At 39.5% G+C, this 107,284-nt stretch overlaps 5 protein-coding genes across 15 annotated transcripts; 2 read left to right on the top strand and 3 right to left on the bottom strand.

Annotated features, from left to right (window-relative positions):
• Window positions 1–29,874: 29,874 nt before the first annotated feature.
• On the top strand, window positions 29,875–35,496 carry LOC131940555 (E3 ubiquitin-protein ligase RNF113A). Its single transcript, XM_059299239.1, has 10 exons — window positions 29,875–30,017; window positions 31,835–31,923; window positions 32,077–32,190; window positions 32,476–32,583; window positions 33,065–33,174; window positions 33,546–33,652; window positions 33,845–33,934; window positions 34,081–34,174; window positions 34,944–35,050; window positions 35,359–35,496. The coding sequence occupies exons 1-10, from the start codon at window positions 29,906–29,908 to the stop codon at window positions 35,433–35,435; spliced, it is 1,008 nt and encodes a 335-aa protein (XP_059155222.1). The 5' UTR covers window positions 29,875–29,905; the 3' UTR covers window positions 35,436–35,496.
• LOC131940553 (uncharacterized) lies at window positions 34,449–55,474 on the bottom strand. Of its 2 annotated transcripts, none has more exons than XM_059299237.1 (11): window positions 55,374–55,474; window positions 51,870–52,106; window positions 42,087–42,262; window positions 41,303–41,391; window positions 40,804–40,899; window positions 39,805–40,062; window positions 39,125–39,252; window positions 38,537–38,601; window positions 37,884–38,076; window positions 37,571–37,681; window positions 34,449–37,187 (listed from the first exon to the last, which is right to left on the bottom strand). In XM_059299237.1, exons 2-11 carry the CDS (start codon window positions 51,942–51,944, stop codon window positions 36,234–36,236), a joined length of 2,145 nt encoding a protein of 714 aa, XP_059155220.1. In that variant the 5' UTR covers window positions 51,945–52,106; window positions 55,374–55,474; the 3' UTR covers window positions 34,449–36,233. The 2 variants fall into 2 exon arrangements, with proteins under 2 accessions (XP_059155220.1, XP_059155221.1); XM_059299238.1 differs by lacking the exon at window positions 55,374–55,474 and adding an exon at window positions 55,080–55,143.
• A 325-nt stretch (window positions 55,475–55,799) lies between these two features.
• On the top strand, window positions 55,800–72,165 carry LOC131940550 (mitogen-activated protein kinase kinase kinase 1). 2 transcript variants are annotated; one of them, XM_059299225.1, is made up of 23 exons: window positions 55,800–56,365; window positions 58,480–58,618; window positions 58,847–58,888; window positions 59,092–59,211; window positions 59,489–59,710; window positions 59,810–59,926; window positions 60,470–60,636; window positions 60,960–61,081; window positions 61,284–61,371; window positions 61,631–61,781; window positions 61,929–62,171; window positions 62,822–62,943; window positions 63,084–63,175; window positions 63,828–64,016; window positions 65,051–66,463; window positions 66,678–66,853; window positions 66,982–67,134; window positions 67,333–67,495; window positions 67,616–67,747; window positions 68,189–68,331; window positions 68,778–68,909; window positions 69,036–69,229; window positions 69,673–72,165. In XM_059299225.1, the coding sequence occupies exons 1-23, from the start codon at window positions 56,043–56,045 to the stop codon at window positions 69,674–69,676; spliced, it is 4,647 nt and encodes a 1,548-aa protein (XP_059155208.1). In that variant the 5' UTR covers window positions 55,800–56,042; the 3' UTR covers window positions 69,677–72,165. The 2 variants fall into 2 exon arrangements, with proteins under 2 accessions (XP_059155208.1, XP_059155206.1); XM_059299223.1 differs by having other exon boundaries at window positions 66,675–66,853.
• Window positions 72,166–72,284: 119 nt separating this feature from the next.
• LOC131940552 (peroxiredoxin-2) lies at window positions 72,285–88,179 on the bottom strand. Of its 7 annotated transcripts, none has more exons than XM_059299234.1 (7): window positions 88,051–88,143; window positions 78,305–78,442; window positions 74,160–74,305; window positions 73,787–73,903; window positions 73,237–73,359; window positions 72,982–73,112; window positions 72,285–72,590 (listed from the first exon to the last, which is right to left on the bottom strand). In XM_059299234.1, exons 3-7 carry the CDS (start codon window positions 74,300–74,302, stop codon window positions 72,505–72,507), a joined length of 600 nt encoding a protein of 199 aa, XP_059155217.1. In that variant the 5' UTR covers window positions 74,303–74,305; window positions 78,305–78,442; window positions 88,051–88,143; the 3' UTR covers window positions 72,285–72,504. The 7 variants fall into 7 exon arrangements, with proteins under 7 accessions (XP_059155217.1, XP_059155213.1, XP_059155216.1 ...); XM_059299230.1 differs by lacking the exon at window positions 88,051–88,143 and adding an exon at window positions 79,782–79,926; XM_059299233.1 differs by lacking the exon at window positions 78,305–78,442 and having other exon boundaries at window positions 88,051–88,179.
• A 1,033-nt stretch (window positions 88,180–89,212) lies between these two features.
• Window positions 89,213–99,665, bottom strand: LOC131940551 (glutathione hydrolase 1 proenzyme). Of its 3 annotated transcripts, none has more exons than XM_059299227.1 (12): window positions 99,086–99,665; window positions 95,181–95,387; window positions 94,877–95,002; window positions 94,659–94,759; window positions 94,356–94,545; window positions 94,097–94,251; window positions 93,821–93,970; window positions 93,534–93,670; window positions 93,216–93,403; window positions 92,479–92,722; window positions 92,203–92,316; window positions 89,213–91,948 (listed from the first exon to the last, which is right to left on the bottom strand). In XM_059299227.1, exons 2-12 carry the CDS (start codon window positions 95,303–95,305, stop codon window positions 91,805–91,807), a joined length of 1,674 nt encoding a protein of 557 aa, XP_059155210.1. In that variant the 5' UTR covers window positions 95,306–95,387; window positions 99,086–99,665; the 3' UTR covers window positions 89,213–91,804. The 3 variants fall into 3 exon arrangements, with proteins under 3 accessions (XP_059155210.1, XP_059155211.1, XP_059155209.1); XM_059299228.1 differs by lacking the exon at window positions 99,086–99,665 and adding an exon at window positions 97,802–97,878; XM_059299226.1 differs by lacking the exon at window positions 99,086–99,665 and adding an exon at window positions 96,230–96,598.
• Between the last annotated feature and the right edge of the window lie 7,619 nt (window positions 99,666–107,284).

The following is a 107,284-nucleotide window of genomic DNA, read 5'->3' as shown; positions in this document are numbered from 1 at the left end:
ACCGTTTGGTGCGTTAAGGTCAGTTAAGGTCAGTTAAGGTCAGTTAAGGTCAGTGGTAAACAGTGATCAAAAGTGTCGTTTAACTAGTTTTTAATACTGTTATAACGGCCGGATCATTTGTTTATGTAAATAAGGTAGTGACTGTATATATATATATATATATATATATATATATATATATATATATATATATATATATATATATATATATGTAAGTGTGTGTGTGTGTGTGCATGTCTGTGTAAACATCCAGTCACCGCCCCCCTCATCTTTTGGATCACCGCGCCCATCCTATTTTAACATCAAGTTTACATGAATCGCTCAAACAATTTTTGTTTCAATAGTTCAATACCATTGATCACTCGTCCAAGGAACAAATAATATATGAGACTGACCAAATAATTTTTGTCTGCCATGTCACTTAGCAAATTTTGGCCCCCAATAACTTTTTAAGTTAGTTAAACTGCGATTGGATTTAGTTAGAGAAATGTTGATACGTGATTGTTGTTTTTTTTCGTTACGAATGTCTGGTACAATCTTTTACTTGGGTACAATGGCTGTATTAGGTTTGTGTTCAAATTTTGTAATTCAGATCAACTTCTACCATTTCCTTAACGTCTGCACATTTGTGCATTTCCGTCGATATCGCAAAAAAAACCCACCAAAAAACAATTTAATTTGATTGCATCTAGATTGATACAGAAAATTAATTTAAAAATTACTAACTTCCAATAGCAAAAGGGAGAGAACTAAGAGGTAGTGTCCATAAGGGGAGGTAATGTTTACAAATGTTCACAAACCTTAGAGAAGAAACTTATTCTATTTATTCTATTAACGGGACAAAAAATACTCTTTTTAAATTTTGTATCGCAAACAACTAATTAGGTACAACGCAAATATTTTGTTGTGATGTGTGCCGAGTTAAAATTAATTAGTTTAGGAATGATAGGTAAAGAAAGAAAAACTGTGCCACTTTGTATCTAAAATTTAATCTACTATATGCTTATTGCTACGTGTTGGGTCATCGCTGTAAAATTTGTATAATTTTAATTCTCGGTAATCCCTTTTTTTTTCAGCCCCACTTTAAATATTAAGAAAGAGATATTACTATTGTAAATCTGTATCAGTCCTCACAAGCCAATGATGAAAACTGTAATACTAAAGCAAACACACAACTGACGCTATAAATTACGTGTGACGTGTCTGAGGCAAAAAAAAAGTATAGCTTCCCTCCCCCATCAAATCTAAGTCATGACGACCAATTTAGTAGTCCGACATGTATAATATATGCACCGCGCCACGTTTGCTCCCACAAACGTGGCTGTGTAGGTCGACAAACTACGAGCGTAAGAAAGTGACTCGGGTTTTCCCGAACGTCAATGAACCGTGGATGATATGCAGATGGCGGTGCACAATGGCATCAGATGCTTCGAGTGTCCTTCAAGTGTGCACCAAGAGGTGCACCAAGTGGTGAATGACGGGACGGACATTGGGATTGATTTTTGTTGCCGTGTGTCACCCCAACCCGCCATCAATCATGCAGCAGTGAGGGGGGGGGGGAATCTCGTATATTGGCCGATGTGTAGTTATTCTTTACCTGGAGTATCGAAACTTATTGGCAATAAGGAGGCTGCCTTGTCAAGTGGTGGGGGGTGGGGGGGGGGGGAGGGGCGATCCCCGGTGGCGGCATATTTGAGCCTTTCTGTTTAGGTTAAGCAAAACTTAAGCCAATCTAAATATCATTTTACATCAACTCTACATCAACTCTACATCAACTCTACATCAACTCTACATCAACTCTACATCAACTCTACATCAACTAAATCAACTCAACATCAACTCTACATCAACTCTACATCAACTCTACATCAACTTTACATCAACTCTACATCAACTCTACATCAACTCTACATCAACTTTACATCAACTCTACATCAACTTTACATCAACTTTACATCAACTCTACATCAAATCTACATCAACTCTACATCAACTCTACATCAACTTTACATCAACTCTACATCAACTTTACATCAACTCTACATCAACTTTACATCAACTCTACGTCAACTCTATATCAACTCTACATCAACTCTACGTCAACTCTACGTCAACTCTACATCAACTCTACGTCAACTCTACATCAACTCTACATCAACTGTACGTAAACTCTACGTCAACTCTACATCAACTCTACATCAACTCAACTCTACGTAAATCAAATAAAAATCTTGGCAATATTTCTATAATTGTAAAATCAACCGGTCTGGTTTTAGTTTGAATTTTTTTTGAAGGTGATCTCTGACTTTATACTGACAGAAAACTGACAGTGTAAAGAATTATACTGACAGCAAAAATTACAGTGTAAAGAATTATACTGACAGCAACTGAAACTGTAAAGAATTATACTGACAGAAAACTGACAGTGTAAAGAATAATACTGACAGCCAACTGAAAATGTAAAGAATTATACTGACAGACACATGTCAAGCTTCAGATTTCAACTGACCTATCGGCCACTCATCAACTGACCTATCGGCCACTCATCAACTGACCTATCGGCCACTCATCAACTGACCTATCGACCACTCATCAACTGACCTATCCGCCACTCATCAACTGACCTATCGGCCACTCATCAACTGACCTATCGGCCACTCATCAACTGACCAATAGGCCACTCATCAACTGACCTATCGGCCACTCATCAACTGACCTATCGGCCAATCATCAACTGATCTATCGGCCACTCATCAACTGACCTATCGGCCACTCATCAACTGATCTATCGGCCACTCATCAACTGACCTATCGGCCACTCATCAGCTGACCTATCGGCCATTCATCAACTGACCTATCGGCCACTCATCAGCTGACCTATCGGCCACTCATCAACTGACCTATCGGCCATTCATCAACTGACCTATCGGCCACTCATCAACTGACCTATCCGTATCAACGGACCTATCCGCCACTATCAACTGACCTATCGGCCATTCATCAACTGACCTATCGGCCACTCATCAACTAACCTATCGGCCACTCATCAACTGAGCTATCGGCCACTCATCAACTGACCTATCGGCCATTCATCAACTGACCTATCGACCACTCATCAACTGACCTATCGACCACTCATCAACTGACCTATCGGCAACTCATCAACTGACCTATCGGCCACTCATCAACTGACCTATCGGCCACTCATCAACTGACCTATCGGCCACTCATCAACTGACCTATTGGCCATTCATCAACTGACCTATCGGCCACTCATCAACTGACCTATCGGCCACTCATCAACTGACCTATCGGCCATTCATCAACTGACCTATCGGCCACTCATCAACTGACCTATCCGCCACTCATCAACTGACCTATCGGCCACTCATCAACTGACCTATCGGCCACTCATCAACTGACCTATTGGCCATTCATCAACTGACCTATCGGCCACTCATCAACTGACCTATTGGCCATTCATCAACTGACCTATCGGCCACTCATCAACTGACCTATTGGCCAATAATCAACTGGATGTTTGGGCTCTGACTTGAATAAATCAAAACACTGTGTCGTAGCACAGAGGGCAGCATGAAGCACTAGCTTAACACTGAGGGCAGCATGAAGCACTAGCTTAACATAGAGGGCACCATGAAGCACTAGCTTAACACAGGGCAGCATGAAGCACTAGCTTAACACAGAGGGCAGCATGAAGCACTAGCTTAACATAGAGGGCACCATGAAGCACTAGCTTAACACAGGGCAGCATGAAGCACTAGCTTAACACAGAGGGCAGCATGAAGCACTAGCTTAACACAGAGGGCAGCATGAAGCACTAGCTTAACACAGAGGGCAGCATGAAGCACTAGCTTAACATAGAGGGCACCATGAAGCACTAGCTTAACACAGGGCAGCATGAAGCACTAGCTTAACACAGAGGGCAGCACGAAGCACTAGCTTAACACAGAGGGCAGCATGAAGCACTAACTTGGCTTGGAACAATGAGAACTCGAGACAAGTTCACCGCGTGTGGTATCGATGCCTGAATAATTGAGTCGATACCAGTCGATGGCCGGTTAAGTTAACCTCAACAAATCGATGGCCTCGCTGTTGTCATAATTCACTCGACTAGCCACTGGTCAGTTTTTTCAGGCACGTGATTGGTGAAGCCAGTCGCTCAATGATTCCTTTGTTTTTGTGCTGTGTTTGTCCGGGTGGCGTTAAGTCTGTTTCCGGTCACCAATGACGTCAGCGGTTTAATAGCACCAGGATAGTTCTTATTGATTACATAATGCTTACATTGATGAGGTAGACTAGGGTTACTTTAAGGACTGTCTAGGGCTATATTAAAGGACATCATAGCTGTTACATTTTAAAGACATTTAACAAAACCACATTGCCATCCTCGGGTTAATTTTTGTTTTGTTTCTAATGTTGAGCTGGTGATAAGTAAAGAGTGAGTTGATGCTGTGATATAACGGTCTTTTGCTAGTGGCCAGGTGTGAGTAGTGGCTAGGTGTGACTAGTGGCTAGGTGTGGCTAGTGGCTAGGTGTGGCTAGTGGCCAGTTTTGGCTAGTGGCCAGGTGTGGCTAGTGGCCAGGTGTGACTAGTGGCCAGGTGTAATGAGTGGCCAGGTGTGATGGGTGGCCAGGTGCGGCCAGGTGTGGCTAGTGACCAGGTGTGGCTAGTGGCCAGGTGTGGCTAGTGGCCAGGTGTGGCTAGTGGCCAGGTGTGGCTAGTGGCCAGGTGTAATGAGTGGCCAGGTGTGACTAGTGGCCAGGTGTAATGAGTGGCCAGGTGTGGCTAGTGGCCAGGTGTGGCCAGGTGTGGCTAGTGGCCAGGTGTGGCCAGGTGTGGCTAATGGCCAGGTGTGGCTAGTGGCCAGGTGTGGCTAGTGGCCAGGTGTGGCTAGTGGCCAGGTGTAATGAGTGGCCAGGTGTGGCTAGTGGCCAGGTGTGGCCAGGTGTGGCTAGTGGCCAGGTGTGGCTAGTGGCCAGGTGTAATGAGTGGCCAGGTGTGGCTAGTGGCCAGGTGTGGCTAGTGGCTAGGTGTGGCCAGGTGTGGCTAGTGGCCAGGTGTGGCCAGGTGTGGCTAGTGGCCAGGTGTGGCTAGTGGCCAGGTGTGGCTAGTGGCCAGGTGTGGCTAGTGGCTAGGTGTGGCTAGTGGCTAGGTGTGGTTAGTGGCCAGGTGTGATGGGTGGCCAGGTGTGGCTAGTGGCCAGGTGTGGCCAGGTGTGGCTAGTGGCCAGGTGTGGCCAGGTGTGGCTAGTGGCCAGGTGTGGCTAGTGGCCAGGTGTGGCCAGGTGTGGCTAGTGGCTAGGTGTGGCTAGTGGCCAGGTGTGATGGGTGGCCAGGTGTGGCTAGTGGCCAGGTGTGGCCAGGTGTGGCTAGTGGCCAGGTGTGGCCAGGTGTGGCTAGTGGCCAGGTGTGGCTAGTGGCCAGGTGTGATGAGTTGCCAGTTTTGGCTAGTGGCCAGGTGTGGCTAGTGGCCAGGTGTGGCTAGTGGCCAGGTGTGATGAGTTGCCAGTTTTGGCTAGTGGTCAGGTGTGGCTAGTGGCCAGGTGTGGCCAGGTGTGGCTAGTGGCCAGGTGTGGCCAGGTGTGGCTAGTGGCCAGGTGTGGCTAGTGGCCAGGTGTGATGAGTTGCCAGTTTTGGCTAGTGGCCAGGTGTGGCTAGTGGCTAGGTGTGGTTAGTGGCCAGGTGTGATGGGTGGCCAGGTGTGGCTAGTGGCCAGGTGTGGCCAGGTGTGGCTAGTGGCCAGGTGTGGCCAGGTGTGGCTAGTGGCCAGGTGTGGCTAGTGGCCAGGTGTGGCCAGGTGTGGCTAGTGGCTAGGTGTGGCTAGTGGCCAGGTGTGATGGGTGGCCAGGTGTGGCTAGTGGCCAGGTGTGGCCAGGTGTGGCTAGTGGCCAGGTGTGGCCAGGTGTGGCTAGTGGCCAGGTGTGGCTAGTGGCCAGGTGTGATGAGTTGCCAGTTTTGGCTAGTGGCCAGGTGTGGCTAGTGGCCAGGTGTGGCTAGTGGCCAGGTGTGATGAGTTGCCAGTTTTGGCTAGTGGTCAGGTGTGGCTAGTGGCCAGGTGTGGTGAGTTGCCAGTTTTAGCTAGTGGTCAGGTGTGGCTAGTGGCCAGGTGTGAGTTGTGACCAGGTGTGATGAGTGACCAGGTGTGGCTAGTGGCCAGGTGTGTTGAGTGGCCATGTGTGATGGGTGGCCATTTGTGGTTAGTGGCCAGATGTGATGGGTAGACAGGTGTGATGACATCCACGTGCATGTAAACACCTGAGAAAGCCATCACTTAACATACCAGCCTGCTTGTCATTGTATGTTGACATACACCATCAGTTACCCAGGTCACTGTCTGTATGTGGCGTGGTTTAAGTCATGACTCGAGACATACGTCTTAAGTCAATGTGTGTCTGTGTGTTGTACAGCATCTATGTGTGCTGTGTGTTGCAATATGTGTGTGTAAGTCACGACTCGAGACATACGTCTTAATGTGTTACGGTGTGTCTGTGTGTGTTACCGCATCTATGTGTGCTGTGTGTTGCAATATGTGTGTACTGTGTCTTACAGCTTGCATGTGTGAAAACCACCTACACACATGTGTACACTATCCATGGCCCACGCCTGAAGTCATTTAATGAAGGGCGTCAAGCCGTTTACACTCGTCTTTGGTCGAGTTTCGTCCATTAGCAGCTCGTCCCCATCCATAGGTCGAGTAGACAACTTTGTCATGTACTCAGTACTCACTAATGTAGACAGCTGTGTGATGTACTCACTGATGTAGACAGCTTTGTAATGTACTCACTGATGTAGACAGCTGTGTGATGTACTCACTGATGTAGACAGCTGTGTGATGTACTCACTGATGTAGACAGCTTTCTCATGTACTCACTGATGTAGACAGCTTTGTCATGTACTCACTGATGTAGACAGCTTTGTCATGTACTCACTGATGTAGACAGCTTTGTAATGTACTCACTGATGTAGACAGCTTTGTAATGTACTCACTGATGTAGACAGCTTTGTAATGTACTCACTGATGTAGACAGCTTTGTCATGTACTCACTGATGTAGACAGCTTTGTCATGTACTCACTGATGTAGACAGCTTTGTCATGTACTCACTGATGTAGACAGCTTTGTCATGTACTCACTGATGTAGGCAGCTTTGTAATGTACTCACTGATGTAGACAGCTTTGTCATGTACTCACTGATGTAGACAGCTTTGTCATGTACTCACTGATGTAGACAGCTGTGTGATGTAGACAGCTTTGTAATGTACTCACTGATGTAGACAGCTTTGTAATGTACTCACTGATGTAGACAGCTTTGTCATGTACTCACTGATGTAGACAGCTGTGTGATGTAGACAGCTTTGTCATGTACTCACTGATGTAGACAGCTTTGTCATGTACTCACTGATGTAGACAGCTTTGTCATGTACTCACTGATGTAGACAGCTTTGTCATGTACTCACTGATGTAGACAGCTTTGTCATGTACTCACTGATGTAGACAGCTTTGTCATGTACTCACTGATGTAGACAGCTTTGTCATGTACTCACTGATGTAGACAGCTTTGTCATGTACTCACTGATGTAGACAGCTTTGTCATGTACTCACTGATGTAGACAGCTTTGTCATGTACTCACTGATGTAGACAGCTTTGTCATGTACTCACTGATGTAGACAGCTTTGTCATGTACTCACTGATGTAGACAGCTTTGTCATGTACTCACTGATGTAGACAGCTTTGTCATGTACTCACTGATGTAGACAGCTTTCTCATGTACTCACTGATGTAGACAGCTTTGTCATGTACTCACTGATGTAGACAGCTTTGTCATGTACTCACTGATGTAGACAGCTTTGTCATGTACTCACTGATGTAGACAGCTTTGTGATGTACTCACTGATGTAGACAGCTTTGTAATGTACTCACTGATGTAGACAGCTTTGTGATGTACTCACTGATGTAGACAGCTTTGTGATGTACTCACTGATGTAGACAGCTTTGTCATGTACTCACTGATGTAGACAGCTGTGTGATGTACTCACTGATGTAGACAGCTTTGTCATGTACTCACTGATGTAGACAGCTTTGTGATGTACTCACTGATGTAGACAGCTTTGTGATGTACTCACTGATGTAGACAGCTTTGTCATGTACTCACTGATGTAGACAGCTGTGTGATGTACTCACTGATGTAGACAGCTTTGTCATGTACTCACTGATGTAGACAGCTTTGTCATGTACTCACTGATGTAGACAGCTGTGTGATGTACTCACTGATGTAGACAGCTTTGTCATGTACTCACTGATGTAGACAGCTTTGTCATGTACTCACTGATGTAGACAGCTTTGTGATGTACTCACTGATGTAGACAGCTTTGTCATGTACTCACTGATGTAGACAGCTGTGTGATGTACTCACTGATGTAGACAGCTGTGTGATGTACTCACTGATGTAGACAGCTTTGTCATGTACTCACTGATGTAGACAGCTGTGTGATGTACTCACTGATGTAGACAGCTTTGTCATGTACTCACTGATGTAGACAGCTTTGTCATGTACTCACTGATGTAGACAGCTGTGTGATGTACTCACTGATGTAGACAGCTTTGTCATGTACTCACTGATGTAGACAGCTTTGTCATGTACTCACTGATGTAGACAGCTTTGTGATGTACTCACTGATGTAGACAGCTTTGTCATGTACTCACTGATGTAGACAGCTGTGTGATGTACTCACTGATGTAGACAGCTGTGTGATGTACTCACTGATGTAGACAGCTTTGTCATGTACTCACTGATGTAGACAGCTTTGTCATGTACTCACTGATGTAGACAGCTTTGTCATGTACTCACTGATGTAGACAGCTTTGTCATGTACTCACTGATGTAGACAGCTTTGTCATGTACTCACTGATGTAGACAGCTTTGTCATGTACTCACTGATGTAGACAGCTTTGTCATGTACTCACTGATGTAGACAGCTTTGTCATGTACTCACTGATGTAGACAGCTTTGTCATGTACTCACTGATGTAGACAGCTTTGTCATGTACTCACTGATGTAGACAGCTTTGTCATGTACTCACTGATGTAGACAGCTTTGTCATGTACTCACTGATGTAGACAGCTTTGTCATGTACTCACTGATGTAGACAGCTTTGTCATGTACTCACTGATGTAGACAGCTTTGTGATGTACTCACTGATGTAGACAGCTTTGTAATGTACTCACTGATGTAGACAGCTTTGTGATGTACTCACTGATGTAGACAGCTGTGTGATGTACTCACTGATGTAGACAGATGTGTGATGTACTCACTGATGTAGACAGCTGTGTGATGTACTCACTGATGTAGACAGCTTTGTGATGTACTCACTGATGTAGACAGCTGTGTGATGTACTCACTGATGTAGACAGATGTGTGATGTACTCACTGATGTAGACAGCTGTGTGATGTACTCACTGATGTAGACAGATGTGTGATGTACTCACTGATGTAGACAGCTGTGTGATGTACTCACTGATGTAGACAGCTTTGTCATGTACTCACTGATGTAGACAGCTTTGTCATGTACTCACTGATGTAGACAGCTTTGTCATGTACTCACTGATGTAGACAGATGTGTGATGTACTCACTGATGTAGACAGCTTTGTCATGTACTCACTGATGTAGACAGCTGTGTGATGTACTCACTGATGTAGACAGCTTTGTCATGTACTCACTGATGTAGACAGCTTTGTCATGTACTCACTGATGTAGACAGCTTTGTCATGTACTCAGTACTCACTGATGTAGACAGCTGTGTGATGTACTCACTGATGTAGACAGCTGTGTGATGTAGACAGCTGTGTGATGTACTCACTGATGTAGACAGCTTTGTCATGTACTCACTGATGTAGACAGCTTTCTCATGTACTCACTGATGTAGACAGCTTTGTCATGTACTCACTGATGTAGACAGCTTTGTGATGTACTCACTGATGTAGACAGCTTTGTAATGTACTCACTGATGTAGACAGCTTTGTGATGTACTCACTGATGTAGACAGCTGTGTGATGTACTCACTGATGTAGACAGATGTGTGATGTACTCACTGATGTAGACAGCTGTGTGATGTACTCACTGATGTAGACAGCTTTGTGATGTACTCACTGATGTAGACAGCTGTGTGATGTACTCACTGATGTAGACAGATGTGTGATGTACTCACTGATGTAGACAGCTGTGTGATGTACTCACTGATGTAGACAGATGTGTGATGTACTCACTGATGTAGACAGCTGTGTGATGTACTCACTGATGTAGACAGCTTTGTCATGTACTCACTGATGTAGACAGCTTTGTCATGTACTCACTGATGTAGACAGCTTTGTCATGTACTCACTGATGTAGACAGATGTGTGATGTACTCACTGATGTAGACAGCTTTGTCATGTACTCACTGATGTAGACAGCTGTGTGATGTACTCACTGATGTAGACAGCTTTGTCATGTACTCACTGATGTAGACAGCTTTGTCATGTACTCACTGATGTAGACAGCTTTGTCATGTACTCAGTACTCACTGATGTAGACAGCTGTGTGATGTACTCACTGATGTAGACAGCTGTGTGATGTAGACAGCTGTGTGATGTACTCACTGATGTAGACAGCTTTGTCATGTACTCACTGATGTAGACAGCTTTGTCATGTACTCACTGATGTAGACAGCTTTGTCATGTACTCACTGATGTAGACAGCTTTGTCATGTACTCACTGATGTAGACAGCTTTGTCATGTACTCACTGATGTAGACAGCTTTGTCATGTACTCACTGATGTAGACAGCTTTGTCATGTACTCACTGATGTAGACAGCTTTGTCATGTACTCACTGATGTAGACAGCTTTGTCATGTACTCACTGATGTAGACAGCTTTGTCATGTACTCACTGATGTAGACAGCTTTGTCATGTACTCACTGATGTAGACAGCTTTGTAATGTACTCACTGATGTAGACAGCTGTGTGATGTACTCACTGATGTAGACAGCTTTGTCATGTACTCACTGATGTAGACAGCTTTGTCATGTACTCACTGATGTAGACAGCTTTGTCATGTACTCACTGATGTAGACAGCTGTGTGATGTACTCACTGATGTAGACAGCTTTGTCATGTACTCACTGATGTAGACAGCTGTGTGATGTACTCACTGATGTAGACAGCTTTGTCATGTACTCACTGATGTAGACAGCTTTGTCATGTACTCACTGATGTAGACAGCTTTGTCATGTACTCACTGATGTAGACAGCTTTGTCATGTACTCACTGATGTAGACAGCTTTGTCATGTACTCACTGATGTAGACAGCTTTGTGATGTACTCACTGATGTAGACAGCTTTGTGATGTACTCACTGATGTAGACAGCTTTGTACTCACCCCCATCGTTTACTTGCTCCTGTCATGCACGTGCCTGTGTTTATGCCGATCACTGAAGTTGCCGGTTAATAGACGTGCTTGTCCTTCACCTTGCATTTCGATCCGCGCCTTTTGATTTCGACGAACCCCGAGAACCCCCCCCCCCATCGCCCCCCCCCCCCCATCGCCCCCCTCCATCGCCCCCCCCCCCCCCCCACTAAACTAAGTTTACCGTATAGCTCTACCTACCCTACTCGATCATTCCAATACCCTTTTTAGACATTTAGACAATATTTTAAAATCTATAAAAAAAAAATGTTACTACCCAGTCAAGACATGACCTCATTTAACCTTTAACCTTTAACCTCATCCCCAGTTGAGATCCACTCCCCCTACTTTAGTGTTGTTTAACATCTTTGTCCACTCCCCCTTCCCCACCCATATCACCTACCTATTCTTACCAAGCCACCAACATCTTATGTTTATCCCTCTAATTATTCCCTCCCCTCACACTAAACACACTCACGCACACATGCGCACACACACACAAACACAAACACACACACTCGTCTGTTTAACTGGATAAATACCCCCACCCTCACACTAAACACACAATCTGTCTCACAAATACCATCACACTATCTCACAGAAACACACACACATCTATACATTCCCGGCTAATTATGCCCCACACACACACTTAACACCCACACACACACACACCTAACGAACCGTAGTTTTATTCCATATCTTACATCGTTAGCCCAACTAAAAAAAATATTTCCGCAAATAAAAGTGTACCCAAAGAAAATATGTTCGCCAAAATTAAAAACATCCATGTAATTAAAATGTTGCCCGAAATTAAAATCATCCATGTAATTAAAATGTTGCCCGAAATTAAAATCATCCATGTAATTAAAATGTTCCCCGAAATTAAAATCATCTATATAATTAAAATGTTCCCCAAAATTTAAATCATCGATGTAATTAAAATGTTTCCCGAAATTTAAATCATCCATGTAATTAAAATGTTCCCTGAAATTAAAATCATCCATGCAAAAAATGTTCCCGGCAGCAACAAAAAATGTTCCCTAATTCACCAATGGACACAGTTCCCGCCCACAATGAGCGTGAAGCGAGCACTCAAGCACAAAGTCCGGCCTGCGTGAATGGATAAAAAAACACAACATCAACACGCTGTGTTTTTACACGAACTCACTGGAGCTTCAAACATTTGGCCATTATCAAATGCAGTTGTACATTTGAAAATGTTTTTCTTTACGGCTTCAATTATTTATTGTATTTCATAAAAGCCCGTTCACCAGCGAAAATTTGAAAAACATGAAATTGCGAAGCAAAAAAAAATGTGAAACAATGGTAAATTTGAAAATGAAAACAAAGGCGTAAACTTTTTCAGCTGTAAATAAGGGGGGGGGGGGTTGTGTTAACAATGTGATGTTGGGGATTGGGTGAATTCAATGAGACCATTCGTAAACTGTGCGTCAAATCATGTGCGTCAGTTGTGCATCTAAAAATGTGCGTACGTTGAGCGTCAAATAATGTGTGCGTCTCACCTCAAACAAGATTTATCGGTTGCTGGCGTATCAACTCAGGCAAGATTTCTCCGAGTTCGATTACTTTGTGCCATTGATCTAATTTTATAAACACCTTTATTTTAGAAGCTGGCGAGCACTTTAAAATATTGTCTAAGATCCCATCAAATATGAGTTTTTGGCCAGCCTCTGATCAATAATAGGTTTTTAAATATTGGCCCGACTCCCATTCAATATATCATTTAGAACTGTGGCCAAATTTGAATTTATTTTTTTATTTTGGCTTTCAGATAAAATGAATGAATGTCAGCACTAACAGCATAGAATTTTTCATCTTCAGCGAATACTTTCTTGCATTACAAATACATCTTATTTTACAGGACCAATCTCGGTATGACGATAGTAAACATTAGGACGTAGAGCCACAGAACTGCAACAATTGGAAAGTGACGCCCTAACAACTGCAACATCTTGAAAGTGGCGCACTAACAACTGTAACAATTGGAAAGTGGCACCCTAACAAATGCTACACATTGAAAGTGGCGCCCTAATAACTGCAACACATTGAAAGTGGCGCCCTAGCATCTGGCCAAAATGGCGCCCATTGTGAACGTGACGTGTGCGACAAACGCGTCAGACGGGACGACAGAATCGCCACTAGGCAAGTAGAGGGTTAAGGTGTTATTGTAAGATATCCCACCACTAGAGGTTTAAGGTGTTATTGTAAGGTATCCCACCATTCGGCAAGTAGAGGGTTAACGGGTTATTGTAAGATATCCCACCACTAGAGGGTTAATGTGTTATTGTAAGATATCCCACCACTAGAGGGTTAATGTGTTATTGTAAGATATCCCACCACTAGGGGGTTAATGTGTTATTGTAAGGTATCCCACCACTAGGCAAGTAGAGGGTTAATGTGTTATTGTAAGATATCCCACCACTAGAGGGTTAATGTGTTATTGTAAGATATCCCACCACTAGGGGGTTAATGTGTTATTGTAAGGTATCCCACCACTAGGCAAGTAGAGGGTTAATGTGTTATTGTAAGATATTCCACCACTAGAGGGTTAATGTGTTATTGTAAGATATCCCACCACTAGGGGGTTAATGTGTTATTGTAAGATATCCCACCACTAGAGGGTTAACGGGTTATTGTAAGGTATCCCACCACTAGAGGGTTAATGTGTTATTGTAAGGTATCCCACCACTAGGCAAGTAGAGGGTTAATGTGTTATTGTAAGATATCCCACCACTAGAGGGTTAATGTGTTATTGTAAGGTATCCTACCACTAGGCAAGTAGAGGGTTAATGTGTTATTGTAAGATATCCCACCACTAGAGGGTTAACGGGTTATTGTAAGATATCCCACCACTAGGCAAGTAGAGGGTTAATGTGTTATTGTAAGATATCCCACCACTAGAGGGTTAATGTGTTATTGTAAGATATCCCACCACTAGGGGGTTAATGTGTTATTGTAAGATATCCCACCACTAGAGGGTTAATGTGTTATTGTAAGATATCCCACCACTAGGGGGTTAATGTGTTATTGTAAGATATCCCACCACTAGAGGGTTAACGGGTTATTGTAAGGTATCCCACCACTAGAGGGTTAATGTGTTATTGTAAGGTATCCCACCACTAGGCAAGTAGAGGGTTAATGTGTTATTGTAAGATATCCCACCACTAGAGGGTTAATGTGTTATTGTAAGATATCCCACCACTAGGGGGTTAATGTGTTATTGTAAGGTATCCCACCACTAGGCAAGTAGAGGGTTAATGTGTTATTGTAAGATATCCCACCACTAGAGGGTTAATGTGTTATTGTAAGATATCCCACCACTAGAGGGTTAATGTGTTATTGTAAGATATCCCACCACTAGGGGGTTAATGTGTTATTGTAAGATATCCCACCACTAGGGGGTTAATGTGTTATTGTAAGATATCCCACCACTAGAGGGTTAACGTGTTATTGTAAGATATCCCACCACTAGAGGGTTAACGTGTTATTGTAAGATATCCCACCACTAGAGGGTTAATGTGTTATTGTAAGGTATCCTACCACTAGGCAAGTAGAGGGTTAATGTGTTATTGTAAGATATCCCACCACTAGAGGGTTAACGGGTTATTGTAAGATATCCCACCACTAGGCAAGTAGAGGGTTAATGTGTTATTGTAAGATATCCCACCACTAGAGGGTTAATGTGTTATTGTAAGATATCCCACCACTAGGGGGTTAATGTGTTATTGTAAGATATCCCACCACTAGAGGGTTAATGTGTTATTGTAAGATATCCCACCACTAGGGGGTTAATGTGTTATTGTAAGATATCCCACCACTAGAGGGTTAACGGGTTATTGTAAGGTATCCCACCACTAGAGGGTTAATGTGTTATTGTAAGGTATCCCGTCACTAGGCAAGTAGAGGGTTAATGTGTATTGTAAGAAATCAATGCCAGGTGTTATCATATGTGTTATTATAGTCTATATAAGTAAATATCTGACAAAAGTATCCATGTATTTATATTCCCCATAAACGTATCCCTGTGTATATCTGATAAATGTATATACCTGACTTATCCCTGTATATACCTAACTTATATATCTTGTATATCCTGACAGACGAGGACCTGAACGCTCTACTGTACATTGTGGTGACCCTGCTGTTCTACTCTATGGGGATCGTGATCGGCATCATCACGTACCTGAAGCGCGAGCAGGCGGACATGGAGGAAGACAAGATGTTTGACACCTACATGCAGCTCAAGCGGGAGCCCTTCAACCTGCACAAGAAGGAGCGCGTGCAGCAGATGGCCCAGTACCTCAAGCAGCTGGAGGAGCAACGGGAGGCCCGGGACAGGATCGAGAGTTGGAGGACCGTCGACAGCCAGCCCCAGCCCTGCAAGATACACAACCCGCTGCTGCAGCCCCCGTACATCGCTTGCAGCCCGACGGTCGGGGCCGAGTCTTGGGTGGGGCAAGGCTTGGTGCCTCTTGGTACCCGGGATGGGGAGTGGGGTGAAAACGGCGGGGGGCCGGCGTTGCTGTGTTCTCTGACCCTCGGGGTGTGTGAGCCGCTCTTGACCCCAGACACCATCAAGCGGGTCGCCTTCCCCGACCTCCCGGGCAACGAAAGCGGACGTGGTACCGTGGGTTACCTCCCCACGGGCCAGGGGACACAACCCAAGTGTCAGTGCGGGATCATGAAAAGCTCGACCAGACCCTTCTCCCCCAGCAGACAGCCCCGGCTCTCCCCCAACACGTTCTGTGTGTACCAGAAGCTGGGCGAGGCTGGGCCCGGCTACTCGTGTACACAGCTGGCGTCAGACCAGGGCGGGGCTGACCACTGCCACACCGGGGACGCCAACCCTAGACCCCACACCAACCACACCGTCTTCCACACCGCCGACCCCAGCGCCAACTGTGATATTTCCTCTCAAGACACGACCGCCCCACTTCAGCGGCGACGGAGCGATTCAGTTGCCGCCCCCCACCTTTCGCACGCCCCCTTGGCGCGGCAGTTCAGCCTTAATCTCGAACGGAAACTGCCCTCCCACTGTGGTTCAGACCTTGGAACTTTAATCAAAGACCACATTCTCTTAAAGAATCTACAGTCTAGTGCTTTCTATGATTTAATCCCTAAGGAACTTTCCCAGGAAAACTCCAGCGTACAACTTGCACAGGCACTTGTAAACAACGAACACGGTGAGACGAAACACGGAACACACAACACACTCGAGTCGGATGGGAGAGGTGGGGGTTATCTGGGGGGAGAGTCGACGCTGGGCAGACATGAGTCCCCCACTGAGCCGCCATCTTTTATTTGGTCCCCCATCGCCCCTCCCCAGTCCCTCATCTACCAGCTGCCACTCCCCGAAGACAGCTCCCAGCTGTCCGAGCAGCCCCTCCAGCTGCCGTTATCTCTCTTCCAGCTCCAAGCGCCGGTTGACGTTCGACCAAAGATATTCCCACTGAAAGACATTCCTAAATCCTTGAGCCTCGGGGAGTCAGCAGAGACCATCTCTCCTGAGAGCAGCTACAACTTCAACAAACGAAGACTTCACAATCCCATGTACGACGCGTGGAAAAAGGGAAACTCCCAAACTGTGGATATTCCCGATACGTTTAGATCGCATGCAGCTGTTGATGCTTCGGGAAAATCCAAATCTCACGACAAGAAACTGCAGTCTAAGACTCCGCCAACAAGGGACAATGAAAGAAGGGGCGCTCTGTTCTTCACACAGAAAGCCCTCCACAAAGACAACGACGCCGCTAAAGCGAGCGCCGCCCAGCGGCACCGTCGCTCGCTAGGCCACCTGGGTAGGCAGGAGAGCGTCGACTCGGCCAACAGCCGGACGTCAGAACTCTCCGACTCGCCTCTGCTGTTGCCCAGTGAGGACACCCCAGCCCTCAACTTATCTAGCGCGTCTTCCACAGGCTCGACCTCCGTGTCCCCGGCAGACGGCAAACTGCCCAGGAAAATCCCCCGACTCGCGAGATCTGAAACTGTGGACACCTCCAAGCTGTATAGAAAATAGATTTGAGCACAACAACCCATCAGCTTAGAAAATAGACATGCACCAAAAAACCTGCTGCTTCTAGAATGAACGTTGACAGCAGAAACCAGACACATTCGGGTTATTTATAGACATGACGACACTGCTTTCAAACGTTGTCTTTGTGTGGTTTGTGTACAAGCATTTCACCTGTTCAACTTTTCAAGCATTGTATATTGATTCGTAGAATTATTTTTGCACTTTATGTTTTGAAGAATTTTTCGCACTCCAAGAACCTATAATTAGCACATAGGAAGTTGTTCTATAAGCAATTACTGATCTACGAGGTTCTATATATAGCGTGGCTGGCCCACGTGATGCGAACACGTGGTTCTGAAGGTTAACACGTGACATGTTATTTTTTACAGGTATTTTTTTATCATTCTTTTCGATTGATGTGTTATTTTTATCTCATGAAGACGATATAACTTTTATATCGAATCTAGAAATTGTTAAGCGAGGTCGATATCAGAACTTCCATTGATGGGGGTGGGGTGAAGTGAGTGGTTAGAACTAGTGGTGTGGGTAAAAGGGGGGGGGGGGGTTAAAGAAATGTTAGATGTGGAGGCGTAGATGGGGTGTGAGAGGGAGTTAAGTCCCCCATGGAGCCCCCCCCCCCAGATAACAATCTCACGTTAGGTTACAGTTATTGTCTATATATATATATATATATATATATATATATATATATATATATATATATATATATATATATATATATATATATATATATATATATATATATATATAATCTGTAGCTTGACATGAGATAGCTATCTTTGTAAAAATCGTAACAGAGATATAAGCATATGTATTTGTGTAGCAGGTAACCTGTGCAATATGTAGCTACCAACACGCATATACCTAGACAAGAATGTATATACTGTACATCCTAGCCATTGACCCTCATCACGTGATTCCCTCTCTCGAGCTATCAACATGCTTGAGAGCTGGAATAGACAACAGCTGCAGGATGGAAGCGTCCACCTTGCTATTGGAGGGGTTAAAGGTTACGTGCATTAGTCTTTGGTATTTAGGCTTGGGCTCGGCTAGTTGTAAAGTTATGGTGAGATTTAGGCTTGGGCTCGGCTAGTTGTAAAGTTATGGTGAGATTTAGGCTTGGCTAAAGGATGGAGTTTGGGTTATGCCATGTGTATAGGTATCGTGATGATAGGGTGTAGGTTCAAACCCATCATAAAAATGTTGAAATGATCATTTTGGCTTGTCCATCCTAAATGAGGCAGACTGCTACAAAAAGAAAGTCCAACGACTTACCAGGAACGATAACTCTGAGTGACACAGTACCTGGATGGAAAAAAAATTTAACCATTATTTAGGACCTTGGATACAATATTTTCGACCGGTTTTCTTTCGTTTCAGAGATTATGCAATGTGACCACTTTTTCTAAATTTACCACTGTTTCTAAATTTACCACTGTTTCTAAATTTACCACTGTTTCTAAATTTACCACTGTATCTAGCTCGACACTGTTGTTAGATTTACTAAATGTATGTTTTCGCCTCACTGCTGTTTTTTCTCACCTTTTTGTTTTCCTGATGCTGAGTTAACCAGTGGACTTCTGCTTATAGGGGTATAGGTTTAACCTTAGGGTTTAACCGTTGGAAGTTTACAGGTTCCAAGCGTTTAACCGTTGGACGTCTACATTACCAAAGGTTTAACCGTTGATATCAGAGGGTCAAAGGTTTAACCTCTGGATGTCTACGCAACCAAAGTTTTAACAGTTGATGTCTACAGGACCAAGGTTTTAATTTCAGGATCTCTCCTGCTAACAGAATGAATCAAGCACCCATATTTTGGTTAGATATTGAAAGATACTGTTTAAATCAAGTCATGGTTTTATTTGTGCCTTTTTAGTTGATATTTTGATACGATAAAAGCCAAAACAATTATTTTTATTTGTTGTAATTTTAAATGTACTATCTGGCAATTTTTGGTGGGGAGAAAAATCTGGCTTTTCAACGTTATTTTGTGTATATGAGTTGTGAATTAAATTATGCAAACTTGCAAACAAGGAAAAGTATTTATTTGAAGAGCTAGCAGCTGTACATGGTCAGAGAGTTTGGGATTGTTTACATGTTGGTAGTGAACGATAAGGACGTGTGGATGACGTCAGAAAGACAAGCTTGAATGGCTTGGTTTGTCAGGCAGGGAGTGCGCATGTGCAAGAAATGAGAAAAAAAGATGTAAATAAATAACATATGGAGCCCGTGTTTTATTGTAACTGGATGCTGAATGTGTGTAAATATTACACGGTGAATGGGCAGTGTAATATGGTGCGGGGGGGGGGGGGGTTGAAGAGGCAGTTCAAGGTTTTTACGGAATGTTTGTTTATGAATGGTGGCAGTTGAGAACAGTTATGATGTTTCTAGCTATGTTGACAGAAATGAAGTGCGATCTAATTCACATGTTTACACTTTTTAAGTTATTTTATTAAAATTATCTTCTATGCACATTTTAATGTCAGTTAATGATTCTATGTTTGTTAATATCAGGCTTCGACAAATACTGTAAACACTGACATTTGTTTCACCCAAATGACACCTTTTCCCTAAATGACATGTTGCAACTTGTGAAATAATTTTGTTAAAAAAGTACGTAGGCCTGTACATTGTGGTACAACAGCATTCAATTGGTTATCTCCCCTGTATCAGTTTGTTTATATTACCTCCTCTTGTACCAGATATTTACTTTTGTATCAGCTACGTGCCCTTGAATCAGTTACTTCCCTTTGTGTTCCCTTTTTACTCTAGTCTCTATTAACTCCCTTCACTGTATAGTAAATTCTGATCTCCCCTGTCTCTCTTATGCTCCTCTATTACCTTCCTTTATAAATATCGAAATGTTTCTTTTTACTAATCGGCCAAGCGTCACTCAACTGTTTTTACTACCCAACACCATCTAATACCTATTTGTTGTTTTATTACCTCCCCTGCCCTTATGATTTCCCCTTGCTAAAAACCAGACTCTCCTGTTTTTTTTAAATCTTTCTTTTAATAATCCTCCTATCTATTGCATATAATCATGTACTCTTATTTTTTATTGCTACCCCACCCTATCCATCTATCTCTCCATCTTTGTCATGTAGATCATGCTCATATTACGTTCCACAAAATGCAACATATTTACATACCTTCTACCTATATTACGTTACACAAAATAAAACATTTACATACCTTCTACTCATATTACGTTACACAAAATACAACATATTTACATACCTTCTACCCATATGACGTTACACAGTGCACAAAGTCTAATACCCCATCTATTATTAAACTCTCTTAGAATTATTGATACATATAATGAAACAATTTGGTACTGTTTTTATTTTAAAACAAAATTTGTGAATCAGATCATTCAGAAAACAAACTCTGTTAAATCTTTATTTGAAAAAAAAAACTTTGATAGTCTAGTAAGAAACAGCTTTGTGTTACATGACATGTACACGATGCCCTGCTAGTTTTCTACCCTTATTTCAGCCAACCCCTACCCCTGCTAGTTTTCTACCCTTATTTCAGCCATCCCCCACCCCCTGCTAGTTTTCTACCCTTATTTCAGCCATCCCCCTCCCGTCTAGTTTTCTACCCTTATTTCGGCCACCCCCCACCCCCTGCTAGTTTTCTACCCTTGTTTCAGCCACCCCCCCCCCAACTCTGATATATACACTGTGTTGCTATCACCTCCCTTTTTCTCTCATTACCTCCCCTAGTTGTGATCTCTGCCAATCACATTCTGAAGCGGCCAATATTTTTCTGCCAGATGTCAATGAACGATCAGCTGTAGATAACACGTCCAGTTTTACCTCGTCCTCACCACGTCACTGTGCTTTCAGTGTCTTCCTCCAGTACATGTGTTATGTTGCAGTCACAGACCTCTAGTGCCGTGACACGCCATACAAAGTGCTATGACACGGACCCCAGTGTCACGACACTGACAACAATATGACATGACACTGACCCCAAATGACTTGGCACTGACCCCAAATGACTTGGCACTAACCCCCAATTCCATGTAACTAAATACCGTAACACTGACCTCCATGTCATGACACTGACCTCCATGTCATGACACTGATCCTCAATGACATGACACTGATCCTCAATGACATGACACTGACCCCAAATGACACTGACCCTTATGCCACGGACGCCCAAAGACCACCAGTATTGATCAAGACCGCCAACGTTGAATGTATTGTACAGCGCTAACCCAGGCATTCCCCTGTACAGCACTTTTAGTCTTGTTTTCTTTTTCAGATTTTCAACCAATAAAACAAATGTTCTCTAGTGCACTTTTGTTGTCTTGTGTTTTAGATGAATGTGTGTGTGTCTTATACAAGTGTAACATCTTGAATAAAGGGGTGTGTCTTACACAATTTAACATCTTGAATGAATGGGTGTGTCTTACACAGTACAGGTACATTATGTTGACCATGCTTTGTTGGGATTGATCAAGATCTATAGAGATTCTTTTTATCTTCGTGCTGTAAGAAGTGGATGCTAATGTATTCAGCTATAATGATGGTTTACCTGTTACACACATTACCTGAACTAATCAACGGTTATTGAATAAGGTATTCATAGCTTGTGTTGTGGAAATTAAGACTATAATGAGTATAGCAATTGTGTAGTAACTCGTAGCCTTAAGCAAGTTGCAGTCGATTCCAGTAGTTATGCTAGTGGATGAAGGTATCTACCTTGGTCTCACGTGCTTTATAATTGTTGGAGGTCAATAACTGACTCGTAAAATAAAGCTTACTGATTTGGTTGCATTGCGTGTTTTGGTATAACGAGGACACGTTCAGTTGAAGTCTGTTTAAAATTCAAACTAACGCAACCCCACATCAAATTAAAGTATCCACCGTGTTTAAAAATCAAACTAACGTAACCACACATCAAATTAAAGTATCCACAAAATAATCTTTGGTTACACATCCCCCCCCCCGTTTTACATACACTTCAAGGTAACATACAACCCACCATGTTACATACACCCCACTAACGTTACATACACAACCCCAATGTTACATGCACCACCAATGTTAAATACACACTCCCAAAGTTACGTACACACCCCTATGTTACATACCCCCCAATGTTACATACACACCCAGTATGCTTCAAGCACGACCAAAGCTACATACACATCCCAATGTTACATACACACCCCAATGTTACATACACACCCAGAATGTTTCATGCACCACCAAAGCTACATACACACCCCAATGTTACATACACATCGCCAATGTTACATACACATCCCAATGTTACATACACACCCCAATGTTACATACACACCCAGAATGTTTCATGCACCACCAAAGCTACATACACACCCCAATGTTACATACACATCGCCAATGTTACATACACACCCACAATGTTATATACACCCTCAAAGTTACATACATACCCCCAATGTTACAAACACACCCTCAATGTTACATATACACCACCAATGTTACATACACCCCCCCCCCCAATGTTACATACACCCCAGGTAAAATACAACACTCCATGGTCAGTGGCGGATTAAGGGGGGTGCTGAGGGGCTGCAGCCAGGGGCCCCCGATTTTTAGGGGCCCACAAATTTCCTTTTTCAATCATAGTAAATTTCCCTTTAAACTGAAATCTTTGGGTTTTTTTTTTAATTATAAAAGCCAATGTTTTAATATCTGAATGACAAGTTTATTTCAATTTTTTATCAAAATATCAAACTCGAGCACACACTTTAGTATAAATACCAGCCCGGACAGCGTTTGCTTATAACAATAAATTGGGTTGATTTTAGAGTTAAAAACAAAAACAGCGGTCGAATTCTGACACATAAATGACATGCATCTGGTGTGAATACTGTATGATTTAAACTTTTAAAAACATGTATTGGCCTTTACCTTTAGTGAACGTTAATATCGGGTTTACAGGCCAGGGATGACGTTCTTTGAATGGACGCCTGTGGAAATCCAACTTTTTGTGGGCCTCATAAATGAATGACACCTAAGAGGATGGAGGTGTGGGGTTTTTTTTTAACGTTTATACCGTGCTTACTGTTTTAGTTGGGCCTAGTTTAACCCCTGTATGTTATTGATAATTCCCTACATAATGTGGTTTGATATTCTTTGTTTTCTTTTTGCGTCTATAATCAAACAGTGCCACCATTCTTTATCGTCTGCTCTGTAACGACATTATAATATTCTCATGGAAATTTACGTTTGTTTAAGGTTAGTCTGCATTTCCAGCTTTCTCATGCCCAATACAAAAACTTGAACTACAGTTCAATAACTATCGTGACACGGATATACAGGCTCAGGAGTTTCACTCCCATTAGCCAGGGAGGTCTCGACGTAGTGAACTCCAACTAAATGGCCAATTGTGGACTGAATCAGGCTCACTGAGATGTTGGTTTGAAACACTACATGATGGTCGCTTATCCATCTGTAGGCTCTATCCAGGCTTTACTTCCCCCACCACCAGACGCAGGACGTCGTCTTACCGTCTGGTACCCGGCTAGATCGCGGGGCAGAGGTCGGAAACTTCTACAAGCCTAAACTAAACAGTCATATATTTAGTGCTACTGACGTAGCGGATGGATCTGGCCTGTGTTTTGTTAGTGTGTGTGTGTCGTGGTAGTGGGTGGGGGCAACATAAAATCATGCTAAAAATGAGTACATATTGGTTAGATGTTAGGGGATCGGCGTGGTCGAGTCGGTAAAGCTCGTGGATGCTTAACCGATGCTTCACTCCCATTAGCCAGGGAGGTCTCGACGTAGTGAACTCCAACTAAATGGCCAATTGTGGACTGAATCAGGCTCACTGAGATGTTGGTTTGAAACACTACATGATGGTCGCTTATCCATCTGTAGGCTCTATCCAGGCTTTACTTCCCCCACCACCAGACGCAGGACGTCGTCTTACCGTCTGGTACCCGGCTAGATCGCGGGGCAGAGGTCGGAAACTTCTACAAGCCTAAACTAAACAGTCATATATTTAGTGCTACTGACGTAGCGGATGGATCTGGCCTGTGTTTTGTTAGTGTGTGTGTGTCGTGGTAGTGGGTGGGGGCAACATAAAATCATGCTAAAAATGAGTACATATTGGTTAGATGTTAGGGGATCGGCGTGGTCGAGTCGGTAAAGCTCGTGGATGCTTAACCGAAATGTCTCGAGTTCAAATCCTCGGGCAGATGAGGCTCGTTAGCTGGGGATAGCCACTCTTCTAGGAGAGACAACTCCAAAATCAAACATCTGCTGCAGTTTGTTCTTTGTTGGGCAAAGGCTATGGAAACAAATTAAAATAAAATAAAATAAATACTTAAAGTTTTTAAAATAGAATAAAATTTCGTAGATAAAAGGAATGCACACCAAGTGAAATGTGCATTATAGTGTGCAATATTATTAGTACTTTATACATTTACATGCGTTTTTTGAGAAATCGAAAATAGCGTGAATTAGTACTTTCGGTCGACGGAAATTACTCAAAATTTGACAGAATGTAGAGAATTAGAACTTTTACTTACATGTGAAATTTCATCTATCTATCTGAAATAGTACACAAGTTATAGGCTTTTGAAACATTCAAAGTAGAAAAAGTACCACTTCCGTTTATCGGAAAGCGCTCAAAAGTAGATACGGATCTGCGATTTTGATAAAATACTTATATATGAAATTTCATCAACCTAGCTGTAACGGTACTCAAGTTATCGTGTTTACACACAGACAGACAGACAGACACACACACTGACAGACACACAGACGTACGGACAAGATTGCAAAATTATGTTTTTCCGTATCAGTGAGGTGTAAAACGTCGAGATTTGTGAAAATCTCGATTTTTTTTGCACTATTACAAGACTTTCTCTATACTTCGTATATACGAGAAAGTAAAAATAAAATAAAAGTGATTGCCTAAAGTAGAAGTTGGGGCATTCGGTAATCAAGGTACGATAGTCTTGAATTAAGTGGCTCAATGTTTAACTGTGAGCAGGTTATTTTGTTTCAGTTTTAATATTAGCAAACAGATAGCCATTTTGGTTTGCTATAATTTGAATGCAATAGTTAATACCTTGCCTGTTCGACATGCTTCTATTTCAACAAAGAATGAATCATTCCACATGACTTGAGATAAAAGTGCCATGACTCCTGCCCATTGTCCCTGGACTCATGGTGTGCATCCCAGTTTGTATTACAGTGATAGATTGAGCATTACCAATATTTACAGTTGAATGTGTTCTGTTCCATCTATAGCACATGAACATTGAGACTTGATTTGTTTGATCTGGTAACAGCAGTTTTATTCTATCATAGCGTATTTTTGAACGAAGACAAACGTAGTTGTTCCCGTGTGTTATTTCATTATTAAAATTTATATATTTTACTTGTATGTGAAATTTTCATTTATCTATCTAAAAAGGCACTCCAGTTATAGGCTTTTGAAAAATTCAAACTAGAAAAAGTTCCACTTCCGGTTATCGGAAATCGCTGAGAAGTTGAAAAGGATCTACAAATGTTATATAATACTTATATATGAAATTTCATCAACCTAGCTTTAACGGTACTCAAGTTATCGTGTTTACAGACACACATCCACACATCCGGACAGAATTGCAAAGTCCAGTTTTTCCGACAAGATTACGCGTAAAACACCGAAATTTTAATAAATCTGAATTTAGAATTTTTGAACGATTAAAATAAGTCCCCTATACTCCGTTTATGATGAAGTATTGAGAAGTAAAACGGTGGAAACTGTCAAAATTTCATGTGAATTTTGTGCACGATTACAATACTTTCAATATTCTCTGTATACGAGAAAGTATAAACTGGGAGTGATCTCCCCTAAACTTTCTCGAATATTCTTATATATAAAAAAAAGGGGGATGGGAACTCGGGATGTAGTTACGTTTTTTAATCCATTTTAAATAATTAAACTTTTATAAACTAGAATAGAATCTCATAGAAAAAAGAATTGCGCATCAAGCGAACGCCCAAAAAAATGTGCATAATAGTGCGGAATATTATTAGTACTTTATAAATTTACATGCGTTTTTTTGAGAAATCGGAAATAGCGTAAATTACTACTTCCGGTCAACGGAAATTACTCAAAATTTGATAGAAGGTAGAGAATTAGATTTTTTTACTTACGTGTGAAATTCCATTATCTATCTGAAATAGTACTCCAGTTATAGGCTTTTGAAAAATTCAAAGTAGAAAAAGTACCACTTCCGGATGTCGGAAATCGCTCAAAAGTTGATAGGGATCTACGATTTTGATAAAATACTTTTATATAAAATTGCATCAACCTAGCTGTAGCGGTACTCAAGTTATCGTGTTTACAAACACACAGACACACATACATACGGACAAGATTGCAAAATTATGTTTTTCCGTATCAGTGAGATGTAAAACGTCGAGATTTGCAAAAATCTCGATTTTTTTTTTTTTTTTTGCACGATTACAAGACTTTCTCTATAGCTCGTATATACGAGAAAGTAAAAAGAAAAGCAGGCTGAAATCAGAGTCAATGGTCTCAATGGCGCCTAACCAGTTGACACGTATACTTAACTGTATTGGAGGGGATCCCTTCCAACACTAAAATTAAATACGAAGAAGAAGAGAAGGTTAGATGTTTGTATCCAATTTACCGGTCATTGAACACAATTGACCGCTTTTTAAATTAGCAGTTTTGCAAATATCGGTGTCGAATGTTCCTATAAGCTATAAATAATCCATTAATATCTTGAATGGTATGCTGATTAGGATATATATATTTATTTATATATATATATATATATATATATATATATATATATATATATATATATATATATATATATATATATATATATATATATATATAATATATATATATAATCAGGGGCCCCCAAAAAGTTTCAGCCCGGGACCCCGCCCAAGCTTAATCCGCCCCTGTCCATGTTACATACACAACACTAACAATACCCCATGTTAAACAAAACTGGGTTAAATACACCTCCTGTTAACATACACCCCTGGCTACATACACCTCTGGCTACATACACCCCTGTCAACACACCAAAGGTTATACACTCCTGTGGTAACAAAACACCATTCTGTACTGTGTTGTCGCAGAAGTTTTTGGCAGTAAATGGAAATAAATCCCACGCCATTCATAAGGGCCATAAAACTTGAAGTGTTGGTCATCGCCGGCCGTGACAGGAAGAAATAGAGAAATCTGATAGCAGACGATCGATGGTGTAAGGGCGCCATGACCTCGAAAAAACGGCTTAACATTAGGATCAAATGTCTTAACTTTGTAGAGATCTAGGCCTATAGCAAAAGCAGTGTTTTTTTCCAGACATATTTATCCGGGAGGTACTTGAAACTTGGGAGAGGGGTGGGGGCGGACATGAATTTCCGGGATGAGGGCGGTCACATGTTGTATTATATTTTTTGCATATAAAATTTATTTCGCTCGAGGGAGGGGTGGTAGACGTACTCCGGGGAGACGCTGCCCCTCCCCTCACCCTGGAGAGATGCAGGTTTTTTTAGAAGGCCTAACATATTTTTTTTATTATAGTAGCTTTCAAAAATTATTATAAAATTGTCTTTTAAAATTAAGTTTATTGTTTAATATCCTTATCTTAAAAAACAAATTGTCGAGAACAGATTAATTAGCAACTGCTTCACTCACACTGCTTCTATACAAATTTGCAAATAAATTGAAAACGTATATTTTCTGATAACTGTTGATCCCTTTTACTTTGGTTTATTATACATTTGTAAAGTCTAAATAAAGAAATTGCTTTATAACTTCCACTTCGAGTAGTACAACCTTTTACAGCGCAGATCACCAGTTTAAACGTAACTTGTTCACCGCGATGGCGGATGTTTATATAGTTAGTGACTAGTGACGTCAATTGCAAGGGATCTATACGGTACTTCGAAACGCTTCAGGTCAAATTCACAGAACCGGCGTTGTTTAGCATGGGTGACTGCGTGTGGAAAGTGTGGCTCCATAATTCTGTAATTAAATTATTATGCCATACATATTAGATCTACATTGTACAGGAGCGATACCATTCGAGGGGGTGACATAAAAGCAGAAAATAGCTAATTTTAGTGAGAATGTCTTTTTCCAATTAATTTAATTTCTCAAACAACACTAGACTAGACACAGCGGGCCATACTCTCTCTTTTTTTAGCGCAATTTCCATACTGGAATTGCGATTATTAACTCGTTCTGGATGTGTGTCCGCAGCTTAACCGCAGCTTTAAGTCGTATCTCCTCCTCAACGAAGCAATATCGAGGACTAGTTCCAAAAGCAAATATGTTAAGCAAGTTCCGAGGATGATTGTGGGCCAAAAAAAAAAAATCCCGGAATTCCTTCCTGGATTTCCCGGAAAAGCCAAAAAACCTCGAAATTTATGGATGTATGGATGTGTGTCCGCAGCTTTACCGCAGCTTTAAGTCGTATCTCCTCCTCAACGAAGCAACATCGAGGACTAGTTCCAAAAGCAAATATGTTAAGCAAGTTCCGAGAATGATTGTGGGCCAAAAAAAAAAATCCGGAATTCCTTCCTGGATTTCCCGGAAAAGCCAAAAAACCTCGAAATTTATGGATGTATGGATGTGTGTCCGCAGCTTTACCGCAGCTTTAAGTCGTATCTCCTCCTCAACGAAGCAACATCGAGGACTAGTTCCAAAAGCAAATATGTTAAGCAAGTTCCGAGGATGATTGTGGGCCAAAAAAAAATCCGGAATTCCTTCCTGGATTTCCCGGAAAAGCCAAAAAACCTCGGAAAAAAATGCAGTTTTTGGCCCATATCTCGGCAACCAGACCACTTAGCGACTTGAAACATTTACCAATCAATTCCTGCCATAATTTAGAACAATATTGCCGAAGAAAGTTTTCAAAAATATTCTTTCGTTCGGTCACAAAATTAAAAAAAAAATACATTATACATAATACACTACAGTACTATATAGCAATATAGAGAGCGCGACAACTAAATACCCCTACACGTCTGCAATTTTTTTAAAATCTCGTTAATAAATATTTTTTCTATTTTGTTTTGAATTATTAAAACTACTTGTGTTGCATTATTTATTTGCTGAATATATGATTTATCTCGATTTAAAATTGTTATGGATAACATAAGGAAATTGCGCTTAAATTGTCACTAGACTTTTTATTAACTTGTTTCTTTTAATTTTCGAAAAGTTATTTAGTATTAGGCCTAGATCTAGATCTAAAACAACAAATTACATTTAAAATTAAAAAAAAAAAGCAGGTAAACGTTAAAAACTGTCCATTCTTGATAATTACACTTTTTGTACACGAAATCAAATAAGCTAGCTATGAGTATTAACAAACACCACCTAACCGATGCAATCAAATAATTTCAAAATGGGCGACTCAGAAAAAGCTAGTTTTTCTTTCAAGAAAATTACAAGAAAGCGGGTTGTTAGAAAGCAGCGAAATGACAGCAGCAGTAATGGTTAGCAATATTGTAGATATAGATCTCTAGATCTAGTAATAAAATACAAAACATTTTCTAAATTAGATTATAGACTTAGCCAGTACTGCTGAAGTTTATTCACGTTCGAATACTTCCTGTACTCAACTGTACAGTAGTGTACACTAGTGTACAGTGTACTAAGTACTTGTACTGTCTCACGACTCACAGTCTGTCTGTACTACTCTGTACTGTACTGTCTCACAGTCTGTCTGTACTGTACACACTGAACTCACACTGTACTGTACTCTGTACTCAACTGTACTGTACTCGGTAAAACTCAATTTTAGCGTATTTTATTTCTCCGCTGCTTGTTTACCTCCAGTTGAGCATATTAAGTATTTTATTATAACAACCGAAACACACCAAAACATTAGGAAAACACAATTCATTTATTTGTAGTGTATTTTTGTTTTAACAAATTAATAAAAATGAATAAAAAAAAAACAAAGAGACTGACTTTGTTTTAGATTTTGATAATTTAGTTTTGTTAAAACTTGAGAAAAATCCAAACTTTGAGGGGGGTGCAAATCAAAAGTTTAATGGGGGGGTGCAAATCGGAAGTTTTGTCCCCGGGTGACGGGAAGGGTCGCTACACCTCTGGAAGGAGTTTGTCGATTTAAAATAGGTGGTGCCCGCTACCCTACCGATATTTTAGAATGTGCTCTAGAGTAAAAAAAGGTTGAGAACCCCTGATCTAGAGTAACTCTGCCTGGCCCGACTACACGCTTCAGAACGAACACTTTCACTTCGATTTTTTTTTTTAGAAAAATCTAGATCTAGTTAAATTTAGTACCAAAGTACTTTGTACAGTGAGCTCTCTCTCAGTCTCTCTCTCTACTCTCTAAGCTAGCGTATCATATAGATCTAGATCTATATAATATTAATATAGCGGCATAGGTGTACACCGTACAGTACAGTAAAACAGTTGTAGATCTTACTAGAGCTTGTATATAATAGTAAGTATAGGTACTCTAGCTAGAGTGTCATTAGTGAGTAAAGTAGATCTAGAATCTAAGAAAGACTACTTACAGAATCTAGTCTAGATAATCTAATTAACTGTAGATTCTTGATATAACATTTAACTAGAGAGTCTGGGTAGAGTCATAATCTAGTAGAGTCATTGACTGCTGACCGTAATGGGTACTTCTTCTTGTGCGTTCTTGATTTTAGTGTTGGAAAAGATTCCCTCCAACACAATTAAGTATACATGTCAACTTGTTATGTGCCATATAGGCTCAGATTTCAGCCTGCTTTTCCTTTTGGGTTTGCTTCCATTGTCAAGCAACAACAAACTATAAGGCAGCAGTTGTTTGATTTTGGAGTTGACTCTCTTAGAAGAGTTGCTTTCCCCAGCTGTTGAGGCTCATCTGCCTAAGGGTTCGAACTCGAGACTTTTGGTTTAGCAGCCATGAGCTTTACCGTATCGACTGCACCGATCCCTTGATGGGTACTGACTTAAATTAGTTTAGAGGGAAAGTAAAGGTGGCTGGTTATAGTGCTGACCATAATATCCCTATACTATACTTAATATGCTGAGATCATAGAAACAGTTGATTTCAACTGTTCCCATCAGTTAATGTATAACCCTAAACTATACAACCTAGACAGTGTCACTCATTCATAGGCAGCTGTCCATTGTTTGTAGAAAAATGTGTGTATTTTATCATGCACTTTTGACAATGACAACAATGATTGTAATTTTCTAATACCTGAATTTTCCAGTTTAGTTAAAAAGCCCTAGAAAGTTTATCTATGATTGTAGTTATTAATATATGCTTGTTTCCATATTTGTACAGAGGATTCAGGAAAAAGTGATAGTGATGATGGTAATGTGGCAGTCAGGCAAAAAATCTCTCAGAAGAAAATCAATCCTATGGTGCAGTCAGTGAGTTGTCTGTTTTCATCACAAAATATAGCCTAACAAAATTTGAGTTAGACAATTTGTCAAGTCAATTAAAATAAAACAAAAGCTTAATAATACATCTTTCAAAAGCTTTTAGTTACAAGTATTTAAAAAACCCATCCATGTCCTGTGCAGACAAAAAGAATAAAGTTAGCCACAAGTGCTCACTTGAGCTCCTCCAGTGATGCAGATAGTGATAGGGAAGATGTTAGCAAAGTTACAGTTTCTTACAAGTCATCTCGGACAGGGGTAAGTTACATCACACATTTCCTTTTTTTAAACTGGTCGAATTCTCAAACTTAAACCAGGTTAAGTCAATGATAATTAATTGATTATGGGCTAAGTGAAATGGGGGGGGGGGGGGGTATAGACTATATGTATTGACTATATATATTGTACTTAAATTGTTAAAGATCTGTTTTATTGTCATGTGTAGTGACGATTTTTCTGCGTTGTTTTCTGGCTATTAATGTTCATCCTGTAGATTCTACATTTAGATTGGTCTGTTAATTGACTCCAAATGTTTTTACCTAGAAACGTGAGGGACCAGATGATATGGGAGCCACCTCGGTGGTGGAGGTTGATACACAGAATGACAGAGATGCTCAGGCCATACTGGAGCGCAGCTTGCTCATTCAAAAGGTTTGTCTACAGCAAGAACGGTTAGATTTTATTGGTCATCAAGCTTTGATCTGTTAATTCAGTCCATTAAACAAACAAATGAGAAGAGACAAATACTTCTTTACTTTTTACAGAATATAGGGAGAAAAAAATCTCTGTGATTTACAGCTCCCTCAGTCTGAAAAACTCAGTTTTCCAATCTTGTGAACAAAATTACTTGATCAAAGTTTCAGTTAGGTGGCCGAAATTAAAACCTATTTGTAGGATTCTTTCAGCTTTTGAGCAATTTGATAGTTTGTTTCATAATCTCATAAATTGGAATGTTCTAACTTTTTGCTTCTGTGTTTTCCCAAAGAGGGTTTTGCCACAGTCTTACCTGTCATTTCTATAGCACAATTCCTTCAGAAGTGTTATCCTAAATCCTCACTAATTATGATTATACCATTAAGGTAAGGGGAGCCCACTCCTGCATTATTTCTCTAAGCCAGTTTTATGTTGACAGGAGTTGAAGGAGAAGGAGGATGACAAAATCTACAGGGGAATCAACAACTACCACCAATATTATGAGAAAAAAGATTCCATCCAGGGCAACGCAGAAAGTGGAAAAAGCAGGTAAATATTTGGGCTCTGTACATAAGTTTGTTCAGAGATTAAGTGGAAAAAGCAGGTAAACATTTTGGGCTCTGTACACAACTTTTTAGACTAGAGATTAATGGTCCGACCCAAGTTACCTTAGAGTTGATTTACCAGCATCAGATTCTGGAAGAATCCATCAGGAGCACCGTTCATTCCTTTTGCACATGCATGGGTGGAAGCGGATGGAGATCGCTACATCCTAGCAGGAGATTAGATTTGAAATGATTGATTTCATTACAGTTGGGAAAACATGTACCATGTCACTATAATAGGCAATCTGTGAATTTTTAGTCCTAGTAAAATAAATTGTTATATAAAGCCCATTGTCAGGTGTCTCTTGTTTTTAGATACGGTCCATTGCGTGCTCCTGCACATCTGAGATCCACTGTCCGTTGGGATTATCAACCGGATATATGTAAAGATTATAAGGAAACAGGATTTTGTGGCTTTGGAGGTTTGTCATTATTTTTTTTAGAGCTTTAAAGAAGTTTAAAAATAACGGAAAATTTTAAACCAACTGTTAACACAATTAAAACCGACAATTTTGTTTTTAAATATACTAAATGAAGTCCTCTAAAATTTCAATAAGCACTGTTCTAAAATGAACTGTGTAAAAGCTTGTTCCTACTGTACTTTGCTTGAACAGATTCGTGCAAGTTTCTCCATGACAGATCTGATTACAAGCACGGCTGGCAGCTAGAGAGAGAGATGGAGCAGGGAACATATGGACAGAGAGGTTCTCAGACTTTTAGCACAATCATTTTTTTAGTTCCATTAAAATTGTTTTCATTTTGGAAAACTTATCACCAGAAGTATCCAACTTTATTATTTATTGCCTGATGTAGAGTTATTGCCTGATGTAGAGTCTGTTTGTTGTTTCAGATGAACAGAACTATGAGATCAGCAGTGATGAGGATGACTTCCCATTTAAATGTTTTATTTGTCGCAACTCCTTTAAAGACCCTGTTGTCACGAAGTAAGACTTAATATATTCTGTTTTGATCACCAAATATGGCCTTAAAGATTTAAATTGTTACTGCTGCTTTGATCACCAAATATGGCCTTAAAGATTTAAATTGTTACTTCTGTTTTGATCACCAAATATGGCCTTAAAGATTTAAATTGTTAATTCTGTTTTGATCACCAAATATGGCCTTAAAGATTTAAATTGTAATTTCGTTTTTGTCCATTATCATGTTTAAAGTGGTTTCATAAACAAATTTTAAAAAGAACAACACAAATGCCACATGATAAAAATAAACAACACTATTTGTGTTTTAATAGACATATAATTGACTATCCTGCTTCTACTCTAAACAAAACAAATGAGACTGTAAGAAAATAAATAGGACGGTTGATAAACAGGTGATGGTCAAAAACATATTGTCCCAACTTGGCACCTTGTGTGAAATACTGTAGGGTTAGATAGTAAGGCAAGGTTTCACACTGCTTGTGTAATCTTTATACTACTAAAACAGCCTAATGTCATTAGTCACATATGCATGTTACAAAGGTTTTTTTTGCTTTCTTCTTGAATCTGCTATGTCAGGCAGTTTTGTTAAAAGATGTTAGCAATAGTGGATACAAAAATAGTCATGTGAATTCATGCATTGAACCTATTTAAACTCATGTTGCTGAGTTTAAGAACATGAGTTAGTACAGATAACACAGTAGTGACCAGAGGAAAACAGATGTCACTTTTCTTGGTTTTCCTACCTTCTGCATGACTGTTTTTACTGTTGCAGGTGTAAACACTACTTCTGTGAAAAATGTGCCTTAGATTTGTACAAAAAGTCCAAGCGTTGTTTTGTATGTGGAGAACCAACTGGTGGAATATACAACCCTGCTAAAGGTACAAGTTCTGTCCTTACACTTTAACTCTAGATCTTTAATCAACTCAAGTGATGTAGATATAAGTTCCATCCCTACACTTTATCTCTAGATCTTTAATCAGCTCCAGTGATGTAGATATAAGCTCCATCCCTACACTTTAATCAACTCAAGTGATGTAGATATAAGTTCTGTCCTTATGTTTTATCTCTAGATCTTTAATCAGCTCAAGAGCTGTAGATCTAAATACATTAGTGCTACCTTAACCAAAGATGGTGTCTGTAACCTGATTGATTGATTAGTATCTGATAGATTATCAAATATTTTCAGAACTGATTTCCAAGCTGGAGAAAATGAAACAAAAAGATGACATCCCAGACAACAACAGTGATGATGGTGCTGGCTAACATCATGATGTTACACATCACTCACACACACTCACAGATCCACTGTAAATTGTAAATAAACTCACTACTAAAATGTGTTGCTGTGTTGACATTGTATTATTGCTGTAAGAAAGAGGTTCTGATTGGTTAGTCTGCTCTAGTAACAACCAATGGCTATAGTTTTGACTAAATGAAATTAATTCACTTGCTTGCTTGTCATAAACTAACTGATGATAAAGATTGTGAGTATGCTACTTTAGCTCTATCTCACAAGGACTTTACTATACTAGAGCTAGGGTACAAGGAACCGGTAGATTTAAAGGAAGGAATCTGGTAAGGAAAGTTCTCCATGGTGACCCTAACATTTGATTAGGTTTAGGAGCATCCATAAATTATGTGTGTTCAGACTTTTGGATTTGTTTATGCTTCAACAAAATAAAAGCATCTAGCTACAATAGTAACACCAATCACCACACTAATACAGATAATCTACATCGAACATAACGCTGGCTCAATAAGGCACATGAGTTTCAGCCATAAATAAGTTTTTCTCAAAGACCAACAGGAACAAAATGTACATTCAACACAAAATTGTCATTCAGTGAATTTAGCAGCATTAATAAATACATAACATTACACAAAAACTTTTAACAAAGAAAAAAAGTATGGCACTAAGTGAAATACTGTATAGTAGTGGAAAATTGTGCTGGTCACTTTTTAGAAATTCACATTAAGTGTGTGTCACATTTATATGCATTGTTCTGGCCATTTATTATTATACTTAAATTATATGGCCCGCAGTGAAATACTGTTGGTGGTCTAGTCTTCCAAGTGAGCTGGAGACTCTCTGTCCGAGAGGTCGTCAGCTGTAGGTATGTTTATTGCTAGCATGGTGACCACAGGCTCAGCCCCTTTTTGCTGTGGCTCCTTGCTGTCATGGACCTCCTCACCATTTACAGCAGCTTCACCTGCCTGCTGAGCGCTGTTGCCATGGTTACTGCTCCTGTCATTCTGCAATGCTGTTGGTTCTTTGTTGTTGACATTAATCAAAGGGATGTTACTGGGAATTTTTTCCTGCTCTGGGTCATTAACTCCCCTTGGAGTGTTGCTGCCAGGGGAGAAATTATAAGAGCCATCACTGGAAGCTTGGGACCTGGGGGAGGTGAGGCTCCCTGGGGCGGGGGAGGTGAGGCTCCCTGGGGCGGCCCTGATCTGGGAGGTGATGGTGATGAACTCCGCGTCCACTAGGGTGGGGGGTGTTTTCATGGCGACCCCCAGGCCAGTGCGGTGAAGTGGTTTTGACGGGCTGAGTTTACCATGTGGTTTGGTGGGTTTTGTCGGCTCAGTTGTGGGTTTTGTTGGCTCATTGGCTGGCTGATGGGCCCCGTTGGCCACAATACTGAGGTTGGTGGGGGGAGGTTGCAGCTTGGACGGGTGCACAGGGACAGTTTTCATCCTGGGGCTGGCAGTCCTCTCACTTTTCTGACTTGTGTTTGAATTGGGCCGACTGGTCTTGGTGCCGTTTTTGATAGTACGTGGGCTTGGAGGCTGACCCATGTGTGGGTCATGACCTGTGCTGGGGTCACTAACCGTAGGTACGCTGCTGTTGTGTCCATGCAGGCTTTGGTGTATAGAGATGGCTGTGTTATCTATGTTAAGTTTGTCCAGTTTGAAGTTGACAATTTCTTCCACGGACATTCCATTCAGTTTTTCATCATCCTCTTTGGTAAGAGGATCTATGTAAACGACCTTCACCTTGGCAGAGCTGGCTCGCTGAAAGAAGAAAAAACTTTACATATTGGACTATTCAGATCATGATAAATAATTGATGAAATTCTTTCTTAGGTAAAGTGTACAGTATCAAGATTTTATTTACATTAGATCTCTGATCTAAAGTTTATAGTGTCAAGATTTTATTTACATTGAATGTCTGATCTAAAGTTTAGTGTCATGATTTTATTTATATTAGATCTCTGATATAAAGTTTGTCAAGATTTTATTTACATTAGAACTCTGATCTAAAGTTTATGGTGTCAAGATTTTATTTACATTGGATCTCTGATCTAAAGTTTGTCAAAATTTTATTTACATTAGATCTAAAGTTCGTAAAATTTTTAATTTACATTAGATCTAAAGTTCGTACAAATTTTATTTACATTAGATCTCTGTTTAATGCGATATCCCTCAGTCTGGTTTGTTGTCTGCTGGGGTTTTAAATTTCGATTGATCAATTTTTCAAACTTAACGGGAATGGTCTCAGACATCACCTTTACCAACGTAGAAAAATAAATTATTAATAAATAAATGAATACCAAATTTATAAGCTAAGTTGAAATAAATTAAAAAAAAAACAACACAAAGTTATAGCTCTTTCTAATTTTCCTAAACTTTCCTTCAGAAAAATTCCTTTCTAGTCTTCCTAAAGTTTTCAACAAAATTTTTTTTAAAGTTTAGAAAAATTGTCCCCACCGGCACGAGAACTTGTCCAGCAGATGTCACTGGACGGATGATCTTTACATCTGGTTTTGAGCACTGATCATCCCAGCTTAGAGGAATTGGTGCAGCAGAAGTTTTGTTTTCCTGGCCACTGGGTGTGGTAGTACCAGACTTGCCAGTTTGCATGTTGTCCATGTTTTCTCTCTGTTGGTCCAGTGTATTCAACCTACATTAAGTAAAATCTTTTAAGAATATTTTGGCATTTTGTACAAAACTGTTTTCTTCTTAAAAATGTTTTTTTAGTTAAAGAAATCAACAAAATTTGTAATCTAGTCTAATCAGTGACGTAGCGAGGGGGGGCGGGTAGTGCGGACCGCACACGGGTGATACCATTTAGGGGGGTGACACCAAGGCAAAAAATAGCAAAATATGTAGAGAAAATTATAATTCCACTTAATTAAGTGATTAATTCGAGTGTTAAATAGTCTTTTAAGAGGTGCAAATCAAAAGTTTGAGGGTGGGGGGTGCAAATCGAAAATTGAAAGTTTGTCCCCGGGAAGGGTCGCTACGCCTCTGGGGGGTGACACCATTAAGTGCCGCACCAGGTGACACCCGACCTCGCTACGCCACTGATTCTAATGCTAAGAAATTTAAAGTTCAAGTACAAAGGGACAAAAAATATTTACATGAAATCCTGAAAATCATCTTCAACTGAACTTTCTTTTTTTTGTTCCTGTGATCTCTTTCTGACCTGATGATGATAATTTTATTTAGGCATGCACGGAGGCTAAACAATAAATTAACTAAAGCTGTCATACAATAAGATTAATGTGTTTAAAGGTAATACACCCAGATTAAACAGGTTTTATTCAAAATGAGAAGTTTCCTACCATAAAGTCTGAAAAGTTTCCTACCATAAAGTCTGAAAAGTTTCCTACCATAAAGTCTGAAAAGTTTCCTACCATAAAGTCTGAAAAGTTTCCTACCATAAAGTCTGAAAAGTTTCCTACCATAAAGTCTGACAAGTTTCCTACCAACAACTCAGATAAGTTTCCTACCATAAAGTCTGAAAAGTTTCCTACCATAAAGTCTGAAAAGTTTCCTACCATAAAGTCTGACAAGTTTCCTACCAACAACTCAGATAAGTTTCCTACCATAAAGTCTGACAAGTTTCCTACCATAAAGTCTGAAAAGTTTCCTACCATAAAGTCTGAAAAGTTTCCTACCATAAAGTCTGAAAAGTTTCCTACCATAAAGTCTGAAAAGTTTCCTACCTTCAAATCTTGAGAGAGAAGATCCCCATTGATTCCTATCCTGACAGCGCCCCCTTTCTGTAGCTGTTGTGCCACTGTGTTCCCTACAGTACCTTCTATGTTGTAGTACTCTTCCGCACCTTTAAAACCTGGTGGTTCAAATCTCAAAACATTAACGCTCTAGATTTTCTGTTCCAAATTAATAAGTTCTGTCCGAAAATGTTTTTTTTTACTTAGTGAGCTGCTGATTTCTTGCAACTAAGCAGCAAAGAATTGGTTACAGTCTTCATAGCATGATTTGTGCACTGTGTTTAAAAGCATGTCTTGCCCTAACCTTAACTATAACATCCCCCCCATCTCTCTAAGTTGTCTACTCTAACTCTGACAGCCCTCATGTTTTTATGTCACCCTCCTGAAATCTTAAAAGAATTTTTTCCTATAACTTTTAGCATAAAGCTTAAAAAATCTTTTACCTAGATATGTCAATCTGTAATCTTTTATCTATATTAACAATTTTTACCTAGCTTTGTCTTTGTCTAAAGATTGATCATAAAATAGTGAAGGACAGAAAAGCTTGGAGGATGTTGTAAAAGGCCTAAGCTTCACTGGGCAAAGAGAAGAAAGTTTGATCATCTACTAGATCAAACTCTCTACTTAAAGACTAAACTGTGATCCCCAACCAAGAGTTAAGTTCTACTTACTTGCAAAAGCGTCAATGACACCATCTCCCCTCCCAGCTCCTCCGAAGGTCAACCAGGCCTCTAAGGTTGGAGGGACATCATCAGGCCGTCTCTGACCTCTCATAAAGACGCCTTGCGCCAGATGATTGGTCTCCGAGCTCCAGTAGGATCGCAGCTGATTGGTCAGCACCTTGTTGCTCTTGCTGTGGCTCAGGATGTCCTGGTCAGTGTGGATGACCATGAAACAATCGGTCGCTGGTCTGACCTTAGACAGCCTCACTAGACAGCAAAGATGAGATTTTTAAAGATGTTTACATACGCTAACATTGTGCTTGATAGAATTCGGCAAATAAACAATTCTTAAAGCTAAATTCTTTTCTGTTAGTAATATTATTTCAGTGGTTAGATATATAATGTAACTTAAACATTTTAAAGAGAGAATAGTAAAGAAAAAGAGTCAATGCAAATTATTGCTTCAAATGATCACAACAAAATGAACTTAAATAGGTTTAAACTTTGACAAAATAATATCACTATGTATTTGGTTGATAGCTGTGGTTTACTTTATGTTTTATACAATAATTTATAATTCTCACCTGATACAACAATTACACATCTCACCTGATACAACAATTACACATCTCACCTCATACAACAATTACACATCTCACCTGATACAACAATTACACATCTCACCTGATACAACAATTACACATCTCACCTCATACAACAATTACACATCTCACCTGATACAACAATTACACATCTCACCTCATACAACAATTACACATCTCACCTGATACAACAATTACTTATCTCACCTGATACAACAATTACACATCTCACCTCATACAACAATTACACATCTCACCTGATACAACAATTACACATCTCACCTGATACAACATTACACATCTCACCTCATACAACAATTACACATCTCACCTGATACAACAATTACTTATCTCACCTGATACAACAATTACTTATCTCACCTCATACAACAATTACACATCTTACCTGACTTTGACCTCCTAGGTGAGAGCACAGGTGTTTTGTTGACTCTAGGAGACAGACCATAAGTTCGTGCTGTGACAGGTCGACCTTTCACCTCAACTGATGAATAACATTTGGATCAAGTTTGCACCACTGGATATAGACTTCTATTCATGTATTTAGAGACAACAGGTAAGAAAACTGAACATGTCTTATATTGGTTTCACTGTCTTGTGAAATGTGTTCTTACAGTTAACAGAAATACGCTAAGTCAAGAATTTTTTTTACGCCAAAGACAGATTCTGTAACACTTAAAAAAAATAGGTGTGGCTTAGTTTGCAGTAAAATAATAACTAATATCATAAACTGAAGCCAACACTAGCTTTCTCTAAACTAGAATTTTACTACAAACAACATAATATCCCCCTCCACAATTAATGGAAGAGTCCATTTAGGACAGAGGGGTTGTATAAATGGACTGTACCCTAGGCTAAAAATGATGCTTCAGCAAATGTCAACCTACTGTTAATTCTTGGGTGTCCAGGTTCTGATGAGGGTCGGATTTTTGCCCGGGTACTTGAGATATTTCTAGCAGACGTGGGGCTTGTGCTCCTAAGTTGAAGGACATGGAAAACACTTTAATCAATTTTTTTACAGAATAAACTAAATGAGATTATTTTAAACATGAGATAAATTAATAGACAAAATAAGGGATATAAACAGTAAAGGTTACTAGGGCCAATTATAAATTTATTCATAAAAATGTTACCTAAAATAAAATAGTTACAATATTAATAATAATATTATTAACGAGCCGACCCGCAGCGTATCATACGCCGCTATTTAGTTGTTTTATTTTCTACTTTTCAGTAATTCATAATTTGTGAATTTGACAGTACCAATGCTGCCACTGAAAATATTTGCTTTAAAACACTAACCCCCCCCCCCTTTCCCCTAACCCCGACACTACACCCCCCCCCCCACCGTGAAAGCAGCCTCCTCTTAGTTATTTCTTAGTTACCTCCTGTAAGTTTAAAATCGAACTAAATTATCTGCCCCTAATAGAAACCCGGCTCTACGATTTGTAAACATTTAGCTTTGTAAACATTTAGCGTGACCACAACTCACCAGACAATGTGGGGGTGGGGGTGGTAGTGATAGTGATAGAGAGAAAGAGAGGGGACTGCAAGGAGGCGCTTGCAGCTTGTTTTCTAACGGCTCCCAGAAGAGAATTATATAGGCCTATATATAGATTATTAACTAATACTAATTTAGTCCGAAGGGGAGGTAATCGTGTTAAAACGTACTCTTGTCTGCTGTAGATAGTTCTGATCAACTTCTGCTGCTCCTCTAGGATGTCTTCTGACGACTTTGGCCGGTAGGTCCGTGTTCCATTGAGGTCAATGGCCACTGTCCTACAGGACAACACAGGCTGGGCAGGTGTGTAGTTCAGGCGTTGTTCGATGTCCCCCAGAGGCCGGTTCTGTAAGGGAAAGATGTTGGTCAGACCAGGCTTACAAACTGTCCCCAGCACTGAGATGGTCAGGCCAGGCTTACAAACTGTCCCCAGCGCTGAGATGGTCAGGCCAGGCTTACAAACTGTCCCCAGCGCTGAGATGGTCAGACCAGGCTTACAAACTGTCCCCAGCGCTGAGATGGTCAGGCCAGGCTTACAAACTGTCCCCAGCGCTGAGATGGTCAGGCCAGGCTTACAAACTGTCCCCAGCGCTGAGATGGTCAGACCAGGCTTACAAACTGTCCCCAGCGCTGAGATGGTCAGGCCAGGCTTACAAACTGTCCCCAGCGCTGAGATGGTCAGGCCAGGCTTACAAACTGTCCCCAGCGCTGAGATGGTCAGACCAGGCTTACAAACTGTCCCCAGCGCTGAGATGGTCAGACCAGGCTTACAAACTGTCCCCAGCGCTGGTCAGACCACAAACTGTCCCCAGCGTTGGTCAGACAAGGCTTACAAACAGTGTTTCTTCCAGACTTTTTTCTCCGGGGGGGGGGGGGCACTTGAAATTTTCGGGGGGGGGGGGCGGTAGACTTTCCTCGGGGGGGGGGGGGGGCGGACGGGCGGACACTGTTAAACGTATATATTTTCTACTATATAAATTATATAAATTTCATTTCGTTCGGGGGGGGGGGGGCGGTAAAAAAAATTTCGGGGGGGGGGGGGGCTTTGCCCCCCATAAGAGATGCCTGGAAGAAACTCTGCTTACAAACTGTCCCCAGCGATGGTCAGGCCACAAACTGTCCCCAGCACTGAGAGGGTCAGACCAGGCTTACAAACTGTCCCCAGCGCTGAGATTGTCGAATAGCTGTGCTGTTGCTGTACACGGTGTTAAGATGGTCTAACCGTTGTTGGGCTACACCCAGCGTTGCTGTGGCTGTACACGGTTGTTTGTCCGTTAACTAATGGTTTCGAGATTACTCCAGTGTTTTCTGTGTCACACAACCTACACACAACTTACACACAACCTACACACAACTTACACACAACCTACACACAACCTACACACAACCTACACACAACCTACACACAACTTACACACAACCTACACACAACTTACACACAACCTACACACAACCTACACACAACTTACACACAACCTATACAAAACCTACACAACGACCTTTACAAAACCTACACCCAACACATCAAATACAAATTCCTCTAACGCTTGCTTGTATCACCAGCAATTTATCATTAGAGCGTTTGAGAATTTTTTACGATAGCGAGACCTCATTCCAGGAAATATTTTCTCTTAAGTTTCGATAGGGCAATCCATCACCTCTCAATCTATACTTTGTTTACTGACTATGCCACCCCCCCCCCCCAACCTCTTCCTAATACAGGGTATTGTTTTAGTCGAAAGACAACTATAGGCACAGTGGTTCTTATCTAAAACATTGACGCCATAGTAGCTCTAAAAATGTAAGTACATAGTCAAGAGAAAGTTTATGGGACTGTTAACTAAGCTGTCTGTGTATGTCCTCTAATAAAGCTGTCTGTGAATGTCCTCTAACAAAGCTGTCTGTGAATGTCCTCTAATAAAGCTGTCTGTGAATGTCCTCTAACAAAGCTGTCTGTGAATGTCCTCTAACAAAGCTGTCTGTGAATGTCCTCTAACAAAGCTGTCTGTGAATGTCCTCTAACAAAGCTGTCTGTGAATGTCCTCTAACAAAGCTGTCTGTGAATGTCCTCTAACAAAGCTGTCTGTGAATGTCCTCTAACAAAGCTGTCTGTGAATGTCCTCTAACAAAGCTGTCTGTGAATGTCCTCTAACAAAGCTGTCTGTGAATGTCCTCTAACAAAGCTGTCTGTGAGTGTGAATGTCCCTTGAGCTACCAACTATCCAGCTACTACCTCACCCTACCACCAGAAGATGTTTTTAGCCCTGTCAAAAACAGAAGCAGATGGTTTCTCTATCTGACATCTTATGACGTCTAATAAGATATCTGACACCTCATGACATCTAATGATATATCTGACATCTAATGACATCTCATGAGATCTCTACTGACATTTAATGATATCTAACGACATTAATGATATTTAACGAGATAGCGGATATTTATAAAGATCTCTGACATCTAACGAGATCTAACGAGATCTCTGATACCTTGACATGAAGCATCATATTGATTTGTTGGTGGGGAAATTAGGACGCGTCGTACAGGACCAGCCCACGTTGACATGGTTGATGGGGGGGGGGGGGGGGGGTAAGTGGCAGGTAAAGGTGGCTGGTGTTAGGGGTGGCTGGTGTTAGGGGTGGGCGGTGGTGGCATGGAGGGGGGGGGGCAGGTTGAGAGTTAAACCCCTGTCAATACCCCCCCCCCCCCCGTCATTACCCTCCCTAATCAATTACCCCTTGACTGCCTATTATACATGGCAACGTGACGGCATTCTATAGCATGTTTAGGCATTTACTAGGATGCCTAAAATTGTCCAACAGAGTATGAAATAAATCAGGTTTACGGTTTACCAACAGATTGAGATCCGCCCAGCACTGCCAAAACCTACCAAAACCTACCTGATCCCAGAAAGGGTGTTAGTCAAATTAAAAGAAAATATACGACCTACTATGAGTGGGGGGTAATGGGTGCGTGGGTTTTGGGTGGGGTGAGGGGTGGGGACGGGAGAAATAGCATTAGGATTTATCAGAAAACTTCATAACAATTCTTGAGTTCTCAGGAAAAGGTTAATTGGTTCTGATTAAACTCGTTCTGATCAATTGGACGTTCTGATTAATTAGTCTATATAAAGAGTATGTTAGATTGTTACCGATAATCCCAACTTAGTCATTGAATCAAGTCATCGTTAAAAAGCTGGTGAATATCTTTGTCTCTGTTGCTTCAATATCTGGTAGAGAGGGACAGCTTAGAGGGACCAAACACAGAGCAGATATACATAGAGGGTGTGTGTAGGTGGCTGGGGGGGGGGTGAGGGAGATGGAGAGATGGGCCATGATAAACCCACACAAAACCCACTGAGTCACATAACTGGAACACACCAAACGGGCAGAGATGGACCCAACCCCCCCCCCCCCCCCCCCAAAAAAAAAAAAAAAAACCCACACAAAAACCACTTCTACGAGTCACACAAATGTAACACACCAAATGGGCAGAGGATTGAACTTGTAGGAGGTCTGGCAGTTGGGGAATCAATTTTTAATTCGTTGTGAAGAAACAGGCGCCGAGATGTACAGGAGTGGGGTGGGGGTGAAGGAGTATCACGCAAGGCACGCTGGGGTGGGGGAGGGTTGCCTTATACGGGCATCTTTAACTCGCTCAGAGAGTACCTAACATTGTATAGACATCTCAATTAAAAATATGGCTAGGTTAGCATAAGACGTCTCTAACAGTAAACCAATCAGAAAAAGGTCAACCTAACCGCAGGTAGATTGTGTTGTTCTATCTATTGCCCACCTAATTTGAGTTTACATGTTTTACAATGTCCTTCTCCAACAGAGATCCACCATTGAGTTCAGGATTGGTGAGTTCGTTAAATGCCGTTACCGTTGCTGTCGCTTCATAAACTTGTGGTGGGTGTCGCAACAAGCCTGACCAACATGTTTACAATTGAACCCACTGTGTTAATGAACAATCACATTCTACTGGGTCGTCACTTTAATTATTCAAATTAGGCTAAACAGAGCGAATACCCCAAAGATAATCGATTGTTTAATTCCCGATTGTTCGATTACTGAGATGAAAGTAAAACGTTTTGATTTTGTGTCTGGATTATATTATTAACCTTAGAGGTTAGATCTATAATAAAGATTGCTTTAACGTAAAAATAAACGGTTTCCGACTTGAAGGTGTTTTTTTTTTCCTAAGGGGTATAAATTACCTACTTTGCTCTATCTGCATTTGATGATCTAAGAATCTTCAGCAAAATAAGTTCTGAATTTTAGTGGACAATTACTGCTACACATAAAAGTCAGATGGAAATAAGAGTCATCTACTTACGTCACTGAGACAAACGCCAGCCTAAACACTGACAGCACAACTGCGTACTCCACCACTACCTGTCAGTAGTGGGCGCCCTCTGGTTTGTCTCGTTATCTCCCCTCTTACTCAATGGTTTCAAGTTTTTTTTTCTTTAATTTTTTTTTTTTTTTTTTGCAGGACTGTGATTAGGATAGGGGGACTTTTTAATCCGAGAACTTGAGAAAACAAATAAATGTTGTAATTACAACATGAAACCGGAAGTGTCGCCCGAGTGGGTTAGCGCACTTGACAGGTTAGCAGACGAGAAGGCGGTATCACATAGAGAGTAGCAGTAGGCCTACTATAACATACATTGTTGGAAACTTCCCTGAATAGACATTTTATTGTTTGATGACTTTATACTGGTGCAGCATTGATTTAAAATAAATCGGCACTCCTAAATACAAACTCGTGATGTGTATATTATGTGTAAAGGAAAGTATTAAAGAAGGCGTAACGACGGCTAGAAAAATAGAATGGAATGGCTACGTTTGAATCTCGCCATATGGGCTACCGACGAGACTTTTGAACAGAGAAGCGCAAGTTTAATTTAAAGTAACCATGACTTCAAGTATTGACCAAAATTGTTTTATATCAATTACCAGTTGCTCCAAATATTGTTCTAACTAATTTTATGCACATGAGGCACGGGGTTTTGACATCAGACAGAAAGAATTGGGACAATTATAGGTATATCAAATAAGTCTAGATTTTATATAACATTGATCTATAACCTCACCTACCTGATAAAACACAGTACAACAAACTACCCCGACCCTAGCATGTGCACGATTTCCAAAGAGTAAGGGTTCAGTGTTACATTTGGAAGTCAACGGCCCGATATTTGTAATACTTTAATGTTTACCCCACTCGAATAATCCCTCTATGATTAAAATAATACATAGGTTGTATTTCTGTTCAAACAGGATTTTTCCAAGCTATGTAAAGCTAGTTTAGAAAATAGAATGTTAACCTCCTATGTTTAGTGTAAACAATGTTAGCCTATGGGCTATGTAAATCGCAGGTATAAGAAACCATAAACTCAAGTATTTTTTAAATGCTGATAGCCTAATCTAAAGGCTGTATAAAAACCCAGCCTGAGTTAGGCTACGTCGACCTTTAATCAACGCACGGTGAGACTCTCGCTTTCTCGCAAGTCTTATACAACGTTGCAGCGTTTTACTGAATAACCTTTATGATAATCTCGATAAGTATAATTGGGTACTCAAGTTTAACCCGTTCAGCCGTAATCGAAATAATCGATGAGTGGTATCCAAGCAAAGAAAAATACTGTAATCTTCCAGAAGCCATAATCGAACCATTTGGACAGAAACTAAAGAACACTAATCTTCCAGAAGCCATAATCGAACCATTTGGATAGAAACTAAAGAACACTAATCTTCCAGAGGCCATAATCGAACCATTTGGATAGAAACTAAAGAACACTAATCTTCCAGAGGCCATAATCGAACCATTTGGACAGAAACTACAGAACACTAATCTTCCAGAAGCCATAATCGAACCATTTGGACAGAAACTTAAGAACACTAATCTTCCAGAAGCAATAATCGAACCATTTGGACATAAACTAAAGAACACTAATCTTCGAGAAGCCATAATCGAACCATTTGGACATAAACTAAAGAACACTAATCTTCCAGAAGCCATAATCGAACCATTTGAACAGAAACTAAAGAACACTAATCTTCCAGAAGCCATAATCGAACCATTTGAACAGAAACTAAAGAACACTAATCTTCCAGAAGCCATAATCGAACCATTTAAACCGAAACTAAAGAACACTAATCTTCCAGAAGCCATAATCGAACCATTTAAACCGAAACTAAAGAACACTAATCTTCCAGAGGCCATAATCGAACCATTTGGACAGAAACTAAAGAACACTAATCTTCCAGAAGCCATAATCGAACCATTTGGACAGAAACTAAAGAACACTAATCTTCTAGGGGCCATGCCATAATCGAACCATTTGGACATAAACTAAAGAACACTAATCTTCCAGAGGCCATAATCGAACCATTTGGACAGAAACTAAAGAACACTAATCTTCCAGAAGCCATAATCGAACCATTTTGACAGAAACTAAAGAACACTAATCTTCTAGGGGCCATGCCATAATCGAACCATTTGGACATAAACTAAAGAACACTAATCTTCCAGAGGCCATAATCGAACCATTTGGACAGAAACTAAAGAACACTAATCTTCCAGAGGCCATGCCATAATCGAACCATTTGGACATAAACTAAAGAACACTAATCTTCCAGAGGCCATAATCGAACCATTTGGACATAAACTAAAGAACACTAATCTTCCAGAGGCCATAATCGAACCATTTGAACAGAAACTAAAGAACACTAATCTTCCAGAAGCCATAATCGAACCATTTGGACAGAAACTAAAGAACACTAATCTTCCAGAAGCCATAATCGAACCATTTAAACAGAAACTAAAGAACACTAATCTTCTAGGGGCCATAATCGAACCATTTAAACAGAAACTAAAGAACACTAATCTTCTAGGGGCCATAATCGAACCATTTGGACAGAAACTAAAGAACACTAATCTTCCAGAAGCCATAATCGAACTATTTAAACCGAAACTAAAGAGGTTTCTACTGTTTGTTCTAACAAAGAGATTAGAACAACAAATGATAATTTGTTACTCAAGAACTGAACATTCACACTTATTGTGTTATTTAATTGACTGCAGGGTTTCTTTCAGTTATTGTTTTGTTGGGGTGGGCACTTGTAAAAGAAACTGGTTTTGTGTGTCTAACATGTTATCATTCCCGCAGCAGCTAAAAACGAACATCAACATATCTTACAACACGAAATACACGTAGGCAGAAGCGTCGTAGGCGGGGTTGCGGACCGCACCGGGTAACACCATTTAGGGGGTGACACCAAGGCAAAATTGCCAAATATACAGAAGAAAAATGCTTTTTGCAGTTCAATTAATTATTAATTAGAGTTAAAAAAAACAGCTTTAAGTACTAAATGACGATCCCGTCAAGTCGATTAACGATCGCGGAGGGGGTGACACCAAATATAAAACAATTACTGTGAAAACGATGCCTTTTTACATATGCATTAATAGGAGGGTTAATATGATGTTCGCACAAGTAAACGTCATAAGGCAAATGAGAGGAGGGGGGGGGGGTGACACCATGAGATGCCGCACAGGGTGACACCCGACCTAGCGACGTCACCGGCTATGTGAAACCAAAACTACATCACGTGACTGCTGAAAACTGACAAATTGTTTCATAACATAATGTTACATAAAATAACATAATGTTGTAGAAACTAACATAACGTTGAAGAAACTAACATAATGTTGCATAAACTCACATATTGTTGGAGAAACTAAAAAAACGAAACTAAAAATGCTAATCTGCTATGACCACCACACGATCCACGAAAGGAAACACAAGGGGAATAAATCCTCCAGAAACAGAAGAGTGGCCTACATCAAAGTAAGAAAAAACCGAATAAATCTGTCAACTGTGACATTCGAACCTTGTCATTCAATCCCCACTTCAGTCTTACTCATTTACAGTCATCGGCTCCAGTCATATACTGCAGTCATCCATACGAGACCTTACACCAGTCCGTTACTTACTTGATCAGGCTACTTAAGTAAGACCGGTACATGCTTTCGTCAGATCTTATCGGCTGCAGAATGTGACACCTGTTTGTTGTCCCGGCACAACGTCATTTTTAGACTTTCGAAATTCCAAAATATTCAGACCCTCCAAACAACCGAATCCCACTTTACATGATAATAAAAAAAATCTTTAATTAAACGTAACTCGCTTCACCTATGTGACGGCACTTTGCCGTCTGCATTATGCGCGGGAACAAAACTAACGGATATACTGAATGGAGCCTCGGTCTCGCCATTTTTTAATGGCGTTAGTCGCGCAGCGCGGCACGAACTTCAGTCTAGGTGGGGAACACGCCATTCTTCTACAGCAAATCTACAGGCACAGATCTATGGAAGCCAGACCCACGGGGAGAAAAGATTTGTCTAGACTTCCAACCTAGCACAAAAAGCTGGGCTGTCGAGAAGTCATCGAAAGTTTGTTGGTAACTGCAGTTCATTTGCATTTTAATTAATGAGTTGTTTGGTGACACGATCACGGCATTGCAATCTTGCATGTGAATGTGATTGTGTATGGTGTCGTTGATGTCTTGCGTGAATGTGATTGTGTATGGTGTCGTTGATGTCTTGCTGTCCATAGACTTGTCACTCACTGACACACTACGGGAATTTGTGTTGTCATGCTGCTAGCACTGGTTTGGTTGACTGTGATTTTGACACTTATAACGACTAGTAAAGGGAGGCTACTGGTTGGTAGAGGAAAATTAATCAGCCATTGCTGTGCTAGGTGTAGGCCTACTGTTGTCCATGATAAACCTGTGATTGTAAATTTTTTATTTGTCTGGTCTGTTTCTTCTTACGTACTCATTACTCCTGCTTAACTTAAATTTTAGACAATAAAAAAAGCATTTTCTATCAACATGCACTTCTCATTTAACCATTATTTTACTAGCCGTTACCTGATCATTAAGTCTGGGTTGTTTCCCTTATGTAAAGCATATAATAGAGAGCTACAGTGAACTATGTGTGTAATTAGACAAAAAATACATGGAATTTGCAATGGTAAGATTGTTGGCTGTAGACAATGGTCTGTCAATCAGAAATTTACTGTCACGCCCGAGTCAATCAGAAATATACTGTCACACCCAAGTCAATCAGAAATATACTGTCACACCCAAGTCAATCAGAAGTATACTGTCAAGCTACAATCAAACCTGACATCATTGCTACATTCAACGACATTACGGCTACACACAACATCAAAACATCTTACTGATCTTACTGTGTGTGTCTGCAGCACGTGCAAGGAATGGTGTACTCACCGTATTGTAGGTCAGCAACACGTGCAAGGAATGGTGTACTCATCTTGATGTAGGTCAGCAACACGTGCAAGGAATGGTGTACTCACCGTATTGTAGGTCAGCAACACGTGCAAGGAATGGTGTACTCACCGTATTGTAGGTCAGCAACACGTGCAAGGAATGGTGTACTCATCTTGATGTAGGTCAGCAACACGTGCAATGAACGGTGTACTCACCTTGATGTAGGTCAGCAACACGTGCAAGGAATGGTGTACTCACCTTGATGTAGGTCAGCAACACGTGCAAGGAATGGTGTACTCACCTTGATGTAGGTCAACAACACGTGTAAGGAATGGTGTACTCACCTTGATGTAGGTCAGCAACACGTGCAAGGAATGGTGAACTCACCGTATTGTAGGTCAGCAACACGTGTAAGGAATGATGTACTCATCTTGATGAAGGTCAGCAACACGTGCAAGGAATGGTGTGCTCACCTTGATGTAGGTCAGCAACACGTGCAAGGAATGGTGAACTCACCGTATTGTAGGTCAGCAACACGTGTAAGGAATGATGTACTCACCTTGATGTAGGTCAGCAACACGTGCAAGGAATGATGTACTCACCTTGATGTAGGTCAGCAACACGTGTAAGGAATGGTGTACTCACCTTGGCCTGTTTGTTCAGCACTGTGTTGGTGTGGTGGTTGGCATAGGTCAGCGCCATCAGGGACCTGGTTGTCATGGTAACGGCGTGCGCGCGCCACGGGGACAGTATCCGCTTGACCTTGACACCTTCTCTGGCAGACGGCCGGTCAATGGAGGCGATAATTGGGGCTCGCCATGTTTCTGTCAGTTGTGGCACCAATCAATACGTCCAGCACGTGGCACCAGACTTTGGACCAACCTGAAGCGAGACAGACGACAAGATCAAACAACTACGGCGTCCCTGACTGTTCTTTGGTCAACTGTCATTTTAGAAGCACATCCAGAAAGACAAGCCGGTGGCGCTCGTGTCAACGGGGCATATGGGCATAACATGTTGACACGTAATGCTTAAATATATAAGAACGAGCCGACCCGCGGCGTAACATACGCCGCTATTTAGTTGTTGTATTTTCTACTTTTCATAATTTGTGAATTCGACACTACCAATGCTGCGACTGAAAATATTTTGCCCTAAAACACTATCAGTAGCTCGTGAAGGACGACATCCTCACCCTCCCTTTCCACAACCCCCCCCCCTCCCACCCCCGTGAAAGCAGTCGCCCGTGACGACAGTTTACGGACGACAATGAAAAAAATCAATCAGAACTTGTTACCTCCCCTTAGTTTCAAATTGTTTGAAAACTAAATTATCTGCCCCTAAAAGCCGTCACTAATTCGACCCGGCTCTACGATTGTAAACATTCCGCGTGAACCACAGCTCACCAGACTGGTGGGGGTGGAGGTGATTGCGATTTGGTCTGTTGCGCATCCCAGGAGAGCGAGGGGGGGGGGGGGGCGGGAGTAGGGTTAGGGAGTCGGCGTGCGGGCGTGGTGGTGTACCGCATGGTTGGGCGAAGTAGAAAATTATATATATACGAGCCGACCCGCGGTGTATCATACGCCGCTATTTAGTTGTTGTTTTTTCTACTTTTCAGTAATTCATAATTTGTGAATTCGACAGTACCAATGCTGCCACTGAAAATATTTGCTTCAAAACTCTAAACCCCCCCTTCCGCCCCTCCACGTGAAAGCAGCCTCCTCTTAGTTACCTCCTCTAAGTTTAAAATCGTTTCAAACTAAATTATCTGCCCCTAATAGTCGTCACCAAACCCGGCTCTATGATTGTAAAATGTAAACATTTAGAGTGAACCACAGCTCACCAGACCATGTGAGGGGGTGGGGGAGGGGGGTAGCGATAGAGAGGAAGAGAGGGGACTGTAAGGCGCGCTTGCAGCTTGTTTTCTAACGTCTCCCAGAAGAGAATTATATATATAGATAGATATAGAATATAGATGTGTGTGTGTGTTTACAATTAAATTTGAAATTTATTATGTAAAACAATTTTGATAAGTATCAAGAGGATGAAAATATATTAAATTTAAATAAACCCAAAAAGAGGTTAGATATTTTCTTTAACTTTACGTTGAGTAGAGGACCCAGCATCTAATAGTCTGCGCTAGATATGTTCGTCTAAGGTCGCGAGATTTTCGTCCTCATCACGTCGCTAACAAGATGGTCCAGTTTCTAACATTGTTTGCGTGCATTGGAATTAAGTCAAAATGGCTGGTTTGAGTTGTTTTTGTTCATGAACGTCATGACGTCGTGTAGGCTGCCGCTGTCAGAAGTCACAGCAATTAGGTGTCAGAGGTCAAAACATGAAAGAGACCTGACAATCAGTTGTGGCTAACACTGCATATGTCAGCAATATATCATGTAGGTACTAGTGACACACATTAATGTCACTTTCTGTTGGCAAAGTGACACACATTATTGTCACATTCTGTTGGCATAGTGACACACCTGGATGTCACAATCTGACAGTCGGGTCTCAGTCGGGTTTTAGTTGTATTACACCATTAGTAACACACGTTTTTACATATCTTTACACCATAAGCAACAAACGTTATTCGATAACTTTACACCATTAGCAACAAATGTTATTAACTATCTACAACTAAATGGACATGACTCCTTTCATCGCCCCTCCCCTCAACACGGGGGTACCGGCACTTGAATCTGAATAGGAAACATATTTTGATTAGCTCAGATCGATTGAAGCAGAGAAAGCGGAGATACAGTTCTAAAGACTGGCCAGATCAAATGTGTAATCTATGGTCCAAACAGCCGTGCAAATGTGTCCTATTGACACAGCCATGCAACTGCACCCTATTGACACAATCAATATTTGAACACGCACCTATACACTTCTCAGCAAGCAGCTAGCAGTTAAAAACTTCGGGGGCGTTTTATCTGTCTTCTTTCAACCTTATCTTCAGTGCTTTAGTGAATGTATTTAGTGTACGATCTACTGTAGTCTGTTCTTTTAAGTTGATCGAGTGATAAGGTGTGACACGGGTTAACCAACAACCAGAAGTGAGCAGATCACGTCTGCGGAATCTTCACTCTCCAATTAACTTACAGATTAATTAATTTTTTTTTTAACAAATGGAAATTGGCAAAAAAAAAAAAATCCACTGTGAAAATACTCCCTCCCTTCCCCCTCCATATTCAGGGTTTATCTTCAAGCTAGCCTTCCTCTGGCGTTCGTCCTTAAACCGCGAACTTGTGTTTTTATTACCAATTTGTAGCAACACACTGAAGTTGTTTTAAACTGCGCTCTTAATTTAAAAATAAATAAATCTATAACTGTAAATTTTAAATCAGCGTGTTGAACAATTGGAAAGAATATACAAATTGTCATAATATTTAGGCTAATTAGTACTGACAATTATATTCTTACGCCTACTTTTCTCCTACTGAGAGTTCGTGTTCTGGGGCTAATCCTCACATTTCTGTAACAAGCACAACTAAATTTCAAAATATTTTAATTACAAGATACATATCTGTAGACCTGTTCATTTCACACTGGCAGACATTGAAAAAAACTAGATCCAGAAATTAACTAAGCTACTATACTACACAATTCGATAGCTTTTAACATCAGCATGTCGACACTAAAGCACACTCTCGGCGCAGCCCCTGAACCTAATTTACATGATTATAAGATTTAAAAAAAAAAAGTTACTACAACCAAACTTAGATCTGTAAAATATACGACTGTACGTTGATCCTAAGTGAAACGTAATAACATTAAAAATTATAATCCCGTGAATTTAGTTATAGGGATTAAAATTATCTCTCTTATAAAACAAAAATATATCCAATGTTTTACCAGTATGAGTATAGACCTGAATCACACGTTTTATATTTAGATCTAGATTCTTGACTAGTACTGGGCCTAACTTTTAACAACAAGTTTTCAACGTATATAAGATCAATAAACAGTCAGTTAAATCAATAGCAGGACACATACATTTCATTTACTAATGGATTCCATTAAATGATTGCATAGCTAGTTTAAGGCCAATAATAGTTATCATATATTATTGAGATCTAATAAAACACATTGAATTTTAGGAGATAATGATTTTATTTAAACAAACGGAAAAGTCATAACAAGATTTACCTTATTTACTTAAGCTTCTCCACATTACCATAAAAGATGGCCTAAAATTGGCACACCTGTCCTATCTCAATAGTTTTTTTTCCCTTGTCACTTAAAACGCGTTAACCTTTGACACAGACGGCGTCCATGTTGTCAACAACAACTGCCTCGTTTCCATTTAAATCAGCTGGCGCGAAACCTAGAAGTTAAGGATTCCCTTTTGTGGAAATCTCCGACTTATTTTCTCCGAACATTAATTGTGAGACAAACATTTATTTATGCAATATAAAACAGTTTTATTGTATACTATTCATATTATGATTAATACAGTGAAATATGAAAATATATAATGCATGTGTGTTAGATATTTCTAATTATTAAATTAATTTTAACATTTTCCGTCAAAATACGAAGTCCAAAAATAGAACATTACGACATCTGAAACGAGGCTAAGAAAATATTCTCCATCAAAACAGAGAAGCTTCCCCGACCGGAAGCGGCACTTCTATCGAGAAAAATCAATATTTTGCTTTTGGGAGATCGAAAGGGGGGAAATTTTAGCATTTATTGATCCCCCCTTTCGCCCTCAAACTAGTAACAAAGGATTTATTTTGTTCGGGGTTCTGCAAGTTCGGAGAACAAAGAGATGATGTTGTGGCCTTGAACGGTAAGATTTTTCCCCCATCAAAGATGGCCTCCATTTGTACTGCTGGGCCTGTTGTGGAATCATCGTCAGTGTCAACCTCAGCTGCCTCAGCCGAATTTGAATATTCCAAAACTGAGATCCACACAATTCACTTAGAACCTTCTCCCTCAATCACATGCGAAGGATGCACGAAAGGTGCCAACTATGAGGAGACGTTTCAGGGCCCACACAAATGGAGACGAATTCTTCGACATGTTCCATCTACAAAACGAGCAAAAAAATTAGTTACGACAGAATCAAGTGAACAGAGAAACCAAAACCCCCAAAATTTCGACAGTGATCAAGACATGGCCACAGAAGAAGAAAAGTGAGTCAAATTATTTTAATATGTTAAATATAGACCTAGATCTATAAGCATTCGGCAGTTGGCTGGAGGTTTTAAATAGGCCTACTATGTCTATGTAATATGTAGGCCTATGTCACGTATCTATTAAATTAAATCTACCTAGAGTTATTAGAGTAGATGTCTATTGTCTAGCTGAGTAGCTTGGCCCATTACATTTGTATTAGTATTTTAGATCTAGATTTTCTAGTTAGTATTTACTAAAGAATTTAGGGCCTATTTATATTATTTAGGCGGTGCGCGGACCTTTGACCACAGGTGCTTTGACCATAGGGGGTTTGACCATAGGGGGTTTGACCACAGCGGAGCTTTGACCATAGGTGGTTTGACCACAGCGGGCCTTTGACCATAGCGGTGCTTTAACCATAGGGGGTTTGATCATAGGGGGTTTGACCATAGGGGGTTTGACCACATGTGTTTTCTCAGCAGAGGGTCTTTGATCACAGGTGGTCTATCAACTGGTGTTTGATCACAAGCGCTGCGTCCGGCTTTGATCATAGATGTGATACAATTAACACGATTTTATACATGTTTCCTGAGAGTACGTTAATAGAAATTAACATGTATTTAAAAGAAGCCAAGAACTATATTTTAGTCTCCACATAAAGGCTGGTGCTAGGCCTCATAGATTTATTTTAAATATAAATGAAACACAAATAATGCGACATATAACAAGTTTCACAAATAAATAATGTAGATGTACTTTAAAATACATAGCATATATAAAGGATAAAAAATGATACAAAACTTGCCAACAATATAGTCAAAGATGTAATACATAAAATTGTTAACTAAATAACAGATGTGCTATAGCACGCAAATATGTCAGTACATCTGTTTGACCATATGTCTAGACAGCACGTTGTACTTTTTCGTGCAGCTTTCTGTATAGCTTCTCAGATGGGTAGCTTGCCCCTGCGACACCTTGCAAGAAAGTTGTCTTTTGCCGTGTGCAGTCCATCTGTAGACCATCAAGGAAACGCCACATTGTTGGGTGACTACATTGGAGGAGAGACTGAAGACTGTAATGCCATCCTTCACAAATGTTATTTGTTCGTGCTACACCATCGCCAATCGTGTGCAAGATTCTCCATGGTTTTGACATAGAGTAGTTTAGATGACTTGTATTTATACATGATGATTTAACATATTATTACATCATGTCAAAATTTAAAATATAATTTAGCAACTTTTAAAATAAATCCTTACCATATATGGACAGCATTGGACAAAACACCTGAGATCAAAGACCCTATGTGGACAAAACACCTGAGTTCAAAGACCCTATGTGGACAAAACACCTATGATCAAAGCCGGACACAGCGCTTGTGATCAAACACCAGTTGATAGACCACCTGTGATCAAAGACCCTCTGCTGAGAAAACACCTGTGGTCAAACCCCCTATGATCAAACCCCCTATGGTCAAAGCACCGCTATGGTCAAAGGCCCGCTGTGGTCAAACCCCCTATGGTCAAAGCCCCTATGGTCAAAGCTCCGCTGTGGTCAAACCCCCTATGGTCAAACCCCCTATGGTCAAAGCACCTGTGGTCAAAGGTCCTAAAGTTTAATTAGTTTAAAGCATTAAATGTTTTAAAGGTTTATTCTTAATTGACTGAAGTTGTAGTAATTAGAGTGTAGATGTCAAAAACAAAAAAATCAACTGGGATTTTTTTAAATTATAGTATTTCTTGCGGATTCTAAATATTGTAATAAGGCTCGTCCACCCAGATGCTAGGTAAGTATGGTGGGAACTAGTGCAAGGGGTGGCGCAAAGCGTATAGGCCAAGAAAAATTTAATAATATAGGCCTATAATTTTTAAAATATTGATCTAAAGCGTAAAGTAAATATCTAGGCTAATGATAACTGCAAGTTTTATTTTCTTTAGTTATTAGCCTAATTTAAGTGAAATTAGCCAATCTTTTATATCTTTGCAGCTTTTTAAAGTAACCCAACCAAAGTTCTCTTGTTTATTCTTTATTCAGCAATAGAAGTAACCCAACCAAAGTTCTCTTGTTTATTCTTTATTCAGCAATAGAAGTAACCCAACCAAAGTTCTCTTGTTTATTCTTTATTCAGCAATAGAAGTAACCCAACCAAAGTTCCTTATGACCAACACCTTGGGGTCGAGTCACCTGACATACATGGAGACCAAGACTCTACTACTGCCATTCCTCCATGGAGCAAAGAGTTCATAGAAAAATCAAACAGTAGAAGGGTAAAGTTTTAATTTCTAGATCCTCATACAACTAGTTATATCATTCACTATACTTAAATGGTTAAAATAAAGTAAGACACCATTATGATAAATGATTATTTAATTACATTTTAGGCTAAAGCCTAATGTTAATTTTTTTAAAATTTAGCTTTGTTTAAGCAGATCAGTTTTAACAATCTGATTGTTAAATATTAATTAAATGTAACTTATTTTTTGTTGACAATATAGATGTACAAGCAACCAAATATTCAAACTACTCAAGGATCACAGGTAAGTAAAGAGTTTTATATAAATAATATCAGTTTTTGATCTTAATTTTTTTTTAAGCCCAAGGATTTCTATTATTTGCTATAATTGACTTAAGTTGGATAAGTCTTGGCACGTTTTTTTTTTCTTTTGTTGCTTCCTGAAGTCTGATTTTTAAGTCATAATGGAATGTTTTTTGTGCTGATGATGAATTTTATTGCCACCAGATTCCTGTAACAGTGAGGCGGCGTGGAAGTTTGCACGGGTCTACAGAGTCTGCTTTTACACGCCAAGTTGTCAACTCAAATAACTCTGTAGCTCGGAAAAAACTTTCACCATCTAACTCAGTAAGTTTTCCTTTCACCAATTACCTCAGTAACATTTCCATCTTGCACCCAGCAAATGGCATATTTTGTTACTTGTGGAAATTAGGCTACTTTCTGTTCACATTATTTTAGCAATATTATTTATATATTAAATCTACTCTACTTAATCTGACCTTGTGTCTTGGGCATTAACTAGAAAAGATGATAACAAATCTACATTAAAAAATTTAAAAAAAAATTATTCAATAGATATTTTAAGAATCATAAGTTTAATATCTGTATATTTATTTACAAATAGTTTCGACTAGCTGTCTCGAGTTCAAGTGCCCATCCCGGTCGGAGAATAACAGTTCAACAAAGTGCGCTCAGTGACGTTTCGACCAACATAGACGTGACCAAAAAACGAATTGAGCGTGTACAGAGAGCAAGGTTATACTTGCTTCAGCAGACAGGGCCTAATTCTTTCCTCATAGGAGGGGATTCCCCAGATCACAAATACAGAGTTATAATAGGTCCACAGGTACTATCCGCATATATTTTTTAAAGTTGTTCACCTGTAGGATTTATCAAGTTAATGTCTCTCCTGGTTGTGTAACCTGTGACCTGTGTTTGTTTGCAGACTTGCAGCTGCGGGCGTGGCCCACACTGCGTCCATGTGTTGTTTGTGATGCTGCGAGTCTTTCAAGTGGGGGAGAACGATCCCTGTCTGTGGAGCAGAACACTCAAAAATTATGAAGTGAGTATCTTAAGGCAGCATCACACGTGGTTAACTAGTAGAGTTAGTTGCTAATGTGGATAGATGTAGGTATGGATAGTTCCATGACATGTAGATGTCATATACATGAAGGAGTCATGTGGTAGATATCGATAGTTTCATGTAGGAAACATGGTAGATGTTGATAGTTCCATGTTGAATACATGAAGGTGTGGTACATATTAATAGTTTCATGTAGGAAACGTGATAAAAGTTGATAATTCCATGGTGCATCTATGTCGGAAAAGTGTTAGATGTTGATAGACTGTGGTGCCTACATGTGGTGCCTACCAGCTGAGCACGTATTACGTTGCCTAGGTATTTAAACAAGCAGTGTTAAACTGACAGCTATTAGAACATTAAAGATGAACAGTTTGATTGCTGCTATTGGTCTTATCTCACTGTCAGGTAGCTAAAGTTGACAAACAACTGTCTTCTGTATTGTCTGACATGCTTATATTATACTAAATTAAAAGAAAAAAATATCATGTTTGTCATGCTAAAATAAAAATGTTTCTTTCACAGGTTGAAAGTTTATTTCGTATATTCCATGACAAGCGCAGCTCCCGTATAACAAAACGAACAGCTTCTCAGCGCAGGAAAGAAATTATTAAAGAGGACTATGGAGGGGAAGGGGAGCAAGTAGTGGACACACCAGATAACAACAGACTTCCTTCAGAGAGTGACACGGGGTACTTAAATTGTTGCATTTCATAAGGCAGTTGTTATTTCTTGTAATAATCTTTCACAAAATAGCCTGAGCAATAGGAATCAAAGGGCTAAGTGATCAAAATAAAATTATGTATTAAATAATAACAGATATACTAAACATTCACATGATGGTAAATGTTAGGATAAGTTTTTTCCCTTTAAAGTGATTTTTAATGCGGCAGGTTTTAGTTTATTAAATTATCTTATTTTAAAAATTCTTACACAATGTTTGGCCTCCTCTAAGACATAAACCTGGGTGTAGTCGTCATGTTTTAACTTTGTTACAACTTGGTGTTGTCATCAGAAGTGTGAGAGAGGAAGAAGAGACTTGCCCAATCTGCCTGTTGGAAATGTTGGAGGGAGAGAGTTTAATTTGTTGTGAAAATGGCTGCCATAATCGACTGCACCATCATTGTATAGCAATATGTAAGTTTGTTGGTTGTGTGTTCTTATATACAGAAGGGTAGTTTCCTTTGATTAATTGATTGCTTCACCATGTTATAAGATTGTTGTTTTAGCATTTTATAAGTAAGCTAATGTCACACCATTTTATAAGCCAGCTATTACCACACCCTTTCATGAACCAGTAAATCTGCTTCATTTTTTTAACTTTTCAACTTTTGTCCAGGGTTTGAAGAATGTAGGAGACAGAATGACCCATTGAACTGCCCACTTTGTCGTGCCCAATGGAAATCAGCCACAGTTGAAATCAAAAGGTTTGAGAATCATTTGTTTTAGAATAGCTTGTTTATTCATTAATTTTTTATAAACTGGTAGTAGTTTGATTTCATAGTTTTCGTTTGGGACATGTTTTACATCTGTTGGTTCCATCTGTCTTTAGTCACTAGTTACATATATGGCCGTTGTCATTGGTTCCATCTATGGCTGGTGTCATTGGTTCCATCTATGGCTGTTGTCTCTATACATCGATGGCTGTTGTCCCTTGTTACATCCATGGCTGTTGTTACCTTCCAGCACACAGAGTGGCAGTACCACTGAAGGACCTGATGTGCCACCCAACACACGAGCCTCGTCACCACACCATAACGAGGAAGACAGTTCCAGGCTGCCACATGCTGAACCCATTCCTGCTGAGCTGGAGCAGACGGCAGCCCCATGGGTTGAGGTAACGTTCATTTTAAAAAAAAATCACTGTAGTTCAAATAACATGGTTTGTTTTTGCTGGTGATGTCTTGGTGATAATGTAGAGAATGTAACTAATATGCTCTAGCCCAACTGTTGTGATTGATCTGTTTGTTATTGGTTACCACAGGCTCTAGGGTCAGATCTGGTCTCATGTCTTCTGTCCCGCAACTGGTCAATCAGAGAGGTTGGCCTGAAGCATCTGAGCAAGGAGGTCGTGGCCACCTTGTTGAAGGGCACAGGAGAGGGCAGGTCAGGGGTCATAGTGTCACCAGTCAGACGAGCAGCTACCCACAACATGCTACAAACAGCCTGCAACATCTTGGCTTATACGTGTGCAGACCCGGTGTACAGAGTTTTTGTGGCCTCGCTGGTAAGTGGACGTGATTATAGACCTACCCCTCTATACCTGCCTGGTAAGTGGACCTAATTACAGACCTACCACTCTATGCCTAGCTGGTAAGTGGACCTAATTACAGACCTATGACTATACCTGGCTGGTAAGTGAACCTAATTACAGTCCTATGACTCTATACCTGGCTGGTAAGTGGACCTAATTACAGACCTACCCCTCTATACCTGCCTGGTAAGTGGACCTAATTACAGACCTACCACTCTATACATTACCTGGCTGGTAAGTGGACCTAATTATAGATCTACTTCTCTATACCTAACTGTAGTTTTACTATTTCAATACTGATAAATGAGCCTAACTAAACTAACTTCCATTTAGTTACCTCTTTACATTAGCTGAAAACTTGATTATAATTGTACTACTTTTTATAGTCTTGTTTCTACAGTTCAGATAATTTTTGTGTGTATTTATTTCTACCATTTTGGTACATGGTTAACCATTGGTCACTTTCTCCCACACCCACACAACACGACCAATACACAAGTACTTCAAATGTATAGAAACTTTCACTTGTCTACTTTTGGTTGTGTCTTGTCTGATTAGTCCAAGACCCTTAACTTTACCAGTTATTAACTCAGAGACTGATTCTCTGTTGATGTTTGTTACAGAGGGCTATTAGAACTTTGCTATCTTACACACCATGCCGAGATGCTGAACAGAGGAACAGATTACAACTTGTCCTCAAGCCTATAGTAGAGGCTATAATATTAAAGTGTACAGATGGAAACAGGTGAGTTGCTTCACTCTTGTCTAATACGAGCTTCTTGTTTAACCTGTTGTGTAATAGCTCAACTTTGTCTTGTTGTGTACACCCTATATTCTTATATACTGTACCTTTTATCCCAGTTATAACTTGACCTTTTCTTCCAGGCGAACAAGTCAGTTGTCGTTGTCTACCTTGGTGGAGCTGGTCAAAGGTCAGGAGGGAGAACTTGCTGTTGGCAGGGAGATAATCAACCCAGGTGAGGTCTTTGTCCTGATAGAATTAGCTGGATTTACCTTCTAATGTTGCTGTAGTTATATTAGTAAAGCTATTATAAGATTTCTACTGAAACCATTTTACTTTTAAAAGTACTCATCAGTGTAAAAACCAAATTCTGTATACATACTTGTTTACTGTTTCACAAAATGTTTAAACTAAAAGTATCTTTTTCTGCCACTTGGCATAACACACTAAAGTTCTTAAAAATTTAATATTTATTGATACAAAAAACATAGGAATTACAAAGTAAATATAGTTCCCTTTCAAACCTGACTGTCCATTGGGCAAGTAAAGTCCACCTGTTTCACAATATTAGTAATTCTTAGTTGGTCCTGTAGGCCTATATAGCAAGTCAGAAATAAGCAAAACAAGCAAAACAAACAAATTCATAATAGTTTGTTTATTTTGCTTCAACTATGAGATTGTGGTATGAAATTTAAAATTTTTTTTTTCAAAACCCCTAAGTAATTGGTTACTAAAGTATAAATTCAGCCTATGTTCTTCATTGAGGCTCAATATACTATTTTTTATTGACTTTCTCAAAATCAGTTAGTAGTTTTATTCAGTTTCCATTGAACTGATGCATATCTTTAGTGTTGAGCCACTGGTTAACATGTTTGCTCCCCTCCCAGGCAATGAAGGACTAGATGGCCTGAACTATGTGCTGAAGTGTGTGACAGAGGACTATGACATTGAGACTGTGCCGTGGCAGTGGTTGCTGGGGAGGCTCTATGTTATTGACAGACTGCTGGAGGAGTTCCCTACTGACTTTCTACCTCGCCCAGAGGAGAGTGTGGATGGGTCTGGAGCTGCTGAAGCCTGTAAGTCACTTCTGCAGATATTTATCTGGCACTATTTTCAAACCAGCTGGGAAATTGGACGTTGATTCATATATGGATTTATCAAATTGAATAAATATTACTTTAATTTTAGCAATGCTAAGATAAAGACTACACAGCTTTTAGAAACAGCATTATTATTTTAGTTTATTTTTAAATAATTTTATATTTATTTTTTCAACTTAAGAATAAACAAAAGTTATTTTTTGGTCAATTTACAAGAAGATTTGAATTCTTTAAGACTGTAGCAGCGGTCAACAGGCTGGCCATACTGTTACAATGCTCCCAGCATCTGTTAAAATTTCCTCTATTTAATCATAAATCTAAGTCATAATATTGCTAGAGCTGCCATTTTTTGTAGTTTTCACTTGGGTTGAGTTTGTATTTTATGAAGAAAAAAACAATGTGTAAAACCACTTGCAAAACAGCTTTTTTTTTAACACTGCAGAGCACTGTGTTAACATTTACATCGCCGATTTATAAAATTAACCAAAATTAAATTAAGTATGCCAATACTTATCTGATCCATGATTTTTGTAGAAAAATGGACGAACTTTTTTCCCTATGAATAAGAACAAATGAAAAACAATTCTTATAATTAATTTTTCCGACTGAAGTGTATTTTTTGCCGAAAAAAATAAACTTTGTTTTTTTTTCTTTTTTATAACTAAGTTATTATCTTTCTTCAATAAATAAATAACTACTTAAAATATATATTGGTGTGTCAGGCATTAAATTTCCTATTAATTTATATCAGTAATGTCTGGGGGTTTAAATCAACGGTTAAATAAGTCGGAGTTATTTTACCAAAGAAGTAGCCTACTGAAAAAATTGACTGGAAAAAAATTCTGGTAAAACATGAAAAAATTACAGGTTTAAAGAGTTAGTGATTTATTGTTACTAATTTTAATTAGGAATGTTAACATGACTAAAAAGTACTTGATTAACTATCTATTTTGATACAAGAATAATAAGTCTAATTAAGCCTAATTAGCCCCTACTTGATTAACCCACAGATGATGAGATGGATGGAGCAGCTGCCAGCTCTGCTGAGACCAGACTAACAAGTGAATCTTGTGAAGTCGGGGCGTCAAACTATGCCCGGCTCATGTCAGTGGCTCACTTCTCCGTCAAGGCGGTGTGCAGCACCCACATGAGGATAGCCCGCATGTCTCGAAGGGTTTTTCTCCTCTCCGCCAAGCTGGGCGCCCACGTACAGAAGGTTATCTCTGAATTAAAGGGCCTTCTGGCACAAATTGATTCCACCTCAGTAGCTTCACTACGACGGAAACTGGATCGCATTGTTGAAGATTTTCAGCTGTCTGAGAGGATAGTCCATGAGCTGATGCACGGCTCAGGTAAACACAACAAGCTGGACTCCCCCTGTCACACGCCAGCTGAGTCACCCAGCTCCACGCCACGCTGTAACTCACCTGTCTTTGATGCACCCGGTGAGCCCAGCACAGTGTCCATGCTGGGTAATGTCCCCAACGTGCCCCCCAACACCCCCACCCTGCGCAACAAGAGGAAGCTGCGCAGAGCTATACCACGCAGAAGCTTTCGTGAATCCAATAATCCCCCCGCTCCTCCCCCCACCTCAGAAAACTCACCTGAAAAGCCAGCATCTGAGCGCTTAAAGGAGAACCTGGTCCCTGATTCTCACTGCATCTTACCTGGTGATGGCCATGCCTCAGGTGTTGGAAGGCTGGGTAGTTCTAGTCCCCCAAACAGAAGGAAATCCAACCTCCCGCGGAGAAGGAGGACAATTGAAGGTGAAACTGTCTCTAAAATCAAAAGAGGAGGCTCGTCAAGTCCAACTATTCGCCGGCGGACTGTTGACGGTTGTACGTACTCCTCTGTGTCCTCCCAGTCAGCCCCCCCACCCATGTCTCGGGTCATGACCCGGACCCCACCTATTCTCCCCCCTGTTGTACCTGTGATATCTGTGACAGACATGTCTCAAGGGACCGGTATCTTCAACCCTGTGGCCCTGTCAGATCTGGATGAGAATGGCAAAGATTCCAATGAAGAGACAGACAGCGGTGGCAAAACTCTGGACCTGTACCAAACTCTCCAGGCTTCCACCTCACGCGTGTCTGACCACGTCACCTTCTGCGGCCCTGATGAAGGTACCCATCAGACGTGCACCCCGGTCAGCAAGCTGGCAGGTTCCACCTGCTGCTGCCAGTGTCGCTGTCATGAGTCAGTGACAGGTGAGACTGAAGAGACGTCGTCCCCCAAGTCTGGGGCAGCGGGTGTCCCCAACTCACCAGACAGTCACTACCACACGGCTGAGCACGAGTCCATGAGCAGCGACGACTTCCTCGACTTCTCCCAGAACACCCAGACTGACAGCGAGAAGCCTGTCTCATTCAAATCTGAGGTTGCTGAGTCTCCAAAGTCTTCACCCAGTCATTCCGTCCACAGTGGTAGGTTTCTGTGTCTTGTAATGTATTTATATACTAGGCTTTTCAGTGGTTTTTTGTAGTGTTGTTAGAAACACAGCTATACGGTAGCATACTGTAACTATATGTTGAGTTGTTAGTTTGAAGTTTGTGCTAAGTGAAAGTTACAGTTTTCACAAATTACCAATTAATTTCTGTTCCATGATGGTATTGAAGTTTTGCCCCAACTTTTCAGCAGGTTCCAAAAGTGAAGACTGCGGTAAAAACTGCAAGGAGGAGGTGGAGAGGGAGGAGGCCGAAGCTTTGGCTAAAGCCTTGGACGTGTCTGAGAGACAGGACCCATGTCCAGTGGTCCCTGGTCTTACACCCACTGCCAGGGAGGAGGTCATCACCATCCGCATACAGCCTGACAGTGTAAGCATTTTGTTTGCAGAGCAACTTCTCTTTTATTCAGGTTACAAATTATACCATCATTATTGGTTGGTTATGATGTTGTTTAACTTATTGTGTTGTAAACTCTTTAATTGATTCTCTAACTTCAGCAATGTGATGAGCAAGATGGTGAGTGGAGGCAACCTACCATGTACCTGGAGAAAGTTCACTGGGTCAAGGGTCCACTGCTGGGTACTGGTGCGTACAGTTCATGCTACCAGGCCAGGGATGTCAGGACCGGGGTCATCATGGCTGTCAAGCAGGTTGGACATCTTCTATCCAATGTCTGTTTGTACCTTTTGTTTCAACATGTCAGAAGTAGATTTTAAAACAGATCTAGTAAATTGATCAATGGAATTCTGTGTACTAATATTATTCAGCCTTTGTGGGGTAAAAAAAATGTTGACTGCTGTCTACTACAAGCTGCCTCTTGTCTCACATTCAACTGTTTTGTTTTGCAGATTTCATTTTGTCGCAACTCAGCCCAGGAACAAGAGAAGGTGATAGAGGCCATCAGCGAGGAGATTCACATGATGGCCCGACTTAGTCACCCAAACATTGTCCGTATTTTAGGGGCCACCAAGCAGGGATGTCATTTCAATATGTTTGTTGAGTGGATGCCTGGTACGATGTTTTTACTTGTTTTATTACGCAATAACTTCCCTGTACATCAGCTGAAATAGTTGATAAATCTCTAGATGAGGTGAGCTAATGAGGTGAGCTAATGAGATTCTCGTCTTACAGGAGGTTCTGTGGCTTACCTGCTTGGTGAATACGGAGCTTTTACAGAAAATGTCATTGTGAACTATACCAGACAGATCTTGCGAGGCCTGGCATACTTACATGACAACCACATTCTACATAGAGATCTTAAAGGTTTGTTTGATTTTTAGCCACATTTTTTTCATCCATGTTTTCTTCATCCATTTATGGGCTGGTTGATGGCAAACTGTAGTGTTGAGTTGTAACATGAGGCCTATGTTTACACAACTGAGAGTTGTTACAGTGATGTCCCTGTACCACTGTGGAGGCTGATGACCACACTAGGGAGCAATATAAAGCTTGTAGATTCTGATCTTCATCCTATGTAACTCTTAGCTGGCTGATGTAACAATTACTTAGTGTCTATTGCACCCTTTAGTCAGTCTTATGTAATCTTTAGTTATCAAACATAACATTTAGTCCTCTAATTTAATGAAACTTTAAGGTCTCATATGAAATTAAGCTGAAACATTTAGTTGGCTACAACAAATGTGACATTCAGCCAACAAATGTGACATTCACCCAATGAACTAAGACAAGAAAATTCTCCCACAGGGGCCAATCTTCTGATAGACAGCACTGGTCAGACACTTCGTATTGGAGATTTCGGGGCTTCTGCCCGCTTGGCCTCCCAAGCCACAGGTGCTGGTGAATTTCAAGGACAACTGCTTGGAACCATCGCTTTCATGGCACCAGAGGTAAGTAGTACAGTAGTTGTAGACTTTATGGCACCAGAGGTAAGTCATACATTGCTTTCATGGCACCAGAGGTAAGTCATACATTGCTTTCATGGCACCAGAGGTAAGTCATACATTGCTTTCATGGCACCAGAGGTAAGTCATACATTGCTTTCATGGCACCAGAGGTAAGTTATAGATTGCTTTCATGGCACCAGAGGTAAGTCACAGACTTGTACAGTAGTGGTAGACTTTATGGCACCAGAGGTAAGTTACAGAATTGTACAGTGTTAAAAGAATTTATGGTACAGAATTAAGTTACAGACTTGTACAGTAGTAGTAGGCTATAGCGTACCTGTGTATAAGACTGACTAGTCCACCACCTGCAGTGTACCTGCATTAGGCTGTTTACCTGTCCCCCCACCTGTAGTGTACCTGCATAAGACTGTTTACCTGTCTCCCTCCAGGTGCTGCGAGGTGAGAGTTACGGTCGAGCTTGTGACATCTGGAGTGTTGGCTGTGTCATGATTGAAATGTCCACGACCAAACCACCATGGAACGCTACAGACATCTCTAATCATCTGGCACTCATTTTCAAGGTGGAATCTAATGGTCCATATCTTAATGGTCCAAAATTTTCCTGATTTCTTTTTGTCACAATTTTTAAAAATATTCCATTACCTTTAATGTTTCCTTCATAAAATATCAACTATTTAACTTACCAGATTGCCTCATCTGTTGATTCTCCGCCCATTCCTGAAAATCTTCCGCCACCCGTAAGAGACTTAATGTTGCGATGTCTGGAGCAGAACTCAGAGGACAGGCCGTCAGCTAAAGACCTGCTGCTCCATCCTCTCTTCACCCAGTGTTTCACCAACACCAGTCACAGCTTCAATGGCAGTAAACTAGGTCAGACCAGGTAAGCTTCATACTTCACAGCTTCAATGGCAGTAAACTAGGTCAGACCAGGTAAGCTTCATACTTCACAGCTTCAATGGCAGTAAACTAGGTCAGACCAGGTAAGTTTCATACTTCACAGCTTCAATGGCAGTAAACTAGGTCAGACCAGGTAAGCTTCATACTTCACAGCTTCAATGGCAGTAAACTAGGTCAGACCAGGTAAGCTTCATACTTCACAGCTTCAATGGCAGTAAACTAGGTCAGACCAGGTAAGTTTCATACTTCTTCACCAACAGGTAAGGTAATTTTTAACAAACACCACAGCTAAACATTATGTCTGTGATGTTTGATCATCTATGGTACTGGTTTTAGTGTGACCTCTGCAGGTCAAGGGTTGCACTAACAACCAGACCACACACTCCTGCATCATCCTGAATTATTGAACTTGTTTTATACTTCCAGATAACCTAAGACATGATGTCTTCTATTTTGTTGATCCACCAAAGTGTGTCTGACGAGGCAATTGACTGGTGTACGAGACAAACCTGGTGCAAGATTGTCCTGGTGACACAAGCTCTACACGTATTGCTACACAACTAGTCTACACGTATTGTGTGTAGAATTAAAGCTGTCATGTAGATTTTTTTTTTAGTAAAGCTAAGAAATTTAATTGTTTCTTCTATTGAAGAATTAAAAAACTATTTTTAACAAATAGTTCACAGCATATATAGGTTTCCATGGTAGCAAATGGCAAAAAATGGCAGCTGGCTAGCTTCCTGTACTGTAAATGTTGATAGTTATTTCAATTTTTCTAGGTAACTTTATAAGAAAGATGAATTTTTACAATATATATATATATATACATTAGGTTATGTTCTCTACAAAGTGGTATTTTTGTAATGCTTTAAATTTTAACAGGGTTAAAATGTTATTTACATCATGTTATGAGATCCCCATGAGTGGCACCGTCTAAAACTGCTAAAGTGCCTTCTTTACGTCACAAACTCGTTGCTTGTTGCTTCAAATGGTGCCATTTATTTATGTCAAGGAGCAATATCTTGGTAACAAGCTGAGCTAGAAATTATACTTACACCCATTTTCTCATGTTTTGAGCCAGTTTTTATTCTTACATTTTATACTGTTGGGTTTTTAAAAAAAAAAAAACCTGCCCATATTTATGTTATTTTTTTTATACGCATCCAATCCCATCAATACTTCCGTAGGCCTGGACTTGTGGATGAATGGTCTAGCCCTCTGTTTGACCTGTGTTTGACCAGACTGCTGGTCTCATGTCAGATATCTTCTGCTGCCAATGTTGCTCTAGTTGATGGCAGCGCCACATTCCATGTCCCTCCCCAAGTATTGTTCATTCATTTCTTTATTGTACCCCATACTTGTGTACACTGTGATACTGTGTACGTCTTACGCAGGTTGTGTGTACATGTTCTAAAAGATGTATTCATCTTCTGAAAGTCTGGGACCAACAGAATGACTGCATCTCTCTCTACAACAAGTAAAATACACTGTACAATATGTGGCCACAATAAGCGCTATGTACAATGCGGCCAAGCCACACTATGCGCTGGAAGGCTGACTGTACAATGTGGCCAAGCCACACTTTGAGCTGTGTACGATGTGGCCACACTATGCGTTGTAAGGCTGACTGGAACTAAAGAATAGTCCAACATGGCAGGCCCAGGATACAGACATGCCTGTTGTATTTCTTCTAGTTCCAGCCACAAAACTTTCTGTGCTGGGGTTTCTAATAAATACCAATTGTTCTCACCTCTTGTCTGATGTACTCACTGTACATGCAGGCACATCTTAAGCAGGCATTCAATGTGCCTGATGTACTCACTGTACATGCAGGCACATCTTAAGCAGGCATTCAATGAGTGGCCAGGTCCTACCTGTGGCCACACAGACCAGGTATTTGAATTTACCTGTCTAGTTGAGAACCCGGTATTAACATGTGATGGTCTTACTGTAGACACCTATTGTAAAGATCTTTCCACAACAGCAGGACTAGGGGATAAACTTTTATTAGCTATTTATAGAAACTTCAGCATGAGCTGACAGGTTGTGATTTTCGCTTTAGATCTTCCAATGTTAAAAGAAATTCTTTGTAAAATTTGAATTGTAAAGTTTATGTATATAATGTAGAATATTGAGCACTATTACTGTATCACATTTCCTGAAGAAAAAACTAAAAAAACAGTTATTACTTCTTAATAGATGATTAAACTCCCATCAATTGTTGGCCAAATGATCCTGTAATGTTGCACAAATACCACCAAGTAGCAAGAGATCAAAATGTTTTGTTAGCAGCCTCCGTCCAAACAGCTGACACCAGTCAGCAACAACAAAATTTGTGTTCAAACTTCGATGCAATCTTTCACTGCTGTTAACTCTTTTTGAAACTATTTACTAGCAGTTTTACTTGTGTTGCAGACAGCCATGTTTGTATCTGGCAACTTCCTGTCTGCACCACCTCATTGTTTCCTGTTCCGTCTTCCTAGTCATCTATGCAAACCACAAGTGTGTACATACAGAAACTACACATTCCAACTTACTCTGGACCTCTAAAGGTTCAATTATGAAATCAGGACGCCTGATTTTTAAAAACTTGAGGCACATTTTTGCCCCTCATTTGAACTTGAAAACTAAAATGGAAAAGTCGTTGATCCATGGTGACAAACCAATATTTGAAAGTAACCAATGGGAGCAGACTTGTCTGCTATCACTGCTGTACAAAGTGTGTGGTTTGACCTTTTGATTTTTAGTCTTTAGATCTCAGATTTTTGTTCAAGGCCACCTCTCTAGATTCCCACCATTAGCTCCCACATACCCCCCTCGTTTGCTGTAAATTTAAAAACATATCACCATTTCATGACTAACCTTTAGTTTTTTCACCTAGAAATTTTTATTTATAAAATAAAATCATTTGTTTAAGAATATCTTTGTTGTTTCCTATTTATGTCTGAGTTTTAATTTTGAATAAAAAAGTCCAGATGAATATCAGACACCAACTGGGCAAAACACCTGACAAAACCAGAACAACAAATGACATCAGATCAAGTGAAAAACCTTTTATTCCTAAATCCATATTGGCAGTAAATCTTAGTTATGAGTCATGTTACGAAATTAACCAATTGTAAAGCAATCAAAAGGTTGTAGAATTCAGTACATGCCTACAGAAACACTAAACCATAAGTATTAGAACTGGTTGTACATCAATACAAAAATACTTGCGTTTAACATTACTCAGTGACTAAACCGTGCAACTTTGGGCGATTAGTTTTCTTTGCTCAGGTATTCTTGGATACCCTTGGAGTCAGGCTTGATTGTGTCTTTCCCTGGCTTCCACCCAGCAGGGCACACTGAAACCAGACAGTTAACATCAGACAATAGGCAAACTGGTGACTGACAAACTACATAGGTTAACCCATGTTTGATACAGCCCCACCCCCAAGACTTACCTTCCCCATGTTTGATACAGCCCCACCCCCAAGACTAACCTTCCCCATGTTTGGCCCCACCCCCAAGACTAACCTTCCCCATGTTTGGCCCCACCCCCAAGACTAACCTTCCCCATGTTTGGCCCCACCCCCAAGACTTACCTTCCCCATGTTTGGCCCCACCCCCAAGACTTCCCTTCCCCATGTTTGATACAGCCCCACCCCCAAGACTAACCTTCCCCATGTTTGATACAGCCCCACCCCCAAGACTAACCTTCCCTATGTTTGATACAGCCCCACCCCCAAGACTCACCTTCCCCGTGTTTATCTGTGTAACGGAAAGCTTGAACTAAACGAAGCGCTTCGTCAACTGATCTTCCAACAGGGAGGTCGTTAATGGTTATCTGACGGAGAATTCCTTTGTCATCAATGATGTACAAGCCTCTATAGAAACAAGACATCAGTTTTTAAAAAATAACTACTCAGAAAAGAACATAGCTCACTAAAACTTTTTCTAATGCTCTGTTAAAATCGTTTTCCTATTGCAAATAAATTTCTAGGTGATTACCTGAAGGCAATGCCCTCCTCTGGCTTTAAGCAACCGTATTTCTTAGAGATTTCACAGGTTTTGTCAGCAATGATTGGGATATTCATGGGTCCAAGACCACCTTGTTTGCGAGGTGTGTTGATCCTGTCAGAGTACAGAGTTATCTTACATTTTTCTTCTATAATTACAATAAATGTGACAGGAGTAATCCCTTCTCATGTCAATACTCCAGTTTGTCAAGAAAGCAAGTAAAACAAATCATGCCCTGTGCAGTGATATGAACTTGTATACTACTAGACTTTAAAATTCACTAAACTCCATGAAATTTATTAAAGCAGTGTACTAACGCATCATCGTAGGATAACTTCATCTTAACACTACCCTTGTCCTCATCAATGTAAGGTAAATATCAGGATTTAGAATAATGCACATAGTTAGATGGTTTTAAATCTAACAATTTTAAATTTAATATAACTAGTACTACTAGTATACAGGCAAAATTTTGTACAATTAAAATTTTAAAAAAATTGAATATAAACCAACAAGATTTTTAAAACTTAAAAAAACTGACCATGCTAAATGTGAGAAAACACTATCTGTAGAAGCTGCCAACACCTCACATCCAATATCACGGAATTCCTGCACACGATCACTGAAGGCGATGATCTCAGTGGGGCAAACAAATGTACTGAAACAAACAATAAACCATGTGTTAATTAAACAGTCTTGAACGGACATATGACAACACCTGTATGACTTGGTCATAAATCTGTGGATTTTACTTTACCAGAGGTCAACTTAGTTTGGCTAAATCAGATCTAATGGGTTCACTTTAAAAATTATCTGACCAGAGGTCATCTTAGTTTGGCTAAATCAGATCTAATGGGTTCACTTTAAAAATTATCTGACCAGAGGTCATCTTAGTTTGGCTAAATCAGACTTACAAATCCAATGGGTAGAAAAAGAGCACCACATATTTTCCCCTGTAGTCTGCCAGCTTCACTTTTTTAAATTCCCCATTGACAACAGCCTCAGCTTCAAACTCAGGGGCTGGTTTTGTGATAAACAATTCTCCAATTCCTGCCATTTTCTGGAGGGAAAAAAATAAATAGGTTTATTAAAGATGATAATTTTTCTTAAACTTTTTAAGTGTAACAAATAGTTCCAACCTATTATTTTAAGTTACTATTATTATTATATTTAACAGCTAGATCTAAGTTAGACTGAAAAATACAAATTCTAATTTAAATGTTTTCAACATATCTTTTAGCTTATAAATGACAGACGCTACAGTGAAATAACCATCAAATGGGATGACTAATTTAAATGATAGGTAAATATGTAATACATGTTTTGCAGGGGTAAAGTAATGTGTAGGTATTATTACATGGTCCCTTGGTCAAATTTCCTTTAATACATAAGGTGTACTGCTCTCTCTTCCTCTCCTCTCCCCCCCCCTTTCCACTCGTGTTTTTCACAGTTATCTCCCCAGTCTCTGATTACAGATGGAGCCGTGGCAGAAACCACGTTTTATTTACATCAAATGTCAACAGCTCAGGCATTTCAAGGTCGCGCCAAACTTTCCTCTCCGTCTAGCAAGTTACAGATACGTATGAGCATGGTAGGGCAGCAGAGTTTAGCACTTTATAATTGTAGCCAGCAACCTTTCTAGCCAGAAAGGTTCCAGTAAATAGTCGGAATACATTTCAATGATTAAAGATCAAAGGTCAAAAACTAGAACTTCTGTGCGCTCAGTCTAGCAATGGTAGGCCAATGGTTTAGCCTTCAGTCAAACAGGGATATGGTTTGTGGGGGTACAGATCTGGTTAGATTTGATATGTACAGATATTAAAAGCTTTAAATTGCTTTAAAACCTCGTGACCTTGAACTTTTGTTTTTAACCCCTCGCAAGTAGTATCATCTAGTATGTAGTTCTACCCCCCCCCCCCCCCGCCCCATCCTTGATTAATGTTTATTGTTTTAGCTTCGTCATGGTCACATGTTTTTGCCTCATTTAGGTTTAACCTTTAACCTCCGTGCTAAGTGACAGATCATGTTTTATAGGACAGGGTTACAATTTAGTGACAATCTTATTTGGTCGAAATGTGTTGTAGCCTTTAACAAAAATAACCATCTTGTTGAGTTTGAACTTTTGGTCAAATACCCCCCCCCCCCATCCCATGATGGTATACAAGCATCAAAGCCACGGAAGTTAGTGACAAGATATAAAGATGTCAGTCCAGCACTATGTGACAGATGTCAGTCCAGCACTATGTGACAGATGTCAGTCCAGCACTATGTGACAGATGTCAGTCCAGCACTATGTGACAGATGTCAGTCCAGCACTATGTGACAGATGTCAGTCCAGCACTATGTGACAGATGTCAGTCCAGCACTATGTGACAGATGTCAGTCCAGCACTATGTGACAGATGTCAGTCCAGCACTATGTGACAGATGTCAGTCCAGCACTATGTGACAGATGTCAGTCCAGCACTATGTGACAGATGTCAGTCCAGCACTGTGTGACAGATGTCAGTCCAGCACTATGTTTACTTGTCCCGCGCAGCTGTCTGCCAATCCAACTGTCCGTCCAGCAACCTATACTATACACATTTTACGCGGCTTATGTAGGGTGGGTTGGGGGGGGGGGGGGGGGGTTAAAGAGTGACTCAGCATAACAATTAACGACCCAGTAAGCTCCTTAAGTAAACAATTCCTAGCATCTCCGTATCGGCTCATCAAGTTTATCATCTTTTTTATCATCCGTTTTATCATCTGCCAAGACGGATGCCGTATGGGGGTCAAAGTTTGCGTGTCATTCAACATAACACACCAACAATTCATACAAATGAGCCATACATAGATATTTGTATTGCATCTTGTACAGCCATTGTTTTCATAAAATAAGTGTACGTAGATTTTAAAAACTTTGCCAAACAAGAAAACACTGAGTGGGAATGTCCCCCCCCCCCCCCCCCCCGATTAAAAAAATACAGTGACCCCATGTTTACATCTTCACAATACAGGGTGGGGCTTGTATGACGTCACAAGACTAACAGAACAAACCGCTGTCCACTAGCGGCGAGCCTAGCAGCGTTTCTTTCAGTCATATCCCCCACCCTGCTTGAAATTTCCACAAGAGTAGTTACCACGAAGTTAAAAATGAAAGACTCGAACTTGTGCCCACTGACTAAACCTTGTTCAGCATAGGTCTCCCTGCACATTGTTTGATATCAGCTGTAAGTCGCCGAGTGATAGGTGTAGTACGATCACGAGTGTACGTTCTATCGAACTTTCTCCCACTAAACAACTAACTTATCCTACAGCACTCGACATTTATGGGATTTGTGTGGTTTGATCGGCCGACGGGGGTACACTATAGATTTTTACAGGTGTACTGTAGGTTGTTCAGTGAATATTGAAACACTGGTTAGTGAATATCTCATGTGTCCACGTTACGATGCTTAGGTAGTGGTGGTCAAGGGGTGGGTGGGAGAGGGGGGTTTAAAGAGTCCAAGAGCAGACTTTTTTCTCCGGGGGGGGGGGCACTTGAAATTTTCGGGGGGGGGGGGGGGGGCGGTAAACTTTCTTCGGGGGGGGGGCGGCGGACACTGTTAAAAGTATATATTTTCTATATAAATTATATAAATTTCATTTCGTTCGGGGGGGGGGGGGGGGCGGTAAAAAAAAATTCGGGGGGGGGGGGGGGGGGGGACAAAGCCCCCCCCCCCCCCGAAGAGATGCCTGGAAGAAACTGTCCAAGAGGATACAACATGTCAGGGCATTTTCATCGGAGGCAAATCCTGGAGATGCAAGCCTTGCAAATACCTGTATTGTGACTCACCCAACTTGTACCTGAACTCACGAATCAATAATCTAACGTATTGATCTGCTCATTGAAAAGCTGCAGCAAATGGTAAATATCAAACAGTGCCTGTTGTATAAGGTGATCTATGAGTGGTATAACGGTACTGATTGCCATAGGAATATATCAAACAGTGCCTGGTGTATAAGGGGATCTATCAATGGTACTAATTGCCATAGGTATAAAACAAACTGGTAATTGGGCAACCAATAGCATGACGGTATTAACTGCCATACAAGACTGCCACAGAGAACTAATGAAGTTTACTCAATAGAAACGTTCGATGTATTGATAAGCTTTTTCGTTAGTCCTCATTAAAGCGGGAATTAGTTGCCAGTGTACAGACGGACACTGGATCAGTGTGTGGGCGGCTAACCTCGGTGTGACCCGGGCTTGTGTGAGGATGGCTGACCGCGAGATACAGGCTAGGGCTTAGGCTGGAGTGGTACGTTCACAATTTGAGCTCTACACATACAAGACCGGACCTGGAGAGCTAAATGTGTTAGACTGTGTGGCTACAGTATAATTATAATGATCACAGAATTAATTAATACCAAAGTCCATTAGAGAGATAAGCAAAATACTGGGTTACACTTAATTGCACGCCTGACACCAAAGCAATGTTAATACGATGTTTAATAAGCAGATGTGTTAGTAGGTCAGGTACACGGTTCATATGTGGGCATGAGACCCGCTGGGTAGGGCACTGTCCACAGGGCAGGGCACTGTCCACAGGGCAGGGCACTGTCCACTGGGCAGGGCACTGTCCACTGGGCAGGGCACTGTCCACAGGGCAGGGCACTGTCCACTGGGCAGGACACTGTCCACTGGGCAGGGCACTGTCCACAGGGCAGGGCACTGTCCACTGGGCAGGACACTGTCCACTGGGCAGGGCTCTGTCCACAGGGCAGGGCACTGTCCACAGGGCAGGACACTGTCCACAGGGCAGGGCACTGTCCACTGGGCAGGACACTGCCCGTACCGACTGGTCATTCATTGGGCCTACATGATGCTACCCATTATCGGAAAACTGCATATTAGTACCCAGTATATACTACAGCAGGCTTATACTGTGTTAGTAGAGTCATGGCTATAGTTCCAGATATACCGTGTTAGTAAAGTCAAGTATATAGTTCCAGATATACCGTGTTAGTAAAATCAAGTCTATAGTTCCAGATATACCGAATTACAGTATGCAAGGCTAGGGTAGGGTGATAGTTACTGTCTCGTCTGAAATCAGAGCTAGATCTATGTGGGTAGCCGACAGGATGCTAGAGATGTCTGCCGTGGGTTCGGATCTATTCGTCCTGGCTGGTTTCGTTCCCACCCTGATTAGGGTGACGCCTTCCCTGGTTCCAGACTGTGGATGATCACCAGAGAAAAGTGGGTTGCAGGCAGTTCAACCTGCCAGCTGTCACCGCCCCGACAGACGTGTCACCGCCCCGACAGACGTGTCACCGCCCCGACAGACGTGTCACCGCCCCGACAGGCGTGTCACCGTCCCGACAGGCGTGTCACCACCCTGACAGGTACAACAGACAAACTGGCACCCACAAGAACTTGTCGCGTACAGGTGCTGCATCATACTTTACGTAGGCATGCTGCACCATACTTTACGTAGGCATGCTGCACCATACTTTACGTAGGCATGCTGCACCATACTTTACGTAGGCATGCTGCACCATACTTTACGTAGGCATGCTGCACCATACTTTACGTAGGCATGCTGCACCATACTTTACGTAGGCATGCTGCACCATACTTTACGTAGGCATGCTGCACCATACTTTACGTAGGCATGCTGCACCATACTTTACGTAGGCATGCTGCACCATACTTTACGTAGGCATGCTGCACCATACTTTACGTAGGCATGCTGCACCATACTTCACGTATGTGACAAATTTGATCTAGATGTACCTGACTGACAGCTAGATAAAGTTGACTGTTAAGTCCTGCTCTAAAGTTGAACTAATCCACATAACATATGAGAACCATAAGGTTATGGGCGACTGTGTTCAAGATGTAGACTAAGTATGTGTGTTAATGTGTAGAAACGTGTGTATGTGCTGTATGTGTGCAAGCCAAGTAGGATTAGTACAAAATTAATTTAGCAATCACAGCCTGCTGCACCACCATGTGTCAATTCTAATCAACGTATAAACAGCTGGGCTTGCGTTACTAATCAACGTATAAACCTATCACCACAGTTAGGTGTGGGTAACTAAACTAACTTCAAACACATTTCTCTTTACGATAAAATACGTGTTGATTACAGACCAACAGAGGCAAAAAATAATATCTTACAACTATGATTACAAACGAACAGAGGCCAAAATAAAAATCATATAGATCTAGGCCTCACTACGATTACAAAGAGGGGCCAAAATAAAAATCTTACAATTATGATTAGACTAGTGGCAAAAATCAAATTCTTACAACTGATTACAAACAGGCCAAAATAAAATAAAAATCTTACAAGGATGATTACGAGGCGAAATCAAATTCTTACAACTATGATTACAAACGAACAGAGGCCAAAATAAGAATTATAGGCCAAATTATGATTACAAAGAGGGGCCAAAATAAAAATCTTAATTATGATTACAGACTAGTGGCAAAAAAATCAAATTCTTACAACCGTGATTACAAACAGGGCAAAATAAAATTGATAAAACTCAGAAAGTCAGCGTACATACCATGTGAAGACTAGCCTAGGTCACAGCGAATGTGTCTGTCACGCAACTAGCACGGCGAGACCAGTGCCGCCGGTTAAAACATGCGCACACGATTACCGTAAGCCATCCATTCGTGCAGGCCACGGTATTTCATGGCGCACACAATTTGCTGAGTAACAGGATATTGTCTTAACGTCGTAGCTACAGGGATATCCGCGTTCAGCTATGGGAGTGGTGACACAGCTTTCCAGAACAGACCTGATAACATGACACCCCCCCCACCGAGCTGTCCAAAACAGACCTGTTAACACGAAACCCCTCTCTCCCAGAACAAATATATTTTCTGATACGAATAGGTAGAAACCCTAGTTGAAAATGTCGCAGGTTGCAATGGATTATTACAAATTTTGAAATACAGGACAGTGTCATCAGATATATAACGAGTAATATAAGACATATGGCTACAAATAGCCAACTACCTGTGGTGGTTACAAATAGCCAACTACCTATGGTGGCTACAAATAGCCAACTACCTGTGGTGGCTACAAATAGCCAACTACCTGTGGTGGCTACAAATAGCCAACTACCTGTGGTGGCTACAAATAGCCAACTACCTGTGGTGGTCACAAATAGCCAACTACCTATGGTGGCTACAAATAGCCAACTACCTATGGTGGCTACAAATAGCCAACTACCTATGGTGGCTACAAATAGCCAACTACCTGTGGTGGCTACAAATAGCCAACTACCTATGGTGGCTACAAATAGCCAACTACCTGTGGTGGCTACAAATAGCCAACTACCTGTGGTGGCTACAAATAGCCAACTACCTGTGATGGCTACAAATAGCCAACTACCTGTGGTGGCTACAAATAGCCAACTACCTATGGTGGCTACAAATAGCCAACTACCTGTGGTGGCTACAAATAGCCAACTACCTGTGGTGGTCACAAATAGCCAACTACCTATGGTGGCTACAAATAGCCAACTACCTATGGTGGCTACAAATAGCCAACTACCTATGATGGCTACAAATAGCCAACTACCTGTGGTGGCTACAAATAGCCAACTACCTATGGTGGCTACAAATAGCCAACTACCTATGGTGGCTACAAATAGCCAACTACCTGTGATGGCTACAAATAGCCAACTACCTATGGTGGCTACAAATAGCCAACTACCTGTGGTGGCTACAAATAGACAACTACCTGTGGTGGTTACAAATAGCCAACTACCTGTGATTGAAAACAATCAGTTGCTGATGAGTAGAGTGAAAGTTCAAGACCTCAACCACTTGGATAGTCCGCCTAGTCTACAATAAACACGACAAACCATCAATCAACACACCAAAACAGCAATTTCAATTGGTTCAGAAAATTAACACGTGAGGGGGAGGGAGGAGGGGGGTGCGAGCGTGATGACAGCTCAGTGATATGAGTGATTTTTTGAGGCGTGAAGTTCGTGGCATAGCTAGGTCACAACACACACACACACACTAAAGTGCTGAGTCATGACACACACACAGACATCCAAGTTTTTGTATGATGTGGGTCATGACCGCAGACTTAGAGACATTACAGCTAGAACATTGAAAGTGAAAAGTGTAACACCAGTCATTAAAACAACATGACACATCAATGAAGCAAAACTCAAGTTTGCACCGACATGGTCACGTGATGCTAACTCTGTGTGTACACACTAGTGTAGGCGCGGTGACACCAAAATAAAAAATTTGAGGTGACACCAAAATAAAACGTCTGAGATGACACCAAAATAAATAAAAAATTGAGGTGACATCAAAATAGAAAAATTGAGGTGACACCAAAATAAAAAGTATGAGATGACACCAAAATAAATAAAAAATTGAGGTGACATCAAAATAAAAAACATTGAGGTGTTCAGGTGACATCAAAATAAAAACTTTGAGGTAACACCAAAATAAGAAGTTTGAGGTGACACCAAAATAAATTTGAAGCGACACTAAATTTAAAGTTTGAGATGACCTACCACTTCAGACGCCATCATCAGTGGGATATGATATTGTTGCCAGTTGGTCACTGATATACCCCGAGCCTATCGAACGGTTCATCTAGCCCGCTGAGCCTCCCTACCTGCACGTTAAGACGGCGCTTCTATCGATTGGGACACGACCAATTACCGGGGATTAAAACATCGCTGATCATCATCAATTAATTACTGGCACTGGGGTTTCACCCCCCCCCCTCCCGGTGGTTGTCGCAGTTGTAGGACACCCAGACATGTCACTAAATGTGGTCATGTCAAATGTCAACCATTACATGTCACAAAATTTGATCTTGTCAAATGTCAACCATTACATGTCACAAAATGTGGTCATGTCAAACGTGGTAATGTAAAATGTCAACCATGACATGTCACAAAATGTTGTCTTGTCAAATGTCAACCATGACGTGTCACAAAAAGTGGTCATATCACCAATGTTACCCACATGTCATAAAATATGATAATATCGCAAAATGTCAACATATTATAAAGTGTGACCATATTTCAGTCACGAAATCTCACGGAACTGTCGAACTTTTACCATAGCCTTACAACACGACGATAGTCAACAACTGTAATCTTTTACCCTTGCAGAAGAAACGTGCCCCCCCCCCCCCCATCCTCCCTACCTAATGTTAAACATACCTGGATTAGTGAGACTTACAATATCGAAACCTGGATTAACAAGGGGCCCTTAGACACTGACAATGTCAAGGCTGTCTCGGTGACTTACAAAGGGAGGATCATCCACGGTACAATCACCGTCAGAAGCAGGACAAGACGGCGGAGTTTCTTCCCTTAGATTGGCCAGGTACTTGTAATATTCCTGTAGGTAGACTCGATACATCTTTACAAGACTAGCCCACTGCTGCATCAGTCCATCTCTACAACGCGGCACCAGTACAACTGTACACGTCAAGATATCAACAGGTCTACTGTGTTCTACAGATGCCGTCACCTGTCCCCACTCAGACACCGCCAACATCTAGGCCCAAGTCTCTCCATGTCGTCCATGCTGGGCCCAGAGTCAAGCATCGTTGTTGTCGTCGGTACAAGCAGTAACGGCCTAGTCTGCCGGTCGAACACTTGCTACCACACACACATACATCGTTTGGTTGCATAAATGTCATTTCGTCGCATTATCTTCGCCGTGCTCGATGGAATCGCTCGTTTCGATCACATGATGCTCACAATAAATCCACACAGAAATATCAGGAGAATCGGAAATGCTGGGTAGCTTGGTGCCGTTACCATGACAACCAGATGGCAGGGCGTGACAAGATATGACGCGGTGGTTCTCGCGAGATTGATGTGTGTGACGGTAAGTGGACGACCCTAGCCGTATAAATACCACACTGTATAAACCCTTTTCACACATATCCCTTGTAGTTTAAAATTGTAAAAAAATTTATCAGCTCCCGATTTAAACAACCCCCTCAACATAATTTTGTAATGTTAAAATAGGCCCAACTGTTTAAAGTTAAAAAAATAAAAGTTTGAATTTGGGGTAATTCTATACCACAGATTCCCAGATGTTTTCAAGTGGCGACCCCGTTTTATAAAATCCAAGTGACCTGTGACCCCCAGACAATGAGGAAGACCCCCAGAAACCCCATTCGCGACCCCCGTGGGTTGCAACCCATAGATTGGGAACTCGTGTTCTAAACAGTAACGTAAGATTATGTCCAGACTGAGAGCAGGTGTAAACACACACTACACAATAATTCGATTTAAAAGACATTTCGAAACAAATATGTTGGAGTGGCTAGCCATACCATCTCGAAAACACAGCCACTCCTTGAATATATCCTGGAAAAGATCAATTTCATGAAGATTGGCTGGAGTTCTGACAAGGTACAGGATGTTCCGGTCACCCAGCAACTGTATACACTGGGTCACACAACATTAAATGTTAAGACTGGACAGTCACACGAGCACATTACTCTTTAGACTGACCAGTTGGGGCAGTTTAGGCGATACATTTGGACAGTTTTTGTAGCTCTAAATTTAAACTAAATAGGCCTATATAGTGAGCAGATGATGAGAACTTCTTGTTAGCCCGCCCCCCACCCCAGCAATCGAGAAGTTAGGTCTATGTTGTGTAGAGGGTTAAAATACTGAACAATGATCACAGTCATTCCGTTGTATGGCTAAATAAAAGTTACAAATACAAAAACGATACTGTTACAAATAAAACGGATCCACTTCAACGTTTCAACCAAGAAATTTTTAAACAGCCTATTTCAGGGATGTCACGTAAAGAGAGGCTTACGGTAATCGGGAATTCCCTTTGAAAGCTAACCGCAAGCTGACAACACGGCCCCAATACATGCCAATGGCGAGAAGTCATGGTCATGTCATAAGTAAACATCTCCACGCCACACTCCTGACTTTACCGACCCAACTACAGCAGCATACTCGGTGTCCTGACTTGACTGACTCGATAATTGCAAGCTGTTAGTTTTCATTAAATAGTGATTAGTTGGTTAGATTTGAAGCATCCGCCTGTAGCCCCCCCCCCCCCTCCCCACAGGAGTTTGAAGTATAAACTAATGAATCTCGTTCATCTTATACATCTATTTAAAGCCAACTCGGCAACTATCTCGAACTTGAAAGCCTAGTTATTGGATATAAACAATCGCAATTTTGTTTACGTAGAATTTCATTCGCGCTATAACATTTTAAATGTGTTATGTATTTGCCATCCCGTAATTTGAGAAATGGGCTTTAAGACTATAACATGAGTATAGCATGACGAAAAGTTTAGAATCTGACGTCACGTTGATGCAGTACCCATGGGGGGGGGGGGGGGTGATTTTTATTAATGGCTTCGTTTGTTGTTATCCAAATGACAGGCCGATTTCTATCCGATATATATATATATATATATATATATATATATATATATATATATATATATATATATATATATATATATATATATATATATATATACATACTCTAAGATGCATGTATGTGTTATTTTGATACTTTATGATGCATTTATGTGTTATTTTGATACTCTATAATGCATGTATGTGTTATGTATAGCTTCTACTAGTACAATCTAAGATAATAAATGTTTTTTTTAATTTACAGTTGAAACATAATAAATTACCATAATGATAAGCGCAGTAGACTTTAATATTTTTTACTGAAGAAAAGTTGGCATAAATGTGTCACACCTGCTCCAATATGGCTATTAATTTTACCATCAAAATTATACTAATTTAATTATCTCAGCTGTTGTATTAAAAAATTAAAAAATATTGTTAGGATGGGTAATCAATATAACACGAAACAATACCAGCAATTTTACAACAATGGTGACTGATCTTTATTCAACCAGGTGTGGTGGCTAGAATTTTGATCACATTCAGTAAGTTAATTAATTAGAGGTATGAATATTGTCAGCACACCTGGTCATGTTAGCCTGAAGTAGAGTTGGATAGGACCTGTGAGTGTCTGTGTTATGGGTGGTTGTGTGTGTGTGTGTGTGGGAGGGGGGGGGGGGTGTTGTGTTGGTGTAAGGAATCTCAATGTTGGGGGGGGGGGTGTTTGCAGGGATATCTTGTATAAGGGGTTGTCTTGTTTAGTAAATGGGGTTGGTAGTCTGGTGTCAAGTATCTAGTGATAAAATTGTTTTATTTAAAAGAGAACAATAATGGTCTCCAATTATAGTGGAAAACACCAATGTGTAAAGAAAAACAAATGACCACTCATTGAGCTTGATGCTACATTTATAAAAGTTTGTTTTTGAAAATAACTATCTTATAAAGGATTTTTTTTTTTACCTAAATTTAATTAACAATTATGAAAAATAATTGCTCAATAATAAGGGGGGCGAACTCAAACATCCATTTAGTTGTGGAAACAGCATGAAGTAATAATTAGAAAGAAAAAAAAGTTATATCATAATAAAACATCCCTAACTCAGTGATGAGTGCCATCTTTAAGGAAAAAACATCCAGCTAAAAATAACTATTCACCTACTGGTAACTGAAAGCCTAAACCACCCAAAAATTACCACCAGCCCAACAATATCTATTGTACCATGGGAGATAACTTTTTAACATTATTGTAATATGGGAAACAATAATGTATAACACTGTTGTAAAATGGGAAATAACTTCCTAACACTATTGTAACATAGGAAACAACTTCCTAGCACCAGATGCAGACAACATCACAGGTCCACTACATAGGCTGTTTAAGTTAAATGGGTAGCCCCATACTAGAATTTTATATTGCAGAATTCCTGTGCTTAAAAAAATGTCCAACAAATTAGGTACTGTCAACTGATACTAAGAAAACTTGTCCTACAAATTATTTACTAAAAGTGTCAACGGATAGTTTGAAAAAGGGTCACATTGGCCATCTTTACTAAATTAGGTCACAAATTATGTGGCCTGCTTGGCCTAATTAACTCTTCCAACTAGCAGTGAATCAGCAATGATTCAATACTAAATATAAGAAATGTATCTTATCATTAAAATAATCATAAGTCAGTATAAAATAATTAACATTTTTGTAAAAAAAAAACACCTCTATTATAATAACAAGCTTTTAAATACACTTAAGATAATAAAACTTAATTTAGCTTTAGATAACTAAAATAATTAAATGAGTAGAAGTCTTTTCAACATATTTTACTATTTTTTAAATTTATAATTTATAATACTATTGGTCCACCTAAATTAGTAACATAAGTAATCCTTTTATTCAGTAATTTTTATTTAAAATATTTGCTTTAAAACCCAATCATCAACTCTAAATGCCCATACTAGAGTCTGTGAATGGATCTCATGACAGTGAACACCAGTGTTTCTTCCAGACTTTTTGATATTTTAGAGGGGGCGGGGACACTAGTAAAAGTATATGTTTGCTATATAAATTCCATCTTGTTCGGGGGGGGGGGGGGGTAGACTTTCTTTGGGATGCCTGGAAGAAACTCTGGTGAACACAGATCATCTGCCTCATTCACTATCACTACAACATAATCTTGTTTAGTTATCTCTCCATTTTATTAAAGTATTGAATAATTTTGTAAACCTTTAATTACTTTTATATCTAATTAGATTCAAAATTATATACTTGTGTTGTCATAAGAAATCAATTTATTAATAAAATAGTTCAAATGAAAAAGTTGCATTTAGAAGTTGGTCAAATTTACAAACTTTGACTATAAACCCACCTATCAGACATTGTGACCTAAGTAAAAACTTATCAAACAATAAACAACAGGCACTTGTGTTTAATCTACTCTTTTACCCAGAGGTGGGGTTTCTTTCTCAGAGGGTGGGGGACACTTAAAACTGTCAGGGGGCGTAGATCAGTTAGAGTATACATTTTCTGTATACATTAGGCCTACATGTTTTTTTTTAAATTTCATCAGAATGGCATTAAAAGAGGCCTGAAATTCAGCATGGAGAATTATATTCTAATCTGTATGTTAAGCTCTTTAAAAAATAAGCATTTAATAATTAATTAGGCTACAGCTGATTAAGTTGCATTGTTATCTTTTTAGGCCCCCATTTAAAAAAAAAAAAAAAAAAAACACTTTTCTTCAGGTATCTTTAAATTAAAAACAATGAACTAGACCTAAAGCTGAAGTACAGAACACTGGGGGTGGGGGGGGGGGGGGAGACATGAATATTAAATAATAGCACATGGAAATTTCTGGATAGAATAAGAACAAGATAGAATGTATCATAATCTCACATTCTAAATTAATTAGATCCTAATCTAGCACCCCAACTATAATTTAAAAATTAGAATATTAGTTAGATCTAGATCTATATGATCTAGATCTAGTTTTATGTTTATTTGGCTGGCATTTGGCTATTTGGTGAAATTGCTTGCTTTTTTAAATCCATAAAAACATAATATTCTAGAATTCTAAATTTTTTGTCGTTTCCGTACTGAACTTAAAGAAAATGTTAATTGTTATATAAAGTAGGCCTATACTATAGAGTCTAAAGAGTCTAAATAAAAATCTAATCTCACTCGTTTCTAGTCTAGATAGATAGATTTAGAATTTGTAGATCTAGAATCTAGGATTAACAAATAAAAATTGCTTTGTCATTCTTGCTCAGACGAATCAGGAATCAAATCAAGCGACGAGTGAGATGACAAGTTCAGGAGATTATTTAGATTCTAAATTAAAATATAATATCTAGATCTAACAAAGCACGAAGCTATAGCGAGTGAACATTTTATTAAAAGTATGAGTTTTAAGAGAATTAATATCAGATACATCTTTCATTACCTTTATAATCTGCTTGTCTGCGGGAACTAAAACAACACGTAAACAGCAATCTAAAGCCGGTCTTTGTGGCTGACCTTTCGACTCGTGTAGGCTTACTCCGAATTCCGTTTAAAACGCAACATGGTGCGTAACTGTGTATATATTGTTTTTCCTAATTGGTAACTCGGTTGTGTACCTTATTTTAAATGAAAGAGGAAAATTACTCTGTAGCTTAACATTTTATTCTTAAAGAAATTAACCACCTACCAGATTACTAAAATGTATTACAGAAACATCTAATTTTCTAAATGGTAAAACCTAATCAAACAGAGCTATATCTACATGAGAAAAACAAATTTAAGTGGTGTGCTAAATCTTTTAGAAAACAACATTCTCTTGTCCTAACTAAACTAAATGATCTTCTGTTACTTAATAAAATGTTTATTTAAAAAATCAATAAGCTAACTGAATCAGCATCTTTTTAATCAATGCATTCACCAAACTCTACAGAACCTATATACTAATTATACTCCGTTAAGTCTCCCTGTAATTAAATGTCATAGAAACTCTAATACAATTATACTTTTCACTTGTGCAGATCCTCCATAGTTTAAAAATCCAAACTTGTGGGACTGTTGTAGTAAGCCAGTGTGGATACAGGTCAAATAAGTTTTAATTTCTTCATTGGAAAGTACTAGACTAAAAGCTTTTAAATAAAACAAACTGCTCATCCCACCTGACAAGAGAGCCCCCACCACCCTCTCCCTTCCCACAAGGCCCTGACTATGCCACTGAGCAGGGTAAGCCCCACCAGACAACAAATTGGCCTAACCCAGACCACAGGACTAAACCCCAGTGGCATTTCTAGGTAGGGTGAAAGTGTCATAACCACTTGTATATTTGATGTTTGCTACTAAAATAGATTGTACATCATGCAGGTGTTGCTGTGTACATTTAACAAAAACATTGATGTTTATAAAGTTGCAATATTAAATGGAAAATCAGATTAGATAAATTGTTTTCCATTGATGTCCACACCCACACCACGTGATGTAAATGCTAAACCCATCGGACAACATAGTTTTCACACTTGACAATGAACAGTGCTAATCCTACCTGGGCTTCCCAAATGACCAACACAAATAATGTAACAAAATTTTTATAAAAAAACAAACAAACAAAGGTACTTTAAAATTCAGTTTAATACAAGCACATTAAAAGTAGTACTCATATCTAAATGTACATTAAAAATTGAAGGTTTGTACAAGAAATGAAATGCATCTCAGATGCTCACAACTGATTTCCAGATCAACACGTAGGAAATATCTTCGTGACACATCACCAATTTATGACTTGTCACGACTGATTTTCAGACCAACACGTAGGAAATATCTTTGCGACACATCACCAAATTATGACTTTTTGGAGGATTAAAGTGACTCTAACTACCTAGTCATAAGAGATTGCAGTAAATGAGTTGTTTCATTGAGATAAACATTAGCTACTGGTCTAGTTAGGTTACTCATTAAAAATAACTGGCAAACTTTATTTTAAAATGACATACTTCAGATGGTGCAGGAATTGTAAACAAAACTATTTATATAAAAAAAAAATACATTAAAAGCATAACCTCAAAATTGATCAAATGTGTTGGTAAGAAATTGGTTTTAAATTTAGAATGTTTAAAATATAGTTAAAGTGGAAGAAAAACTGTCCCATGAACCCAGTAAAGATGAGTTCATCTCATGCTCGACTGTGCAACCATTCACTAATATCAAATATTGCACTTTGGATTCATCACTGGACAAGCAACCTTTGAACCTTGAACATAAATAGAAAACCATAACTTTGGTACCTCAAGTTTGTATAGTACTGAAGAAGGTCATCTTTAGCTTTCCTGAGAAGGGGCATTTAACGCTAAAATTCAAGTGTCAAATGTCTATGCATGTAAAAGACAGGTCATGGTATAAATGTACATATTTACACAATAAATAAAAAAAAATAGCAAAGATAATACTTCAGATCATAGACACTAGTAACACAAGATGTCACCATTATTAAGCTGACCATTTCTTCCATTTTAAAATGCACATTTTAACTCATCATTAATGTTGTTGCAAACAGCAATTTTTAAAGTGGGAATCCTCAATTTTAATTAGTAAATACATCAGCATATTTCTCCATAAGCTGATAAAGTAGACTAAGTGTATGTTAGCAACAACTGTTTAATTTGTGTTAAAAAAGGGCAATAAATAATTTGAGCAAGTTCCATGTCTAAAGAATGTCTGGGGCCACCTGGATGTTATCACATGTAACATACTAGGCTTACAACTATATTTTATATTTATTAAATTAAAATGTATTCAACCAGTGTCACAAGCTTGGCGATAAGCAAGAAACAAAACAGTCTATGGAGTGTTAGTAATCTGCTAGGAAACAATTCAACTAAGGGTAAAACAACCATGGAATGCTATAGAAAATTGTGCCTTTAGAAATCTTAATCGACAGAAGGAAAATACTTTCATCCTTAACTTTTTTTTTTAAAATACAGAAAAGAATATGATTTGCAATATGACCACCTCTAGACCATAACTGGTTTAAGTTATGAAATTTGTAAACATAGGCCAGTCACAAGACAAAAACTTTCCATTAAAAAGCATGCACAATGTATTTTGCCTACAGATAATGTAAAGATTCATTAAAAAGAAATAATGTAATTGATAACCTACAGTATTTTCAGTTTTATCAAGGTGGAGTTTTCACGTTCTAGGGAAATTATATTGTTGAAAACTTATTTGTTTTAAATTTCACAGTTCAAAACCTTCGTTGAAGAAATAGGATTTCTTTAAAAAAAGTTAAGTTACATCTCTGGAAAAATTCTGGCACATTACCTAAAGTTAACCACGTAAAATAGGAATGGCCAATGATTGGTTCTGCTCAGTGTGAAAGGGTACATTTAAAAGAAAAAACCCTTCTAGTCAAAGGCAAATAACTGCATGTGCTTGAAAGAAACCTTAGAACATGGGATGTACACACAAGTTGAGAGTAAAAGACTTAACTGATGTTAATTACATTACAATTCCCAATACAATTCTTTCAAGATTCACTCATTACATTTTTCTGATTTTAATATGCACATTTAATTATTTTTTTTACAAAGTTTGAGCAATTGTATCAGTTAAACCTAATTAGCAATTAATGAAATATGGGAAGATTTTAATTTTGCTGATTTGGTCAATATCTAAGAGATTCAGTTTATCCTTAACTTATTTCATGCCTGAATCAGCGCCACTTTTACTTGTGGTTATTCCCAGCATTAATCAAAAACTTGTATGTTCCAAGCAACACTAAGATAAGGTGACTAGGAATTAATTGAAGTACTTTGCATTGTATAAAAAAATTGTTAATCAACATTAATTTAAGCCTAGTGTTGTATTTAATACAAAAAATAACATTAAAAAAATGGTAACATTGACAACAAGGGTGATATGTACATAACAAAACAGCAGGCTAGTTTATGTAAGTGTAATGTTAGGGAGTGACAGCCTATTGATAGTATCTAATTCTTTCACTGATGTTGCACTAAAATGACCAATGATTTTTCAAGTTTAAAAAAAACAAAAAAAAAAAAAACAAGTTTAAACACTAAGCAATTATTGTTAGCAATATATAGAATAGAATATATTTATTTAAAAAAATCTAACGTTTGCCAATCACGAACGTGGACATTTCATTTACACAAACTAGTCTTAATAAATTAATCTAAATGACACTGCTAGAATCCACTAGGCTCTCCTCCTTTGCGAAAGTCAGCAGTACCCACAATACCATTCTCCAAAACATCAGCTGCCTGGACCACAGAATATCCAACCATATTTTTTGTCACATGACCTTTAGCTCTAAGCCCATTTAGTATTGTCTGGAGGGAAAACAAATAGGTAAACAAACATAACTAAACTTAGATGTTCTGTAATAATGGGCTTGTGTCATAAACCTGTTTAAAGAATAATATTTTTGACACCTTTTGAAATTATTATAATAATAATAACCCATGCCAAAACTGTAAAATAATAGTTAAAATTGTACAAATATACAGCCTATACTCTATTTGAATTTTATTTCAGACTATATTACAATCTTCAAAAGTTACAAATTGAGTGACTAGACAGTTACCTCTGGATAATCTTTCTCCACAACCAATTCTGGAGGCATAAGTTGATGGTGCAGTCTCGGTCTGTCTATTGAAGCAGGTAATGACATGCCAAACCAGAGGACGTCCATTATATTCTGTGTGAGGAAATCAAACAAATTGGTTTACAAAAGTATTCAAAAAGTATAATTCTTCCACCTTATTTTACAAAATATACTAGCAGGAGTGAGGAGAAAAAAAACGAACAAATGACACACCCCTTTATGCACAATCCTTTTTGACAAACTAACTGGACTCACCAATGCTGTGGAAGTAGTGATTTTGCTGCCGCCTGCTGCCCCTGTAACCAATCTAACTTTCTTGGCTTTTTCATCCCAAACTATGGCCGGACACATTGATGACATTGGTCTCTTACCAGGACGGATAAAATTAGCCTCTGATGCTGGAAGCCCAAAATAATTGGCAGTGTTTGGTGTAGAAAAGTCATCCATTTCATTGTTAAAAATTATACCTGTTCTATTTCCTCTCACTCTGCTACCAAAGCTGAGAAAAAAAATTTATGGTAAATATATCAATATCCAAAACATGGGTCTTTTAAGGCAATATATTAGAGGATAATAAGTCTAAAATAAGAAACTCTTGGTAAGTTATTTTTCAAAATTGTGTTGTTATCTACATAAAATGGGATAGTTGGGCCCAGCTTAGGATGTAAAACTGCTAGTCATGATAAATTCACAGATTCATGCCCAAAGATATGCCTGAGTTCATCCAGCTCTGATGGATATTAGTTTCAAATTGGGGAAAGTAAAGAAAGCTGGGCATAGAAATGACCATATTATAACTTCATAAATCGAAGGACAAAATCAGACTTGACTTTCTATCCCAAAAGATGTAACTGTTCATAATAATATCCAGTTTTTCACTGAAAAAAATCATTCCATAGTTGAAATTATCATCTGAGCAGGATACAAAAAAAAACCAAACAGCTGGCATCAGCAGTGACACTTATTTAAGAAGGTAATTTTAAAATTCTTACTAAGTGTTAATAGTGCTTGTGACTGAAACAGCATTTCCCTCAGCATCTACCACAGATATATGGGCTGTTCCTTCATCATTGTTGTTATAGAAGGACGGCTTATAATAATTGGTTTCATGAGTTTCTTTATCATCTATAAGCTGCCTAATGGCCTCACCATAAGCCAATGAAGTCATGTTTTCAACATCCTACAAGAAAAATCAAATAATTTATTAAATTAAAATGTTTTTAAAGCAACTTTTCAAAACATAAGTCATGCAATCGATATTTTACTAAATAAGAATGCCAAAAACATTTAATAAAACAAACAATATATACCTTTTTCACATCAACAAAATTTGAATCACCAAGTTCTGTGCGTTTTCCATAAGCAAATTTCATAGCCTCAATGATCCTATGGTGAGTGAGTATTGATTCTTCATCAGTTGAAATACTTTCAGGGCTAAATTTATATCCTGAAATGTAGAGAAACAAAAAATATAATAGCAGCTCTTCTAAGAGAAAAATATATAGCAAAGTCTTAACATAAACATTCCAAAACTTCAATGTCCTCATCCTTTTAAGAAGTAGGTAACTACTTTTGGCTTAGTGAAAGAAACACCCACCACTAAGTATACTGAGAATATAACTGAGGACAGGTCCACTTCCAGGTGGAGGGACAGAATACACACATATATCTCCAGGCAAATGCATCTCAGTTGGTTTGTCCCATTTCAATGAGTAGCTTTCCAGATCTTTCAGCTCTATAATTCCACCTGTTAAAATGGTTTAACTACTATTTTAAGCAGTAGATGGAGCAACCACATGTTTCTACATTCTTCAAATGTCCTAAGCCCCTTATGTAAAATTGACTTGGTGCTGAAACCAAAACAAATTTTTACCTGCATCTTTAATATCAGCTACAATATCACTGGCTAAACTGCCATTGTAGAAAGACAGTGGGTTGTCAGCAATGGCTTGGAATGTTTTGGCAAGTTTTGGTAATTTTATCAGACTTCCAATAGGTTTTACATTTCTATTGTGGTCAAAGTATGGTCTGAAAATAAAGGTAAGGTTGAATTCAACATTCCACAAACAAAACAAATCAATACTCAATTACACATGAAAGTTATATAATTAAAAACGTGAATATCTACTTACAAAAATTTGTTCTTATCTTCATCTGACTGGAGTCTACTAAGTGCATGATGTAGAGCTCTAGTTAATGGTACACCATCTTGGCAAAGTTTAACAGTTGGCATAACAACATCTTTCCATGCCACTTTACCAAACTTTTTATGCACCTCATATAAACCTTTGACTTCCCCAGGCACCGCTATGGCCATGCCACCTGGAAATAAAATTGTATTTCCCTAATGCATAGCACACATGTCAATGATATAAACAATCAAGAGCTGTGATTCAATCAATAGTTTATCATCTGCATTTGAAATTTTGTATTACCATACATAGACTTTGTTCTATCCTCTGGTGGCAGGTACATATCTGTGGTAGCTGCAGCGGGTGCAGTCTCCCGACTATCCACAGAGTGCCAACCATGCTCCCTAAAAAGCAAAGTTTTTAAAGACTAAATGTCTTAACCTATACTTTTTAAACTTGTATTTACCTTTTTTAAAAATACATAATGTTGAGGTACAGATGAAGACAACAAGGAAACTTACTTGTGGTATATAACAAAAAATGAACCGCCTCCAATGCCAGCACTGTGAGCACTTAAAACGCCAGTGGCCAATAATGCTGCTACTGTAGCATCTATAGCATTTCCTCTTTTCCTACCTAATATATCACTAAAGAAGAAAAAGTACATTTTTTAAAAACTCTAGCAATCTGCAAGGCATAAGATATTCCAGAGAAAAAAAGAATTATCTTTAATTTTTCCCTTCTTTATTTTTAATTTTAACAATAAAAAAATAGTATGATATTAAAAATTCTCAATAATCATAAAGATTTCTAAGCAATACCTACTTGCCAATGTCTGAGCTGACTTTCGAATCAGCTACGACTGCAGCGTACTTGTAAGTTTGGGTCGAAGACTTATAGACTGGAGTTTTTGTTGCACTGTTATTTTCACTGTCTTTCCTTAGGCCCATGGCAAGCCCAGCTGCAAGGCCAACCCCGACGATTAAAGCACCGACGAGGAAGGCAGTACAAATCAAGCAGGTCCTGCGGTGGCTGCAATTAAATGTTCGTATATGTGTATATATATATATATATATATATATATATATATATAAAAATTATGATAGTTTATGATTTAGATGAAAAAATACCAGAAATAATGATAGTTGTATGTGTGTGTGAAAAAACAAAAACAAGGAACTCAGTATATAGATACTGTGGTTCTTTATAAAGGGGTTAAATATATTGTTTTATATTCCAGCAAAGAAACACTACCAATGTTTTAAGAGTAAAGATTAACAAAAAATAAAATTTTAGTGGTAAATCGTCCACTGCAAAAAAATAAAAATAAAAAAATTCTACCTCTTTATCTGCATATACTGCTATTAATATTAGAGGCCAGGATAGCAATATTACACAATACATAGCTAAGTAATGGTTCTAACAAACAGAATAATAACCGAACATTACAAACAAAATATATAAAGCAAATGTAAATACAATTATTCTGATTAATGTAAAAATACAGCTACATTTAGTTAGGGCAATACGCACTGTTACGCAGCTATTGGTGGTGATTAAAAAAATCATCTAATTAACACAGAAGATTATTATAATATAAAAAGAATATCAATAAAAATTTTCAAATTACAAATTTAATGTTTTATCTCAGGATGGCTATTTAATGACAATAATGTTTCTGGTTTCTGTTGCTGGCTTCATACTTAATGATTTAATTACTAAAATTTCTCAGCTGACTCGCATAGGTCACGCATGTGTGTAAATATATATAAAAGTTAGGTTTAACAATAAAATTACAATCATTTAAGCAATAATCTAATTAAAAAAATTTGATTTATTAAAAATTAATTTCTTGAATTACAAAAACCGTTTACCATTTCTGCAGCAAAATATTAGCCAATGTTTTCCAAATATATCTCAGTACTGTCATTAGTAGTCCTTTATTATGTAATACCATTATTTTGTGATAGTCTTTTAACTTTTAGATTATTAGATCTACATTTAGAATCTATGTAGATATAGATCTAGAATCTAGCTCCCTTGTAGCCTGCCATGACATCAGTTGAGCTTTGCATGTAGCTGATGTAAAATGTAAAGTAATGTGAACTGATGATTATCTTAAAATCCCAACTAGATCTAGATCTATAGTATTATATTATTAGATTTATTATACTCTTTCACTGGTTATACACAATACACATGATTTTTAATATTTCATTTAATGGATTTTATACATTTATTTATTATTAGACCTATATGCCTAAATAATTCTATTTTAAATCTTTTAAAGTAATTAGTTTTAGGGTAATCTATCGTTTTGGGTACGTAAAATCGCCCGCGGCTATTTATGTACGAAAACGTTACCTCATTGTCAAGCCTTTAATAGAAGTATATTCTATTAATATTGTCATACTTTTGTGTCAAATATTATAGATAAATGAATAATAAACCTAAATCAATGGCTAAATATATCGATATAGGCCAGAAATTAACTTTAAACAGCAGTGTCTGAGAGCAAGATTTGCTATATAAACAGCAGCCATTTGTAAAATAGAGTGGCTTCCCCCTGAATCTGGCGCTAAAAGCTTATAAAAATAAAACTTAGACAAGATGGCTGCTACAGTAAATGAGCATGGTTGCATCTGTTGGAAACATCGCTAGTCTTCATTTATTACTGAAAAGTTTTAATTCAATTGTTTAAAAACAGGTACATAAATGAATCAAGGAAACATTTTTGAATTTTTTAAAACATAAATCCTCCTCAAAATGTGAAATAATTATTAAAATTTAAAGAGTCACCTGTTTTTCACATTACAAATCGCGGGCGATTTTACGTACCCAAAACGATAGATTACCAGTTTTAGGCCTATTAAATCTAGATTAGATGGTCTAGCAGCAAGAGAATTTAGTTCTAGTCTAGATCTTGATAATTGAGATCTAAATCTAGGCCCAAACAATTCATAATTTAGCAACGGCTGCAAAGGGAGGCTGCAAAGTGGATATGTACCGCCGCTTATCCTATTTCTAGACTAGCCACACATTCGCATAAAAGAAAGCCTATCCATATGTGTATGACTATGTGTTTTGTCTAGATCTAGATCTACTACTCTAGGGCCTATATACTAGATCTATATAGAGTTATAGAGTCTAGATCTAAAATCTAGTTGTTCTAGACCTATAGATCTATACCGAGAGCTAGATCTAGATCTAGTCTGCTAGCTAAACTAGGACTTAGTCTAGCTAGCCTTACAAAAAATGCGCGACACGTGCCGCGGCGGTTTTTTTTTTCAACTTGCTCAGTTGCATGAAAGAATTCATGCAAATAATTTAATTACAAACTCTTAATTAAGACAAAATACATCTAGATCTAGATTGTAATACAGATCCAAATATTTGAAAAGTAAATAAATAATTGTTACAAATATTTGTCTAGTATAGGTACTGACTTGTGACTTTTTAAATAAAAAAATTAGATCAACTAGGTAGGCATACTCTTCACTACACGCTACACACAATAGGCCTAACGTAAAATGTATTTTATTGTGACAAGACTGTTTAATATGCCATGTGTACTTAAAAGATGTATAAACAAATCATCCGTTTGTTTTTATATGTAGAGCTTTAGCTAACCTGTGATCAAATGTTTAAGTGAGTAAAAAAACAATTATGTTAAAATGTATGAGTATGGTGACTATTTTGCAACAGCAGCAGATAAGCAGACAGCTAAGGACCGCTTCGGCCAAACATAAATTGTATTTGGCTTTAATTTCGGATGATGTCATCGTTAGCGAATGATACGAAACCAAATTCTGAATACATTTTCGCCTGCGACTCGTAAACAAACTTTTGTTAACATAAAAAACTAGGATCAGACTGCAAGAGTTATATAATATATATATAATAGATTTTCTTTTTTCTTCTTCAGGAGGCCAAATGGAGTTTTCTTAGTATTGATAATGAAATCAAAATTACAAGGACTGCTAGATTTACACCTGACTAACCAGCATTATTGGCATTATCATTATTAGCCATGGTTAAATTAAATAAAACAAGATTAGACTCAATGTAGACTATTATTATAATATTAGGCCTAATGCGTACTAAATTACAGAGTGTCTAGTAGATTCACATTGAATCTCATTGATGTATTACTAGAGCTAGAGTATACATATACTATGGGAGGGGGGGGGGGGGGTTGGGCCTATCAATATTGACAACATAGAAAATAAATAGGCTGAGTCCCATAGAATTCTATACTACATACACAGATAGCACACACACAAAAAAACACGCTGTAAACGACTATATTTGAGATCATTTCCTATGTGGTTGGATTATTTAGAGCTTTGGGAAAGTATTTTTGATTAGACTGTACCCCACTGTTAAGGCCCTATACTAGATCTACTACTAGATCTGGGCCTAATATTCTTATTTTAGTAGGCCTAAGCAAATTTAATTTGTTCAAAAATTTTGGTAGGCTTTGCCTTATAATTCTTATATATTATAATATTAAATAGGCCTAGGCCTAAAAACTTTTGAAGGGCCTAGGCCTAATTTTATATAAAGGCTTTATTCAATGTTGCCTATAATTTAGGCCTAATGATGATAGATTTTTTTAGAGTATGGCAAGGTTTAATGTTTTAAGTAAGTTTATAGTTATGCACGCAATAATGGCTTAATGGGTAAACCTATCCCCACCAAACAAAAAAATAGCTCTAGAATCAACTCACGGCTTACGCTTCCCAACTCGTCACTTGAATTCAAGTTGTGTGTTAGGGCCCTGGGTTACAATCTGCGCACGTCCACCACTGTCTCACGTTTTAATAACGATCTCCTTGTATTATAATATCATGTCGTTTGAATAAAACTCCAATGTAAGAAATATCCGCCCGGACACTTGGTTTGCCTAGGCCTAACCTGGCCGCGAAGAGCACACAGTTTATATCGAAAACAAACTGACCAAACGTCAGAGAGAGGAGCTCTACACACCACCCACACTGTGTAAATTTACAGCGGCGATGATGAAACGCCGGTGTGCTCCTGCTAACCCCGAACACGCGCTGCTGTGGGGTTCGTCCGTGTGTTATATTGATTCTGAAAAGACCACTGTAAACACATACATCACATAAATCCTCAAATCCGGCAAAAGAGAATTCCACAATTGAATAAGAGAATGGATTTTATTGCAGGGGAATGGAGACAGGTTCAAACTGAAATCAGAGGAAACTCGTTTTTATCGATTACTTCCCTTCGCCTCTTAAAGAGAGACACGGAGCGTAGAGAGAGTCGGCCAAAACCGGGACAGACTGGATTTCTCGCATTATTGCGCGTATATGCCCACACGCGCCGAACACTCATGCTTCATGCAGCCGCGAGATGGCATCTCGTGAGGCGCTACTACTCTCGTCTATCTAACTTTATATTTATGTCCTACAAACAATGCGGTCAAATTCATTTTACTTTAAGTTATCGCACTTTTTTGTGTGTATTATTTTCTTTCAACTGAAAGAAAAAAAAAAACCACTTCGTGTTATTTAAAAACAAATATATCAGCTGCAAAAAATGTAAATAAAGACCTTATAAAATAGGCCTCATAGGAGTTGATACCCCAAGAATTTCCGAACTAATTCTGCCATTGAAACGTTTTCTCTTGGTCACGTGTTATTTTCCCCCGTATTATTTTGACCTACATCTAGATAGTTGGCACAGGGAAAATTCTATTTTTTTTACAGGGCCAATCCTCCCTTTTCAGCACTATGTATTGTAACCTTGCACCGACATGTCGCGAACTAGAACAATGCACGCATCAACGTTCATTGGAAGACGAATTAAGCGCTACGAGTAGGACAACTCATTGAAGTGCCCGTATAGATTAGATAGGGGACTTGGTTTTACTAAAACAGCAATAGGCAAAAGCTGCGTACGTGAAAGAAGCGGGGAAAAAATATTGGGAGCCCACTCGACCACAGGCTCGGCAGACGCTAACCCAAGGCCTTCTGACCAGCGTGGCCCGCCCCTCTGACACACGGGTCGTTTCTCATTGGTGTATCACTCAGGCCTCTACGATCCTGCTGGCTTCTTCTTTTCTTTCTTTTTTTTTTTTTTAATTTAGCTAGATTTTAAAATTATACTAATACTTATTTAAAGTAGTAGTAGTAGTATGGTACCGGTATATATAATTCTCATACTGATCAAAACTTATAACAAACATTGATTCAAAATAGATTTAATACAGTTGGCCTTTACAGTGGCGTCACTAGGTCGAGTGTCACCCCTCCTTCCAACAATCTAGCATTTTAAATTTCGCTGGATAAAACAATAATTTTTCAGTTATTTTTTTCGAGATGGTGTCACCCTGTGCGGACCGCATCATACGCCATGTGAAGTTACTACTTGTAGGTGTATGCCTCCACAAAAGCTATCCGTATATAAATGCTGGTACGCTTCTTGGTTAACATTCAAGTCTAGCTTTTGATTGCCTTTGAATAGGCATGTGTGTTTTGTTTTAAATAGGCCAAAACTAGACGTCTGTATTCTTATTTATATTTAACCACGGAAGATGATGTGGACGCTTTATGTTGACCACCATGTCTGAACTTACAAGGGTCTAAAATATGTCTTTATTATTTAGTGCCCATAGCCTAATTAAATCATATTACGATGTTCATTTCCTCATTTTACAATCAAGGCTCACGTAATTTGATTGGTGATCTCTGGGCTAAAAAAAACCCATCTTGTTATGCTCTGAAGACTAGGCCGCTCTAGGCGGGCGTGGGACAAAAACTGCCAGATAAAATTACAGGGAACACAGCATTCAAAGTTTTTAGAAAGTTATTACTTTTATATTACTAAATGTGACTGTTTTTTTTTCTTTTAAAGATGTGCCCTATAGCATGAGTGTATCGACCAGACCTAGCCTTTTTTTTTGTTCATTTAAAATTATTATATCCTTCTGGTCGCCGGAAGATGTCAAATACTTAGAGAGACGGTTGCATAAAAAAAAGTTATGTAGGCCCCTTGATATTCGCATGACTGGAGCTGTGACCTTTGAAAAGTAGACCTAAATTATTCACGCTCGGTGTAAAGCTGAGCGAGATAGCACTTTTATCACATTTAAACACTAAATCAGTAGGTTTATTGTTAGCTTGAACATATTAGAGTTTATAGGTATATCGACGATATACCTATATACCTGATTCGACGAAACGAGACTTTTACAATTTCTGATTGCACTTTTATCACATTTAAACACTAAATCAGTAGGTTTATTGTTAGCTTGAACATATTAGAGTTTATAGGTATATCGACGATATACCTATATACCTGATTCGACGAAACGAGACTTTTACAATTTCTGATTGGTGAAACGGGACGGTAAACCATTTCTACTGTAACTTCAGATCGTTAAGGTAGGCCTACAGTAGTCGAGTTATCGTTCGTCGTTAGAGGCTGGAATTTGATTAGTTAGCGACCAAAGTTGACTTGCCACATTGGCCTAGGTTGAAAAACATAAGTGTATCGAAAGATCTCCTGCTACTTACGTACGTGGTGTTTAGGTGATGGTCAGTGTCTGCTGTTTTAGGTTGTGGTCAGTGCTACAGACACAAGGTCTTGTCAGTAAGTTGTCTTGATCGCTTGCTCGAACCTCCCGCCTCAAGTTTTCTCACAACTTTTATATGCTGAGCTTCTTTTCAAATTATTTGGTTTTTATTTTTATATGCTGAGTTTGTTTTTAAAATATCTGACTTTTAGCGCACTTTATAAATAAAAATAGAGTTTCATAAACATCTAGCCTAAAATTTTCTCGGAACATTTAGATCTATATGCTGAGCTTGTTTTTTTAAAAAAAACGGAGTTGCAACTGGGGAATAACCATAGATTGACAATTTCTTCTTGCACTATAGTCGACTTTGATAAACAGCATTGAATTTAGATCTATGTTGCGCCATTATCTTCTATGTTGTTGATTTTAAACTTCTAAGAATTAATTTTAGTGCTAACAGGTTGTTTAGTTATTTTTGCACCATGTTGACATAAGCTGATCGATTGGATGAAACCATTCCAATGTTCAGTAAACAACTGTACATTTAGCCACGCTTTAATGCCGGTTCATTGAAGGCGTCGGGTTGAAAAAAAAAGAAAGTGGGTGGGGAGGGAGGGTGGGTGGGGAGAATATAAGGAAAATCTAACCCCAGCCTGAGGGGGAATCCCCCGATGGAAGCTCAGTGACGTCATCCAGGTTAATGTCAGCCGAATGACGACATGCTGGTTTATTTTTAGTATATCGTCAGTTTTTAACCTTTCAAACAAGCAATGTTATACTATTTTTATACAATGTCGTACTATTTTTATAGCATTGCTTTTTACTCTTGGATTTTTCCCACCTTATGTACAGAGCCCGACCTCGTCGTTTTTGTTTTAGTTTGTAGTATACAAATAATAACATATTTTAAAAAAAAAACAGCTTTCGTGTGTGTTGTGTACAATATGGGTAACATTTGGTATGCCAATAATGCAACACGACATTAATGATAGGCCATTTTAAAAATTATACTACAAACATTGGTCTAGGGGAAAATGTTCTGAGTCTCAGTTGCCAATATGGCAACCTTGTACGGAGCAAACAAACAATGTTATCGTTTCTCCACAGTTCAGAGAGAATACCTGTACAAAAGTATGAGTATGGTTGTGTTTAAGGTTAGGCCATGATAGCACAAAAAGGTGAGTACGGTGTTTCTTCCAGACTTTTTTTCTCCAGGGAAGGGGGGGGGGGCACTTGATATTTTCGGGTGGGCGGACATTTTCCGGGGGGGGGGGGGGGAGGTGGCAGACACTGGTAAAATTATACGTTTTTATATCCCCCCCCCCCCGAAGAGATGTCTGGAAGAAACACTGTATAAGTATGGTTGTGCTTATGGTGAGGCCCAGTGGCGTAGCGACCCTTCCCGGCGCCCGGGGACAAACTTTTCGATTTGCACCCCCCCTCGAGATTTCGATTTGCACCCCCCTCAAACTTTCGATTTCCAACCCCTCAAACTTTCAATTTCTTTTTCCAACCCATTTTGGCGCCCCCTAAGGTCGGCGCCCGGGGACATATGTCCACCCCCCCCCCCCGCCCCCCTCGCTACGCTACTGGTGAGGCCACATGATAGTACAAAAATATAAGTATGGTAGTGTTTAAGTTGAAGCAGGTTAGGTTGTGGGGGTTGTGTTTGAGTTTAGCTACGGATAAAGGGTTGAGTTTCAACCCCCCCCCCCCCCCCCAGTTAAAATTAAATCCCCCACCCACCCACCCACACGCATGTATTCCATGTATTGACCCACCAGTTGGCCGAGCCTGGCTAGCCCACACTAGATTGGAACTAGAATGAAGTGACCATGACCAGCCCTACTAGATTTGAACTAGAATGAAGTGACCATGACAAAACGCAACAAAGCTTCATGTGCGCGAGACAATGGGCGTCTACCATCACAAGGTCACGGCACTCGCGACCCAAGGTCACAGAACGAACCTGTCTTCCAGTCGAAACCAGATCACGGGAGCCTGGGTGAGGGGACTGACCGCGGGTACACTACATTGCTGCTCCCCCCCCCCCCCAATCAATAGGTTCATCAATATTTCATGTTTGTCTATGTTAGTGTGTCTATATGTTAATGTAGCCTACAGTTAACTTGGACCATAAATTAATGTAGCATATGACTGATGTCATTACAGCACATAATTTTAGATTCTAGATGTATAATTTGCTTATTTCGCTAAATAATGAGCCATGGTAAATTTTTATAATCCCCCAAAGGTACGTTGAATATTGAACTACATCGGGTAGTGACGTCAAAGTCTTGGACTGTCGTTAGATCTACATATTTTTGTGACGTCATTGTGTAGGTCTGTTGCGTTAGATCTACATTTTTTTTTGCCGTAAACCTAACTAGCTAAAATCAGATTATCTGCACAAAAAATTGTATTATAATCTCATTCTGCACTTATTTCGTTGAGTTGCTCAAGCTTTAACTGCTCTGTAAACTAAGAAACGTGTTTACTTATGACGTTCACTCACTCCATCCACCCCCTTCACCCCTTTGTGACGCCAATAAATTCGCGTATTTTAAAATTTCATTTGACGATCATTCAAATAGGCTACTTTTAAAAACTACATAACACGATAGACATTAACATTTAAGTTTGAAAAATTTATACATTAAGCCCAGCCTACCTTTTTCGCGCCATTGTAGATTAGCAGGATTGATTTGCTAATAAAGCAAGATTTTATTTCAGCTTTTTAAACTTATAGAGCACGTTGGTATTCTCAACTGTCAGTGTCAATCTATTGAAGAGAAAACAGAAATAAGCCCTGATGAGTTCAGCTGATTGTTAGATTACTTAGATAGTTCAGGTGTAGAAACCATACAAGCTCAGCAAGTGTGGAGTACTGTCAAAGGGAGAGAACAGAAATAATACTTTATAATTTAAATATTTATGAGTTGTAGAACTTGTGTATTTTTCATTGACTTAACAAAAGACACCAATCATTCTTGTAGGCAGGGGATGTAGGGGGTGGGGATAACAGTTTTACCTTTACGCCCACACAACGACCTACACCACACACCTCACCATCACAAACCACACGATTAAAACGGCAAAACGAACTGAACCACAGAAAAAAACGATTCCACATGTCCCTCTCAGCCAGCACACAAGCCGTGTAAAACACCACAACATCCGTCACGTGACCTGTCTGACCGACTGACCGCTGGTTTTGTCATCTTGAAACTAGCCCTGTGACCTTCAACTAAAACATCCGCCACGTGACTAGTATAATTTGATTGGCAACACCTACCAATTAATTAAATTAGGGCTAAACTAATGAACCGGGTCACGACGACCCACCTATGTTTGTGTGTCCGCAGTGACCTGCTCCTGTTAACTACCTGTACGGTCATGCGCAACGGCCGTCACAGTTCATTCTCTCCGGTCATCCGGGGATTGGTCACTTGGTGATCACGTGACCCATTCTTCAACATGGGACGTGACATTTGTTACCACCGTGACGCGTCTGTTGTTTATGTTGATAGGTTACGTGATTCAACATATGAAATGTCTCCCGTCAAAACGTGAAATGCCACACGTCATAATGTGATGATCTTCTTCTTTGTTTTTAATTTTAGTATTGGAAAGAATTCCCTCTAACATAATTATTAAATTAAGTATACGTGTCAACTGGTAATGCGCTATTTAGACCGCTGACTCCGATTTCAGCCTGCTTTTCTTTTTGGATTTGCTTCCTCCATAGCCTTTGTCAGTTATTTCTGAACATTCTTCTTTAATATATTTTATATGACATTTATACATCTATTTTCTTAGAAAAGAAAACAAGTAACAGTAACAAAATAAAGCGGGAGTCATCTCCCCTAAATTTTCTCGAATATACTTATAAACAAACTCCGTGGAATAGCAAAATGATATAGACATGATTTTTAATACATTTTTATTTTAATTACCTAAACTTTTAAAAATAGAATAAAATCTCGTAGAAAAAAAGAACTGCGCACCAAGTGAACAGCAAACGTTGTGTGTATAATAATGCGGAATATTAGTACTTTATAAATTAATATGCGTTTTTGAGAAAGCGGAAACAGCGTGAAGTACTACTTCCGGTCAACGGAAGACAGATAATTAGATCTTTTACTTATATGTGAAACAGTACTCAAGATATTGGCTTTTAAAAAACCAAAAGTAGAATAAGTTCCACCTCCGGTTACCGGAAATCGCTAAAAAGTTGAGATAAAACAACCAATTTGATATGATACTTATATATGAAATTTCGACAACCTAGCTGTAACGGTACTCATGTTATCGTGTTCACAGACATACACACACTCACACACACATCCACACAGACACACGGACAGAGTTGCAAAGCGAGTGACATTTTGGAGCACGGAACGAATTATTAGCATTTCAATTAATTTCAATGAAAAAAATATTGCTTTGAGATCAGAGTTTCTTCCAGAGTTTTTACCGCCCCCCCCCCCCCCCGAACGAAATAAAATTTATATAATTTATATAGAAAATATATACTTTTAACAGTGTCCGCCCCCCCCATGAAGAAAGTCTACCGCCCCCCCCCCCCCCCCGAAAATTTCAAGTGCCCCCCCCCCCCCCCCCCCCCCCGGAGAAAAAAGTCTGGAAGAAACACTGTTTGAGATAACGAACAGCTTGACATACTAGCAAAGTTATGGAGTAAATTAAATTCGTCTTTCGAGGTACTACTAAACTTTCTGACGCAAGTTTTTATAGACTGACATAGTAAACAGAGCCGCAGTTATTCCTTTACATCTGTCTCTCTGAATGGAAGAGATGATAGACTAAAGGGACGCTACTCTAATAAAACATTACTAAATACATTCCTATAATTATTTTCTCGGTTGCCCTAAGCTGAATAAATAACCAAAATAAAATCCGTGTCGGCTGACCCCAACTATACAAGACTTACCTGTGTTGGTCTCCCTCCAGTCACCTGGTGTCTATACACCAAACTTTACTAATTAAGACCTAACTATACTGTTACAGTCGATTTAGAAATTTACCGTAAACATTAAATGTTTCGAAAACCAGTAGGCCCTATTAATTTCACCATCTGTTAATGACTATACCTAATTAAGTTAAGGTAACTAACACCACTAAGCGAGTAGGCTTATACCTTGATGTCATATATTCAAGGGCAGCCGATCTATTTACCATGAGAGAATCAAGTTTTTGTATTTACTGGGTTATGATCTGCTGGGTGTGCTAAACATTTGGTGCTCTGGTCTAGCTAGAGAAGCTAACGACTACGGTAGATAATATAGTAAGTTTACGGTAGAGATAATGATAAGGTTATCGCCACACACGGGAGGCTCGTGTAGAAACTGGACATTTTCTAAGTCGT

Source organism: Physella acuta, unplaced genomic scaffold (assembly GCF_028476545.2).
Source record: "Physella acuta isolate Inbredline_101_S28 unplaced genomic scaffold, ASM2847654v3 ptg000322l, whole genome shotgun sequence".
Classification (NCBI taxonomy): Eukaryota; Metazoa; Mollusca; class Gastropoda; family Physidae; genus Physella; species Physella acuta.
The sequence above is the reverse complement of the archived record's forward strand: the minus strand, read 5'-3'. Positions and strand labels throughout refer to the sequence as shown.

What these genes read in the sequence shown, in the direction of transcription:
- LOC131940555 (XM_059299239.1), top strand. Translation starts at nt 29,906, where the DNA reads ATGCAATCAAATAATTTCAAAATGGGCGACTCAGAAAAAGCTAGTTTT. An exon ending in TCAATCCTATGGTGCAGTCA is followed by an intron (nt 31,924 to 32,076) that starts GTGAGTTGTCTG and finishes TGTCCTGTGCAG; the next exon opens with ACAAAAAGAATAAAGTTAGC. An exon ending in AAAGACCCTGTTGTCACGAA is followed by an intron (nt 34,175 to 34,943) that starts GTAAGACTTAAT and finishes TTACTGTTGCAG; the next exon opens with GTGTAAACACTACTTCTGTG.
- LOC131940553 (XM_059299237.1), bottom strand. Translation starts at nt 51,944, where the DNA reads ATGACAACCAGGTCCCTGATGGCGCTGACCTATGCCAACCACCACACC. An exon ending in ACTATCTACAGCAGACAAGA is followed by an intron (nt 41,392 to 42,086) that starts GTACGTTTTAAC and finishes CCTTCAACTTAG; the next exon opens with GAGCACAAGCCCCACGTCTG. An exon ending in TGTCATTGACGCTTTTGCAA is followed by an intron (nt 39,253 to 39,804) that starts GTAAGTAGAACT and finishes TTGAACCACCAG; the next exon opens with GTTTTAAAGGTGCGGAAGAG.
- LOC131940550 (XM_059299223.1), top strand. Translation starts at nt 56,043, where the DNA reads ATGGCCTCCATTTGTACTGCTGGGCCTGTTGTGGAATCATCGTCAGTG. An exon ending in CCTTCAGAGAGTGACACGGG is followed by an intron (nt 60,637 to 60,959) that starts GTACTTAAATTG and finishes TGTTGTCATCAG; the next exon opens with AAGTGTGAGAGAGGAAGAAG. An exon ending in AAGTGTACAGATGGAAACAG is followed by an intron (nt 62,944 to 63,083) that starts GTGAGTTGCTTC and finishes CTTTTCTTCCAG; the next exon opens with GCGAACAAGTCAGTTGTCGT.
- LOC131940552 (XM_059299230.1), bottom strand. An exon ending in TTTTTCTACCCATTGGATTT is followed by an intron (nt 73,904 to 74,159) that starts GTAAGTCTGATT and finishes TGTTTGTTTCAG; the next exon opens with TACATTTGTTTGCCCCACTG. An exon ending in GAGGAGGGCATTGCCTTCAG is followed by an intron (nt 73,113 to 73,236) that starts GTAATCACCTAG and finishes TTGTTTCTATAG; the next exon opens with AGGCTTGTACATCATTGATG.
- LOC131940551 (XM_059299226.1), bottom strand. Translation starts at nt 96,312, where the DNA reads ATGGTATTACATAATAAAGGACTACTAATGACAGTACTGAGATATATT. An exon ending in TATTCTCAGTATACTTAGTG is followed by an intron (nt 93,671 to 93,820) that starts GTGGGTGTTTCT and finishes TCTACATTTCAG; the next exon opens with GATATAAATTTAGCCCTGAA. An exon ending in TGGAGAAAGATTATCCAGAG is followed by an intron (nt 91,949 to 92,202) that starts GTAACTGTCTAG and finishes TTTTCCCTCCAG; the next exon opens with ACAATACTAAATGGGCTTAG.